Source organism: Euphorbia lathyris, chromosome 1 (assembly GCF_963576675.1).
Source record: "Euphorbia lathyris chromosome 1, ddEupLath1.1, whole genome shotgun sequence".
Classification (NCBI taxonomy): domain Eukaryota; kingdom Viridiplantae; phylum Streptophyta; class Magnoliopsida; order Malpighiales; family Euphorbiaceae; genus Euphorbia; species Euphorbia lathyris.
In genome coordinates this window covers 7523278-7667456 of record NC_088910.1, presented here as the reverse complement: position 1 = coordinate 7667456, position 144179 = coordinate 7523278, and the positions used below count along the sequence as shown (strand labels likewise).

The following is a 144179-nucleotide window of genomic DNA, read 5'->3' as shown; positions in this document are numbered from 1 at the left end:
TACTAAAAAATGACCTTTAACGACTTTAAAAAGAAAAATTCCAATAATTAAAGTTACTTAATACCAAATTATTTTCAAAATCATCATTGAAAAATTCAAAGACTTAATGATTTTGAAAAGTAAAAAATTTGGTTTCATAATAAATGTAGTATTAAAGAGGGTGAGCCTTGGCGCAATGGTAAAATGTTGTTGTCGTGTGACCGAAGGTCACGGGTTCGAGTCTTAGGAGCGGCATCTTGCCAAAAAATTGGCAAGGGAAGGCTTGCCCTCAGTACACCCTTGTGGTGGGACCCCTCCCCGGACCCTCGCTTAGCGGGGACGCGTAATGCACCGGGCTGCCTTTTTTTTGTAATAAATGTAGTATTAAACGACTTTAATTCTTAGAATTTTTCATTTTGAAGTAGTTAATGGTCAATTTTTATAGTGTCAAACTAAAGAGCTTCATTTTTAGCAAAATGAAAAAGCTCAGTCACCTTCTGGACAAAAAAAAAATTCCGATTCCTGTTTGACAATACGTAAAAGCACAATGATTTTTTTAATTTGCCCTTAAAATTATTTATTTATGTTGTTATTTTTTTTGTACAATTTTTTTTATATGCATATATAGTTTGCCCCCCCATTGTGTATAAATCTTGGATTCGTCCCTGCGTGCAATACATCTTCCACATTTAATTTATATTTTTGCAACTGAGTGATCAATTGATTACATTTTACGCAAGTCATGAAGCTAACTCAATATTTTATACAAGTTGAGAGAGTTATTCGGACACTTTGAAAGTTTAAGGGGCCAATCAAACTTTTTGGACAAGTCAAAAAAAAATCATATATTAAACCTAGTTCCTAAGTTAGTATGACTATTTTGAATTAAAAATTAATGAAATATATATAGTGATTCAAAATAATTTAGTATGTTCCTGAGTTTCCAACTCGCGTTTAAGAAATATCAGTCTCGAGTCTTTAATGTCTCGAACCGATCCCGAGCTTAAGCCTAGTTATGATCGAGCCAAACCCGAATAACTTGCGAGCTACCTTGGCTCATTAACACCTCTAATCAAGAATGCTATGAGAATTTTTTAATATATAGGGTTAATTAAAGATGTCATGTGGTTTCACGGATTGACAGATAGGTACTTGTAGTATTTTTTGTTACAAATGCCACCTTGTGGTTTGCAAAATTTTCATTTTTTTTGTTGACTTTGCCAAATTTATCGATAATGACCTCAAAATGAAAATTTTCAAGATAAACCCCTGTTTACGTTGCTTTCGTTTTTTTCTTTATTGAATAATTTTTTAATCAATGTATTAGTATCATAGGTTTGGTAGTTTCTCTTTTATTTGAATTTCATTTTTGCTATTTATTGTATTTCTTCCTATATGATAGTCGTGGTCTGTCTCGCTATACAAGTGGTTGTGGTTTGTGTTCCTATATGAGTGTTATCATGTTTTCTTTGATGGAACACAGAAGAGTTTTGTTTGCCATCACATAGATCTCGCCCATTGAAAAATCATGAAGTCATTTTTAGAAGAAAAAAAAGATTTTCACATCAATTCCAAGTGATGTTTGTTTCTCATTGTTGTGTCAATAAAAAGTTTCAAAGTAAAATCTACTAGTGCTCTATTATGATTTATGATATTGAATATGCAGATGAAAATTATACGTAGTTTTTAAATTAATTATGAAGATGTAGTATTTTTTATGAATAAAACAATTGTTTTTCTAAAAAAGAAAAGTTTAAAAAAAAAACAAAAAATAAGTACATAATTAATCAATTCATTTTTTTAATTAAGTCTTTAATATTTTAAATGAGTATATTAAGCCCTTGATTAATTATTTTTTAACACATTACACCCTTAATCTTTTAAATGGGTATATTAAGCCATTGATCAATTATAATTTTCACACATTAAGCCCATATTTTGACACGCTAGTTATGTAAATAATTCAACCTCCGTTTAACAATTGTAAAACTGTCAAGATATCACTACTCCTCTAAAGTAAAACATTAAGAAATTATCTGGTATGAAAATTTATATATAGTGAGATGCTAACAATTCTATTCGCAAGAAATGAATTTTGAATGACACGCATAACTGAATCGTCCAAAAGGAATTTAATATGTTAAAATAAATAAATGATCCAAGACTTAATATCTCCATTTAAAAGATTGGGGGATTCATGTGTTAAAAAAAATTGATCAACGATTTAATTTATCTATTTAAAAGATCAAAAGGCTTAATCAATAAAAATTAAATTGTGGTTGTAGGCAAAGTCGATTGGTCGTAGGCGTCGAGGAGGATCAGGCCCGATGTCAAGGAAGATTGGGGCAGTTCGTAGGCGAGTGGTGAATGGGACATATGAATATCCACTGGATGTAGACTTGAAGAAAGCATAAGAAACACTATAGGGGACAAGGTTACCTGGCGTTGGATTTCCACCAACCCTTGGCCAGTTGTTGGGACTAGTACATCCACCCTAGTCTTTTAAGGATTAGGAGAGTCGGGCATCTGACCTTTGGGAAGGGAGGCAGATGTCTTTGTAGGGTGGAACCCCTACGGACACTTTGGGCCCACGAGTTAGCCCATAGTACGGATCTTTTATGAAGTGAGGTTTAACCATAAGAATCCCCTCCAGGTTGGAATACGATCGAATTGATGGGATGCTTGATGTTCAAAGGGGATAAACCCTTTTAGTAGGAATTGACTAGCCGACACTCGGGGAAAAACTTGGCGCACACGGAGCTTTGACCTGGCTCCAACCAGGCCCATGACAAGTGCTATCAGATATTTAAATATACATTTTTTCTAATTTTAATTGACAAATTGATATTAATTTTTTTTTAAAAAGAAATTAAATATTATATATGCCCATGTTCAGAACTCAGAAAACATGTGGGGTTGTCTAAAATAATGATGGCTTTAATTATATAAATTAGAAAGTACAATTAAAAAAAAAACAATAGTCCATCAATAATCATATCTAATGATGGATCTAGAAATTTCATTTCCATTTCCTACAACTTTTTTCCTCATTATATCCATAATTGCTTCAAAAATATGGAAGAAAAAATCCCTCATTACTCCACCAGGACCTTGGAGATTACCTTTCGTCGGCAATATTCACCAATTAGCAACGGATCAGCCACATCGTCGCCTAACCGAATTAGCGAAAACTCATGGACCAATCATGCATATCCAGCTCGGCCAAGTTCCGACGGTCATAATTTCCTCGGCAGAGTTAGCCAAACAAGTCCTCAAAACTCAGGAACTGCATTTCCTCGAACGACCGTTTCTTCTTGCGGCGGATATCATGCTGTACAATCGTACCGACATCATTTTCGCCCCGTATGGAGATTATTGGCGACGAATGAAAAAAATTGCGATACTTGAGCTACTAAGTGCTAAGCGTGTGCGTTCGTTCAGATCCGTCAGGGAAGATCAGGTATCGAGTTTCGTCGGGAATCTTCGTTTGGAGGCTGAATCGGCGGTCAATCTTAGTAAAGAGTTATTGTCGCTGACGAATTCGATTATTGCGATAATTTCCGTCGGGAAGAAATTCAAGAAACAGGAGGAAATGATTAGTGTTATTACCGATGCGATTGTGGCCGCAGGAGGGTTTAGCGTCGCGGATGCTTTTCCGTCGTTGAATAGAGTGCTGCCTGTGATTACGGGAATGAGGTTTTCGCTTGGGAGAATTCATCGGCAGGCGGATGAGATTCTTGACGAGATTATAAATGAACATAAAGCGATCCGAGCAGCTGAAGTATCCGAGAAGGAATCTGATAATATACTTGATGTTCTTTTGGATATTCAGGAAAATGGAGATCTTGAGTTCTGTTTAACAATGGACAACATCAAAGCCATGATTCTGGTTAGTACTATTTTTTCTAATTTACAAAGTTCTAAATTGAGTAAATTTCAATTAACGTCTCAAAACAATCGTTGATGAACTCAAAATGGAAATGTTCAAGAATTGAAATTGTTTAGAACCACATTTACCATGAAACCGCATATTTTTATTTTCCAAAATCACCATTTCTGAAGCTTTCTATCGGTAAATATTCACATTTTCTCTTCTAACCAAACAATATCTAAATGATCTCAAAACAAAGTATTAAAGTATTAAAGTTGCTTAGAATATCATAAGTTCTTGGAGTTTTCTATTTTGAGATTATCAACAGTAATTTTGAAGCGTTAATTGAAGTTTAATGACTTTTACGTTACGTTTTAAAGTTTAGTTGGGATACTGTGAAAATGAGTAAAGTTCAATGGTCAGGGGTTGGAATTTACCCTTCAAAATTGATTCTTGTGATTAGGTACCAAAATAACCTTTAGGTGAATGGTACAATTTGGTTCGGTCCTAAAGAAACAATCAACGGTTCAATTCAATTCTGAATCTTTTTATTCAGCAAGAATCTCCAAGATCTATGTTTAGTTCCAACTTCCACACTTTACAGTTTGTCTATGAGTTTAAAGTTTCGGACTCAACGATACATTTATATATCTAATGTGTCAATTTTTGTTAATAAAGTTTCCATTACCCTATTGACAAAGATTGGAATTTAAATTCCAATGTTTTATATGTCGCGATTAAATTAACTCTTTCTAAAAATTCTAACACCATTTTAATACTTCGTCCCTTTATTCTTTTTAATCCGGTAGAGGTAAGGACATGGACGCGTTTGTAGTCGATCCCTAATAGCTTAAAAAAATATTCGTATTTGTTGTTTGCTGTTAGCTCTTTGACACGAAAGGTTAAAAAAAATTAAAACAATATAAGTTAAAATGATAATTACAAGAATTCCATTTGATCATAAATTAAATCCATAAGCCCAACTTGCTTTCTTAAAGTCCGGCCCACTATTCCCTTAAATTCAAATATCCAATTACCCATCAAACAAAGTTTGAGATCAATTACAAAAAAGTACATTGAAGTTAGTTTTATTTCAATAAAGTTATTAAACTTTGCTTTTTATTTCAATAAAGTCATTTTAACCAATTCGGATAATTGGATAGTAACTTAACAACCACGTTGGAAAGAATTCTGTAATATATATGACAGTCATGTGGCAACTACATATATGCACCATATGACAGCGAAAAAAATAATAAGAGATATAATTTTTACTATCACGTGACAGTTGAATTAAGTAAATAATAAATATGATTTTTTTTTTCCGTTTGACTGCTATATCTTATGTAAATTCAATAATTGGGAACATGAATGTCCTGTCATTATCCGGGTGATTATATATGTGTAGGATCAGAAGACTTTATATATGTGTAGGATCAGAAGACTTTATTGAAATAAAAATGAAAGTTCCATAACTTTATTGAAATAATATAAAGTTTGGTGACTTTTTAAAATTAATTCTAAACTTCAGTGACTATTAGAGAAATTAAACCCACAAAATTGTGGTTGGAAATAGTTTCAAATATACCATAAATATAGGAAAACAATTTAAGGATTGACAACAAATGTGTTAATATCACCTTGTTAGAGACTTCTAATTTTCTTAAATTATAATTTGGAATATTCTGTGTCCCGATTTGGTGGAATCGGGCAGCTTATAACGATTGGGCTAATTCACCACCGATTCCAACGATTCACATCTAGCTCGCTCAATAGATTCGGCTCGAAATAAAACTGAACCGAATCAAACCGTAACAATGGTTTGTGAAAGAAAGAAAAACTAGTCTATTGATTGATTCTTAAACTATTGTAGGAAATGTTTGGAGCAGCAAGTGATACGTCATCGGCAACAATTGAATGGGCAATGGCCGAAATGATGAAAAACCCTCATGTAATGCAAAAGGCACAAGAAGAAGTGAGACGAGTTTTCAATGAAAAAAGAGCAATTAATGAAGAAGATTTTCACGAACTTAAGTACATGAAAATGATAATCAAAGAAACATTAAGACTTCATCCTCCACTAGCATTAATTCCAAGAGAATGTAGAGAGAAATCTCGAGTAAACGGATATGATATATATCCGAAAACTCGAGTTCTCGTAAATGCATGGGCAATCGGAAGAGATTCGAAGTGTTGGGAAGATCCCGAGAAGTTTTATCCAGAGAGATTTATTGATAGTTGCATTGATTTTAAAGGGAATGATTTTGAATTTCTTCCGTTTGGTGCCGGAAAGAGAATATGTCCTGGAATTGCTATGGCAATGGCTAATGTTGAGCTTATAATTGCAAAAATGTTGTATTATTTTGATTGGAAATTGCCAGACGGAGGTACGTCGGAAAGTTTAGACATGTCAGAGTCTTTTGGGCTTGCTATTAAGAGAAAAAATGACCTTGTTTTGATTCCTATTCCATATGATCCGTCTTTTGCGTGTAAGCTTTAGACGAATTGATTTGACAGTTGTTCGACAGTCATGTAAGATTTTTCAAACAAGTTTGACTATAGACACGAGCAGGTTCTTACATTGTGGCATGTTGTTTATTATTATTGTAATAACATACTAAACATTTTAGTGAGTTTTTTGTGTGTGTGTGTGATTAACTTGTATTTTGAAGATTTAAATATTGATATTTTGTTAGGTTATTTGTAACTGTGTTAGTAATAGAATAAATATTTTAGACATAATTAATGTTCGAAAGGTCTAGTGTTACAGTTAAATAACGAGTCAAATAGTAGTAAATCATCATATTAAAAAAATCCTACCGGGTAGGGGCAAATTGACATTGTTTCCAAACATTAAGAGCAAAATTGTATCAATTCATACATGATGACTCAGGAATAAGCGGTAAATTTGGACATAACCCCTAGTTCCGCAATATAACCGTTGCCAACTTAAATATATTTACCACTGCTATTTTTGTACAATAGTCTTTATAGTAAATTGAACGGATAATGCCCATATGAAATGATGCAATTTTACTCTTAATTTATTGCCAAACAAAACTAATTTTACCTATACCTAACATAAAATTTGAATGGGCAATGTTTGGAGAATGCAAAGAGAAATCTCCAGTAAATATATACAATATATCCGAAAACTCGAGATCTCGTAATTGCATGGGCAATCAGAAGAGATTCGGAATGTTAGGAAGATCCTCACAAGTTTTTTCCAGAAAGATTTGTTGATAGTTGCATTAATTTTAAAGGGAATGGTTTTGAATTCCTTCTATTTGGTGCGGAAAAAAGAATATGTCGTGAAATAGCTATGGCAAGGGCTAATATAATTGCAAAAATATTGTATCTTTTGACTAGAAATTTCCTGCCGGAACTCCATCGGAAAGTTTAGACATATCTGAGTTTTGACTTGCTATTATGAGAAAAAATGACCTTGTTTTGACTCCCATTCTATATGATTCCATCATTTGCTGATAAACTTTTAACAAACTGATTTGACAGTTGTTTGACTATCAGGGCTGGCCCTGGGTCTAGGTCAGGAGTACGATGGCCTAGGGCACAAGGCCGTAGGGGGCCCAAATTTAATATTAGAAATATGTATATTTATAGTGTAAAAAACGATAAATTACATAAGTTAATGAGTATCTTAGTGGTGAAAGCGTATGAGTTTTGCAAAACATATTCATACAACTATTTTTATCATGTTGGGTCCCTTGAGAGCAAATTTTCATACAACTATTTTTACCATTAAGAGCAAATAATTTTTTCTCAAAAAAAACCGTTCATACAAATATTAAAAAAAAGTTAAGAACTTAAATTATGTCAAACTCAGGGCCGGCTTGCTTTTAAGGCAGCCAAGGCCATTGCCTAGGGCCCCAAAAAAAATGCGGCCTCATATATATATTTTTAGTCTAATAGGTTATAAATAGAATTTGGGAAAAATATATATATGAAATTAGTTTCCATTATGAAACTTAAATTTATAAAATATAGGTTACAAATATACAAAAAAAAAATGTATTTGATAAAAATATAAATAATAAAGTAGTGAAAGCATTAGGAATATTTTTGGATTGATTATTATTATTTTCTTTTTGTATATAGTTGATCAATAAATAGCCTCTCGGAAACTAAGATTTGAACAACATTCTTATTATTATTATAATAAAAAAATTGGATTTTTATTTGCTTCAGAAAAATTAAAATTCATAAATGATAATGATTTGAAGAAAAAATATCTTTGAACTAAGTGATTTATTAGAGGATATTGGACACTTTGATAATGATGGTTATGATTTATTTTCAAAGTTAAATGTATTGAAGGTAAAAATACTAAAAAAATAAACTTGTTTCCCAATTCATTTATTATTTATTGACTTTTGCTAACCATTCATGCAAAACAGTTGTAACTACCGAAAGAAGCTTTTTTCAAAATTAAAATTGATTAAGAATTATTTGCGTACTATTTCTTAAGAAAGATTAAATGGATTAATTTTATTATCTATTGAAAATGAAGCATTAAAGGACATTGAATATAAATTTTGTTTTTTTGTAAATAAAAGTTTAGTTAAGGGTAGGTCTACTCACTCTCAAGATCAAGGCAAACCACAGACCTCGATGAATATAAAAATTTAGTTAGTAATTTTACATCTCAAAATGCTAGAGCAATTTTTAGATAAATATTAAATTTTTAGTTTTACATGAATATATATTTTTTTCATCTTTTTTCAATTATAAGGTATTTATACGTCAAAAGAGAAAGGATATTGTATGTCTATAATTTTACTTATGTATAAAGGGCCTACATTTCATATCTCGCCTAGGGCCTCAAATAGTCCCGAGCCGGCCCTGGTCAAACTAATAATATTATGTCAAATTAATAAATTCATTACTTTACTATATTTTAAGGATCAAGGTTTATAAATTAAGAGTCTAGATATATTTACTAAGGTGGTTTTAAAGGATCCAAATAATTAATATTTTAAATTTAAAAGCGGTTTAATTGATTTTTTTTAATATAAATTAATGGTTAATTTAAGAATTAAACATATATTTGATCGATTGGTTAATTTTTTTGGATGGAAAATTAATCGATTTGTTAAATTTTTGTCACTTATGAAAATACTCTAATAGACAAATGTTATCAAATAATACCACATTAGCCAAATGACAAAATTTTGGATACCACATGAGCCAAATAGGGGTTTAATCCATAATTTAAAGAAATTGTGAAACATCTTTTTGATTTTGGATAAACAATTATATTTAGTGAACATAATAATACGTACCGTATAATTGTTGATGAAATACTTTTTTGTTTATAATGTATTGAAATTTATTTTAAATTTTTTTACATACTTTTTTTTTATTAAAATGGTATTTATTTATTATTCCGCTTAGGGCCCCTAAATTATCAGGACCGGCCCTGACTATCACGTCAGATCTTCCAAATAAGTTTACTGATAAGAGGAAGCAGTTTCGTGCATTTTGGCAGATTATTTATAATTATCGTAATAACATAATAAACATTTTAATTAGTTTTTTTTTTGTGTGATTAACTTGTACTTGGCAGCTTTAAATATTGACATTTTGGGAAGTTGTTTCTAACTGCATTAATAACAGAATAAATATTAATGATATAATTGATGTTAGAAATGTTAGTGTCACAAGCTAATTTGTTTCATTTTTGTTAGGTGAGGTAAAATTGGTTGAAAATGTTAGGGTTAAAATTGTTTTATTTCTTATATTAGGAATAAATTTATACTTTCCAGAAAACGATATAGACAAATTTAAACCATCAGTAGTGTTCAGATGGACTCTGATGACCAAATAAATTGTGATCATTCACCATTAGATCTAGGCTGATCAAAATCATGGGATGGAGATTCAAAACATCATAAAGCTTATATTTAATCAAGGGTTAAGGTGCAAAAATACCCCTAACATTTTGGGTCAGGAGCAATTTTATCCCTAACGTCTAAAATTGTGCAATTTTACCCCTAACTTTGGAAGCTAAGAGCAATTTTACCCCCCAAAGATAATAAATTGGGTCAATTTCAGACGCTATTATAAAATACAGATATTTTTGTTTGTTATTATGCACCAATTGTATAACAATTCATTTTACAAAAAAGGATTTCATGTTTTTTATAATTTAATAATAGAATTTGAGATTAATATTTATAAATTTGGTTAATTTTTTAATTTTTTTTTTGTCTAATTCGTACAAAAAAGCAGTATATTTTTTTATATTTTTTTTTCACATCTCAATGTATGTTTGTGATTTTTTACTGATAAAATGACACAGTATGAAGTGTAGATGATAAAATTCATAACCGAGAAGACAGTTTGACAAATTATTTCTCAAATTGACCCAATTTACTAACGTTAGGGGTAAAATTGCTCTTGACTTCCAACGTTAGGAGTAAAATTGAACCATTTTAGACGTTAGGGGTAAAATTGCTTCTGACCCAAAACGTTAGGGTATTTTTGCACCTTAACCCTTTAATCTAGATCTAACGGTGAATGACCACAATTCATTTAATAATCAGGATCCATATGAACACTATTTATGATATGGTTTTTTTTTGGAAACTTTGTTTTGATTGAAGGTTGTCCATACTGTTGACAACTTAAATATATTCGAATTCATTTCTGTCACATAGATCTTTTAAATAAGTGTAACAATAAATAGAAGTAGTTTTGTGTACTTTAACATGTTCTTTATAGCTGATTTGATAGCATAATAAATAGAAGAGTGACAGTTTTTTTTTTGTTTTCGTTTCCTCCATCTATGTAGGATTTTTTTATATTTTATACTTTTAAGCTTATAAGAATGGCTTGTCCCGTTTTTTTTACTTGGCCTAAATCTAATAAATTTAACAAAGTTCCACAGTTTATATTTATGAAATTTTAATTTTCTTTTACATTGAGTTTGCAGAAATTTTTTAAGGTACTTTTGGAGTAATACTTCTGACCAATGAATTTAGGACACATGTATATATATATTTTTTCTTTCCACCAATCATGATCATGTAGTAGTATTCAAAACGATTTTCATAGATAGGGAGTATTATTCTTGGAATACTGTAAAATTTCTCGAATTTGCGTGCTATTATTCTTGCTTTGGTAGAATGAAATTGAGTTATTACAATACTGAAACCCACTGAAGTTCATATAGACAAAATGACCACGAGTTTCAGGTCCTAGGCTTAGGTCCTATCTATGAAAAGAAGCCCATTACAGGATTGATATGTTAATTTTGATCTTGTTTGCATGTTCGAATGCAGGGGAGTAGGAGAAGGGTGTACAAAAAGTTCTCCCGCACAGGCCCCAAATTTAAGGGGCCCAATTTTTATTATTATAGAAATTTAAATAAATTATTGTTTTTTTTCTATGAAACGAAACGATTAAATAAATTATTGTTATTAATTATTATGTAAAAAATTAAGTGAATGTTAATTTATCAAGAAAATCAACGATCTAAGAATCTTAAGGGGCCCAATTTTTTTATTGTTATTATACAATATCTAATTTAATTATTTTATTATATTTATAATGCTAAAAATTAAGTTAAAGGTATTTTGGTGTTTCATTTTGTAGAAACATTATTATTATATAAAAGTATTAATTTTTTTAATGAATAGAGCCATTTTTTTTTCATTTAGCACAGAGCCCCAAAAATGTTTAAGACGGCCCTAGTCAAATGGCTTCTTACTACCTTTTGTTTAGTAAACTTACCATCGCCATCTCCTCCAATAAGGAGTAAATTGCGAAATTTCTCTCACGGATTAGGAGTAGTTTTATAAATAACATCTTTTGTATTCTAATTGCAATGAACTGATTTGATAGTTATTCGATTGTCACATCCGAATTTTCAAACAAGTTTGAGGATAAACGGAAATAGTTTCGTGGATTTTGGGAGGTTCTATATAACTGTTGTAATAACATAATAAGCATTTTAGATAGTTTTTATGACTAAATTATACCTGACAAATATAAATATTGATATTTTGATAGATTTTTTTGTAACTGAATAAATACTTTAGACATAATTGATATTCGAAATGTCTAATATGATAGTTACACAAATGAGATGTGCATTTTAGAGTTAAAACTGTACTGTTCTGTATGTGATGCGAGACTGAGCTAGCAGCGATTATGCGCTCGAGGCGATGACCACTGCTCCGGCCTCTACAACTAAGGGATAAGTGTACCCCGTCGTATCAAGTACTAAATCTGGTTAAGTCCAGGTATCGAATCCACGAAATTTATACATACAAGTATATATTAAACTACTCGGTTCTATATGTTATATAGGCGGTGAATACTTTAGATTTGAGTTGGTGACACAGGTGGCGGTAAGTTACAACATACGACAAATAATATTTCAGAATATATACGAGTAACAATTTACTCTTGCAAAGATGATTATCTATAAACCGAACAACTCTGTGAGGTTCTTAGATCGTAATTCCCTCCGCGTGGAACAAATCAAGCTCCGCGTGGATGGTGGCAAGCTCTGCGTGGATGTGGGAAAATAGACTTGTTTTCATCGTCTTTTGCATCTCGTGTGTGTTTCTCGAACCTGCAAAGCACAACTATAGAACCTGAGATTACTTGTGTCACACCCGACCCAAAACGGCATCGGGTATGAACGGAAAACAGGATAACGAACTTCTAGCACTCTAAACGACAAACTTATTTTTCTGATAGATAAAAATTTATTTGGACTACCTCAAGTTTTATTTAATTATTTGACTTGTACTTGATAGTTCTATCAAGCTTACATATCCCGAACGTCTTTCGATCAACTTGATTTATTTATTTACTTTATTTATAACAAAATGAGATTCAAAATAACTAAATTTAACTAAAAGTACATAATTTATTACTTCTCATTGATTTATTGAAATATGCATAAAACTAAATACTAAACATAATTATTTAACTCAAGAATAAACCGTAAATTATCCCAAAAGATAGGATAAAACGTCCCTATCAGTACGTTAGGCATAAATTTGCACTTTGAAAAAAAATGATAAAATAAAATTTGAACCTTATTCCTAGTTTCCACCGTAATAGAATTGTTCTCATTTTGTAAATTCATGTTTGATATACTTCATCCTGATTTATTCCAATTTGTTGTAAATATATAATTAATTTGTTTACTTACAGCTTTCCATTGTATTAGCATCCATATTAATTAAACAATCCTAGTATTATACAAGATAAACTAAGTATAAAAAATTTAAGATGTTTTAATATTAGATAAGTGAGTGTTCCGGACATATCTCTAAACTGACAGTAGTCGAACAATTTAAATCTAATATACCGAATTTTCCCGGTCTATTAAATTGGGTGAAGACTCAATATTGTTCAACTATATTCTTTTCCAAAATCACATTTAACCGCATCAAATCGAGTCCAACGGTTCGTGATAGAAACTTGCATTCCTTTCGATGAAGGGTAAGCTGGAGTGGTCTTGTATTGAGGTTCTAAAATAGTATCTTTCTTAGGATGGATGCCGATCCAGGGAGCATCATCATCAGGCTTTGTTGAATCTCTGGTTGAAGACGATAGACAAACTCCTTTCTTTGAAGGTTTTATAAAACTCTTGCTAGATATTTACAATAATTTCACAATTTTGTAATATCTTTTTGTCTTTAATATTGTACTTAATCTTTGGACAAATATTTATAAAAAAAATTTTGGTCCAATATCCGTTGTTGGACAATGTTATTAGAATCGAACCGGATATCACATCGAATTTATAATTAGATCATGAGTACTTGGTTCAACCAAATGATTCAGATAGGTCAAACCAAATGACGTAATAAATAAATAAATAAATAAATATATATATATATATATATATATAGGAGAGGGCTCTTATGAGAACCCTTTTTTAGGTGAGGACACTTCTTTATGATGAAAACACTCAAAACTACGTCGTTTTGAGTATGAAAATTATAAAAAAATGCTACTATATATAAATATAGGAGAGGGCTCTTGTGAGAACCCTTTTTTAGGTGAGGACACTTCTTTATGGTGAGAACACTCAAAACTACGTCGTTTTGAGTATGAAAATTATAAAAAAAGCTGCTACTGCTAGGGTCGAACATTGGACTCCTTATCTACACTTCACACTACTTACCACTAAGCCAATTATTTTTCTTATATATTATGTAGCGCGCTGCTTAATATACCACATCCCTTTTAGCTTCTATTGTTTAATATTTGATGCATGCACTTATCAATATCAATTAAATGTGTATAATAATGAATTATTAATAGAAAAAAATGTGTATAATAGTGAATTATTTTTGTTTTGAATCAATAATGAATTATTAATAGAAAAAAAATCCAAGAACATGCTCTAATTTCTTATTTATTTAATTCCTCTATATTTTTGTAATTTATGTTTTAAAATGTTAAGGATGATGTTCTAAATATTGTTACATATGATCTAAACTTTATAATTTGTGTTCTAAAAATTAAGTATAATGTTATAAAAAAAATAGTAAATATATGGACCATTTTTGCATTTGTTTTATAATATAATTTATAACTCATATTCTAAATAACATAACGTAACGTATGTTCTAAAGTTTATATTTTGTGTTCCAAAAATTAAGTATAATGTTTTAAAAAAAATCAGTAGATATCTGGATCGTTTTTTCATTTGTTCTATAATATAATTTATAACTCATATTCGAAAAAACATAACACATGTTCTAAAAAACATAACGTATGTTCTAAAAAATATGTCGTACGTTCTAAACTTCATAGTTCGTGTTTTAAAAGTTAAAATATGCGTTCTAACGTATGTTTTAAAAAATATATAGTTTGTGTTCAAAAAATTAAGTATAATGTTCTAAAAAAATCAGTAGATATCTGGATCGTTTTTTCATTTGTTCTATAATATAATTTATAACTCATGTTCGAAAAAATATAACACATGTTCTAAAAAACATAACGTATGTTCTAAAAAATATGTCGTACGTTCTAAACTTCATAGTTCGTGTTTTAAAAGTTAAAATATATGTTCTAACGTATGCTTTAAAAAATATATTTTCTTATATAACATAAATTACAAAAATATAAAGGAATTAAATAAATAAGAAATTATAGCATGTTTTTGGATTTTTTTCTATTAATAATTCATTATTATGCACATTTCTTTTTTTTCTATTAATAATTCATTATTATGCATATCTAATCGATATTAATAAATGTATGCGTCAAATATTAAACAATAGAAGCTACTAGCACAATGGTATATTAAGCAGCGCGCGTGATATAATGCACAAGAGAAGCAATTAACTCAGTGGTAAGTAGGGTGGAGTGTAGATAGAAGTGCTCATGTTCGAATCCCACTAGTGTATATATATATATATATTAAATAAATAAAAGTTAAAAACATAAATGATCTCAAGAAAACAGTAATTTTTTTTTTTGTAGAGTTCCAGATCAACCCCGGTTCAAGACGGGTTATTCAGACCGTTTGTTAAATAAAGACATAATATCCATTTGGTTCTCCAAACGAAAGCTTCAAAGTCAATTAGAACTTTAAACTATCAAAAACATCAACAAGGTCTATGTATTAAGCAAAATCATCAATTGGGTCATCATCCTAAGCAAAAATCATCAATTAAATCCTCATCGAAAATTATTTAGTTGAATAGTTTTAGACCCTTTTCTCCAAACTCATTTTAAACCAACTCAAAAATTATTACGGTCCATATCAAATAATCACAGTTTCTAATTTTAGAATAGAATACAAATTTAATTGATGATTTTTTTTAATTCGATCCAATTGATGATTTTAATAAATCCTAATTGTTTTAAAATAACAAATGTGTGTTTTTTTAGAAATATCCTTGTATTTTCATTAGATAAAAAAAAAGGGATTACAACAAGCAAAATATAAGAAATAAAAGTTCAAACAAGTAAAGGTTAAAGTCAATTAAAAGATTCACGAAGGGATGAAAACGACTACAAAGAGCAAACAAAACCATAAAAGGTATAAAAACCATCAAACAACAATGTAACATATACTTCTCGTAAATTCAAATATGTAGAAAAACATCTGCAATCCAAATTTCATCCTTTAGGTTATTTCGAAAATTTGGATCTGAGTCCTTTTTGTTGTTGCAACTACGCAAATTTATTGATCCACGAATAAGATAAACCATTTCCGCTCTTACTAAATCCGAAAAAAATATAAACAATAGAATAATAGAAAATAGATACAATGGCTGTCATGCCTCAAATAAACGAGGCAAGTGGAGAATACTAAAAAGAAAATAGTCAACACCTTTTTTTTGGACAAAAATGAGAGGCATCTCAAGAAGCAAGGGATAAAATAATCATATAGTACATTTTAAGTGAGTATTTGATCCATGTGAGATCTTATAAATAATTTTATTTTCTCCTTGAAGAGAGTTTCATAGAAATAAGATAATATATTTTAAACCACTATACTTAACTAATTATTTTGATTCTGCGGATAAGGTATAAAAATATCCTAACATTTATATTCAGGAGCTTACCCCTAACGTTTAAAATTGTATCATTTTACTCATAGCTTTGGCAACCAAAAGCAATTTTATTCCTAACGTTTGTCAAGTTCCGTCATTTTCAGATATTATTGTAAAACACAAATATTTTGTTCCTTATTCTGCACCAATTGCATATCAGTTCGTTTAAAAAAAAAGATTTCATATTTTCTATGGTTTAATAATAGAATTGGAGGTTAGTAATATTTATTAATTTGATGAAATATCTTGAATTTTTTTTGTCCAACTCGTAAAATAGACAGTATATTTTTTAATTTTTTATCACGTCTAATCATATGTTTATGATCTGTCACTAATGAGTGATAGAATGACTCATATGTGAAGTGTAGATGACAAGATTTAGGATCGAGAAGACAGTTTGATGAATTATTTTTAAAATTGACCCAATTTGTAATATTAGGAATAAAATTACACCATTTTAAATGTTGTGGGTAAAATTGTTCCTGCCTATAAAAGTTAGGGGTCTTTTTATACTTTATCCCTTGATTTTTATACAAAGTATTAAAAAAAAATTGGAATATTTCTCTGGATTTATGCATGTCATTTTTGCAAAAGGGAAACTTAGATCATATTTGATAAAATAAAAAAATTGAAAGTTAAATTTTAATTGTTAAATATTATAAATGATAAATAGTGTAACTATTAAAAAATTAATATAATTGTTTGAATAAAGGTAAAGGCTATGCTTAAATATTAAAAATAAATATTAAATTTAAAAGTTTTTTTTTGTAGGCAAAGAAAGAAAAGAAAAAACACAAAACCACAATACTAACCCGGGATTAGCCTGGGAAAGCTAATCCAACCCGATCCTCAAAAAGTAAGGATAAAAGGAAATCTGGAGGCGACGAGAAGGTAGTGACTCCCAACATCCTCACCTGCCCCTCGGCAGTAAGGCGGTCAGCAACCCTGTTCTGCTTCCTAAAGACACGCTCAAAGTTGATGGAATCAAAGGAAGAACATAACCTTTTGATTCCTCTTACTAAATTAAGGTTACTCAAACATAAGGTCTTCTTATCAGAGATAATCTTAACTGCTTCAAGGTTATCCGATTCCACCAGCAGTTTCTTCAAACCCAGATTTTTTACGAGCCTAAGCCCAGAGAAAATTCTCCAGAGCTCAGCAGAGAAGGGAGAACCCACTCTAAGGTTCTGAGCAAAGCCAGACACCCAAGCCCCTCTAGCGTCTCTCAAGACCCCACCATCCGCAATCCTACCATCCGAAAAACAGGAACCATCAGTATTTAACTTCACAGTTCCTTCCCGGGGTTTGCTCCAACCCAATAAGTGAACCGCCTTGCTCTGGCAAGTTTTCGGTAAACCCTCCTCTTTGAAGCTATTAACAATGGCATTGATTTTTTTTAGAGAAAAGAGCAAGTAAATTAGGAAAGATGACTGCCACTTCTCCAAAAATATCAGCGTTCCTCCACTGCCAAAGCTGGTGACAAACAACTGCAAATAGAATATCACCATTATCCAGTTCAGGCAGAAGCAAACCTTTAACACCATCTATAAACCAGTCCTGCCCTGGATAGTCAAAGAAATTAGTCAGCAAATGGCTCGAAATAATATCCTTCCACACTTTTTTGCTCTTCTCACAATCTCTAAGAGTATGGCAGGTTGTTTCAGCCTGAGCTTTGCATCTACTGCAGGTATCAGCCTCCACTAATTAGGGTACATCTTTTTTATTTAAGTAATTAAAAAATTACAATCCAGAAGTACATCAGAGAAGTTTGAATCTGGATCTTCAATATCATAGATCGTGATGGAACAATATCAAATAGTTGGCACAACAACGAGAAACACACTCCACCTAGAATCAATTTCATAATTTTTTTCTCAAGTAATGACCTCATGACCATTCAATAAGCAAGATATATGTGATGATAGACAAAACTCTTCTGTTTTCTCATATGATAACACTCATATAGGGGGACATACTACAACCACCCATATAAAGAGAAAGATAAAAAAAAACAAATAAAGAAGAAACTACCAAATCTACCATATAAATCAATAAAAAACTTTAGGGTAAATTTCAAATAAAACTCTCGTGGTTTTACTAATTTTCAGATAAATGACTGAGGTTTACTTTTTGTCAAAATGAGGATTGAGGTTTTCAACTTTAGCAAAATAAGAACTTTTTCGCTGATTTTCGAAAATCGAAAATGTAGTTTCATAGAAAGTATAACATTAAACAACTTTAATTCTTGAAAATTTTCATTTTCAGGTCGTTAAAGATGGTTTTAATAGCATTAATCCAAGTGCGAAACCTCAATCTTCGTTTTGACAAAAAGTAAACAACAATCCTTTGTTTGAAAATTAGTGAAACCACAAGAATTTTATTTAATAAAGCAAAACAAAGCAAAGAAAACCCTAAACCCTAGATGATGAAGAAGAGAGTTTTTTTTGCGGCTAAATTTAGGTCTTCTTTCTACCTCCTTAATGTATTATCAAATAAGTTAAACACACTTAATGAATTTTAAGTGCTAAAATATGTTATTGAACATAACCCAAAGGATATGGTCGAGCGGTAATGGCTCTTCCACCTTTAATCAAAAGTGAGGGTTTGAACATCACCTTGGGCATGGAGCAATCTTAAATTCTTGGTCTAATTGTCCCATCCATTTGAGGTGTTAGGTGTATTTTTGCACATTATCCCTAAAAATAAATAAATTTGTAACTGGCACAATCTTCTTGTAGAATCAAACTTTTTTTTTTAATTTTTTTTTTAAAAGATCCTTTATCAAATCAAATAGAGAATTTTAGTAAGGGCAAAATTGAGAAAATGAGTGCAATCGAGTAAAAACGACTTAAAATTCAAAAAAATTCCCACTCTCTTAAACGACATATAATTAACTTCTTCCTCTTCTCTTGTTCTCACACTCACTTTTTTCTTTTATTAATATATTACGGGTTTAACAGTTCTTGGGCTATGGATGTTCACCCCGCCCAAGTTCTGTCTCGTCCAGTGGCGGAACCAGAACCCAAACTAAGCCGGAGCTTAAATATTTAATATTAAATTTTTATAACGTTAAAAATATTATATTACGTAAAATTCAATAATTTTTAACACAATAATTTGGGGGGCTAATTTTAACCGTGCGGTTGACGGTAAATTTTCAAAATCCAACCCGTTAGGGCTGGGCAAAATTATTTTAGCCTCCAACGCGTTAAAACTGTAAAAATGTTATTATTTTTTAGAAACTAGCATTGAACTAATAGAAAATTAAACATGTTATATAATTATTGAAAAACAAAATTAAAATAAATAAAAACTTTAAAAAAAAAAGGATGGAGTGAGTTGAACATATGACCTCTCAAATAGAAGTAAATATCTTTAACCATCTCATCTACCTTTAAACATTATAATAATACGACATACAGTCACTATATTTCTCTCCAAAATATTATTAGACACCATTCCTAATTTTTTTTTTCTCATTCTCCAGCGGCCTGCCGGGGCTCGAGCCCACCCCAACCCTCTTGGTTCCGCCTCTGGTCTCGTCCCAATTTCTATATAAAAAAAAAAACAACATATAATTAAGAAGGGAGGAATTAACAATGTGGAAAATGTAAATCATACTTAAAGTGAACATAATATTTTATTATTAATTATAAATATTCTATGTATTTAATTAGTTTATCGTCAATTATAATCTATCATTTGTAACTGCTTGCATTTTAATAATGTTAAAACTAAAAAATAATATCGTGGATCCAAACTAGATATTAGTGAAATATTTTTTATAATAAGTTCGAACGTTACGCTATCAATACACAAATTAATTCTTTAATAATATTTTACAGTTTAACTAATAATTTAAAAAAATAAAATAAAATATTAGTATTCCATAATTAATTAGTTAAACATTTTTAGTAATTATTTATAAAAAATATTACTCCCTAAAAATTAAATCTTAAAATATATCCTAAAATTCTAAATTCTAAAACTATTAAAGTTGATTCGAATAGTCAAGTTTCAAGTTGCTTAATATAGAGATATGGAGTGCTATTTGTAAGATTAGGAGCAATAATTCTTTCTATTAATTGAGGAGGACAAATACACCTATATATATATATATAAAAGTAAACCAAAACCCTCTAGGTTACTGGTTCCTAAATCATTTAGGAATACAATTTCATGTACAAGTCATAGACACATAAGACTTATATATACTACATGGTATATACTTATCACACTCCTCAAGTCGTACAGAAATAGAATGAATGATAAGCTTGTCTCGTAAGAACTGAAAACGACCTCGTGCTGGTGGTTTGGTAAAAATGTTAACTGTTTGATCCCTTGTGCTAATATATCACACTACAAGTGCCTTGGCCCGCACCCGATTTCTGATGAAGTAAATATCAATCTAACGGTGTTTGCTGGAGTTGTAAAAAATGGGATTGTCAGTTAGATATACTGCACTAAGGTTGTCACACCAAAGGACTGATGACAATGGAAAACCCATTTATTTAATAAGCATTTGCAACTAGCTGAGTTCAGATGTTGCCACAACTATAAAGCGGTATTTCGCTTCAGTGGAAGATCGAGAAACAGATCATCTATACAAACACCCCCCGCCCCCCCCCAAATAACATCAGGGAAGACAATGTAATTGTAAAATCGAACCTTTGGTTAGGTACAAGCCGTGAGAAGTGGTCCCATTTATATCGAATGATACGATTTAACCGCACTCTAGTGAGTGTCTGAGCATGCATGAAATCACAGACGTTATTTATTGCAAACGTTGTATCAGAACGAATGAAGGTTAAGTACTGCACACTACCAAATATGCTTCGATAAAGAGGTGAGTACTGAAAAGGTTCCTACCAGCCAACTGTAGTTTCTCTGCAGGGTTTGTTGGAATCGAAACAGGTCGAGAGTCACTCATTTTTTTCCTTACCAATAATCGAAAGGAAGTATTCCGTTTGATGGAGAAATATACCATTTTTAGTGCAGTGGACTTCAATCCCTAGGAAATAATGAACCTTCTCGAGATTCCGAATAGAAAAATTGAACAAGTTGACGCATAAGTGAAGCCGAGTTGCTTGTGATTAAGAGATATCAACATAAATAAGACAATAAACTCGTACGCCCCTTCTGATATAGTAGTATAATGAACTGTCAGTTTTAAAACCTTGAAAACCGAATAATATCAGTTTGGAAGTCAACTTTTCATGCCACTTATAGGGTGATTATTTGAGACGATAGAGAGATTTGTGCAATTTACACATATGATTTTTCCGATTCGGATCAATTAATCCTGGGGGTTGTGCCATGTAAACATCTTTATGTAGATCCATGAAAAAAATGCATTTCAAACATCAAGTTGAAACATAAACGATCCCAAAGAAACTCCCAAAGACAATATTAGGCGAAGAGTTGTTGGTTTAACCACCAGGCAAAAGGTATCTGAAAAATCAATCATAGGAAGTTGATGGAACCTTTTAGCAACTAGTTGTGGTTTATACCGCTCAAGTTTCCCATCGTCTATGGTTTTAACTTTAAAAATCCATCGACAATCAATCAGATTAGAATTGGGTGGTAATGAGACAATAGTCCAGGTACCATTTGAGATCAAGGGATTATAGTCTTCTTCCATGGCCTTCCTTGATTCAAGGGATTTAGAGGCTTGAATATATGTCAGTAGCCTCGGTTCTATATAAGCACATCACATCCTGCCTTTCCATTTACTCTGCCTTTCACCTATTTAGCTCAATTTGATATCATGTGTTACATGAAATTAAAGGCTCAATCAAATTCAAACTTTATGTCTCTCCTTAAAGCTCTAAGCATTTCAGAAAACAGAATGCCAAAAGAAACAAGGTCTGGCCCTATCATTAAAAAGGAAGGTGAAAAGATTACTGGAGCCTCTATATAAAAGTAGAGCATAGTCTCTGACCATAGCCAAGAAATGATCACTAGAGTCACCACTTTCCACAATGCAGAATAGAGAGGGAAATTTGAGAGGTTCAACGAAATGTCTTTTGGAGTTGCTAGACTCATCTGATGGGATAGCTTAAAGAAGGATGGCCTTGATGAGGATGTTTGTGAACTTCTTGCTGGAGTAGGGTTGGAGAAGTTTTCTACGATCTCAAAGTATGTTTGGAAAGAGCTGACAAGAGAATTTGTAGTCGGCTTCACAACTAAGGCCAATATTGAGGACCTAGAAGATGACACACAATACACCTTCCATCTAATGGGAAGGAATGATGTCTTTAAATAGGTTCAACCTGTACCTCGGAGCCATTGAGGAAGGAGAGAAGACCAGTGAAGTGTACATTAATAGTCTCCAAAAGATCCCACCAGAATTCAAATGTCAAGAATTCTGGAAAGATCTTAGAAGACTTGATTCTTACAACCCTAGCGACTCCAAAGCATCTAATAGGAAGAATCATGCTCTCCAATAGATGCAGAAGTACCTAGCGGCATCCTTGTTCACCTGGAACAATTAGAGCAATGTTACCACGAATGGCCTGTTTGTCTTGTGGTGCATGCTAAACAAAAAGAGAGTGAGCATGGGGTACTTGTTGGGAAAATATCTTTCTGATGTTGGCAATACAACATGCAAGCACATCCATTTTGGGTCATTTATTACAAAGCTAGCCGATGGAACATGGATGTTCAACCCGACCAACTATACCCTTATATTCATGCATGATTACTAAGGGAACGGTCTTTCTCGGTGCATTTTCTAACTTTTTTTATCTAACTTGTGCATATATGTCGTATTCTGTAATGAACTTATTCCTTTTTTTGAAATACAAAGTAGACATCTAATGAACAACTTATTCTTATAAGAGCATAGTAATCAGTTCATATAGGTATATTCAAGTCACACCAAAAGATATCTAATCAGTTCATGTTAATTCGTTCATATTTATATTCAAGTCACACCAGAAGACATTTAATAAGTTCATGTTAATCCGTCCATATGTATATTCAAGTCAAACCAAAACATACAAGTAGCCTAAATTGATATAAAAGTTCATACCCAATATAACTCACATATATGTCAAGCAAACATATAAGTATACTTATTCAAATGAATGAAACAGATATGGCTACAACTTCACTTATGACCCTTTACTAGCTACATGCTCAATGAAAATCTAAAGTATAAGAGTATGGCTACAACTTCACTAATGACCCTTTAGTACATACTTCATACACATACTCAATGAACATCAACCAATTTGTAACATGAATTCAAGCATCTTCTTCCTTTACTACAATGCTTCATACATATTTATATTCATACACATACATCACAACCCCTTACTGCATGTTTTCTGGAATAAGATAACAATAAATCACATATACCCAATACCTATTTATTTGTTTAAAGCAAGTTCACAACCCTTTACTACATGCTTAGTCAGTTCATACCAATAGGGTGTATGAAGCAAGTTCAAAACCCCTGACTACATGTTTCATACAAATACTCAATGAATTTAAATGGCAAAATCAGTTCATACCCAATATAACTCAAATATATGACAAACAATAAACATACAAGCTTAGTCAATTCATACCAATTTATTTAGTTGCAGCATACTTTGTTCCTGTGAATGAAATAGATATGGCTACAACTTCACTCATGACCCTTTACATGTCGAAATCAGTTCATACCAATATAACTCACATATATGTCAAGCAAACCTACAAGCTTAGTCAGTTCATACCAATTTATTTAGTTGCAGCATATTTATTCAAGTGAATGAAACAAATATGGATACAACTTCACTTATGAGTTTTACATGGCGAAATCAGTTCATACCAATATAACTCACATATATGTCAAGCAAACATACAAGCTTAGTTAGTTCATACCACTTTATTTAGTTGCAGCATACTTATTCAAGTGAATGAAACAGATATGGCTACAACTTCACTCATGACCCTTTACATGGCGAAATCAGTTCATACCAATATAACTCACATATATGTCAAGAAAATATACAAGATTAGTCAGTTCATATACCAATATAACTCATACTACATGCTTCATACACATACTCAATGGCCATATAAAGTATAAGAGCATGTCCAATTAGTTTATACATATTCAACCATAAACAGAACATCAACCAAAAGAACATGAAGCAAGTTCACAACCCTTTACCACATGCTTCATACACATGCTCAATGAACACCTAAAGTATAAAAGCATGCCTATAACTTCACTGATCATTTACTACATGCTTCATTCACATACTCAGTAAGATGACATTCAATCACATATACTCAATAAGTTAAAGAAATTTTCCAATGTTATAAACATGAACACATTGGCCATCTCTTCAATTAATCTTCCCATGTACATAAGCATTCTTACTATCCTTGTAAATATTAATTTCAACTAAAAGGAGAATCAGATCAGTTCATAATCCCTAATTTTAATAATATTTGCAAACAAAAAAGCAAGATCTACCTATCTTAGCATCACCCACAATAGCATCACGAAGATAAAGACCCACCTGTAACATGAATTTAAATGGCGAAATCAGTGTACGTAAGATAAAGACCAATCCTTTTCATTAGTGAATCCCACAATGAATACAATGAAATCATTGTATCTAAGCAAGAGATCTAACATTTTCAATGGTAAGTCTGAAAATCAATAGATCCTTATTCCAGCAGCTGAAATCCACATCCGCAAGTAAATATGATGATTATTACAGGTTTGATGAGGAAAACATAGATTAAGGAACAATGAAACCCTAATACATCGAGGAACATAGTAAATATGGCTTACCATTTCCGTGTTTCGATCATAGAAACAGAGATTTGCATGTAGAAAGCTATCATGGAGATAGCCAAAGAGAGGGATGGGAGATGAATGTGAGAGCTGAAGGAGAAACCTAATTTACTCTCTAGGTTTTGGTTTATATATGAGCTGAAAATATTTGTCAATATGTTTGAGCGCCTTAAATTTGAGAAGCGTTTTGGTTGGCCACATAACTTAATTCATTTACCGTTTTTTTTTCAGACAACCATAACAGTCATATATAACAAGTGTAATCTGATGGTTAAGTAACATTTCAATTAAAAGCACGTTTTCTTTAGATGACATACGTGTGTCATCGTAAGGCCACATGTGCTTTGAGGTTCTTTTCACATAAGTATTCAGATGACATAATTTTAATATAGTGTCGTGAAAAACATTTAGACGACACAAAAACAAATGTCTGTCATATATCTTGTGTCATGTGAAAGGGAAAATTGCGTAATATACTTTCAACCGAGTTTTATATTAAAAACTAACTTTTTTTTTTATCATCAAGAGTTAATATGACAAAAGAAAAAATATTAAAGAATTAATGTATTGAAATGAAGAATCAGAACCACAATACATCCAGAACCTCCAGATGTAAGAGTATCTTGAAGAGGTTGTCAAGAAACTCGTTGTCTTATTCATCCAACTTTTTATCATTGTCTTTCAACTTTTAGTTAGAATATAACCACATTTTTTGTTGTGTTTTTCTTTTTTTTTTTATTAAATAAAGGCCTAATACACAAATAACCCCCTGAACTTGTCTAACTTGTCTAAATGTTACAACTGCCCCCTCTCTCGAACTTTCAATTGTAACAACTTACCCCTCAAACATACTCAATTGTAAAACATAACTCCTCAAACTTGTCCAATTGTAAAACATAACCCCAAATTGCTAACATGGACTGCAATTGAAGAAACACGTGAAATATAAAAGCTGCAACGCTCGTGGAGTGTGATAATCAGATCTTTAGCGTGATACAAATCCGGAGAAACGTTTTTACGGTTGCTTCAAGTACGGGTAAAAAAATTCTCAATTTGGGGTTATATTTTATAATTGGACAAGTTTAAGGGGTATGTTGTTATAATTAAAAGTTTGAGGGGGCAGTTGCAACATTTGAACAAGTTTGAGGAGTTATTTGTGTATTAGGCCATAAATAAATTGTTATTTTTTTTTAGAGAACCAAAGTTAATTTTTTAATTAGCTAACTAGATGACAAATTGAAATTAAATATTATATATGCCCATGTTCAAAACTCAGAAAACATGTGGGGTTGTCTAAAATAATCCTGGATTCTAATTATATAAATTGGAAAGCATAATTTAAGAAAAAATTATTTCATCAACTCAATCATCTAATCTAATGATGGATCTAGATAAGATTTCATTTTCATTTTTTGCAAGTTTTTTCCTCATTATTATCGTAATTGCATCAAAAATATGGAAGAAAAAATCCATCATCACTCCACCAGGACCTTGGAGATTACCTTTCGTCGGCAATATCCACCAATTAGTGACGGGTCAGCCACATCGTCGCCTAACAGAATTGGCCAAAACGTATGGACCAATTATGCATATCCAGCTCGGCCAAGTTCCGGCTGTGATAATTTCATCGGCAGAATTAGCGAAACAAGTTCTCAAAGATCAGGAAATGCATTTCCTCGAACGACCTTTACTTCTTGCGGCAGATATCATGTTGTACAATTGTAACGACCTGATTTTCGCCCCGTATGGAGATTATTGGCGACGAATGAAGAAAATTGCTGCAGTTGAGCTGCTAAGTGCTAAGCGTGTGCGTTCATTCCGATCTGTCAGGGAAGACCAGGTATCGGATTTCGTCGCAAAACTTCGTTCGGAGGACGAATCACCAGTCAACCTTAGTCGCGAGTTGTTGTCGCTGACGAATTCGATCATCGCTATAACTTCCGTCGGAAAGAAATTTAAGAAACAGGAAGAAATGATCAGTGTTATTACTGATGCTATTGTGGCTGCAGGAGGATTTAGCGTCGCTGATGCTTTTCCGTCGTTTAATAGAGTGCTTCCATTGATCACCGGAATGAGGGCTTCCCTCCGGAGAATTCATCGGCAGGCGGATGAGATTCTTGAAGAGATTATAAATGAACACAAAGCGATCCGAGCAGCTGAAGTGTCTAAGAAGGAAGCTGATAATATACTTGATGTTCTTTTGGATATTCAGGAAAATGGAGATCTTGAGTTCTGTTTAACAACAAACAACATCAAAGCCATGATTCTGGTTAGTACTATCTTTTCTAAATTTACAAATTGGAACTTTCAAAATTCAGTAAATCACCACTAAATTTCAAATTGAAATATAAAAGTCACTCAATTTTATACATTTTAAGCCATTAAATTTTAATTAACGCCTCAAAATAACCGTTGACGATATTAAAATGAAAATATTCAAGAATTAAAGTTGTTTAAAACCACATTTACCATGAATCACATTTATAATTATTCAAAATCACTATTTCTGAAGCTTTTTCCTTTTAAAAATTCATTTTCTCTCTCCTAACCAAACAACAAATAAATGACCTCAAAACGAAAATTTTGAAGTATTAAAGTTGCTGAGAATATTATCAATTTTTGGAATTTTCTATTTTGAGATCATCAACAGTCATTTTAAGGCGTTAATTGAAATTTAGTGGCCATAATATTAGAAAATATATAGTTGAGTGACTTTTTTTGTTACGTTCTGAAGTTTAATGTTCATACCGTGAAAATGAGTAAAGTTCAGTGAGAATGCATATAAATTACCAATTAAATATTTAATCTTGTGATAAGATACCAAAATAATATAAGAAAGAAAAACTAGTCTTTTAATTGTCTCTTACACTATTGTAGGAAATGTTTGCAGCAGCAAGTGATACATCATCGGCAACAATTGAATGGGCAATGGCAGAAATGATGAAAAACCCTCATGTAATGCAAAAAGCTCATGTAATGCAAAAAGCACAAGAAGAAGTGAGACGAGTTTTCAATGAAAAAAAAGCAATTAATGAAGAAGATCTTCATGAATTTAAGTACATGAAAATGATAATCAAAGAGACATTAAGACTTCATCCTCCACTAGCATTAATTCCAAGAGAATGCAGAGAGAAATCTCGAGTAAACGGATACAATGTATATCCAAAAACTCGAGTTCTCGTTTGAGTCTTCTGGGCTTGCTAGCAAGAGAAAATCTTATCTTGTTTTGATTCCGATTCCATATGATCCCATTCTTTGCTTGTAAACTTTGAACGAACTGATTTGATGGTTGTTTAACTATCACGTTGAATTTTTCAAACATGTTCGGTGATAAGTGGAAGCAGTTTCATGCACGTTGGCAGGTTGTTTATAATTATTGTAATAACATAATAAACATTTTAGCCAGTATTTCTTGATCAATGTGTACGTGACATATTAAATTATTAAATATTAACATTTTGATATGTTTTTTATATATAATTGTGTTAGTATTAGAATAAATATTATAGATATAATTGATGTTCAAAATGCCCAATTTGACAGTTAAATAATTAGGTAGTGGAATTCACAAGAACACGTTATGAATAGTGGATTTGTGCACAAATACCTATCGACAACACTTAAAATTCAAGAGAGCTTTGGAAAAATGGAATTTATTTATTGAATATCAAAAGTTAACTATTGCTGCTAAAATTGTTCCTTAAATAGAATAAGAAAAAATTTAGCGATTGACCATAAATGTGTCAATATCACCTTGTTAGAGACTTCTAATTTTCTTAATTACAATTTGGAATCTGTCGCACTAGTTATTATTGTTAGGTTTGATTCAAAGTTTAATAATTAGTTATTTTAGTTCAGTGGTTACGAAAAAATATTTAATATATTTTAATTAGTAGAGGTATTAAAATTAATATGTAATAATAAGTTAAGAGTTATTATTATTATTATTATTTTTTTTAGGAAAGTTACTAAAGTTAATAACTAATAAATAAGTTAGTGGAACTCTCCGCATGAGAGCTCTCTCTCCATCGTGAGAGTCTAGGGTTTTTTGACCCTTTTTCTTCTTTATTTCTGGTTAAAGCTCTAGATCGGCAGCGGCGGCGTGGTTGCGGACGGCAGAGACGGCGTGGTTGCGGACGGCAGAGGCGCTTCCTTGCTACTGGAATCGGACGACACAGATTTGCAGAACCGTTTCTCTGCTACCGGATGCGAACGGCACAACACTTTTCTGGGATAAATTGATTGCTCTTCTCGTTTTTTTCTGTTCTTGGAGCAAGAATCCGATCAAGGCGGCGTGGTTCGAAAGGCAGAATCGATCCCCTGCTATCGTTCGATCCTCTCGGCTTTCCTGTTCTTGTCGATGTTTCTCAATTTTAAAATTCAAAATCTGTTTGTGTTAATTGATTGGTGGATTTGATCTGTTATCAAAATCTTGCTTGTGCGTCTTGATTTTGTTTTGGCTCTGATTCAAGAGCTGTTTGTGTTAATGAACTGGTGGATTTGATTTGTTATCAAGATTTTGCTTGGCTCTTGATTTTGCTTTGTAGACTGAATTAATGGAATCACAGATGGAGAATCTTAACATAAATGGTGACGGTCTGGAATTTGACGGCCTGGTGGAAAATCAGGCTACCGCTAACACGGACCTTTGTCTAATTGGAACCCTAATCTCCGATAAAATGGTAAAAATACAGCATCTCTCAAGTATCATGGCGAGAATTTGGAGACCGGGGAGGAAGATGACTGTCACGGAACTGGAAGGTGGTTTGATCCTTTTCCGATTTTACCATGAATATGATCTTAAATGGGTAATTGATAACAACCCATGGACGTACGATAATTGTTTGCTTCCTGTGCAAATTATCAAGCCAGGACAAGATCCCTCACATGTACCCTTACATAAAGTTGAATTTTGGGTACAGATTTATAATCTTCCCGCGGTTTTTTTCTCTGAAAAGGTCGGTCAGGCCTTGGGTAACCATATTGGAATTTTTGTTGCCTACGATCAGAGGAACAAACGAACATTCGAAAGACCGTATATGAGAATTAGAGTATGTGTGGATATCCGGGAACCTTTGAAGGTTTCTTATAGAGTTAGGAAGAAAGGGGATGAATGGATTGAGTGTGGTTTTAAGTACGAAAAATTACCCAGTTTTTGCTTTATATGTGGTCTCATTGGACATATTGATAGACACTGTGAAATCTTCCTATCTGCAGAGGATCCTGAAAACCTGGTTCGTAAATGGGACTCATCTATAAGGGCACCTTTTAAGAAAGTTGTATCACTAGGAGGGGAACGTTGGTTGAAGGAAGTAGAACCTGATGAAATTGGAGGAAGGAAAGCGGCCTCCGAGATCTCTTACCAAGCTGCCAGTATCGAAAGGCCCAAAAAATCTACAATTCCTCGAAGGGAATCTGGGAAGTTCAAATAAACTCTTGGTTGATTCTAATGATACAATTATACCACCAACAGATAAAAGTATGGGCGGGGTTGAGATAATTGAAGAAAGGAAAAGGCGCAGAGGGAATAGTGATGAAGGTTCTACTGATAACCCCATTATCAATACTATGGAGATTGATGAGGATAGCTCCAAGTCTGGAGTAAATGAGACAGATAATAACAATGACAAGGATTCTATTACTACAGGTACCGATCCAAAAAATGGGAAACAGGCAGGCCTCAAGGAGAAGGTCTGCCTAGGGATATGAAGATTCTGAGCTGGAACTGCCGTGGACTAGGTAATGCCAGGGCAGTTCCCATTTTTTATGAACTTGTTAGAGTTCACAAGCCTGATATTGTCTTTCTCTTTGAAACTTTGGTTTTTAAGTCTCGCATTGATTTTCTTCAAAATAAAATAAAGTTTGATTCTTGCTATTCTGTAGACTGTGTTGGTCGGAGTGGAGGCATATGCATTTTTTGGAAGCACACTAATGATTGTTCTTTGCTTTCTTTTTCTCAAAATCATATTGATATGGAGATTGAAGATGATAAACATGGGAACTGGCGCTTGACTGGTTTTTATGGTGGTCCAGAACGGTCTAGACGAAAGGAATCGTGGCAAATTCTACGAAATTTAGCTTCACAGTCTACTCTTCCTTGGGCTATTATAGGGGATTTTAATGATTTGTTAACTCGTGAGGATAAAAAAGGAATTAATGACCATCCAGAATGGTGTTTTAAAGGGTTCCGTGACACCATGGATGATTGTGGTGTTGGAGTTTAGTGTCCTAAAGACAATTGTTTTAGGATATTAATATTAATGAATAAATTGTTTATTTGATCATTTGATTAATCAGATATATAGCATTAAAATGAAACTATATATAAAGGCAAGAATCTTTCATAAAGAAAGTAACCCTAAGTTTATTTAAGTAGTTATAAAGTGTTCATACAAGCATGAAGTAAGACTGTACTTTAGAATAGACCAATAGACTTAAAGTAAACCCAAGTCAAGTGATATGTTATAGGGGTTGGCATATTACTGTTGAGACTTGCATGTAACAGTGTTTTCTATCGAGACAGAAAGCTAATCTCACAAGCTTTAGATATTCGGATATCTAGACAGTTACATGGATCCGGTGAAGGAGTTCATTAGGATTGGGACCCGACTTGAGATAACAGAATGGATTGATTTATCTAAAGTGTCAAATGTTCATCTCATTGGTATTAGTAGGTATAACTAATCCTTAGACTCAAACATTCGTTAATTAGTGATTCTGGATTATGGAGTTTGATACTTTGATTCTGTGCGAGCACGATCCAATAGGTGAGAGCCTAGGGTGTGTGAGAGCAGGGTTGGGTATCACACAAAGTAATTGCAGAATAGTTAATGTCAGATTGAGCATTCGTCACTCCCGGTAAGTGGGAGATATATCCAAATGGCCGCTTATGGTGAATTGACTGAAATCCTTGCAAGGTGATATAGTTAAGAGTAGAAATGAACATTTCACTTAACTTATCTTTTCAGAGTGAATTCAACATGTACAAGTAAAACCGGACTCTTCGTTATATGTAACCTTGACACATTCCATGTTTATAAGGAATTGACCGACATGATATAGTTGATGAAGGATCGTATTATACTGTACCTAATACCGAAAGGTTAACGTCAGTTATCAACCCGACTTCTTAATTGCTCTGGGGGAATATCATAGGTTCTGCTAGTAACAGCTCGCGACGGTATTCCGTTATATATATGTTGGAATTAATCATGATGAATAATTTCAAAGGATATATACGGCTAGTGGCAATAAAGAACCTAATGGGTCGCATATGGGACTTGGAATCGGAGGACAAAAACGTAATTAGCGGGACACAGACACATGGGCCGAAATTTACATATTAGTTAGGGATATTAATTTAGTTTAATAATTATAATTAGATTATGATTATGAATTAAATTAAAGAATTATCTGATAATATTAATTGGATGTTTTATGCAATTAAAACTCTAATTAATTATCCCCAACATTAATTAATTATTAATTTGATTAATAATAATTATCTAAATATAATTAGTTATTGTTTAGATAATATTAAAGTGTTTATTTAATTATCTAATTAGGAATCCTATTCAGAATAAGATTCCAATTAATTAAATTCCTAACACAACTGGGATTAGGGTTTCAGAAGTCTATAAATAGACCCCTAGCCTCAGTATTTCGGCCAACATAAGAAAAGGAGGAGAAGGAATTGCTCCGTCGTCGTCTCGGCTAATTTACTTTATTTCTTACTCCCTCTTTGATCTCGTATCGATTTCTGTTAGAGGCAATCATTGCAATTACTATTTATTAAAGGTTGATTACTGATTAGTTTTGTTTTGTGTTGAATCAAATGTTCGTGGTTCACGAGTTGATAATAACAAGTTGTGGGCACTTTGTTTGCAACGGTAGATAGTTCTTCGATAAAGGTATTACTTTCTATTCTCTCTTTATATGAAATAACAATTAACAGATCTTGGAAAAAGGGAAATAGATAAAATAGATAAAATTTTATTATTCCGTTATGCATAGGCTTGTCTATTTTCCTTCATTGGTATCAGAGCCTATGTTAATCTGTTATTTCATATATGTAAATAAAAGGGTTATTCAATCAGATTGAATAGATTTATTGTTAGGGCAAATTAATTAATCGGTTAGTTCAATTAATCTAACGATAAATAAGTTTTGATTACTTGTTAATTAAAACTGATTATGCATAGTTCCTGATTATTTCGGTTGATAATCGTTTAAACAAAACCTAAAGGTTTTATAGTTAGATAATTAAAACGTTTTTTTTATTAAATCTAAAAGATAAAACTGTTTTAATATTCTGAAAATTGTTTAGAAACTGTTTTAGAACAATTATATATATATATATATATATATATATATATATATATATATATAATAATAATAAAAAAATATCAATAGCTATTCGGGGTCGCTGCCGCGAGGCGGCGACCTCGACCGCTATTGCAACTGGTTGCTGCCTTGCGGCAGCAACCAGTAGCGGCGGACGCTGCTGCTGCCCTATGGCAGCAGCTATACCATAGGGCTGGGCCGATTAAATCGGCCCAGCCCAATCGATGGTACCGTTTTTAAAAGGTGTTTTAAAAGACCGTTTTTAAATATATATATATATATATATATATATATATGTTTCAGAATATAATAATTTATTTTGATTATCAAAAGCAATTTATTTAAAAGTTTGTTTTACCTAAATATTTGATATAAGTAATTCAAAGCATTAAATGAATTATACGAATTAATTAGGATATGCATAATTAAAATTGGATGAAAATTAATTTAAGTTGTTAATTTGATTAACTCAAATATTACATAAATAGTTTATGTAATCAACCAATTCAATTTAGTTTAATTGAGTTTATGCATGTTTGGTGTTATAGACATATTAGACCCTCTATAATAGTTATTTAGTCTTTTGGTATTTAAATAGGACATGCGTGTCCTGCCTTCTCTTACTCTCTATTGTATTTCTCCTCTCATCCAAATCCCTTCAAGTAATTTGAAGTTTCTTAGAAATAGAATATTGTTGTAATTCAAGGCGCCAAGGAGAAGACGGAGGACCCAAAGAGAAATATGTAATAGTTAGTATTTCCCTAGGGTGACCCTTTATTCCGTTTCTGGCTCAACGGAATAAACTTAGAGATATGTCCATAATTGTCAATGTTGAATGTATGAATGTTTGATATGTGCTAAAGCAAATCAAGACTAGGTTAGATTATGAGACTTAAATAAAATCCCTCACTAATAAAAAGTTAAGTAAATAAGCAAGTTATTAAAATCGGTTGCCCCTCCCTAATATTATAATTCAACTGGCAGTACTGGGGGCCTTTGGGTTGTTGAGTAAACTCAAGCTCAGGGTCTTATGGTAACACCTGAATTATCGAAAAATTATTTTTCACGAATATGGGGTAATGCTTAAATTAGGATAGAATAATTGGATGAGTAAACTCATGTTGTTCTAACCTAATGGGCAATATGGTTGGGATTGATAGACGACACATATCAGTTACTAATGTGGTTAGTAACCCAACAACCTAGAAATCACATGTTTTGATGTGATTGATTACATGAATCTACCCAATGAATGAAACTAGCTTGTTGAGTAAACTCAAGGTGAAATTTCAGGAGTTAGGATTCTAGCTCACTAAAGGAATTGTGAATATCCTTCGAATTAATGTAGAGGGTTATTCATTTGGTAAAATAGTGGGAGCAATTTAAAAACATAAAAGTCCAGCGTATTTAAATTATAAGTGAATTAAACAAATGAATAACATCCGTCACTTTTCTCACTCTCAGGTTAATTTTATCAAATCGTACTCTAAAAACAATCATGTCGAAAACCGATCTAAGAAATATCCTTATCGATAACAAGTTGAATGGTTCAAACTTCGCCGACTGGTTTCGTAACCTCAAAATTGTTTTGAAGTTCGAAAAGATAGGGTATGTACTGGATACATCGATACCCGTTCTTCTGGCCGATGATGCACCCATTGAAGAGATTGATGCCTATCAGAAGCATAAATCCGATGATGAACACGCCGGGTGCATCATACTTGCATCGATGACACCAGATCTGCAAAGGCAACATGAGGAGATGGATGCCTATTCTATTCTCATGCACTTAAAGGAGTTGTTTGGAAAACAGACTCGGTGCGAACGTTTTGAGATATCAAAACTGTTGTTTCGCTGCAGGATGGAAGAGGGCACATCTGTTATGACACATTGTGTCAAGATGATTGGCTATATCACCAAACTTTCAAGTATTGGCTTTGCGATGGATCATGAACTAAGTGTAGACTTGCTTCTTCAATCCCTCCCGGATAGTTATTCACAGTTCACCATGAACTACCAAATGAATGACTTACATACCTCTCTTGAAGAGCTTGCCAATATGCTCAAGACTGTTGAGCCCAACCTGAAGAAAGATAAGGTGGTACCCGCTCTTGTGATTGAGGGATCAAAGAAGAGGAAAGGGAATTTTCCCAATCCTAAATATCCCAAGAAGAACAAGGGAGGCAAGTCAGCCCAGGCCAAAGGAAAGAAAGTCAAGAAGCCCAAAGGGGAATGCCACTTCTGTGGTAAAGATGGGCATTGGAGGAGAAATTGCAAGGAGTACCTAGCTTCTCTCAAGAAGAGAAAGGACGACGCTTCAACTTCTGGTATGTTCTATATTGAAATTAACTCAATTTTGCAGTCTGAATCTTGGGTATTAGATACCGGGTGTGGATCTAATATTTGTATGAATATGCAATAACTAAAGCAGACTAGGGAATTAAAGAAAGGAGACATAAACTTGCGAGTAGGAAATGGAGCAAGAGTTGTCTCTCTCGCAATTGGAGATTATGTTTTGAGTTTGCCCTCTGGGCTTGTAATAGAATTAAGGAACTATTTTTATGTTCCAGAGATGTCTCGTAACATTATTTCTATTAGCTGTCTAGTTGATGATGGCTTTCATGTTTCAATTAAGAACAATGGTTTTGAATTTTATAGAAATAATATTTTCTATTTTTCAGGAATATCATTAAATGGGATTTATATTTTGAATGATAAAGTTTCTGCTTTCACAATTGATACTAGAAGACTTAGATTAGGTAATTCAACTTACTTGTGGCATTGTCGTTTAGGCCATATAAACCAGAGACGCATGCTTAAGCTACATCAAGATGGGCTTATAGACTCAATTGATTGTGAATCAATGGGAACATGTGAGTCATGTTTAAAAGGAAAAATGACAAAGACACCCTTTAGCAATAAAGGTCAGCATGTATCAGACACTCTAGGATTAATACATTCAGATGTATGTGGTCCTATGTCAGTCCAACCAAGAGGAGGATTCAGATACTTCATTAGCTTCATAGATGATCATACCAGATATGGTTATATCTATTTGATGAAGCACAAGTAAGAAGCTTTTGAGAAATTCAAATGCTTTAAGAATGAAGTTGAGAATCAAACAGGAAAGACTATCAAGATACTTCGTTCTCATCGAGGTGGAGAATATCTTTCTGAAGAATTTATGAGTTATCTAAATGAATGTGGAATATGCTCATAATGGACACCTCCTTATACACCACAACATAATGGTGTATCAGAAAGGAGAAATCGCACCTTACTAGATATGGTACGATCCATGATGAGCACCACTTCTCTTCCAAAATCATTCTAGGGCTATGCCTTAGAAACTGCCCTATTTACCTTAAACCGAGTTCCAACCAAATCCGCTAGTTCCACACCATTCGAACTGTTCGTTGGTAGAAAACCCATCTTCTCTTTCATGAGAATATAGGGATGTTCACCATACGTCAAACGTATTGTGTCAGATAAATTAGATCCCAAATCTGACAAGTGTTTCTTCATTGGATACCCAAAGGAAACTATGGAATATTACTTTTATCATCAAGATGACCAAAAGGTAATAGTATCCAAACACACGGTGTTTCTAGAGAAAAAGTTTCTGGAAGAAACACAGAATGGAAGCGTGATTGAACTTAAGGAAGTTCAAGAGGAATCACATGTTGAAAACGCGGAAGAAGTTGAACCCGAACCCGTTTCACTAGATGAAACACAAGTGTCATATCCCACTCGTAGGTCTCAAAGAATTCGTGAGCTCCCAGTTAGATATGGTTTTCTAGTGGGAGATGACGAACTGGTTCCCATGTTAGACGATGAACCCGAAACCTACGAAGAAGCTCTTACTAGTCCAGAATCTAAAGCATGGCTTGAAGCCATGAATTCTGAAATGGACTCCATGTATACTAACCAAGTGTGGACTTTGGTTGATCCACCCGAAGGGATAAAACCCATTGGGTGCAGGTGGATCTTCAAAAAGAAGACAAACATGGATGGAAAGGTTAGTACCTACAAAGCTAGGTTAGTAGCGAAAGGATATCGTCAAAGGCAAGGTGTTGACTATGACGAGACTTTCTCTCCAGTAGCCATGTTCAAATCCATTAGAATATTGCTTGCAATTGCCGCTCATTTTGATTATAAGATTTGGCAAATGGATGTGAAAACAGCTTTCTTAAATGGAAACCTACTTGAGGATGTATACATGATGCAACCTGAAGGTTTCACATCGAAGAATGCAACCAAGGTTTGCAAACTTCAAAGGTCCATTTATGGACTCAAGCAAGCGTCTAGAAGCTGGGACAAACATTTTGATGAAACCATAAAACAATTTGGTTTCGAACAAAACACAGAAGAGGCTTGTGTTTACAAGTAGACGAGTGGGAGCTCAGTCGTTTTCTTAGTACTATATGTTGATGATATACTACTTATGGGCAACGATGTTGCAATGTTGCAAACAGTAAAAGTTTGGTTATCGAGTAATTTCTCCATGAAAGACTTCGGAGAAGCAGCCTACATCTTAGGGATTAAGATCTATCGGGATAGATCAAAGAGACTGCTCAGACTATCCCAGTCTACATATATTGACAAAGTCCTAAAGCGTTTTGACATGCATGAATCGAAAAGAGGTAACTTATCAATGGTCCATGGTGTCAAGTTATCAAATGGTCAATGTCCTAAAACGGACAGTGACAAGAATCGCATGGCTGTAATTCCTTACTCCAGTGCGGTTGGTTCGATCATGTATGCTATGCTTTACACTAGACCTGATGTGGCGTTCGCATTGAGTATGACGAGCCGATATTAAGGGAATCCGGGATTTGATCACTGGATTGCTGTCAAGAACATTCTTAAGTATCTTAGAAGAACTAAAGACATGTTCCTCGTATATGGACAAGGAGAATTGAAAAATTGAAGGATATTCAGATGCTAGTCATCTGACTGATGAAAATGATTATAGATCCCAATCAGGATACCAGTTTATCCTGAATGGAGGTTCAGTTAGTTGAAAGAGTTCCAAGCAAGGAAGTGTTGCTTTCTCGTCAACTGAATCAGAGTACATCACAGCTGCGGAAGCGGCAAAGGAGGCTATTTGGATTAGGAAGTTCATAACCGAACTAGGAGTTGTACCTGACATTGTGAATCCCATTACTCTGTACTATGATAACAATGGAGCCATTGCACAAGCAAAGGAACCACGGTCTCATAATGCATCCAAACATTATCTCAAGCGATATCATCTCATTAGGCAGATCATAGCCAGGGGAGATGTGAGAATAGAAAAGGTGCCCACTGAGGACAACGTTGCAGATCCGTTGACCAAGCCATTACCACAAAGAGCTCACGATAGACATCTTAGTTCTTCTGGTATTAGTTTCAGGAACAATTGTCTTTAGTCCAAGTGGGAGAATGTTGGAGTTTAGTGTCCTAAAGACAATTGTTTTAGGATATTAATATTAATGAATAAATTTTTTATTTGATCATTTGACTAAATCAGATATATAGCATTAAAATGAAACTATATATAAAGACAAGAATCTTTCATAAAGAAAGTAACACTAAGTTTATTTAAGTAGTTATAAAGTGTTCATAAAAGCATGAAGTGAGACTATACTTTATAATAGACCAATAGACTTAAAGTAAACCCAAGTCAAGTGATATGTTATAGGGGTTGGCATATTACTGTTGAGACTTGCATGTAACAGTGTTTTCTATCGAGACAGAAAGCTGATCTCACAAGCTTTAGATATTCGGATATCTAGACAGTTACATGGATCCGGTGAAGGAGTTCATTAGGATTGGAACCCGACTTGAGATAACAGAATGGATTGATTTATCTAAAGTGTCAACTGTTCATCTCATTGGTATTAGTAGGTATAACTAATCCTCAGACTCAAACATTCGTTAATTAGTGATTCTGGATTATGGAGTCTGATACTTTGATTCTGTGCGAATACGATCCAATAGGTGAGAGCCTAGGGTGTGTGAGAGCAGGGTTGGGTATCACACAAAGTAATTGCAGAATAGTTAATGTCAGATTGAGCATTCGTCACTCCCGGTAAGTGGGAGATATATCCAAATGGCCGCTTGTGGTGAATTGACTGAAATCCTTGCAAGGTGATAACATTTCACTTAACTTATCTTTTCAGAGTGAATTCAACCTGTACAAGTAAAACCGGACTCTTCGTTATATGTAACCTTGACACATTCCATGGTTATAAGGAATTGACCGACATGATATAGTTGATGAAGGATCGTATTATACTGTACCTAATACAGAAAGGTTAACGTCAGTTATCAACCTGACTTCTTAATTGCTTTGGGGGAATATCATAGGTTCTGCTAGTAACAGCTCGCGACGGTATTCCGTTATATATATATTGGAATTAATCGTGATGAATAATTTCAAAGGATATATACGGCTAGTGGCAATAAAGAACCTAATGGGTCGCATATGGGACTCGGAATTGGAGGACGAAAACGTAATTAGCGGGACACAGACACATGGGCCGAAATTTACATATTAGTTAGGGATATTAATTTAGTTTAATAATTATAATTAGATTATGATTATGAATTAAACTAAAGAATTATCTGATAATATTAATTGGATGTTTTATGCAATTAAAACTCTAATTAATTATCCCCAACATTAATTAATTATTAATTTGATTAATAATAATTATCTAAATATAATTAGTTATTGTTTAGATAATATTAAAGTGTTTATTTAATTATCTAATTAGGAATCCTATTCAGAATAAGATTCCAATTAATTAAATTCCTAACACAACTGGGATTAGGGTTTCGGAAGTCTATAAATAGACCCCTAGCCTCAGTATTTCGGCCAACATAAGAAAAGGAGGAGAAGGAATTGTTCCGTCTTCGTCTTGGCTAATTTACTTTATTTCTTACTCCCTCTTTGATCTCGTATCGATTTCTGTTAGAGGCAATCATTGCGATTACTATTTATTAAAGGTTGATTACTGATTAGTTTTGTTTTGTGTTGAATCAAACATTCGTGGTTCACGAGTTGATAATAACAAGTTGTGGGCACTTCGTTTGCAACGGTAGATAGTTCTTCGATAAAGGTATTACTTTCTATTCCCTCTTTATATGAAATAACAATTAACAGATCTTGGAAAAGGGAAATAGATAAAATAGATAAAATTTTATTATTCCGCTATGTCTAGGCTTGTCTATTTTCCTTCATGTGGTCTTTCTTCCCTTCCTCTGGAAGGCTATCCGTTCACTTGGATCCGTCATAGAGGTAAATGGAATGAGGTGCAGGAAAAATTAGATCGGGCATTCACGACTGATAATTGGCTTAATATCTTCCCTAATGGCTCGTCTCACAATACCATTGCACCAGTGTCTGATCACTCTCCTATCATTCTCCAAACGGAAGACTCTATTACTTCCCGTTCTAGTAAGCAGTTTTGGTTCGAGAATAAATGGATAAGGGAACCTGAGATGGCAAAGATTGTATTAAATGAATGGCTTAATAGTGGTGATAAGAGTTTTTCTGATAGACTGAAGGCAATTGCAGATAGTCTAGATAAATGGGGCCGTGGAATAAATGTGAATTTCAGGAGAGAAGTTAAATACCTTTCAAATCAGCTTGAGGTTCTGCGCAGCTCCAGCCACAGTCAGACGGCGTCTGAATACGAGAAGGTGCAGGCTGATCTTATTAAAATTCTAGTTTAAGAAGACGACCATTGGCGTCAGCGCTCCAGAATTCAATGGCTCCAAGAAGGGGATTCTAATTCTTGGGTTTTCCACTCATTTGCTAATGGAAGAAGGCGACGTAACTTCATTTCTAAACTTCAGCGTGACGATGGTAGCATTGCTACTGAAGCTGACGATCTTTGTAAGGTTGCGCAAGAGTATTTTGGTTCTCTTTGTTAGGGATTATAGCCAGTTAATCAACTGTAGCGCAGCGGAATTGCGGTTTAAAATTTATTTCTAATCCCTTTTAGTTTGATCTTTGTCCGTTAACCATTGATTGAATAAAACCTTTTGATCCGTTTAAGGATATAAACATACCCAGACTGTCTCTTCTAGAGACGGTTGAAGAATCCACAAGGTAGTAAGATCTCCGTAGTCAGGTGCACGAATAGCTATTGAGCTAGAACCGGTGCTAGCCGAAGAACGAAGAAGAACTGGAGAGATAAGGTAATTCGCCAAGAAAAATTCCACTATTCTCAATATAGTGGCTGCCGATTTAGTATTGCTTTTCAAAGCAAAATAGGTTGGCCGAATAAGTATATAGTTAATTAGGGTTTTAGAGTGTTTTAATTTATATATATATAGTGTATTTCTAAACCTAATTGGTTTAGGGTTAATTGGTTAATTATAAAACTAATCCAATCCTAATCTAATTACATAAATAAATACCAATAATATTTATTCTATGCAATTAGTTATGATTAGATTAAATTTAATTACCCCAATTAAATGAATAACCCTGATTAATAAATTGACGTATTAATCTAATTAATTATTCACTGAATGCGATTTCATTAATTTACAAATTAATTAATTACATTCCGCAAACTAATTAATCAATTAAATACCCAACACTTAAGACCATTAATCAATTACCTTGATACAAAGTATCAATTAATCAATTAATTAACCACCAATTAATTACCTTGACATTTTACTGTCAATCAATTAATTAATTTCATCTCTCCAATGTACCGTTCTATAAGTTCTAACTCAGATGTTTGATGTGCACGATCCTATGGGACTGTCCTTAGCTAGCAGTGGGCTCACGGCCCACAGACAGTAAGTGGGTTCTAGCAAACCATTACTGCCCCTAACCAAGACAAAGTTTCAGCAGTCTAAAGATGCAGGACCCTGTAGTTATCTCTTAACTTCTTTTACCATTTGATATCGATATTATAAACTAGAGGCATGGCGCCTGTCATCCTCTCTGATGTTTATGATATTTCTTGATCTTAAGTAGATTGATGAAACAGATAAGTAAACTACTTATCATGGTGTGGCCACACACTTATCAATCTCACTTATCAAGTGGCCTGTGATATCATCTCACTATTACATGAGTGGTAATTCCATCACTTCATTATCAATACCAACGTGTTCACCTGTTCACCCAATCATACCCGTATTTGGCATCCTGTTACAGACCTGTTAGGCGTATGTCAAAGTGAACCGGATCCCATATTGATATTATAATGAAATTTGGTCTGAAGATAGTTAGAGACCTACTTAAGAAAACTAATGACACAACCACCATGTAGTTTTCTCAGGCGGATCGATCCAGTCACATGTATACAACATGTACCCATATTCACAACTGACTTATCAAGTGCTATGGCGAGTATCAATTACTACCATACAGTCGTCGAATATACAAGTATGTGGTCCTAATCATTCCCATGATAGAATAGACTTGGGATATGGTTTTACGATTATCAATTAGTGGATTCTCTATTCATATTATAGCACAAGATATAAATGAACTAGATTAATGTCTTTATTAATGTAACACAAATAGTGTATCTATGCAAGAATAATCAAAAAGCATGATATAATATACATGAACCAATGCCTAAGAACTAGGGCACACCAACAGTCTCCCACTTGGACTAGTTCCAAGCAGGCATTGCCCTAATCCCTATAGATCTAGTATGACCATCATGTAGGCGCTGTGCAAGTGCCTTGGTAAATGGATCTGCGACATTGTTCTCGGTGTCAACTCTTTGTAATGTAATGTCACCTCTTGCCTGGATCTCCCGGATGAGGTGAAACTTTCTAAGTACATGTTTGGATCTCTTGTGTGATCGGGACTCCAGTGCTTGTGCTATGGCACCGTTGTTATCACAGAAAACATCAACTGCACCTAGGATAGTGGGAACTACACCTAAGTCAGTTATGAACTTCTTGATCCAAACTGCTTCCTTTGCAGCATCACATGCAGCTATGTACTCAGCTTCCGTTGTAGAATCGGCAATGGTAGGCTGCTTCGATGATCTCCAACTAATGGCACCACCATTCAGGAGAAAAACATAACCAGACTGTGATTGTTTCTGGTCCTCATCAGTCTTGAAACTCGCGTCAGTGTAACCTGATACTGCCAGCTCCTCTTGCCCACTAAAAACTAAAAAGAGATCCTTGGTACGTTTGAGGTACTTTAGGATAGCTTTAACTGCCTTCCAGTGCTCCTTGTCGGGATCTGACTGGTACTGGCTAGTCATGCTAAGTGCAAATGCAACATCTGGCCTTGTACATAATATAGAGTACATGATAGATCCTATAGCTGACGCATATGGGACCTTTTCCATGTTCTCTCTGTCCTGCTTTGTCCGAGGACAATCTTTCTTACCAAGTTTCAACCCATGGCGCATAGGCATGAATCCTTTCTTAGCCTGGTCCATGCTGAATCTTCTAAGAACTTTGTCTATGTACGTTGCCTGACTCAAGCCTAGAAGTCTGTTGGATCTATCTCTGTAGATCTTGATCCCTAAGATCGTTTCGACTTCTCCTAAGTCTTTCATTGTGAAGCATTTACTCAACCAATGCTTCACGCCTTGCAGTGTTGGTATATCGCCTCCAATGAGCAATATGTCATCGACATACAATATCAGGAAAGTGGATATGCTCCCACTGAATTTTATATACACACAGGGTTCATCAAGATTCTGCACGAAACCATATTCAGTTATGGCTTCATTGAATCTCTGATTCCAAGACCTAGATGCTTGCTTCAATCCATAAATGGATCTTTGAAGCATACATACTCGGTTATGATACTTCGGATCGATAAAACCCTCTGGTTGTGTCATGTAGACATCTTCGAGTAACTTCCCATTCAGGAAAGCGGTTTTAACATCCATCTGCCATATCTCATAGTTATACCATGCAGCTATGGCTAGTACTATCCTAATGGATTTGAACATAGCAACTGGTGAAAAGGTTTCATCATAGTCAATTCCTTGGATTTGTCTATAACCTTTTGCCACCAGTCGCCCCTTGAAGGTGTTATCGGCTTTTAATTTGAAACACCACCTGCAGCCAATCGTTTTAACACCCAGAGGTGGATCCACCAAGTTCCACACTTGGTTATCACGCATAGACTGCATTTCAGCCTCCATAGCTTTACGCCATTGATCTGATTGTGGGCTTTCAATAGCCTCTTGATAAGTCTTGGGCTCATCCTGGTCATCGACCATTATGTCCCCATCATCAGTCACGACAAAGCCGTACCTCTCGGGCTGATGACGCGTCCTATCTGACCTTCTAGGTTCCTGTGTAACTGGTTCAACCTCCTCAATTTATTGAGGACCTAAATCGGTTACCTGAGCATCCTCAGCATCTGCTGTAGGAGTTGGTGAGTCTTGAATCTCAGCAAGATCAATATTGCTCCCACTATCTACTTTGGAAAGAAATTCCTTTTCCAAAAGACTGCAAACCTAGCCAGGAATGTTTTATTCTCGGCTGGGTTGTATAGTAATAACCCTTAGTTTCCTTAGGGTAACCCACGAACTGGCATTTAACAGATCTGGACTCTAGTTTGCCACTTATCAATTTCTTGACATGTGCATCACAGCCCCAAATCTTCATGAAGAAAACGTTGGGCTTTCGGCTTGTCCATAATTCATATGGTGTTCCTTCAACTGCCTTGCTCGGTGTATTGTTAATTATATGAGCAGTAGTTTCCAAAGCAAATCCCCAAAAGGAGATAGGGAGAGAAGCTTGACTCATCATTGAGCGGACCATGTCGAGCAGGGTCCTATTCCTCCTTTCTGACACTCCATTCCATTAGGGTGTACCAGGAGGAGTGAGTTGGGATACAATCCCACACTCTCTCGGCTCAAGTATTCGCACCCTCTATCAGACCGGAGCGCTTTTACTTTCTTTCCAAGTTGATTTTCTACTTCATTTTTAAAATCTTTGAATCTCAGAAGAGTTTCGGATTTATGTTTCATCAGATACACATACCCATACCGGCTATAGTCATCTGTGAAGGTAACAAAGTACAGAAAACCAGATCTAGCACTTGTGCTCATTGGACCGCATACATCTGAGTGTATCAGCTCCAACAGCTCCGTGGCCCTTACACCAGTTTTGGTGAAAGGCGCCTTTGTCATCTTCCCTCTTAAACAAGATTCACACGTGTCATAAGACTGCATGTCGAATGACCCTAGCGCTCCACTAGAGTAAAGCCTAGTTATGCGTTTCTCATTTATATGGCCAAGACGACATTGCCAGATATATGTAGGATTTAGTTCATTAGTCTTAATCCTTTTAGCGTTTATGTTATAGATGTTGGGGTTTAGTGTCCTATAGACAATTGTTCTAGGATACGAACTTAATGTAAATGAAGTGTTCTTTATATCGTTTGTTTTAATAAGATATGGTTTCATAACTATATAAAGGCAATCCCTTTTTAAGAACTAAATAAAGTCTAATAAAAGGAAATCCATAAGTTTGTTTAAAGTGATTATAAAGTGTTCATACAAGCATGAAGTGAGACGAAACTTTATAATAAACTAATAAACTTAAAACCACCCCAAGTCAAGTAATATGTTTAGGATTGACATATCACTGCTGAGACTTGCATGTAACAATGTCTTCTGTCGAGACAGAAAGCTGATCTCACAAGCTTCATATATACAGATATCTGGACAGTTACGTGGATCCAATGAAAAGGAGTTCATTAGGATTGGGGACCCGACTTGAGATAACAGGATGGGTAGATTCATCCTTGTCACCTGTTCATCTCATTGGTATTAATAAGTATAAGTAATCCTCAGACTCAAAGGAATGTTAATTAGTAATTCTGGATTACGGAATGTGACGCTTTGATCCTGTTGTAACACGATCCATAACAGAGATGACTCTGGGGTGTGAACGGCAAACGTTGGGTATCACAGGAAGTAATTACAGGATAGTTATACATTGGATTAAGCATTTATCACTCCCGATAAATGGGAGATACGTCCATGGATCGCTTGTGGAAGACTTGACTCTAAATCCTTGCAAGGTGATAGCTTAAGACTTGAAATACAGATTTCACTTAACCTATCTAATTGGAGTTGACTCGGCCTGTACAAGTAAAATGAACGTCTCGCTATGTGTGACTTGACATTATCCATAGTCATAAGATTCAGTTCAAAGATGTAGTTGATAAAGGATCGAATTATACTGTAACTAATACGGAAAGGTCAACGACAGAATCAACCTGTCTTCTTATAGCTCTGGGGGAATGTTTCGGATTTGCTAATCACATTTTGCGTACTCATTCCATTATGCAAAGATTAAATATAATTCTGCGAAAATTAATTTAATAGTTGCGTACGGCTAGAAGCAATAATAACCTAATGGGTCACACATAAGACTTGGAACCCAAAAGAGAAACGGATGTTAATTAATTGATGGAAGCCCAACTGAGTCCGCTGAGGCCCAGTACATGGGGTGGGGCGATTTTCATGTATGAAAATACATGAATAATTTAATTTGATTTTAACAATCCTAATTAGATTATGATTGTGAATTAAATTAATTAAAGGATAAATAAGTTAGGAGTTTTAATTAGATTAAATTGCTCCTATTATTATCCTATAAGGTTGCTATTATTATCTTTATATTTAAGATATAATTATAGATAATAAATAAGAATTATATTCCGAATTAAATTCTTATTCAGTAACCTAATTCTATCTAACTAGGTTTTAGATACAAGAGAATATAAATACCCCCATGTGTAATTTTCGAAATACACATACAAAATCGGGAGAGAGAATTTTCGACCCACACCATAAGGACGAGATTATCCACCGTTTCCTTCCTAAGAGTTGTGGGCACTTCGTTTGCAACGGTAGATAGAACTTCTAAAAGGTATTTCCTTCTATCCCTCTTTATATGAAATAACGATTAACGGATCTTGGGTTAATGGAACTAGTTTTATATTTCCGCTGCCAAACGTTAGCCTATTTTCCTTCAATAGATTGATTCACTACGTTTTAGATCAAGGATATACAAACCATTTTCTAGAAATGCGGTTCCATAAACAATATTGCCACGATGTATAGAAATCCTACCACGTCCAATATTAAAATTAAAACCGGAAATATCCAACATAGAAACTGAGATAATATTCATGTGCATTGCAGGTACAACACACCAATCTCTAAGTTCTAAAACTAAACAAGTAGGCATCTCTAAAGTGTAATCTCCGATCTCCAAGGCCTCTACACGAGCACCATTTCCGACTCGAAGATCCACTTCACCAGATCCTAACAACCTCATATTTCTCAGTCCCTGCACATTTGAACAAATGTGAGTACCACATCCAGTGTCTAAAACCCAAGATGTAGAAATAGCTAGATTTATCTCAACAATATAAATGCCAGAACCAGAAGCTTTAGCCTTCTGTTTCTCCCTTAGCTTTGGACACACGTTCTTCCAGTGTCCCTTCTCATTACACTCATGATAGATATCATTTGTCGAGGCCAACCTACCCTTAGGAGTTGCCGCCTTCCTTATCTTTGACTTGGCCTTTTGGGCGTTCGCCTTGGACTTGAACTTGGCCTTTCCCTTAGGCATGTTCCCTTTGTTGGCTGGTAAGGTAGTAGTCAGTACAGATTCCTTCCACTTGTGTCTACAAACCTTTTGCAAGTCCATAGAACAGTCAAGGAAATCAGTCCCTGAAGATTTTTCCTTTTCCAGGAGTGGTCTGAGTGAGTTGTTGCTTATTGCAGTCATTATTTCCTTTTTTTATGTAACTTGGTGATTTTTATCTACGTGGAAAAATTACATTAGAGTTAGAATAAAAGGCTTAAGCCAAAGATCAAATTAATAATCCATTTTAATTTGTTATTGGTGATATTTATTTGGCTCTTGACCAAGATCCACAATCCATCAATAATAGACCGAGCTAGGGCTCCGCCGTCGACCATTGACGATTTGGTAGGATAAACTATCCAATCCTCCACAAGGACTCTTGGTTTGATGGGCTTTGTGACACTTAGCCCATCCGTGCTTAGGGCCCGCTCTGAGCTAATGCTACCCACGTTGAGTCCAACCACCATACACGTGTTAGCCATACCGAAGTATCCTAACCCTCGACGGCCCACTAATTACTATAGCATACCTGCTAGGGCACGTCATACACTGTAGCACTACCTGGGAGGAAGATGTGTGAATCTGGAAAGCACTTTTAAGCGACTCAATATTTTATTATCCGGATTAATTAAGTGATACGACTTTAACATATAATTATCGCGGGTGATGATCTGGTGATCGTTGCTACTTATATTTCATGTTATACTAAGCAATTGTATAATCAAAATAAACATAGAGACTCTATGGGCCTTATAATACATCCTAGTGAAACTAGATATACTATCTAATCTTCACGGGCTTGCTTCAAGTCTCCTTGGGCTCCCACCATGGGCTTGGACCATCTGGGCTTCTTCAAGACCAATTACAATTTTATGAATAGAACCTATTCTAAAATTACATTAATGAAAGAATGGCATGCAGGCCATATTTTCCAAAATAAATTAAATTACAAACCGACTTTAATTTAGGGCCCATAGAACTCTATAACACATTGCTGCACGGTAAGACATATAAATATAATGCATGATCATGGCATTCCAAAATCATCTAATAAAGTTAAGCCGAGTTACTTAGGGTGAAATCGCCAATTTTACCATATGTGACTAAGGCCCATAAAGGCCCAAACGGTTAACATCCATTTGTATGCAAAATTATAATTTCGCTCCCACTGAATTTTAGGATCGTCACATATCTAAAATTTAGCCCTCCCAATGTAAACCGGTGTCACGGTCTATTGGGCCAATTTCGCAGATTAACCATATTCAATTTTACACAAATTATCAATTCGATTAAAATTAAATATGCATGCCAATAAAAAACGTTTTAATACCAATTAATTTTCATTCAAAACACGTTTAATAAATTAAACGGTATTAGGGCCCTGATTTTATTAAAATTACGTGTGAAAAATTTTAAAGATTAAAATCAGTCCCGTTAAATCCCAAAATTAGACTAATTCTGAATTTTGACGGACCCGGGACAGCGACGGGGCTGCTGTCCGCGGACAGCAGCCCCGTGGCTACTGTCTGCCAGACAACAGTAGTGCTGCTGTCCGCCCAACAGCAGCCGCGGGGCTACTGTTCGCGGACAGCAGTCCCGCGACTGCTATTCCGTGTCTGGAACTATTTTTTTTCTTTTTTTTAACAAAAACGCTGCTGTATTTTTTTATTTTAAATTATTAAAATAATTTCAGAACTAAACACACCAAAAATACAAACAAAAATAAAATTGAAAACTTCCTAGAACAATTTCTACACGAGGAATTAATAGGAAATTTCAAAAACTTGATTTGAAAAAATAATAAAACCAAATCATATTAATTTTTCAATCAATCAAAACGGACTAAACCATGGCTCTGATACCACTGTTAGTGATTATAGCCAGTTAATCAACTGTAGCGCAGCGGAATTGAGGTTTAAAATTTATTTCTAATCCTTTTTAGTTTGATCTTTGTCCGTTAACCATTGATTGAATAAAACCTTTTGATCCGTTTAAGGATATAAACATACGCGGACTGTCTCTTCTAGAGACGGTTGAAGAATCCACAAGGTAGTAAGATCTCTGTAGTCAGGTGCACGAATAGCTATTGAGCTAGAACCGGTGCTAGCCGAAGAACGAAGAAGAACTGGAGAGATAAGGTAATTCGCCAAGAAAAATTCCACTATTCTCAATATAGTGGCTGCCGATTTAGTATTGCTTTTCAAAGCAAAATAGGTTGGCCGAATAAGTATATAGTTAATTAGGGTTTTAGAGTGTTTTAATTTATATATATAGTGTATTCCTAAACCTAATTGGTTTAGGGTTAATTGGTTAATTATAAAACTAATCCAATCCTAATCTAATTACATAAATAAATACCAATAATATTTATTCTATACAATTAGTTATGATTAGATTAAATTAATTACCCCAATTAAATGAATAACACTAATTAATAAATTGACGTATTAATCTAATTAATTATTCACTGAATGCGATTTCATTAATTTACAAATTAATTAATTACATTCCGCAAACTAATTAATCAATTAAATACCCAACACTTAAGACCATTAATCAATTACCTTGATACAAAGTATCAATTAATCAATTAATTAACCACCAATTAATTACCTTGACATTTTACTGTCAATCAATTAATTAATTTCATCTCTCCAATGTACCGTTCTATAAGTTCTAACTCAGATGTTTGATGTGCACGATCCTATGGGACTATCCTTAGCTAGCAGTGGGCTCACGGCCCACAAACAGTAAGTGGGTTCTAGCAAACCATTACTGCCCCTAACCAAGACAGAGTTTCAGCAGTCTAAAGATGCAGGACCCTGTAGTTATCTCTTAACTTACTTTACCATTTGATATCGATATTATAAACTAGAGGCATGGCGGCTGTCATCCTCTCTGATGTTTATGATATTTCTTGATCTTAAGTAGATTGATGAAACAGATAAGTAAACTACTTATCAGGGTGTGGCCACACACTTATCAATCTCACTTATCAACTGGCCTGTGATATCATCTCACTATTACATGAGTGGTAATTCCACCACTTCATTATCAATATCAACATGTTCACCTGTTCACCCAATCATACCCGTATTTGGCATCCTGTTACAGACCTGTTAGGCGTATGTCAAAGTGAACCGGATCCCATATTGATATTATAATGAAATTTGGTCTGAAGATAGTTAGAGACCTACTTAAGAAAACTAATGACACAACCACCATGTAGTTTTCTCAGGCGGATCGATCCAGTCACATGTATACAACATGTACTCATATTCACAACTGACTTATCAAGTGCTATGGCTAGTGTTAGGCATGAAATTGACTAAGTTTAACAAATAATTTATAAGGGAATTCGGGTATTTTTATATCATTTTGTAAGGAAAAAGAGCTAATTAATGTCCTTGTGCAGATAAGCAAAGAAAAATACTAAACTCGCTGGAAACAGCTTGTTTCGCTAATGCCAATGAGGAGTGGAGCCTTACTTGTATCCATCGGTCAAACGCCGGATTATCCAATGACGGACAGCGACAGATCGTTGGTGGCAGTGGCAGGAAAGTGGCAGAGCGGCAGGTGAAAGTGTGTGGCGATGGGATAGCCTAAAGAAGCAAGATGATTTGAAGTCTCACCCCCTTGAGTGTTCAAGGGTTAATCTAAAGTTAATCATTTTAGTTTATTTTAATTGTAGTAGGTAGTTGACTCAGTTTGTAGAAAAGGGTACGAAAGTTGTACCGATATTGTGTGGTCTCTGTCTTTTCCCTTTAAATAGGAAAAGCAGAGAAAGATTAGGGATCAGATATTTTCTTAGTTTTGTTTTTAGACAAGTAGAATAGAAGGAAGTAGAGAGCTCCAATGGAGTCTCAAGCTGTATCAGGAATCCTCTTCTGCTCACTGCTCGATATGAGTGAGTAGACATTTTGAATGGGCACGGCCTGGCCGGCCTGGTGATGTAAGCTTTACAACGTTTTTTATGAATATTTAGTGTTTTGCCAATGTCGTGGTCAATGAGGATTTAACTTTCTTGCTTAAGCATATATGTATGTGTTAGATGAATGATAGGACACTGCTTTCATCTTCACCGATATCTCTATTGATCTCTCAACTTCGAAGCTGACAAGTTAGAAGGTTGTGTCAAGGGTTTTCTCATCTAGAAATGTAGTTTTGCTCTTAATGCTAGAAAGAACGCATCTTTAGGACGCTAAATATGTTAGTAAATCTTAGGAGTTTGAGAACACACGACAGTTGACTCATACTCACTTCAAAACTGATACTTTGGCTTCATTTGCATTGTCTTTTATTCATGGAATGTTGTAAGACGTAGCACACCGTGTTCGGTTATGTCAAGCCTGTTCTATTCCCTAAAATCTTTGCAAAGTAACCTCATTTCCTTGTTTTATCATTCTGTCTGAGTTATTAAACAACCAATATTAAACAATCAACCATAAAGGAAGACACTGTTGTAACACACACTGTTTAGCAACGATTTCCGAAATAGATTTGAATCACAATCCCTGTGGAGACGATACTCCCTTATCACTTTATTACTTGTATCTAGTGCACTTGCTAGAGTCTCATCTGAGGACAACAAGTTTTTGGCGCCGTTGCCGGGGATTGAGAGCAACAAATTTATAGCTGAAATTTCTGTAAAACAAGGTGTTTTTAATCTGTGTGTTAAGGCGTGCAGGAACAAAGAAGTCATTTTCTGTTTATGCGTAGAGCTGCACCTCCTGTTTTTCCTATCGATCTCGAATTAGAGAGAACGTGTAGACGAAACAGAGCGGGAGCTCGACGTGCTAGACAGAGAGAAAGGCAAAGAGAGAGAAGAATGGCTGGAAGGGAAGGACCAGAACAACAAGTTCCACCAAACCAAGAAGAGGAAGGAGAAAATAATAACCCTCCTGTTATGAGAATCAGAGACTACTCTAGGCCAACTACCGAGGGACACTCATCATGTATCGTATTGCCCAACGAGGGAAACAACATGTTCGAAGTAAAAGGGTCCATGATACAAATGATCCAAGCCTTGGTGCAATTTAATGGGTTTCAATATGAAGATCCTAATGGGCATCTTCAAGAATTCATCACCTTGTGCAACACATTCAGGTCGAACAGAGGTGTCTCTGATGACGTGATCAGATTGAAGCTGTTTCCTTTTTCACTAAGGGATAAAGCAAAAACATGGCTGCGAAATTTACAGCCTGGAACGATCACGAGTTGGGAAGAGATGGCACGAGCTTTTCTGATGAAGTATTTTCCGCCTCAACAAGCCATCAAGCTACGAAATGAAGTGTCACGCTTCATACAGGACGAAGATGAGTCGCTGGCGGAAGCATGGGAAAGATACAAGGAGCTGCTCAGAAGGGTGCCAAATCATGGTATCCCTATGTGGATGCAAATGCAAAATTTTTACAATGGCGCGACCAACGTTTACAAAATCCAGATCGAATCTATCGCGAATGGTAACCCAGAAGATCTAGAGCCACAAGCTTTATATGATCTAATAGAGAAAGTGGTCAGCACGAGTTACAACTGGCATTCGTCAAGAAGTGAAGGAACAAGGATATGAAACGAGGATGTCGTGTCAAAACTAACAAGCCAAGTAGAACAGCTTACTCGGCAGCTGGGAAAGATAAATGTTTCATCCATTCACAATGAACTGCCATTTAGTGAACCACCATTCAATGACAGTTGTGGTTTTTGCGGAGGAGCTCATTTCAATATCAACTGTCCTGGAGTTAAGCAAGGAAAAGTCATACGGGCCGAATGCGACTACACAGGGTACAATCAGAGGAATCAGCACAACCGTTATTCTAACACCTACAACTCTGAAACCAGGAACCATCCAAATTTTGGATGGACAGGTCAACCAGACCAGCAGGGACCACCACAGTATCAAGATCAGCCGAGGTATCAACAACAGCAAGGAGGACATTACCAAAGACAACCTCAGCAGCATTATAAGCAACCTGTGCCACAAAAGGAAGAAGTCGAACCAGATATGAAAATAATGATGATGCAGTTCATGAAACAGACGCAGGCATCGATCAAGAATCTGGAAACACAAGTCCACCAGAGCACCGCATCCACATCAAAAGGAAAGGGGATAATGCCGAGCAATACTGAGCCAAATCCTAAAGGCGACGTCATGGCAATCACCTTAAGGTCTGGTAAGGAAACTCAACCAGTAGTTTTATCTAACAAGGATGCTGAGCGTGCAGGAACATCCAAAGAAGCTGAAGGGGAACCGGAACAAGCTGTTCCTGGTGATGAAGAAATGAGGAAGGCTAACCAAGCAAGTAAGCCAGACCAAGATGAGGAAAGAGCATGTAAACCACCACAGCCGTATGTCCCACCGGTGCCATATCCGACGTGGCTAATCAACAAGAAGTTGGAGGAGCAGAATTCTAAAGTGTTGGACACTTTGAGGAAACTGCATATCAACATACCTTTTATGGAAGCACTGGCGCAAATGCCAACATATGCAAAGTTCCTCAAAGATATCCTATCGAACAAGAAGAAACTGGAGAACATTTCCATGATACAACTCAACAGAGACTGTTCGTCCATATTCCAAAACAAGCAGCAGCTTCCAAAGAAGCTAAAAGATCCAGGGAGTTTTTCGATTCCTTGTTCAATTGGAAAGCTGACTATTGAAAATGCACTTTGCGACCTAGGAGCTAGCATAAACCTAATGTCGTATTCTGTATATGCACAACTCGGGTTAGGAGAACCACAACCCACTCGTATGTCAATTCAATTAGCTGATCGTTCTGTATGCTATCCTAGGGGAGTAGTGGAAGACGTGTTAGTCCAAGTAGGAAAATTCATTTTTCCCGTTGATTTCATTATAATGGACATTGATGAAGATTTGCATGTCCCTATTATCCTAGGTAGACCATTTTTAGCGACAGGAAAAGCATTGATAGAATTAGGAGAGGGAAAGTTATTCTTAAGGATAAATGGTGAGGAAGTCATATTTAAAATGAATAAAGCAATGAGGCGTGCGAATAATAATGATGACACATGCTGTTTCTTAGATGATTTTCAGAGTCTTACTACTTTGCAGGAACAGGACACATTAGAAACTTTATTGGGGAGAGAGGTGAACATATGCGATGGAACAGGCTGTTCCATTGAAAGCAACTTTCCGACACCTCCGTCAGACCCTGCTGTTCCAACTCATCAAGAACCACCAGAGGTACCAACTATGCCTGTGTCTAAGCCAGAATTGAAGCCGTTTCCTGAACATCTCGAGTACGCTTTCCTTGAACCACCCAGCGGAAGTCCTGTCATCATATCATCAAAATTAACTCCTAACCAAAAGGCGCAACTAATGGCTGTCTTGCGAAGAAACAAGAGTGCAATAGCATGGAAAATAGATGACATCAAAGGAATTAGCCCTGCAGTCTGTGTTAATAGAATCTTGATGGAAAAGGACCACAGACCAACTGTTCAGCCGCAATGAAGGCTAAATCCCCACATGAAGGAGGTTGTGAGAAAGGAGGTGATCAAGCTTCTCGATGTTGGCATTATCTACCCAATATCTGATAGTGTGTGGACAAGCCCTGTTCACGTTGTGCCAAAGAAAGGAGGAACAACCGTAGTCCTAAATGAGAAGGACGAGCTAGTACCCACAAGAACAATAACAGGGTGGAGAGTTTGTGTCGACTACAGAAAGCTTAATAAAGCCAAAAGGAAGGACCATTTCCCCTTACCCTTCATTGACCAGATGTTAGAAAGACTAGCGGGCTACGCATTCTATTGTTTTCTTGATGGGTATTCAGGATATAACCAAATCGCAATTCATTGCGAGGATTAGGAGAAAACCACGTTCACATGTCCGTATGGGACTTATGCTTACAGAAGGATGCCTTTCGGACTGTGCAACGCTCCTGCCACTTTTCAGAGATGTATGATGTCTATTTTTCATGACATGGTGGAGCAGACTGTGGAAATATTTATGGATGACTTCTCGCTCTATGGAAGCTCATTTGATAGCTGTCTGAACAACCTTGAAGCGGTGCTCGCGCGATGCAAGGAGACTAACTTAGTCTTAAACTGGGAAAAGTGCCATTTCATGGTCACTGGGGGAATTGTCCTAGGGCATAAAATTTCTGAGAAAGGAATGGAAGTGGATAAGGCAAAAGTGAAAGTAATCGAGAAGCTGGCTGTGCCTACAAACGTTAAAGATGTGAGAAGTTTTTTGGGGCACGCAGGGTTTTATCGCCGGTTTATAAAAGATTTTTCAAAGATTGCACTCCCATTGTCAGCCCTACTCCATAAGGAAGCCGAGTTCTCTTTCAATGCAGACTGTTTGAAGGCCTTTGAGCTCTTGAAGACTAAGATGATCAACTCACCTATACTGGCAGGACCAGATTGGGAGCAACCTTTTGAAATGATGTGCGACGCAAGCGACACTTGTGTGGGAGCTGTTCTTGGACAGAGGATTGAGAAGAAGTTTCGACCTATCTACTATGCCAGCAAGACATTGAACGAGGCCCAGCAAAACTATACAACTACCGAGAAGGAACTTCTGGCGGTTGTGTATGCTTTCGACAAATTCAGGCCCTACTTGGTCTTATCCAGGGTAATTGTTCACACAGATCACGCAGCGTTGTGATACTTGTTCACGAAAAAGGATGCTAAGCCAAGGTTGATCCGATGGTTGCTATTACTTCAGGAGTTCGATTTGGAAATTAAGGATAAAAAGGGAACGGAGAATGTTGCAGCAGATCATTTGTCAAGGATAGATCACAAAGGCAGGTTTGAACAAGCAGAAATCGTTGAAAGGTTTCCTAACGAGCATCTATATGCGGCATAGTCTGCGCCATGGTTCGCCGATATAGCTAATTACCTTGCAACTTCGCTCAAACCACACAACCTATCCACGAATCAAAAAAGGAAGTTTTTCTCCGAAATCAAATATTACTTTTGGGATGACCCTTACCTTTTCAGGTTGTGCGCGGACCAAATCATTCGAAGATCCATATCGCAAGAAGAAGGACAGGATGTTCTAAGCCACTGTCATAACCGTGAAGCCGGAGGACACCATAGTGCAAGCCGTACCGCGGCAAAGGTTCTCCAATCAGGTTTCCTCTGGCCCACTCTTTTTAAGGGTGCTAATGCATTCGTTGGAACTTGCAATGAGTACCAACGAACTGGAAACATTTTGGCTCGAAATGCTATGCCCCTAAACAACATAGTTGTGTGCGAAATTTTTGACATCTGGGGCATAGATTTTATGGGACCATTCCCAACTTCCCAAGGGAATAAATACATCTTAGTGGCTGTGGATTATATGAGCAAGTGGGTCGAAGCAATAGCTAGTCCCACCAATGACGCCCGTGTGGTAGTCAAATTTCTGAAAAGACTGTTTGCCAGATTCGGGGTCCCGCGAGTGATCATCAGTGATCAAGGGACCCACTTCTGTAATGCGAAATTTGAAAAATTAATGGGGAAACTTGGAGTCTCACACATGGTTGCCACACCATACCATCCACAAACCAGTGGACAGGTGGAGATCTCCAATAGAGAAATAAAAAGAATCTTAGAGAAAACTGTTGGCAACTCTCGGAAGGATTGGGCAAACAAGCTCGATGATTCTCTATGGGCATATCGTACCGCTTATAAAACACCGATTGGAATGTCTCCGTTTCGGTTGTTATACGGGAAATCTTGTCATTTGTCGGTGGAAATGGAACACCGCGCATTTTGGGCGTTAACATTTTTAAATTTTGAGACGTAGGCTGTTGGTGAACAGAGAAGTTTACAACTGAGCGAAATGGAGGAATTCAGACTGTTCTCATATGAAAATGCGGTGAATTACAAAGCCAGGACCAAGCAGTGGCACTAAAAAAAGCTCATGAACAAGGTGTTTCATGAGGGGCAAAACGTCCTTCTGTACAATTCACGATTGAGGCTATTTCCAGGAAAGCTCAAGTCAAGATGGTCCGGACCATTCATTGTAAGCCGTGTATTTGCACATGGAGCTGTTGAAATTTTCAAATACGGGGGTGATCCTTTTAAGGTGAACGGGCAAAGATTAAAACCATATTTAGAGAATGATCACACAAGGATCCCCCAAGTCAGTAAAAGTACATAAACATGGTGTTCGCTACAAACACCAATTGTAGCACAAGTAACTTTGCATGTGATTGATTTTTTTACTTTTACTTTTATTTATTTTAATTTTGTGTCAAAGTTGTTGAATTTTTGTTAATTATCTTCTGGTCAGGCACAATTGTAAAACCCAATAGCCATTTAAAGGGGTGTGGTAGTACAATTGTACCTAGTTAGTGGGGAAAGATTTTATCAAGGAAAGTAGGTCGGTAGGTGGAAACGTCCACTCCTATGCACATAGGCACTCTTACCGCCTATTTTCTCCTCGATAAGATTGAATGGTTGGGGGGCAATAAATTCTCAATTCAAATCGGGACCGTTCATTGCCCCTCATTCTAATTCGAAAATACGCGCCTTTCCGCCAATCTGTCCAGGTGGCATGATCAGATTCGACCTCTTAATGACGGATTGGCGAAGAGACGTCTCTTCTCCCCTACTTAAAGAAGGTTTATCTCATATCAGTTCGTCATTCACCATATTTCTTTTCTTTTCTTTAAGATTTCTTTTCGCACGGCCAGTTCATGATCTGTGCCCTATACCACTGGAAAACCCTACTTAAACTGGAAAGCAAAATGAGAACCCGAGGCTCGGGCAAAAACGTGAAAATAGAGGGATCTTCCAAGAAAGAAAAAGCAAAGGCAAAAATGACGGAACCCAGCACTATGGCTTTTGTCCCTGATGAGAAGCTGGTCAAGAAGATCTCCCAGTTCAAAGACGCAACTGTACAAGCGTACTACGATGAGTTAACAAAGCTTCAGTTCGGACCCATCCGAACAGTTTGCTGGGAAACCCTAAAGCGGGTAAGGCTCGAAGATCGGGTTCACACTCTCATGAAGGCAGGACACTTTGAATGTTTCTTTGAGATGACGGAACCTGCCTATCGGGAACTAACCCTTGAGTTCTTGGCCACTTTTAAGCACAATGTGGAGATAACCGATCTTGATGAAGAGGGAAAGTTTAGCTTCAGACTCATGGGTCACTCCTAGAGGCCTTCACTTAACCTGTTTAACCAGATGTTAGGTGCTGCCGATGATGACGACCTAGAATCCGAGAGCTATAAAGAGGCATTCACCACAACGCCTGATGTTTTTGACCCTGTGTCTTTCTGGGAATCACTTTCCGGACAGAAATATTACAACGGTAGTTCGTCCAAGGCGTCCAATATCGATGATTATGCTGTTCGGTATTTGCACAAATTGATCTCCGGAACAATCTTCGCCCGGGCAAACCAAGCCACCATGCCACATGCAGATCTCACCGCATTGTGGAGTATGGCAGTTGGTCCAAGAATGAATTTGGGATTCTGGTTTGGAGAGTACATCAGCGCTTTTTGCAGGAAAAACTCGTCGATCATCTGTTGTGGGAGCATAGTCACCAGGATTGCGGCGTCGATCGGGGTCTTTAAACCAGAAGACCGATCTCGTCTCACGATTGTGAATCACCCAGACCCAATTGATCTCAAGAGCCTCCAAAAGATGTTATTCGGAAAAATTGTGAACGGGAAGTGGGTCTGGATGTCTGACTTTGTTACGCTTCGGCAGACAGAGAGCCGAAAAAGGAAAAGCGAGCCTAATGTATCAGTATCGTCAGATTCTGAGCAAGTCGAGAAGCCGAAGGACTTGGAATTTTACAAGAAATGTGCAAAGCTGGCCTGACAAGATGTAATGGATCGATTCAACGCCCTGTTTGCCCAGAATATTGCAAACCGCGAAATGATATTCGCCATGGAGCAAAAGTATGCGTCGCAACAAGGCGAGATCGATTTGCTCAAGAGCCTTTGCATTGAGGAATATGCCAAGGAAAGTCCCTCTGGTTTCTCTGTGAAAAGTCCGGTAAAACAAGTGCCCGAAACACCTGCCAGTGCTAATGTTAAGGCTAATGATGCTGCCTCCTCGAAAGAGGAGGGTATTCCTGCCCCTGTGGATAGAGAGGTTAACTCCTCTCTTTCCCAGCACGCCTGATCTGTCCCAATACTCGCTGTCGTAGCATCTGGTAACCTCTAACACCCTTACTCTATCATGTTTTGGTCCGCCTATTTTGTTGTCACCTTATCTACAATCTGCTGCCGTGATTAATAACATTGAGGACAATGTTTTGTTTTCTTTTAGGGGTGGGGATTGTGTGCATCACAATTTATGAGGAAATAACATGATAACTGCTGTTAATCGGTTTGTTTAAATTAGTGATTTGATGTAGAACAAATACCCCTTGAGAATTGTTGTGCATATCCTTGGTAATTATTGTTTGTTTCCATTGTTTTCTCTCCGCTTGTGTATGTTCCATCTAGGGAATTGTTTGGTGTTATGTAGGAATCAAAGAGCAGACTGTGCATGCTTTGGTGTTATGTTGTGTTACTTGCTTGTTTGCATTTTGTGTTCCTTAATTCAGGAAGTTCCAAAAATTTTTTAATTTTTAATTCCTCTGTCAAAATTAGTAATCATGGCCTTACTGCATTTTCCCCAAAAATAGTGAGAACTTGAGCCTTATAATGCATCTATAGTATGCATTGAATTTTTATGAGTGGGCCAGCACTCACTATCTCTAGGGAGAATTTGCCTTGGTGCCCTGTTGAAACGGTGATTGGTTCTGACTTTCATAGGAGGAAAAAGGCATTTAGTTATTCCCTCCGCTACACAAAAGGCACCTGTGCTATGCACCCCAATTATTAGGATAACCAAGTCGAGCCATGACCTGCTCTTTCTGAAAGACCACAAATGATAGCCCTCTCCCTTCACTTATAACTCTAAAATACCCTGAGTTTTGTCTTATGCTTCGAATAGCCAATTGTTTAAAATAAAAATCATGTGCTTAAGTTATGCGAATATAAGAAATTGAGCAAACATTGCTTAAGGAAAAGATTGAAAGAACTGGGGAATGTAATGTGGGGAGGAAGGAACCTTTATTAATATTCAAAAGAGTACTGGGTTATGAGTGAACAGGTTGTGTAGATAAAGTGTGCGTAAATAGCAATCATTATAGGCTGCGTATGTTAAATAAATTGCAAAAGACAGAATTCATACACTGAAATAGCTTTTCACTATCAAACCAGAGCCTAAGCCTAACATTACAACCTTTATAAAGTCCTTTGGACTATGTCTGGAGGAACTTTAACCCATAGATTCGGGACCAATAGGCAAACTCGCACCCTAAGGGTGTGGTGTCTGAGCTGAGGAGTGAAATCGCATTTGTTTTCCTATGGCAAGAAGATGCCATGCGAGAGTGAGTGAAATATTCCATTCCTTAGTGAGGCATGTCTGGCAGTTGGTAACTCTTTGTGAAAGAGGAAGTCTAAATTTTAAGATTTGAGGAATTTCTTGAGCATAAAGGACCCAATTTTTAAAACAAGCTTTTACTTTTCGATGAAACCTTAGCATGCATCTGTTCGTTTCCTAATTGTGCCAAGCATTCTGTGTTTCTGTACTCATCGTTCTCATTCATTAAACTAATTTCATTCCTAACTCTTTTTCTGATTCCTTCTGACAATTTGTTGCTTGAGGACAAGCAAATGTTCGATTTGGGGGTATTTGTTAGGCATGAAATTGACTAAGTTTAACAAATAATTTATAAGGGAATTCGGGTATTTTTATATCATTTTGTAAGGAAAAAGAGCTAATTAATGTCCTTGTGCAGATAAGCAAAGAAAAATGCTAAACTCGCTGGAAACAGCTTGTTTCGCTAATGCCAATAAGGAGTGGAGCCTTACTTGTATCCAGCGGTCAAACGCCGGATTATCCAATGACGGACAGTGACAGATCGTTGGTGGCAGTGGCAGGAAAGTGGCAGAGCGGCAGGTGAAAGTGTGTGGCGATGGGATAGCCTAAAGAAGCAAGATGATTTGAAGTCTCACCCCCTTGAGTGTTCAAGGGTTAATCTAAAGTTAATCATTTTAGTTTATTTTAATTGTAGTAGGTAGTTGACTTAGTTTGTAGAAAAGGGTACGAAAGTTGTACCGATTTTGTGTGGTCTCTGTCTTTTCCCTTTAAATAGGCAAAGCAGATAAAGATTAGGGATCAGATATTTTATTAGTATTGTTTTTAGACAAGTAGAATAGAAGGAAGTAGAGAGCTCCCATGGAGTCTCAAGCTGTATCAGGAATCCTCTTCTGCTCACTGCTCGATATGAGTGAGTAGACATTTTGAACGGGCACGGCCTGGCCGGCCCGGTGATGTAAGCTTTACAACGTTTTTTATGAATATTTAGTGTTTTGCCAATGTCGTGGTCAATGAGGATTTAATTTTCTTGCTTAAGCATGTATGTACGTGTTAGATGAATGATAGGACACTGCTTTCATCTTCACCGATATCTCTATTGATCTCTCAACTTCGAAGCTGACAAGTTAGAAGGTTGTGTCAAGGGTTTTCTCATCTAGAAATGTAGTTTTGCTCTTAATGCTAGAAAGAACACATCTTTAGGACGCTAAATATGTTAGTAAATCTTAGGAGTTTGAGAACACACGACAGTTGACTCATACTCACTTCAAAACTGATACTTTGGCTTCATTGGCATTGTCTTTTATTCATGGAATGTTGTAAGACGTAGCACACCGTGTTCGGTTATGTCAAGCCTGTTCTATTCCCTAAAATCTTTGCAAAGTAACCTCATTTCCTTGTTTTATCATTCTGTCTGAGTTACTAAACAACCAATATTAAACAATCAACCATAAAGGAAGACACTGTTGTAACACACACTGTTTAGCAACGATTTCCGAAATAGATTTGAATTACAATCCCTGTGGAGACGATACTCACTTATCACTTTATTACTTGTATCTAGTGCACTTGCTAGAGTCTCATCTGAGGACAACAGCTAGTATCAATTACTACCATACAGTCATCGAATATACAAGTCTGTGGTCCTAATCATTCCCATGATAGAATAGACTTGGGATATGGTTTTACGATTATCAATCAGTGGATTCTCTATTCATATTATAGCACAAGATATAAATGAACTAGATTAATGCCTTTATTAATGTAACACAAATAGTGTATCTATGCAAGAATAATAAAAAAAGGATGATATAATATACATGAACCAATGCCTAAGAACTAGGGCACACCAACACTCTTTTCTCTCAAAGCAATATTGATTTTCAGGAGGTGGAAAAGGCGGTATCTCGAAAAGTCACTGATAAACAGAATATGGCTCTGTCAGCTCCTTTCTCCTTGGAGGAATTTAAAATCGCGTTATTTGGAATGCATCCCGACAAAGCTCCGGGCCCGAATGGATTCAACCCTCGTTTTTATCAGAAATTCTGGGGTATCCTTGGTCCTGAAATTTTTAAAGCCGGATGCCATTGGCTTGAGTTAGGTACTTTCCTGCCCAATCTTAATGATTCAATTATTGCTCTTATTCCTAAATGCGACTCTCCATCTACTATGCGAGACCTACGCCCTATCGCTCTGTGTAATGTGATTTATAAAATCGTTTCAAAGGTGTTGGCTAATAGATTGAATGGAGTATTATCTGACATTATTTCTAAAAACCAGTCGGCTTTTCTCAAAGGCCGTTCAATTCTTGACAATGTCATGATTTCCTTTGAAACTATTCACAGTATGAGATGTAATGTGGCTAAAAAACAGGGTGATGTGGCTCTTAAAATTGACATGAGCAAAGCCTATGACAGGGTGGATTGGAATTTCTTAAAGGCAATTATGTCGAAACTGGGGTTTAATGAAGCGTGGGTGCACTTAATTATGCTCTGTGTTACTTCTGTTCGGTATTCAGTAAAAGTTAATGACAAAGTGATTGGACCCTTTGTCCCAGAACGGGGAATAAGACAAGGCGACCCATTATCTCCTTACCTTTTCCTTATCTGTGGTGAAGGCTTGTCTGCTTTATTAAATCGTGCTGAATCAGAAGGTAGATTACATGGTAATCGAGTTGTTAAAGGAGCTCATTCGGTGTCTCACTTGTTATTTGCTGACGATGCCTTCTTGTTCTTTAGGGCGTCGATTGAGGAAGCCAAAGAAATAAAGAATATTCTATCCATATATGAAAAGGCTTCGGGTCAAGCAGTTAACTTCTCGAAATCCGGAATTAAGTGTAGCAATAATGTGAACCCTCTTCTAGCTTATGCTATGTCACAAATAATTGGGGTTGATAATTCACTAGATTCGGGCAAATACCTCGGGCTCCCTTCCCTTGTGGGTAGGAAAAAATCCGCTATTTTTGCTCACTTCAGAGATAGGCTTTGGAATAAACTTCAAAATTGGAGGGGTCGTAATTTGTCCAAAGCTGGCAGGGCAACTCTCATTCGGGCTGCTGGACAAGCCATTCCTATCTACTTCATTAGTGTAATTCTATTGCCGGTCTCCACCGCTACTGAACTTCAGAGAATGCTTAACTCCTTCTAGTGGGGTAATAAGCAAGATGGGTCTCGAGGTCTTAATTGGATGTCTTGGGAGCGGCTCTGTATCCCCAAGTGTCAAGGAGGGTTGAGTTTCCGTGACTTCACTGCCTTCAATATGGTGATGTTGGGTAAGCAAGGGTGGTCTATGCTATCCTCTCCAGATTCTTTAACCAGTCGTATCTTCAAAGCTAAATATTACCGTCAAGCGGATTTCTTGAGAGCAAGACTTGGTCACTCTCCTAGTTTTATATGGAAAAGTATCTGGGGATCTCAAATTATCATTCGTGAAGGTATAAGGTGGAAAATTGGAGACGGTAATTCTGTTAATGTTTGGTCGGATCCTTGGCTGAGAAAAGTTGATGGAAAAATGATTGAAACCCCGATGATTGCAGGATTGGAGAATTTAAAGGCCTGTGATCTTTTTATCCCGGGAACTCGCAAATGGGTGATGGGTGTCCGGTGGAGCTCTTAAACGACGAAGTGTATGTTATGATAAGTGTGTTACGACTATGGATGTGATCTTCCTAAATGCTCTATCTCTACTAGACGCCACTACTTAGGGGCAAATGTACCCCGTCGTATCAAGTAATAATCCGGTTAAGACCGGGTATCGAATCCACGGGATTTATAACTACAAGTATTAGACGACTCGGTTTTATATGTTATCTAAGTGGTGAATACTTTGAGTTGATTCGGGGAATAACTACAAACTACTCCTAACTACGGGTGAGACAAATTTATATAACAAAACTCTACGAAATGATATGGAAGGCGATAAGTTATAAATATGACAAACAATGACTCTCAATATATAAACGGTTAATGATGTACTCTTGCAATGACGACTACGTGTAGTGTGACCGACCCGTAAAGTACTTAGACTACGTGGTTCCTAGTCAAAACGTGTCTAATGCTTGGGACCAAAAATTAGGGCCCGTAAGTTCTGTGGTTTGTCAATTCCTACGGTTTCCAGAGCGTCACTTCCGGTAAGACAACACCTATATGAATCCCTAAAGATAGCCTGAATGGCGTCGGAAATCGCGTTCTCCTACACAATAATCAATTACGAGTATCAAAATAAGTAGCAAACATCAACACATATATAGAAAAAGAGATTATGAATCATAAATTATAAATATGGAGAATGTAAATATGAAATACAACCAAGCCTAGTACATAGGAAGAGTACAAGCTAATTAGCAAGTGAAAAGGGAAGAATCCACCCTCGGAACTAGCTAACCTGACTCAAGGCCGTCTCTTAGGACTTGGAGGTGGAGCTTTCGAGCTTGGTGAACGGAGATGGAATGGAACTTTAACGGGATGCCGGAATCAACGAACAAGCTCTCAAGGTGATAGAGTTTTAGCTATATAAAGCCTCAAAACAAAATCTAAAACTATGAAACAAGAATTTAATCTAAAGCAAGAATTCTATATCAAAAAGGTGTTTCCAAGGGTGTTTAAATGAGTGCTAGTCACTCCTATTTATACACATCCAGCTAGGGGGTAGAGTTGTAATTTCACAAAATACAAGCATGGAGGAACATGATTTTCTGCAGATTTCCCATGATACGCCTCACGTATGGTGGAGTACGGCCCGCGTATTTGCCCATTCCGTCAGAAATCTCCTGCATGTGGACCAAATCCAGATCTTGTTGTCTCAACCACGCCTCGTGTAGACTGGGGTGCGCCTCGCGTGGTTGAGTTTCTGAGATTTTATTGCTTGAATTGGGTCTTTTACGCACCGCGTAGCTGAAGCACGTCTCGCGTAAATAAGTCTCTGAGTCTTTTAGGTCGAAGAACTTCCTTACATGCCCCGCGTGTAAGGTGGGACGCCCCGCGTAGGAGCAGTTGACTTTGGGAGACCATGCAATCTGACTTTCAGGATTAGGCTTATCATTTCTAACATATGTCGCACGTCTCGCGTGGTGGTTGATACGCCCCGCGTATCGGTGGCTAGATCCCACATGGTGCCTGTGGATTGAACAATTATTTCTGACCAAGTGTTCCACGCCCCGCGTGAAGGGTGATACGCCCCGCGTATGTCGGTGGATTTTCGCTCCTTGCTCGTACCTGAAATACAATTCTCGAGAGCCGAGTTAGCTTGACGTTTTATTTTCTAAATTAATAAAAAATAAGGAAAATTAACCGAAAGTATGGGATTTATTTTTATTTCATTATTTTATTAAAACACTCTATTTTTGCAATTAAGCTTATTCATTTCATCTAAAACTAAACCGTAAATCACGCTAAAAGATAGGGACGAAACGCCCCTATCAAACCTCCTCGGACTTTAAAGTTTTACTTGTCCTCAAGTAAAAGAAATCGAAAGACAAGGGATTGAGATTATTAAGAAACAAACCGTCGGTTGGTTTTGCCAAGTGCGTGATTCCGAAGCTAAAGTTTTATACAAAGTTTTCGGCAAGTACCTACGCAAACAAATGAGTGACCAAAACTTGTTTGAAACCTCCATGATGAAATTTAATAGGCAATATTAACGGGGGTCGATTATCTTTTTTAAGAACCCGAAAGTACCTCACCAAGGGATTTCACTCTTACGCTCAATTTTTGGTGGGTCGGTGTTTTTGCACTCTCCTTTGCACTTACTCGAAGTCACTTTGAGTTTGCATTTTCATCCGGGTTTTTCCTCCTATGTTATGGTCTAGGCAATATTAAAAATGAACAGGGAGGGGGGTTGTAATGTGGGTGGCTTTTTAGTGGTTAATTTTTAAGAACTCGAGTTTAAACACCATTTTGATGATCGCACCGTGTTTTTATTTTGGCCCTAGCAAGTTTGTAAAATATAACTCGAAATTGCTCGGGTGGAGCTTGAGAATGCCTTTTGCTTTTTATTGTGTTTTTCTTTTTCTTTTTGTTTTGGGAGCGGCACAAAAACGATTTTGAAAGCTTATGGTACTTACTCATCAAGGCCTTGGCTTATTTCGGGTGCGATTTGATTTTGTTGGTATTTAAACAAGAGGAAAAAGGGTTAAATGTTAAAAGGGTACTAGCAACAAAAAGTCGGTTAATAGGCTCGAGGGGGTTTCCTAGAGGTTAATGAAAACGAGAAAAATACATTAAGAAAAGAATTAGACTAAGTGGGTTCGTTTTATCATCTATTGCCATTTTAACCAAAATAAGTGTACTTAACCCGGTATTAGGTGCAAACTCTATGAGTCGAGTGAAGTCAAAGCTCTCGAAAAATTTGTGAAAGAAATAGAGTTCTCGTACGAACTCTTTTAAGCTCAAAAATATCTCACAAAATTTTAGGTTAAATTGTGTATGTTCAAGTTCTCGTCAAATTTTCAACTTATCTCGTTTTTATTGCCTTTTAAATTTCATTAAGGAGATGACGTGTGGGTTAGGACTCAATGCTTTTGTTTAGTACGAATCTAGGCTTTGCATAAATTCTATAACTTCAGAATTAAGACTAAAATTTCTTACTAAAACCGATCCTTTGTGTCAACGTCTTGTCATCTAAGAACAAATAACAGAACTTTTAATTTATTTTCGAGGGGGGGTAGTGTGTCGGAAAAATTTTAAGAATCAATAAATTAGTTTAATTATTTTGTTGTTTATTTGATTTTTATTTTTGTTTTTGTTAGTGCAAAACAAACGGTGAGTGCGGGGTTGCACGGCCCTCCGCGTTATTAAAATGACGTCTATTCCAAGGACGTTGTAAGAGAAAAGAAAAACAAAAACAAAAATAAAGATGGAATAAAAAAGGGACCCTTGAAGGTCAGGTCCTACGCGAGGCGTGCCCAGGGGGGCGCCCCGCGTAGGAGATGCGTTTTTAGCCAATTCTGGCCAGAGACTCAGATACGCGGGACGAACTAAGAGGGGCGCCCCGCGTGTTTGAGTTTCTGGGCTAGTTATACAAGAAACATGGCGAGCACGCGGGGCGTAAAATGGAGTACGCCCTGCGTGAAGGTTATTAATGGTGCATAAACAGAGAAAAATGAACACGAAAAGAGAAAATAAATAAAACGAAACATAAAGGGAAATCATAAATATATTAAAAGAAAAAAGAAAGTACAATAAAAACACAAAAAGAGAAGAAAAACAACAAAAGAAAGACGAACTAAAATAAACACAAAACAAAGGAAAACATAAAACAAAGAAATGGAAACTAAGGTTGAGGCGGAGGAGGATTGCCGTGGATGTTGAAATGTGTGAAGAAGGTGTTGGCGAATGCGTCGAAGCTGGCCCTATCCGCTTGCCTTTGAGCCTCGGCGGCGTCGAAGCGAGCATCAAGGGCGTCGAAGCGCGAGTCGAAGTGGACCCGATCACGTCATTGGTTGTCCTCCAAAATGTCCAACCGGGCGTAGATGTCGTTGAAGTCGTGCTTGGGGGGTGGACTAAAGTTGAGGCCCATGTCCGAGTCCTCATCCTCGTCCTTGTCGTCTTGGGGTTGGGCTGCCCCCGAACTCTCACCCGGGCCGGAAGTAGGGCGCTTGAGTGATTTGAAGGCATTTTTCTCCAAAGGCCGCGGCTCCAAGCTGGGGAGGCAATCAAGAGCAGCTTCGCCAAGAGCGGAGGTGGCGAAGATGGTGATGAGATGGCCCAACCCGATTTTGCCACGTTTTCGGGTGGGCATGTGGTGGAGTTGGACGGCCACGAGGTAGGAAAGGTCGTAGGTGAGGCCGTTTGCACAATAATAAAGGGCCAAAAGCTCATGCTTATTGACCTTAGTGGACTCGGACTTCCCCGAGAAGTAGAAGGAGATGAAGCGGTGGAGAAGTTGAAGGATTGGATCGCGGATGCAGGCCGGGCGGAGGTTGGAGATATCGTAATCGTCGGACCCGGTGATGGAGGTCCAAAAATTACGAGGGGAAACACCCTCGGGCCAATGTGCTATGCCCGCCTCCGCTTGACGGGTGAAATGGTTGCAGAGCCATTATGTGTCAATGGAGAAAGTGTGGTTGTGAAGGCGGAAGTTGAAAAGGGCGGCTCTGGGAACATTATTGGATTCTAGGGTGGTGTAGAACTCCATGACCAATGAAGAATAAACGTGGTGGCGTGCCCGATAGTGATCGAGCCAATTTAGAGCATGGAGGCGGTCCTCGAAAGCACCTCCAACATTATAGCGATCAAGAACGATACGTTCAATATACGGGAGTTCCATTACGTGGGCAACGGAGAGTGTTTGGTAGGATTAGGCTTCTTCTTCGGTGAGAAGATGGAAAGTAGCCCGGTATTGGCGGGTTAGTGGTGGTGTTTCTTCTCGTTCGGGGGGTGGTGGTGATTGGCGTGGTTGGGAATGAGAAGTACGGGCCCGAGTGGACCGCGGGGGGCGCATGTCGGCAATGTGTTTTCATCTTGCCATGGTGTTAGTGAGGGATTGAGAGGGAGTGTAGGAAGAGTGTGGGAAGTTAGAGTGAGTTGTGAGGAAGAAGAAGGGAAAAAGGGGGAGTATTTATAGGGGAGAAGTGGGGAATCCAAGTAAAACTCGGATTCCCAGAGGGGTACACGAGGCGTGAAGGGCCACGCCACGCGTATCCCACCTCCTGCTCATTATTTGACGCAAAAACGGCATGGTACGCGGGGCGTGCGGGGGAGCACGCCTCGCGTATCGCACCTCCTGGTCTTAACTTAGTGGGAGAAAGGCGAGGACGCGGGGTGTACAGGGGGGTACTCCCCGCGTGGAAAAAGGATAATTTTCGATTTTAAGGAGTTTTTTGAATTTTTATGGGTTTTAATTGCTTATTTAATGCTTTTATTATTTTAATGAACAATTAAAAGGGTGGTTAAGACAAAATTTATGATGGAGGGCGGTTGTAGAAATTTGAATTTGAAACGGTGGGAAGAAGAGGTGGAGTGGAGAAGTGGGAAAGATTTTTGGGGAAGAGGAGAGAGTGGTGGAAGAGGAAAAGGTTGCCATGGGGAGTTGTAATTCGCAACTCCCCTAGGATACGCGGGGCGTGCCCTATGGGGCACCCCGCGTGTCCAATACGTGGCATTTATTTGAGAGGGGGCTAATTGCCGAAGGTTACGCGGGGCGTGGTAGGAGGGGCGCCCCGCGTAACATGTCTTTTATTGCGAAAAATGGGGTCAGACACGTAGATGCGCGGGGCGTACTGGGTTGTACGCTCCGCGCGGTTTAATTTTTTTGGATTAAAAATGGGATTTGTTTTTCTTCTGATTTATGAGAAATAAAAATAAAAATAAAAATGAAAATAACTAAAAGGAGAAAACTAAAAATAACATAAAAGAGAGAAACGTAAAAATAAATAAAAATGAAAATAAATAAAAATAAGTTGAAAAACGGTTATGATATATATAAACAAGTGGTTTGAGAAATTCAAACCGATGCTACGTTTAGAGTCGAAGTAGCTCGACTTTCTCATGCGGCGGCTTACTGCAGGTTGTCCGAGTTGGAACTCGACGGGTCCGAACTTCTACTGTTTAGGAGCGTTATTGCCTTTCCGGACTCTCTATTTTTGCCCCGCGGGTTCTGCTCGGTGTTTGCCGGGAGGGTTCCTAATGGCCTCTCCTGTTGCTGACGATTCAAGTGGGCTACTTGGCTGTTAATCGGTTTGTTTAAATTAGTGATTTAATGTAGAACAAATACCCCTTGAGAATTGTTGTGCATATCCTTGGTAATTATTGTTTGTTTCCATTGTTTTCTCTCCGCTTGTGTATGTTCCATCTAGGGAATTGTTTGGTGTTATGTAGGAATCGAAGAGCAGACTGTGCATGCTATTTGGTGTTATGTTGTGTTACTTGCTTGTTTGCACTTCGTGTCCTTAATTCAGGAAGTTCCAAAAATTTTTAAATTTTTAATTCCTCTGTCAAAATTAGTAATCATGGCCTTACTGCATTTTCCCCAAAAATAGTGAGAACTTGAGCCTTATAATGCATCTCTAGTATGCATTGAATTTTTATGAGTGGGCCAGCACTCACTATCTTTAGGGAGAATTTGCCTTGGTTCCCTGTTGAAACGGTGATTGGTTCTGACTTTCATAGGAGGAAAAAGGCATTTAGTTATTCCCTCCGCTACACAAAAGGCACCTGTGCTATGCACCCCAATTATTAGGATAACCAAGTCGAGCCATGACCTGCTCTTTCTGGAAAAAAAACCACGAATGATAGCCCTCTCCCTTCACTTATAACTCTAAAATACCCTGAGTTCTGTCTTATGCTTCGAATAGCCAATTGTTTAAAATGAAAATCATGTGCTTAAGTTATGCGAATATAAGCAATTGAACAAACATTGCTTAAGGAAAAGATTGAAAGAACTGGGGAATATAATGTGGGGAGGAATGAACCTTTATTAATATTCAAAAGAGTACGGGGTTATAAGTGAACAGGTTGTGTAGATAAAGTGTGTGTAAACATCAATCATTGTAGGCTGCGTATGTTAAAAAAAAGTGCAAAAAGACAGAATTCATACACTGAAATAGCTTTTCACTGTCAAACCAGAGCCTAAGCCTAACATTACAACCTTTATAAAGTCCTTTGGACTATGTTTGGAGGAACTTTGACCCATAGATTCGGGACCAATAGGCAAACTCGCACCCTAAGGGTGTGGTGTCTGAGCTGAGGAGTGAAATGGCATTTGTTTTCCTATGGAAAGTAGATGCCATGCGAGAGTGAGTGAATTATTCCATTCCTTAGTGAGGCATGTCTGGCAGTTGGTAACTCTTTGTGAAAGAGGAAGTCTAAATTTTAAGATTTGAGGAATTTCTTGAGCATAAAGGACACAATTTTTAAAACAAGCTTTTACTCTTCGATGAAACCTTAGCATGCATCTGTTCATTTCCTAATTGTGCCAAGCGTTCTGTGTTTCTGGACTCCTCGTTCTCATTCATTAAACTAATTTCATTCCTAACTCTTTTTCTGATTCCTTCTGACAATTTGTTGCTTGAGGACAAGCAAAGGTTCGATTTGGGGGTATTTGTTAGGCATGAAATTGACTAAGTTTAACAAATAATTTATAAGGGAATTCGGGTATTTTTATATCATTTTGTAAGCCAGAATTGAAGCCGTTGCCTGAACATCTCGAGTACGCTTTCCTTGAACCACCCAGCGGAACTCCTGTCATCATATCATCAAAATTAACTCCTGACCAAAAGGCGTAACTAATGGCGGTCTTGCGAAGAAACAAGAGTGCAATAGCATGGAAAATAGATGACATCAAAGGAATTAGCCATGCGGTCTGTGTTCATAGAATCTTGATGGAAAAGGACCACAGGCCAACTGTTCAGCCGCAACGAAGGCTCAATCCCCACATGAAGGAGGTTGTGAGAAAGGAGGTGATCAAGCTTCTCGATGCTGGCATTATCTACCCAATATCTGATAGTGTGTGGACAAGCCCTGTTCACGTTGTGCCAAAGAAAGGAGGAACAACCGTAGTCCTAAATGAGAAGGACGAGCTAGTACCCACAAGAACAATAACAGGGTGGAGAGTTTGTGTCGACTACAGAAAGCTTAATAAAGCCAAAAGGAAGGACCATTTCCCCTTACCCTTCATTGACCAGATGTTAGAAAGACTAGCGGGCTACGCATTCTATTGTTTTCTTGATGGGTATTCAGGATATAACCAAATCGCAATTCATTGCGAGGACCAGGAGAAAACCACGTTCACATATCCGTATGGGACTTATGCTTACAGAAGGATGCCTTTCGGACTGTGCAATGCTCCTGCCACTTTTCAGAGATGTATGATGTCTATTTTTCATGACATGGTGGAGCGGACTGTGGAAATATTTATGGATGACTTCTCGGTATATGGAAGCTCATTTGATAGCTGTCTGAACAACCTTGAAGCAGTGCTCACGCGATGCAAGGAGACTAACTTAGTATTGAACTGGGAAAAGTGCCATTTCATGGTCACTGGAGGAATTGTCCTAGGGCATAAAATTTCTGAGAAAGGAATGGAAGTGGACAAGGCAAAAGTAGAAGTAATCGAGAAGCTGGCTGTGCCTACAAACGTCAAGGATGTGAGAAGTTTTTTGGGGCACGTAGGGTTTTATCGCCGGTTTATAAAAGATTTTTCAAAGATTGCACTCCCATTGTCAGCCCTACTCCATAAGGACGCCGAGTTCTCTTTCAATGAAGACTGTTTGAAGGCCTTCGAGCTCTTGAAAACTAAGCTGATCAACTCACTTATACTGGCAGGACCAGATTGGGAGCAACCTTTTGAAATGATGTGCGACGCAAGCGACACTTGTGTGGGAGCTGTTCTTGGATAGAGGATTGAGAAGAAGTTTCGACCTATCTACTATGCCAGCAAGACATTGAACGAGGCCCAGCAAAACTATACAGCTACCGAGAAGGAACTTTTGGCGGTTGTGTATGCTTTCGACAAATTCAGGCCCTACTTGGTCTTATCCAGGGTGATTGTTCACACAGATCACGCAGCGTTGCGATACTTGTTCACGAAAAAGGATGCTAAGCCAAGGTTGATCCGATGGTTGCTATTACTTCAGGAGTTCGATTTGGAAATTAAGGATAAAAAGGGAACGGAGAATGTTGCAGCAGATCATTTGTCAAGGATAGATCACAAAGGCAGGTTTGAACAAGCAGAAATCGTTGAAAGGTTTCCTGACGAGCATCTATATGCGGCACAGTCTGCGCCATGGTTCGCCGATATAGCTAATTACCTTGCAACTTCGCTCAAACCACACAACCTATCCATGAATCAAAAAAGGAAGTTTTTCTCCGAAATCAAATATTACTTTTGGGATGACCCTTACCTTTTCAGGTTGTGCGCGGACCAAATCATTCGAAGATGCATATCGCAAGAAGAAGGACAGGATGTTCTAAGCCACTATCATAACCGTGAAGCCGGAGGACACGTAGTGCAAGCCGTACCGCGGCAAAGGTTCTCCAATCAGGTTTCTTCTGGCCCACTCTTTTTAAGGATGCTAATGCATTCGTTGGAACATGCAATGAGTGCCAACGAACTGGAAACATTTCGGCTCGAAATGCTATGCCCCTAAACAACATAGTTGTGTGCGAAATTTTTGACATCTGGGGCATAGATTTTATGGGACCATTCCCAACTTCCCAAGGGAATAAATACATCTTAGTGGCTTTGGATTATGTGAGCAAGTGGGTCGAAGCAATAGCTAGTCCCACCAATGACGCCCGTTTGGTAGTCAAATTTCTGAAAAGACTGTTTGCCAGATTCGGGGTCCCGCGAGCGATCATCAGTGATCAAGGGACCCACTTTTGTAATGCGAAATTTGAAAAATTAATGGAAAAACTTGGAGTCTCACACAGGGTTGCCACACCATACCATCCACAAACCAGTGGATATCTCCAATAGAGAAATAAAAAGAATCTTAGAGAAAACTGTTGGCAACTCTCGGAAGGATTGGGCAAACAAGCTCGATGATGCTCTATGGGCATATCGTACCGCTTATAAAACACCGATTGGAATGTCTCCATTTCGGTTGTTATACGGGAAATCTTGTCACTTGCCGGTGGAAATGGAACACCGCGCATTTTGGGCGTTAACATTTTTAAATTTTGAGACGCAGGCTGTTGGTGAACAGAGAAGTTTACAACTGAGCGAAATTGAGGAATTCAGACTATTCTCATACGAAAATGCGATGAATTACAAAGCTATGACCAAGCAGTGGCACGACAAAAAGCTCATGAACAAGGTGTTTCATGAGGGACAAAACGTCCTTCTGTACAATTCACGGTTGAGGCTATTTCCAGTAAAGCTCAAGTCAAGATGGCAGGACCATTCATTGTAAACCGTGTATTTGCACATGGAGCTGTTGAAATTTTCAAATACGGGGGTGATCCTTTTAAGGTGAACGGGCAAAGATTAAAACCATATTTAGAGAATGATCACACAAGGAAGATCGATACTGTTCACTTCCAGGATCCCCTAAGTCAGTAAAAGTACATTAACAAGGTGTTCGCTACAAACACCAATTGTAGCACAAGTAACTTTGCATGTGATTGATTTTTTTTTTACTTTTACTGTTATTTACTTTAATTTTGTATCAAATTTGTTGAATTGTGTTTCTTGTTGATTATCTTCTGGTCAGGCACAATTGTAAAACCCAATACCCATTTAAATGGGTGTGGTAGTACAATTGTACTTGGTTAGTGGGGAAAGATTTTAGCAAGGAAAGTAGGTCGGTAGGTGGAAACGTCCACTCCTATACACATAGGCACTCTTACCGCCTATTTTCTCCTCGATAAGATTGAACGGTTAGGGGGCAATAAATTCTCAATTCAAATCGGGACCGTTCATTGCCCCTCGTTCTGATTCGAAAATACGCGCCTTTCCGCCAATCTATCCAGGTGGCATGATCAGATTCGACCTCTTAATGACGGATTGGCGAAAAGACGTCTCTTCTCCCCTACTTAAAGAAGGTTTATCTCATATCAGTTCGTCATTCACCATATTTTTTTTCTTTTATTTGAGATTTCTTTCCGCATGGCCAGTTCATGATCTGTGTCCTATACCACTGGAAAACCCTACTTAAACTGGACAGCGAAATGAGAACCCGAGGCTTGGGCAAAAACGTGAAAATAGAGGGATCTTCCAAAAAAGAAAAAGCAAAGGCAAAAATGGCGGACCCAAGCACTGTGGCTTTTGTCCCTGATGAGAAGTTGGTCAAGAAGATCTCCCAGTTCAAAGACGCAATTGTACAAGCCTACTACGATGAGTTAACAAAACTTCAGTTCGGACCCATCCGAACAGTTTGTTGGGAAACCCTAAAGCGGGTAAGGCTCGAAGATCGGGTTCGCACTCTCATGAAGGCAGGACACTTTGAATGCTTCTTTGAGATGACGGAACCTGCCTATTGGGAACTAACCCTCGAGTTCTTGGCCACTTTTAAGCACAATGTGGAGATAACCGATCCTGATGAAGAGGGAAAGTTTAGCTTCAGACTCATGGGTCACTCCCAGAGGCCTTAGCTTAACCTGTTTAACCAGATGTTAGGTGTTGCCGATGATGACGACCTAGAATCTGAGAGCTATAAAGAGGCATTCACCACAACGCCTGATGTTTTCGACCCTGTGTCTTTTTGGGAATCACTTTCCGGACAGAAAAATTACGATGGTAGTTCGTCCAAGGCGTCCAATATCGATGATTATGCTATTCGGTATTTGCACAAATTGATCTCCGGTATAATCTTCGCCCGGGAAAACCACGCCACCATGCCACATGCAGATCTCACCGCGTTGTGGAGTATGGCAGTTGGTCCAAGAATGAATTTGGGATTCTGGTTCGAAGAGTACATCAGCGCTTTTTGCAAGAAAAACTCATCGATCATCTGTTGTGGGAGCATAGTCACCAGGATTGCGGAGTCGATCGGGGTCTTTAAACCAGAAGACCGATCTCGTCTCACGATTGTGAATCACCCAGACCCAATTGATCTCAAGAGCCTCCAAAAGATGTTATTCGGAAAAATTGTGAACGGGAAGTGGGTCTGGATGTCTGACTTTGTTACGTCTCGGCAGACAGAGAGCCGAAAAAGGAAAAGCGAGCCTACTGTATCAGTATCGTCAGATTCCGAGCAAGTCGAGAAGCCGAAGGACTTGGAATTTTACAAGAAATGTGCAAAGCTGGCCTGCGAAGATGTAATGGATCGATTCAACGCCCTTTTTGCCCAGAATATGGCAAACCGCGAAATGATATTCGCCATGGAGCAAAAGTATGCGTCGCAACAAGGCGAGATCGATATGCTCAAGAGCCTTTGCATTGAGGAACATGCCAAGGAAAGTCGCTCTGGTTTCTCTGTGAAAAGTCCGGTAAGACAAGTGCCCGAAACACCTGCCAGTGCTAATGTTAAAGCTAATGCTGCTGCCTCCTCGAAAGAGGAGGGTATTCCTGCCCCTGTGGATAGAGAGGTTAACTCCTCTCTCTCCCATCACGCCTGATCTGTCCCAATATTCGCTGTCCTAGCATCTGGTAACCTCTAACACCATTACTCTATCATGTTTTGGTCCGCCTATTTTGTTGTCACCTTATCTACAATCTGCTGCCGTGATTAATAACATTGAGGACAATGTTTTGTTTTCTTTTGGGGGTGGGGATTGTGTGCATCACAATTTATGCGGAAATAACATGATAAATGCTGTTAATCGGTTTGTTTAAATTAGTGATTTGATGTAGAACAAATACCCCTTGAGAATTGTTGTGCATATCCTTGGTAATTATTGTTTGTTTCCATTGTTTTCTCTCCGCTTGTGTATGTTCCATCTAGGGAATTGTTTGGTGTTATGTAGGAATCGAAGAGCAGACTGTGCATGCTATTTGGTGTTATGTTGTGTTACTTGCTTGTTTGCACTTCGTGTCCTTAATTCAGGAAGTTCCACAAATTTTTAAATTTTTAATTCCTCTGTCAAAATTAGTAATCATGGCCTTACTGCATTTTCCCCAAAAATAGTGAGAACTTGAGCCTTATAATGCATCTATAGTATGCATTGAATTTTTATGAGTGGGCCAGCACTCACTATCTTTAGGGAGAATTTGCCTTGGTGCCCTGTTGAAACGGTGATTGGTTCTGACTTTCATAGGAGGAAAAAGGCATTTAGTTATTCCCTCCGCTACACAAAAGGCACCTGTGCTATGCACCCCAATTATTAGGATAACCAAGTTGAGCCATGACCTGCTCTTTCTGAAGAAAAAAAACCACGAATGATAGCCCTCTCCCTTCACTTATAACTCTAAAATACCCTGAGTTCTGTCTTATGCTTCGAATAGCCAATTGTTTAAAATGAAAATCATGTGCTTAAGTTATGCGAATATAAGCAATTGAACAAACATTGCTTAAGGAAAAGATTGAAAGAACTGGGGAATATAATGTGGGGAGGAAGGAACCTTTATTAATATTCAAAAGAGTACGGGGTTATGAGTGAACAGGTTGTGTAGATAAAGTGTGTGTAAACATCAATCATTGTAGGCTGCGTATGTTAAAAAAAAGTGCAAAAAGACAGAATTCATACACTGAAATAGCTTTTCACTGTCAAACCAGAGCCTAAGCCTAACATTACAACCTTTATAAAGTCCTTTGGACTATGTTTGGAGGAACTTTGACCCATAGATTCGGGACCAATAGGCAAACTCGCACCCTAAGGGTGTGGTGTCTGAGCTGAGGAGTGAAATGGCATTTGTTTTCCTATGGAAAGTAGATGCCATGCGAGAGTGAGTGAATTATTCCATTCCTTAGTGAGGCATGTCTGGCAGTTGGTAACTCTTTGTGAAAGAGGAAGTCTAAATTTTAAGATTTGAGGAATTTCTTGAGCATAAAGGACACAATTTTTAAAACAAGCTTTTACTCTTCGATGAAACCTTAGCATGCATCTGTTCATTTCCTAATTTTGCCAAGCGTTCTGTGTTTCTGTACTCCTCGTTCTCATTCATTAAACTAATTTCATTCCTAACTCTTTTTCTGATTCCTTCTCACAATTTGTTGCTTGAGGACAAGCAAAGGTTTGATTTGGGGGTATTTGTTAGGCATGAAATTGACTAAGTTTAACAAATAATTTATAAGGGAATTCGGGTATTTTTATATCATTTTGTAAGGAATAAGAGCTAATTAATGTCCTTGTGTAGATAAGCAAAGAAAAATGCTAAACTCGCTGGAAACAGCTTGTTTCGCTAATGCCAATGAGGAGTGGAGCCTTACTTGTATCCAGCGGTCAAACGCCAGATTATCCAATGACGGACAGCGACAAATCGTTGGTGGTAGTGGCAGGAAAGTGGCAGAGCGGCAGGTGAAAGTGTGTGGCGATGGGATTGCCTAAAGAAGCAAGATGATTTGAAGTCTCACCCCCTTGAGTGTTCAAGGGTTAATCTAAAGTTAATCATTTTAGTTTATTTTAATTGTAGTAGGTAGTTGACTTAGTTTGTAGAAAAGGGTACGAAAGTTGTACCGATTTTGGGGTCTCTGTCTTTTCCCTTTAAATATGAAAAGCAGAGAAGGATTAGAAATCGGATTTTTTCTTAGTTTTGTTTTTAGACAAGTAGAATAGAAGGAAGAAGAGAGCTCCCATAGAGTCTCAAGCTGTATCAGGAATCCTCTTATGCTCACTGCTCGATATGAGTGAGTAGACATTTTGAACGGGCACGGCCTGACCGGCCCGGTGATGTAAGCTTTACAACGTTTTTATGAATATTTAGTGTTTTGCCAATGTCGTGGTCAATGAGGATTTAACTTTCTTGCTCAAGCATGTATGTATGTGTTAGATGAATGATAGGACACTGCTTTCATCTTCACCGATATCTCTATTGATCTCTCAACTTCGAAGCTGACAAGTTAGAAGGTTGTGTCAAGGGTTTTCTCATCTAGAAATGCAGTTTTGCTCTTAATGCTAGAAAGAACGTATCTTTAGGACGCTAAAGATGTTAGTAAATCTTAGGAATTTGAGAACACACGACAGTTGACTCAAACTCACTTCAAAACTGATACTTTTGCTTCATTGGCATTGTCTTTTATTCATGGAATGTTGTGAGACGTAGCACACCGTGTTCAGTTATGTCGAGCCTATTCTATTTCCTAAAATCGTTGCAAAGTAACCTCATTTCCTTGTTTTATCATTCTGCCTGAGTCATTAAACAACCAATATTAAACAATCAACCATAAAGAAAGACACTGTTGTAACACACACTGTTTAGCAATGATTTCCGATATTGATTTGAATCACAATCCCTGTGGAGACGATACTCACTTATCACTTTATTACTTGTATCTAGTGCACTTGCTAGAGTCTCATCTTATGACAACAGTGATCAAAGTCGGATGGGGGCCTCAATACATTATTATTATTTTCATACGACAAGTTAGGGTGTTGGTACCGAGGCCTCCATCCGCTGTTATTATTATTGTGGTGGTGTGAGTAGGAGTTCGGGTTAGGATTGTACCTTTGATTGCCTCCTATGTAACTTACATTTTCGGTGTCGCCGGCGAAAGGGCTACCGGCTTGGCAATTAAGTCCGTCATGGTCTCCACCACAATGATTGCACATCAGGACCTGTGCAACTTTGTTAAGGCTCAACTGGGCTATCAAAGTGTCAAGTTTTTTATTCATTTCCGCCATGGAACTTTTCGGAGCCTCTTTCTCCACGGCGAACGTTTGATGTCGTGAAGGTCCGGTAAGCCGATCTTCTTGCCACTGTACGCTTTTCCTTGCGAGCTCGTGAATAAGCTCATATGCTTCACTGGCCGACTTCCTAAACAGGTCCCCACCTCCTGCGGAATCCACGGTGGCACGATTAGTAGGTGTTAATCCGTGATAAAAAGTGCTTACCAAATCGTGTTTGGGGATATCGTGGTGCGGGCAGCTTCGTAGCAACTTTCGGAATCTTGCCCAAGCCGCATGAAGGGCTTCGTGTTCGAGCTGCCAAAAGGTAGTGATGTCGTTCCTCAACTTAACCGTTTTGGAAGGCGGGAAGTAGTAAGAAAGGAACTCCTTCTCAAGTTCCACCCATGATGTAATCGAACCCGCCTGCAACGAGTGCAACCACTCCAACGCTTGTCTTGTCAAAGAGAAAGGAAACAACTTTAGTCGGACGGCCTCAACCGGTACACCGTTTTGCCGAGAAGTTTCGGCACACATATGAAATTTATCTAAATGTTCATTAGGGTTTTCATGAGGTTCTCCTCTGAACTGGCCAAGTTGTTGGATGAGTTGGATCATGCTAGTCTTGATTTCATATGTGTTGGCCGGGATGGTGGGGGCAACGATTCCGTTGCGGTTTTGAGGACGATGCGGAGCAAGAATCTCCATCATCGAGCGCATGTCATTGCCTCCACCATGGCGGTTGTTATTCACGGGATGCACCGGCGGCCTTTGGTTGACCTCGGGTTGGTTAGCTTCATTGTTGAGGTTTGCCATTTTCTCTCTCCGAATCCTACAAAGAGTACGTTCAATTTCAAGATCAATAGGAACGAGAGTATCACTCCGCGATCGGGTGTGCATAAAATAAATAAATGAAATAAATTATAAACAAGAAAGAATGTTGTTAGTGGAAAAGTATATATAAACAATTTATACAAAAATAATGCTTAGACTAACAATAAAACGTTTTTGTCTAATATTGCAAGAAATTATAAATCCCCGGCAACGGCGCCAAAAACTTGATGGGTGTCCGGTAGAGCGACGAAGTGTATGTTATGATAAGTGCGTTACGACTATGGATGTGATCTTCCTAAATGCTTTATCTCTACTAGACGCCACTACTTAGGGGCAAGTGTACCCCGTCGTATCAAGTAATAATCCGATTAAGACCGGGTATCGAATCCACGGGATTTATAACTACAAGTATTAGACGACTCGGTTTTATATGTTATCTAAGCGGTGAATACTTTGAGTTGATTCGGGGAACAACTACAAACTACTCCTAACTACGGGTGAGACAAATTTATATAACAAAACTCTACGAAATGATATGGAAGGCGATAAGTTATAAATATGACAAACAATGACTCTCAATATATAAACGGTTAATGATGTACTTGATGCGAGTTTCGTCTAGTGGTGTAAATATGAAATGTATATTATGATAAGTGCTTTGACTATAGATGTGGTCTTTCTAAATGCTCTATCTTTACTAGACGTCACTACTTAGGGGCAAGTGTACCCCGTCGTATCAAGTAATAATCCGGTTAAGACCGGGTATCGAATCCGCGGGATTTATAACTGCAAGTATTAAACGACTCGGTTTTATACGTTATTTAAGCGGTGAATACTTTGAGGTTGATGGGGGAACCAACTACAAACTACTCCTAACTACGGGTGAGGCAAATTTATATAACCAAACTCTAAGAAATGATATGGATGGCGATAAGTTATAACTGTGACAAATAACGACTCCTAATGCATATACGGTTGATATTTTGCTCTTGCAAAGACGACTACATGTAGTGTAACCAACCCGTGAGGTACTTAGACTACGTGGTTCCTAGTCAAGGCGTGTCTAATGCTTGGGACCAGAAATTAGGGCCCGTAAGTTCCATGGCTTGTCAATTCCTACGGTTTCCGGAGCGTCACTTCCGCTAAGGCAACACCTATATGAATCCCTAAAGATAGCCCGAATGGCGTCGGAAATCGCGTTCTCCTACACAATAATCAATTATGAATATCAAAACAAGTAACAAACATCAACACATATATATAGAAAAGAAGATTATGAATCATAAATTATAAATATGGAGAGTGTAAATATGAATTACAACCAAGCCTAGTACATAGGATGAGATCAAGCTAATTAGCAAGTGTAAAGGGAAGAATCCACCCTCGGAACTAGCTAACCGGACTCAAAAGCCGTCTTTTAGGACTTGGATGGTGGAGCTCTCGAGCTTGGTGTGCGGAGATGGAGCGGAACTACGATGGAATGCAGGCATCAACGAACAAGCTCTCAAGATGGAAGAGTTTAGTTACACAAAGCCTAAAAACAAATCTAAAACTACAAGAGTTTAAGCAAAAGATGTATACCAGGTCTAGAGATCTCTAAATGAGTGCTAGTCACTCTTATTTATAGATCAAGCTAGGGGCAAGATTGTAATTCCACAAGGTGCAAGCATGGAGGAACATAATTTTGTGCAGAAATCCCATAATACGCTCCACGTATGGTGGTGTACGCCCTGCGTGTATGCCCATTCCGTCAGAAATCTCCTGCATGTGGACCATTTCCAGATCTTGTTGTCTCAAACATGCCCCGCGTAGAATGGCATGCGCCTTGCGTGTTTGAGACTCTGACTCTTTATTGCTTGATTTGGCCTTTTACGCCTTGCGTAGCTTGCGGCACGCCCTGCGTAAATGAGTCTCTGAACTTTTATGTTGAAGAATTCCCTTACACGCCCCGCGTGTAATGTAGTACGCCCTGCGTAGAGATGGTTGACTCAGGGAGACCATGTAGTCTGACTTTCAGGATTAGGCTAATCATTTCTGACATGTGTCATACGCCTCGCGTAGGTTGGCATACGCCTCGCGTATGCTGACTAGATTCCGCGTGGTGCCTGTGGACAGGGCAATTATTTCTGACACCATGTTTCACGCTCCGCGTAAGGGATGAGGCGCCTCGCGTATTTGAGTGGATTTTCACTCCTTGCTCGTACCTGAAATACAAATCTCGGGGTCGAGTTAGCTTGACGTTTTTATTTCCTAAATTACTCAAAAACAAGGGAAATTAACTGAAAGCACGGAATTTATTTTTATTCCGTTATTTTATTAAAACACTCTATTTTTGTAATTAAACTTATTTATTTCTTCTAAAATTGTCCCGTAAATCACGCCAAAAGATAGGGGCAAAATACCCCTATCAAACCTCCTCGGACTTTAAAGTTTTACTTGTCCTCAAGTAAAAGAAATCGAAAGACAAGGGATTGAGATTATTAAGAAACAAACCGTCGGTAGGTTTTACCAAGTGCGTGATTTCAAAGTTAAAGTTTTATGCAAAGTTTTTGGTAAGTACCTACGCAAACAAACGAGTGACCAAAAATTGTTTGAAACCTCCATGATCAAAGTTAATAGGTAATATTAACGGGGGTTGATTATCTTTTGAGAACCCGATAGTACCTCACCAAGGGATTTCACTCTTACGCTCAAACTTTGGTGGGTCGGTGTTTTATCACTCTTCTTTGCACTTACCCGAGATCACTTTGAGTTTGCATTTTCATCCGGGTTTTTCCTCCTATGTTATGGTTTTAGACAATATTAAAAATGAACCCGGAGGGGGGTTGTAATGTGGGTGGCTTTTTAGTGGTTAATTTTTGGAAACTCGAGTTTAAATACCATTTTGGTGATCGCACCGTATTTTTATTTTGGCCTTAGCGAGTTCATAAGATATACTCGAAATTGCTCGGGTGGAGCTTGAGAATGCCTTTTGCTCTTTATTATATTTTTCTTTTCTTTTTGTTTTGAGAGCGGCACAAAAACGATTTCGAGGGTTTAAGGTGTTTACTTATCAAGGCTTTGACTTGATTTTGTTGGTATTTAATCTAGAGGAAAAAGGGTTAAATGTCAAATAGGGTGTTAACAACAAAAAGTTGGTTAATAGGCTCGAGGGGGTTTCCTAGAGGTTAATGAAAACGAGAAAAATGATTTAAGAAAAGGATTAGACTAAGTGGATTCATTTTATCATCTATTGCCATTTTAACCAAAATAGGTGTACTTAACCCGGTATTAGGTGCAAACTCTGTGAGTCGAGTGAGGTCAAAGCTCTCGAAAAATTATGAAAGAAATAGAGTTCTCGTACGAACTCCTTTAGGCTCAAAATTACCTCACAAAATTTCGGGTTTAAATTGTGTACTATCGAGTTTTCGCTAAACTTTCAAACATCCCGTTTTTATTGCCTTTTTAAATTTCATTATGGAGATGACATGCGGGTTAGGACTCGATGCTTTTGTTTAGTATAAACCTAGACTTTGCATAAATTCCCTAACTTCAAAACCAAGACTAAAATTTCTTAACTAAACCGATCCTTTATGTTCCGACGTCTTTACTTTTAAGAACAAATAACGGAACTTTAATTAATTTCCGAGGGAGGTAGTGTGTCGGAAAAATTTAAAGAATCAATAAATTAGTTTAATTATTTTGTTGTTTATTTGATTTTTATTTATTTTTGTTTTTGTTAGTGCAAAACAAACTGAAAGTGCGGGGTTGCACGACCCTCCGCGTTATTAAAATGACGTCTATTCCAAGGACGTCACAAAAGAAGAGAAAAACAAAAACTAAAATAAATATGAAATGAAAAATTAGGCCTTTTAAAGTTTGGTCCTACGCGAGGCGTGCCCAAGGGGCGCCCCGCGTAGGCTTTGCGTTTTGAGCTCTTTTCTGGGCAGAGACTCAAATACGCGGGGCGCAGGAAGAGGGGCGCCCCGCGTGTTTGAGTTTCTGAGTATTTGATACATGAAAACGGTGATCACGCGGGGCGTAAAAGGTAGTACGCCCTGCGTGAATGTTATTTAAGGCATAGAAACTATGAAAAATAAATACGAAACATAAACGAAAACCACAAATATATTAAATAAACAAGGAGAGTACATTAAAAACATAAAAAGCTAACGAAAACAATAACAGAAATACTGAAAACGAAACAAATACGAAAGAAAAAGAAAATACAAAACATAACAAAACAGATGAAAACTATGGTTGAGGGGGAGGAGGGTTTCCGTGGATGTTGAAGTGGGTGTAGAAGGCGTTGGTGAAGGCGTCGAAGCTAGCCCTATCCGCTTGCCGTTGAGCCTCGGAGGCATCAAGGCGAGCATCTAGGGAATCGAAGCGGGAGTCGAAGTGGGCCCGATCACGACGTTGGTTATCCTCCAAAATATCCAACCGGGCATAGAGAGCGTTGAAGTCGTGGAGGGGTGGAGGACTGAAATTGAGGCCCATATCCGAATCCGAACCCTCCTCCTCGTGTGAGTGGGCCGCCCCCGAGGTTTCACCCGGGCCCGAGGTGGAGCGCTTAAGAGATTTGAAAGCATTTTTCTCATAGGGCCGAGGTTCAAGACTTGGGAGGCGATCAAGGGCAGCCTCGCCAAGAGCGGAGGTGGCGAAGAGAGTGACGAGATGTCCCAACCCGATCTTGCCACGTTTCCGGGTGGAAATGTGGTGGAGTTGGACTGCCATAAGATAGGAAAGGTCGTAGGCGCGGTTGTTGGCACAACAATATTAATGCGAAAATGGCATGGTACGCAGGGCGTGAAGGCACTCACGCCTCGCGTATCATGCCTCGTGCCCCTTTTCGATGGAAAAAAAGGCGAGGACGCGGGGCGTATATGGGGTTACGCCCCGCGTAGAAGACAGAAGATGAAGAATTTTTTCGGTTTTAGCAGCTTTTGATTTTTAATTTTGTGATTTATGAATTTTTTAATGAGTTTTTAAATTAATTTTTTTTTTATATTTTTATGTTTTTTTTTTATTTGTAATTAAGGGGGTATTTAATACAAAATTTATTATGGAGGGAGGTTGAAGATTTGAATTTGAAAGGGGGTGATTTGATTGGAGATAGGAAGAGGTGGAGTGGAGAAGTGGGAAAGTTTTATGGGAAAGTGGGAAGATGGGAAGTTAATGGAGAAAAAGATGCCATGGGGAGTTGTAATTCACAACTCCCCGAGGATACGCGAGGCATGCCCTAGGGCACGTCCCACGTGGCGTTATTTAAAAGCGTTAAATGTTAAAGGGTACGCGGCGCGTGATAGGAGGGACGCCCCGCGTATCGTGTCTTTTTATTGCGAATTGGGATCAGACACGTAGATACGCAGCACGTATAGGTGTGTACGCCCCGCGTTGTCATAAAAATTTTTGGATTTAACATGGGATTTGTTTTTCTTTTGATTTTATAAAAATAATAGAAAGTACGATAAAAATAAAATAAAATAAAAATGAAGAGCAAAAAGATGAGAATTAAAGCAAAAATAGAGATGAAAATAAAATTTAAAATAACAACAATTCAAAAGGGGAAAAATAAATAAAAGAGAAAAGAAATAAAAATAAGTTTATAATACATATAAACAAAGGGTTTGAGAAATCCAAACCGATGCTACGTTTAGAGTCGAAGTAGCTCGACTTTCTCGTGCGGCGGCTCAATGTAAGTTGCCCGAGTTGGAACTTGACGGGTCCGAACCTCCATTATTCATGAGCGTTATCGCCTGTCCGGATTCCCGATTTTTACCCCGCGGATTTTGTTCGGTGTTTGCCGGTAGGGTTCCTAGTGGCCTTTCTTGTTGCTGACGGTTCAGATGGGCTACTTGGCGGCTAAGATCCCTGCAAAACACCTCGCTATCGGAAAGATGGGTTAATATATCCTTCAACAAAGACGTGACCGATTGGCCATGTACATTGTCGGGAGGTGGAGCGTTCCGATTACCGGGCATGGCTTGTGATTGCCCGAGCCCGTTTTCTCGATATTCTTGCTCAAAGCCGGATGGGGGCCTCAACACGTTATTATTATTGCCATATGACAAGTTCGGGTGTTGGTATCGAGGCCGCCAACCGCTGTTATCATTATTGTGGTGGTGATAGGAGTTCGGATTAGGATTATACCTTGGATTTCCTCCTACGTAACTTACACTCTCGATGTCGCCGGCGAAAGGGCTACCGGCTTGGCAATTGAGTCCGTCATGGTCTCCACCACAGTGATTGCACATCAGGACCTGTGCACTTTTGTTGAGGCTTAGCTGGGCAATTAACGAGTCAAGTTTCTTATGCATCTCTGCTATGGAGCTTTTCGGAGCCTCTTTCTCCACAGCGAACATTTGGTGTCGCGACGGGCCGGCAAGCCGATCCTTTTGCCATTGCACGCTTTTCCTCACGAGCTCATGAATGAGCTCGTAGGCCTCACTAGCTGACTTCCGAATTAGATCCCCACCTGCAACGGAATCAACAGTCGCACGGTTAGTGGGGGTTAACCCGTGGTAAAAAGTGCTTACCAAGTCGTGCTTCGGGATGTCATAGTGGGGGCAGTTTCGGAGCAACTTCCGGAACCTAGCCCAAGCTGCATGAAGGGCCTCACATTCCAACTACCTAAAGGACGTGATATCGGTCCGTAACTTGACTGTTTTGGATGGTGGAAAATAGTAGGAAAGGAACTCCTTCTCGAGCTCCTCCCATGACGTGATGGATCCCGCCTCCAAAGAGTGTAGCCACTCTAACACTTGCCCTGTCAAAGAAAAAGGAAACAGCTTTAGTCTAACAGCCTCAACGGGAACACCATTTTGCCGAGAGGTGTCGGCACACATAAGGAATTTATCGAGATGTTCGTTAGGGTTCTCGTGGAGTTCCCCTCCGAATTGACCGCATTGTTGTATCAGCTGGATCATGCCGGTCTTTATCTCGTACGTGTTGGCCGGTATCGTGGGGGCGACAATTCCGTTATGGTTTTGGGGACGGTGCAGAGCCAGGATCTCCATCATCGAAAGTGTGTCGTTGCCCCCGCGAATGTTGTTCACATGTGGCCTTTGGTTTCCTTCGGGTTGGTTGACCTCAGCGTTGGGGTTTGCCATTTTCTCTTTTCGAATCCTACAAAGAGTACGTTCAATTTCAAGATCAATAGGAATAAGAGAATCACTCTGAGATCGGGTGTGCATGAAAAGAACTAAATAATGAAATTATAAACAAGAAAAAATGATGTTAGTAAAAGTATATATAAACAATTTATACAAAAAGAATGCTTAAACTAACAATAAAACGTTTTTGTCTAATATTGCAAGAAATTATAAATCCCCGGCAACGGCGCCAAAAACTTGATGCGAGTTTCGTCTAGTGGTGTAAATATGAAATGTATATTATGATAAGTGCTTTGACTATGGATGTGGTCTTTCTAAATTCTCTATCTTTACTAGACGTCACTACTTAGGGGCAAGTGTACCCCGTCGTATCAAGTAATAATCCGGTTAAGACCGGGTATCGAATCCGCGGGATTTATAACTGCAAGTATTAAACGACTCGGTTTTATACGTTATTTAAGCGGTGAATACTTTGAGGTTGATGGGGGAACCAACTACAAACTACTCCTAACTACGGGTGAGGCAAATTTATATAACCAAACTCTAAGAAATGATATGGATGGCGATAAGTTATAACTATGACAAATAACGACTCCTAATGCATATACGGTTGATATTTTGCTCTTGCAAAGACGACTACGTGTAGTGTAACCGACCCGTGAGGTACTTAGACTACGTGGTTCCTAGTCAAGGCGTGTCTAATGCTTGGGACCAAAAATTAGGGCCCGTAAGTTCCGTGGCTTGTCAATTCCTACGGTTTCCGGAGCGTCACTTCCGGTAAGGCAACACCTATATGAATCCCTAAAGATAGCCCGAATGTCGTCGGAAATCGCGTTCTCCTACACAATAATCAATTATGAATATCAAAACAAGTAACAAACATCAACACATATATATAGAAAAGAAGATTATGAATTATAAATTATAAATATGGAGAGTGTAAATATGAATTACATCCAAGCCTAGTACATAGGATGAGATCAAGCTAATTAGCAAGTGTAAAGGGAAGAATCCACCATCGGAACTAGCTAACCGGACTCAAAAGCCGTCTGTTAGGACTTGGATGGTGGAGTTCTCGAGCTTGGTGTGCGGAGATGGAGCGGAACTACGATGGAATGCCAGGATCAACGAACAAGCTCTCAAGATGGAAGAGTTTAGTTACACAAAGCCTAAAAACAAATCTAAAACTACAAGCGTTTAAGCAAAAGATGTATACCAGGTCTAGAGATCTCTAAATGAGTGCTAGTCACTCTTATTTATAGATCAAGCTAGGGGCAAGATTGTAATTCCACAAGGTGCAAGCATGGAGGAACATAATTTTGTGCAGAAATCCCATAATACGCCCCGCGTATGGTGGTGTACGCCCTGCGTGTATGCCCATTCCGTCAGAAATCTCCTGCATGTGGACCAATTCCAGATCTTGTTGTCTCAAACACGCCCCGCGTAGAATGGCATGTGCCTTGCGTGTTTGAGACTCTGACTCTTTATTGCTTGATTTGGCCTTTTACGCCGTGCGTAGCTTGCGGCACGCCCTACGTAAATGAGTCTCTGAACTTTTATGTTGAAGAATTCCCTTACACGCCCCGCGTGTAAGGTAGTACGCCCTGAGTAGAGATGGTTGACTCAGGGAGACCATGCAGTCTGACTTTCAGGATTAGGCTAATCATTTCTGACATGTGTCATACGCCTCGCGTATGCTGACTAGATTCCGCGTGGTGCCTGTGGATAGGGCAATTATTTCTGACACCATATTTCACGCCCCGCGTAAGGGATGAGGCGCCTCTCGTATTTGAGTGGATTTTCACTCCTTGCTCGTACCTGAAATACAAATCTCGGGGTCGAGTTAGCTTGACGTTTTTATTTCCTAAATTACTCAAAAACAAGGGAAATTAACTGAAAGCACGGAATTTATTTTTATTCCGTTATTTTATTAAAACACTCTATTTTTGTAATTAAACTTATTTATTTCTTCTAAAATTGTCCCGTAAAACACGCCAAAAGATAGGGGCAAAATACCCCTATCAGTACTCTTGCAATGACGACTACGTGTAGTGTGACCGACCCGTGAAGTACTTAGACTACGTGGTTCCTAGTCAAGGCGTGTCTAATGCTTGGGACCAGAAATAGGGCCCGTAAGTTCTGTGGTTTGTCAATTCTTACAGTTTCTGGAGCGTCACTTCCGGTAAGGCAACACCTATATGAATCCCTAAAGATAGCCCGAATGGTGTCTGAAATCGCGTTCTCCTACACAATAATCAATTACGAGTATCAAAACAAGTAGCAAACATCAACATATATATAGAAAAAGAGATTATGAATCATAAATTATAAATATGGAGAATGTAAATATGAAATACAACCAAGCCTAGTACATAGGAAGAGTACAAGCTAATTAGCAAGTGAAAAGGGAAGAATCCACCCTCGGAACTAGCTAACCAGACTCAAGGCCGTCTCTTAGGACTTGGAGGTGGATCTTTCGAGCTTGGTGAACGGAGATGGAACGAAACTTTAACGGGATGCCGGAATCAACGAACAAGCTCTCAAGGTGATAGAGTTTTAGCTATATAAAGCCTCAAAACAAAATCTAAAACTATGAAACAAGAATTTATTTATTCTAAAGCAAGAATTGTATATCAAAAAGGTGTTTCCAAGGGTGTTTAAATGAGTGCTAGTCACTCCTATTTATACACATCAAGCTAGGGGTAGAGTTGTAATTTCACAAAATACAAGCATGGAGGAACATGATTTTCTGCAGATTTCCCATGATACGCCTCACGTATGGTGGAGTACGCCCCGCGTATTTGCCCATTCCGTCAGAAATCTCCTACATGTGGACCAAATCCAGATCTTGTTGTCTCAACCACGCCTCGCGTAGACTGGGGTGCGCCTCACGTGGTTGAGTTTCTGAGATTTTATTGCTTGAATTGGGTCTTTTACGCACCGCGTAGCTGAAGCATGCCTCACGTAAATAAGTCTCTGAGTCTTTTAGGTCGAAGAACTTCCTTACACGCCCCGCATAGGAGCAGTTGACTTTGGGAGACCATGCAGTCTGACTTTTAGGATTAGGCTTATCATTTCTGACATATGTCGCACGCCTCGCGTGGTGGTTGATACGCCCCGCGTATCGGTGACTAGATCCCACGTGGTGCCTGTGGATTGAACAATTATTTCTGACCAAGTGTTCCACGCCCCGCGTGAAGGGTGAGACGCCCCGCGTATGTCGGTGGATTTTCGCTCCTTGCTCGTACCTGAAATACCATTCTCGAGAGCCGAGTTAGCTTGACGTTGTATTTTCTAAATTAATCAAAAATAAGGAAAATTAATCGAAAGTACGGGATTTATTTTTATTTCATTATTTTATTAAAACACTCTATTTTTGCAATTAAGCTTATTCATTTCATCTAAAACTAAACCGTAAATCACGCTAAAAGATAGGGACGAAACGCCCCTATCAATGGGATGTGGAAATGTTGAACGAAATATTTATCCCTAGGGATGTGCAAGCAATCCAGAACATTCCTATGAACAGACCTGGTACTGTCGACAAAATTATATGGAATGAAACGCGAAATTGTCTCTACTCGGTAAAGAGTGCTTATCGACTGGGAATGGAAGTAGTGGCTCAAAATGACCAGTGGAGGGTAGCGGGTAATTGGAGGAAAATGTGGAGTATGGAGATTCCAACAAAAGTTCGCTACTTCTGTTGGAGAATTGCCCGAAACTATTTATCGGTACGGGCTAATCTATTGTCACGAGGTTTGTCAATTCCCTCTACTTGTGTGCACTGTAATACTGGATATGAGGACCTTTGGCATCTATTTGTTGCATGTCCATATATAAGGGAAATATGGGCTGACAGTAATCTACTTAATCTAATTGATTCTTTGTCTTTGGATGCTGATGCTGACAGTAATCTACTTAATCTAATTGATTCTTTGTCTTTGGATGCTGATGGTTTTAACTCTTTATTCTTCGAAATCATCAATACTCAATCTAAAGATATATGCTGCAAATTCTTAATGATTTTGTGGAGTTGGTGGAAAGCTCGTAATGATAAGCTATGGAAATGCAAAATAACTAGGAGTCGTCAGGTTATTATAAGGGGTTTGGACTGCCAGTCCAATTGGGTGGCTGCCCGTAATCTTAGGAATATTGCTATTCTGCAGGATCGGCCTGTGGTCTGCTCGAAGTGGCATCGCCCTCCTCAGGGTCTGGTTTGCTGTAGCATTGATGCTGCATTTTTTGCTGCAGCAGGAAAAATTGGTTCTGCTGCTGTTCTTCGATCAGATGAGGGGCGCTTTTTGTCTGCTCGGGTTAATTCTGTAGATGGTCTTCAGCTGGTGCACGAAGGGGAAGCTACAGCTCTGTTGAATGCACTTAATTGGATTAAAATCGGCTGGTTTTGAGCATGTGCTTCTCGAGTCAGATTCGTTAACTGTTGTTCAAGCAGTTAATTCGTCTTTTCCCGACGAAAGCGAGTTTGGTGATATCATTGCTCAGTGCAAATCTTTACTTAGTCTCAACAACGGTTTTTCGGTCCGCTTTGTCAAACGTTTAGCTAACGGTTTAGCTGATGCTTTTGCTCGGCTTTCCTGTTTTCATGCTATTCCTTTTATTTATGATGTTATTCCGGATGTAATCTCTTCTAGTTTGTTGAACTTTTGCCCAATTGTGGCTCATTAATCTATTCCGTTTTAAAAAAAAAAACAAAGTTAGTGGAACTTTATCTTACCAAAAAAAATAAATAAGTTAGTGGCTACTAAATATTATGTTTCATTAGCCTATATATAGGCTTGTTGTTTATGGTTTAAATTACAACCAATACTAAAAATATAATTAAAGTGAATATGTAGCTCATTTGATTTTATTGTTCACACTATTTATTTTTATTTCTTTAGTTCTATCCTAAAAAATCCCAACAATTGGTATCAGAGCACTAATGATCTTATGAGCATGTGAGTTTTGAGAGAAAACACAACCATGGCTTCCAATCACACATCAACTCTCTCTCCTCTAATTTTTAATGGTGAAAATTACAAGTTTGGGCTGTCAAAATGAAAGATCATCTGAGAGCCTTTGGTTTGTTGGCAATGGGATGAATCTGAGAGGGAGATACCACATTTGGGAAACAATCCAAACATTAAATCAAAACAGGGCTTATGAGGATGAAAAAGAGAAGAATGATGAAAAAGTTCCCAACAATTTATTTTTATTTCTTGCCTAAAAAATCCCAACAATTACCACGATTTTTTTAGCTCATTTCTTGATTCGGTGGAATTGGCTAACTCGGCCGATTGGGCTAACTCGAAGTAGAACTGAACCGAATCGAATCGTGAATCATAAGATTATGATAACAATGGTTTGTGAAAGAAAGAAAGACTAGTCTTTTAATTGTTTCTTGAACTATTGTAGGAAATGTTTGCAACACCAAGTGATACATCATCAACAATAATTGAATGGACAATGGTAGAAATGATGAAACCCCTTATGTAGTGCAAAAAGCACAAGAAGAAGAAGAAGTAAGACAAGTTTTCAATGAAAAAACATAAATTAAAGAAAGAAGATTTTCATGAAGTCAAGTACATGAAAATGATAATCAAAGAAACACTAAGACTTCATCCTCCATTAGCATTAATTCCTAGAGAATGCAGAGAGAAATCTCGAGTAAACGGATACGATGTATATCCGAAAACTCAAGTTCTTGTAAACGTATGGGCAATCAGGAGAGATTCAAAATGTTGGGAAGATGCCAAAAAGTTTTATCCATAGAGATTTATTGATAGTTGCGTTTATTTTAAAGGGAATGATTTTGAATTCCTTCCATTTGGTGCTGGAAAAGAGTATGTCCTAGACTTGTTATGTCAATGGCTAATATTGAGCTTATAATTGTAATAATGTTGTATTATTTTGACTAGAAATTGCCTGAAGGAGATACGTCGGAAAGTTTAGACATGTCTGAGTCTTTTGGGCTTGCTATTAAGAGAAAAAAATGAGATTGTTTTGATTCCTATTCCATATCATGATCCCATCATTTGCTTGTGAACTTTTAGTGAACTCGTTTAATAGTTGTTCAACTGTCATATTGAATTTTTTAAATAAATTTAAAAATAAACAAAAGCATTTTCATACATTTGGGCAGGCGGCGGACGAGGAGCAATCTGAAGCCGCTCAATGATTCTAAGGTCATGCCGGGTTGAGCAAAACCCCCATTTAATTCCATTTGATTTACGAGTAAGGAGTCGTAAAGTAGATATAGAGTTTTGGATTGAGGGGAGCTCAGAGTCGAACAAGGCACCATTCCATATCCGCCAGATAAGCCAGACACAGATAACAATCGTCGAGCTCCAAAGATCAGCGGCATGGACGCCGTAGCAGTAAGCATGCAGTCTGTCAAAAAATGAACAAAAGTCAGCAGTAAAATTCATAACCCTATCAAAAATCAGTCCAATCTCCCACCACATTGATCTTGCAAAAGAGCAGTGCAAGAATAGGTGATCAATATTTTCCCCTGCAATTTTGCATAGCACACATCGTGAGGCTAATTGCACCCCTCTTCGCTGAAGTAAGTCATGAGTAGAAATTCTATAATGCACCACCCGCCAACAAATTTCCAATCGAGACGGAGGTATATGTCGACCCTAGACAAATCGGTGTCAGTTCACTGTTACCGACCCTAAAATCAAAGATGAGTAGAATAATTTTACCGTGAAAATACCCTTAGGAGCCGCTCCCAAATACAGAAATATGCATCGTCTAAACCCATTGAGACGACCGTTACAGTGTCTCGAACCTTCATGGGGAATTGGTCCAGATTTTACCACGAGTTCCCATCTATGAATCCCTTGACGCTACTGAATAATCGATGTTGAGCTGCGACTGGTAAACCCATCTGCTCTTCCACCGCTGGTCTGATCCAGTAGTCCGCCCAAAAATTTAACCGAGATGAACGGCCAATTCACCAATGTGTTTGTTCTCGGAGCAAGCTGTAAGAAGGCCTGCAAGAAGTCTATACTGTAGAAGGGGTAATACACAGTTTTGGCATCCTAGATACAGATAAAAATCGAGATCGTAACAAACTGATGGCAAAACTATCCCCTTGAATCAGTTCCCAGCAAGCCTTTCCCAGCCGGGCCTGGTTGAAATGCCAAAAATCCTTGATACCGAGACCTCCCGATTCTAGACTTTTACAGCAAATATTCCAAGGAACCGTGATCAGGTTTCGTCTATCAACACTACCCGTCCAGAGGAAATTCCATGTGCACCGATTTAGTTCAACATGCCATTTGTAAATTAGGAATGAATGAGCCAGAGATCCAGTGATGGCAGATTTGATAAGCGTTAGTCGACCCGCGAAAGATAAAGCAGTACCTTTCTATTGACTAAATTGTGATAGAAACTTGTCAGCCATAATGCTTAAGAACCGAGTACAGGGAGCTCCTTTAAATAGCGGGACACCCAGATAATTGAACGGTAAATTATCCAAATGGATCCCCAAATAGCTAGCTAGGCGATATGTCCTGAATCTAGTAGCATGCTGACCAAAATACATAGATGATTTACCCCAGCTAACCCGCTGACCCGAAACGTTGCCATAAAACTAAAAAAGCTCTTTAAGGGCACACATATTACACATGTTTTGCTAGCCACCTAGAAAAGAAGTATTCTGCAATTCCAAATAGAATCGGTGAGAGCGAGTTCCCCTGTCTGACACCACGAGAACAACCAAAATACCACTTTGCGGCTCTGATGCGAGCCAAACTAGTAGCGAATATGCGCTCGAGGTGATCCCCACTACAACGGCTCTATAATTAAGGGATAAGTGTACCATGTCGTTATCAAGTAATAAATCTGGTTAAGTCTAGGTATCGAATCCACGTGATTTATACCCACAAGTATTAAACTATTCGGTTTTATACGTTATCTAAACGGTGAATAATTTAGATTGGTTTAGTAACAATTATGACTACTCCTAAACTATGGGTGAGACAGTTTTTATGTATTTCAAACCCTTATGGAATGATACGAGTGGCGATAAGTCACAACATATTAAGAGCAATATTTCAGAATATATACGAGTAACAATTTACTCTTGTCAAGACGATTATTTATAAATCGAACAACTCCGTAAAGTTCTGAGGTCGTGGTTCCTTTTGTAAGGTGACTCTAATTCTTAAGTTCAGAAATAGGGCTCGTAAGTTCCGTGGCTTGTCAATTTCTACTGTTTCTGGGTTATCAATTATGGTAAGGAAACACCTATGTGAATCCTAATGTATTTCGGAGTTCGTAAGCGACCTACACAATAATCAATTATGAGAATCAAAGCAAGGAATAAATATCAACAAGTATAGTGAAACTGAAAACAGTAATCATATATTATTACTGTGGAAAGCATAAATGCAGAATACAACCGAATCTAGCAGATAGGAAGAGTACAAACTAGTTAACAAGGTAAAAAGAGAAGAAGAATCAACCTTTAGAACTAGGTAACCGGACTCAAAGCCGTCACTTTGGATTCGGAGGTGGAACACTCGAGCTTGGTGAACGAGGGTGGAACGTGACTTCATCAGGGGAATGGAAGAATTACAACAAGCTCTTAAAGTGTAAGGATATTATTACACAAAAACTGAATGCCTACTTGACTGCCAAGCACTCCTATTTATATACAAATCAAGCTTGGGGTATAATTATAATTATATTTTTGTTCGGTCGTTCACACACTAAAATACTAAATTTTGGGCCCACCCGGCGAGTGGGATAGTCACTCGGTGAGTGGGCTTGCTTCTGGTCCAATTCGGGCAAATTTTGGTGGAATTTGAGCTGCTCCAGGCTGCCCACTCGCCGATTGGATGGTCCACTCTCTGAGTGGGCCATCCCACACGCCGAGTGGGACAATCATTGGGCATGTGGGTTGCCTATTGACTAGGAAATTGCCAAAAAATTCCCGTTTTGACTGCCATTTTTGTCCGTTTCACACCCACTCGTCAAGTTGACTTCCCACACGCCGAGCGAGGCTCTACAAGGGTATTTTCTTGTTCATATGGCATGTGATGCGTCACTTCTATGCTTTTTATCCGTCTCTTGCATCTTGCATGTGTTTCTTAAGCCTGTAAAATAAAATCATTGAACTCGAGATTAAAAAACTTTAGATACGGGGTCTGTGTTTTGTATTGTTTGTACTCGAAAGCTCCTTCTTCCTTAATAATAGCAAAAGAAAAAATTTCGAAGTTTCTGAAGTTCTGAAAAAAAATCCTCTATAATTCTTCAATACATCTATACTTCATCATAATCTTTTATCTGAGGCTTTAATATATCTATGCTGGAATATTATACTATGAGGGGTCTGTACGGAACCATACCCGCGATCTAGACTAGACTTAAGAATTCCCATGAAAGCTCAAAATCAAGATTTTCCTCTTTTATCTTACTTACTTAATATAAGTATTTTTCAAACTTTTAGACTTTGGGAATGGTCCCGTATGGACCCCTCCTTATAGTATAATCCAACATAGACATATTAAAGACTCAGATCAATGATTATGATGAAGTATAGATGTATTGATGAATTACAGAGGACTCAAATGAATCATTGTATTTGTAAAAAAGATTTTTTCTGAATTTCAAAAACTTCGAATTTTTTTCTTTTGCTATTATTAAGAAAGAATGAGCTTTCGAGTGCAGCGTGAAAAGTTCTTCGATCGAAGTCCGTTATAAATTATTGTCGTGACTATTTACCTAAAAAATGAGCAATTCGGAATAATTAAAAAAATAACAATTACCACATATAAAAGATCTAGCTTTGCAAATTAACTAAACCACAATTATTGTTTCACCGAAAAAATTAGCTTGTGGATCTTTTAACTGCAAACTTCACAAACCATAGACACATGTTTATAAGTTTTTAAATCACGGGACTTCTTTTTACAAATCGGACAACCCACACTTTTTTTTAATTCAATTGTTCCTTGATATGGGTCATGTTTGGTAAACAAAGATTTGGTGTAAAATTAGAGGTTTAAACCACTTTTAAAGATTTGAGTAGTCAAAACTTCGAATAGTTGTGTTTAGTGAAAAAACAGTTTAAGAAAATAGGTTGGACTCAAACCGTTAACTTATAAAAGAAACTTGTTTTAAGAGCTTTTCAATTAAGGGCACTAGGTGCAGTAGGCATTAGCGGTATATTTCGCACTTCCCATAGATTTTCACGTGGTTGTTTTGCTTTTCCTGTTACATCTACACTAGTCGAAAACCCGTGCGATGCACGGGTATGAAACTTTTATATAATTTAGATAAATAAAAAAATTGACATATTTACTTTTAAATAATTTTATATCATGCTATGAAAAAAAATTTATTATGTATATTTGAGATTAATATATATTTTTTTAATGATAATTTAAATTAAATTAATTTTAAAAATAATTGATTACTTCTTTTATAGAATTTTAACTAAAGATGAATGATTTATTTATTTTTATAAAATTCAATGATTTGTATTTTTTAAGAATTTTAATATATTTTTATATTCTAAATATTCTGTGAAATAATAATAATAAAATAACAGATTAAATAAAAAATATATTAGAATATAATAAGAAACTAAAAAATCAATTAAAGTATAATTAAAATTAAATATTATATTTACGATACAAAAGAATTACAATATAGGTTAAATAAAAATTGAATTAAATTATAATTAAAATTAAGTATTATATCTACGATACAAAAGAATTACAATCTATGTTAAAATGGAAGCAACATCAATATATTATTCTATAAATTATTACAATCAATACTTTTCTAATGTTGTATATGGAGAAATTTTATAAATTCAATATGTTACATATACAAAAAAAATAAAATTCGTAAGAATTAGTCACAAATTCATTTTGATGATAATTATTTTGGTTGATGGAATTTCATGATCACCAAGTATTCGAATTCAATTATTCATTCTGCTACAATAATCCAATATATCTAATTGAATCAGTTTAAGATGATGATTTCTCCTATTTTCATTTCGTAATATCTCATCAAGACATTCGATCAATTTGTTTTTCATTCTTTCACTATATAGAATATCAGCCATACTTGCACAAATCACTTATTTGACTTCATTAATATTTTCTAATAATTATATATTCTTGAATTTTGTAAGTAAGAAAAACAAATAAAAGAATTGAAAAAAAAATAAAGGGGAGAAAAAGATAATTAGGAGAGAACCATCTTCCTTTCGGGGTTTTTTTTTTTGAAAGTAAGAGAGAATGTCAAGACATAAGCGTATAAAGAGGAGAGTGAGAATATTTTTTGCCCATTAATTAAAAATTTTATTTTTTCTTAATGAATTATTAAGTCCATAAATTAGTTTTCATGTTCGAGTTTCGCTATTGCTGAGGATTATATGAGTCGTTATTTAAATCGGTTGGTTGAAACGGGCAAATTAAAGCCTGCGGAATACATCTCTGGTGTCTTCTTTCCTACTCATTTTCTATATGCTGATGACACTTTGTTATTTTGTAAAGCTACGGTTCAAAACATGAAAACTCTCAGGGATTTTTTCACACTCTATGGGAAAATCTCTAGGCAAATCATCAGATGGGATAAATCTGAAGCCTACTTTAGTCCTTCGATTAATACTGCTAGACTTGCGACTCTTTCTGATATTGTTCATATCCGACCTGGAAATCTCACGTTTATGTACTTGGGTGTTCCTCTTTTCTTTGGCGCTCCGCGTAAACAAATGCTTCAACCAATTGTTGATAAAATTCTGGCTACCTTTTCGAAATGGAAGGGTCGTAGTCTCTCTATGGCAGCTCGAGTGACTCTGGTTAATTCGGTGATCAATAGTTCCTTCATTCACTCCTTTATTGTTTATAAGTGGCCATCAAGTCTTCTTAAATTCATGACAAGAGCCATTCGTAATTTCATTTGGACCGGTTGTATCTCTGAGAGAAAATTAATTACTTCTCCATGGGATCTTTGTTGTCGTCCTTTAAAATATGGGGGGCTTGGTATACGTGATCTCCATGTTATGAATATGGTGATGTTAGGAAAATTGGCTTGGGATTTTGTTTCCTCCAATGATTTTTTAATTGCTCTTCTTAAAAAACGTTTTTTGAATGCTTTAGGTTCCGTGAGAAGCTATCCTATTTTCTCCTCTATTTGGAGTTCGATTAAAGAGGTTTATATGACCCTCTTGAATGACAGCTTTTGGAGCATTGGTGATGGGGAGATATTGACTTTTTGGACTGGTAGCTGGTTGGTACCGACGGTGGCTGCTCAGCTGAATCTCTCTTCTAGTTTGGTTCGTTCGCTCACTGATAGGGTTGCAGATTTTCTGCACGAAGACCGTTGGCATGAGCTTCCACCTCTTCCTTCAGTTGTTCGAAATAATATCCTTGCTGTTCGTCCTTGTAGCGGCTCGGTTGATTCTTGCATTTGGACGGTTGCGGTTGATGGGGAATTTTCGGTCAAGAAATATGTTAAATCTCTTGCCTCGTACCAGCCAATTCGCTGGTGCATCTTTATTTGGCAGTCTTTTATTCCTCTTTCGCATTCTATGCTTTTTTGGCGTGCCTATAGGGGGTATGTTCCAACTCATGAAATTTTAAGGCGTAAAGGGTTGAATATTATTTATCGTTGCTCATTGTGTTTATTAGCCTACGAGGATTTGGATCACCTGCTTGTTCATTGCCGTTTTTCTAAAGCGTTGTGGACCTCGATTGCCTCCATTTTTCAGACTCAGATAAAATTGGATGGCACTCTCAAAGAGTTAATTATGGATGCTATTGAGGCTAAGTTCAGTATGCAGATTCAAGCTTTATGGAATTCAGCAATTGTAAACAATGTTTGGCTAATCTGGCGCACGAGAAATTTGTCTTTTTTTGAAGGCGAGACTGCTAGCATTTTTTTCTGTCTTCACCGACTTTGGGCTCTCATTCGGGAAGCAAATGTCTTTTCCCGCGGAACAGTTTCTAATTGTTTAAAGGACTATGCGGTTCTGAAGCATCTCTCCCTTGACGCTAGACGTCCGGGCATTCCTAAGATCATTTCCGTCATTTGGCGAGCTCCTCCCCCTTGTTGGATTAAGGTTAATTCGGATGGATCTGTTTTTGGCAATCCAGTGATTGTTGGGGCTGGTGGTGTTTTTCGTACTACTCGTGGTTTCCCGCGAGGTTCGTTTGCGTTTCCTGGTCAGACTTCGCTCGCTTATATTGCCGAGCTTCGGGCTGCCATTTTTGCAATCAAAATTGCTTGGGATAAAGGTTGGCACTCACTGTGGATTGAATGTGATTCGAGCTTTGTGGTTCATATTTTAAAATCTAAATCTCACAAGGTGCCTTGGGAAGTGCATGCTGCGTGGTTTGATTGCTTGTTCCATCTTCAACATATGTGTGTGGTCATCTCTCACATTTATCGGGAAGGGAATCGAGTTGCCGATGCCTTAGTGAAGCACGGAGCGACTATTCCTAATTTGGTTTGGTGGAATACTTCTCCATCGTTTTGTAATTCTTTCATTTATGAGGATTATAGTTCGGTTGAGCAGTTTAGAATTTAGTTTTGCTATGTTCTCCTCTTTCTGTTTCTTTATTCCTTTGTATACTCTTCGTTTGCTTTTTAATAATATTCGGGTCCGGGTTTGGGTTGTTTGGCTGGGGATGCCGACCTAGTCGGGATGTCCGGCCTTTCCCTAAACCATCACCCTATCTTTACTTAAAAAAAATTAATTTTAGTTAAATAGAATTAAATCGCAATTGTAACCACTCAGTAGAAAAAAAAACGTTTTATAATTAATATGTGAAATTAATTATATTAATTAGAATCATTATGCTCAACATTTGAGAATTTGAAGAGATTCAAATAATAATATTTTCTTAATTAATATTTTTTAATAATTTGTCCTATGATCATATTTCATTTTCATCTGTTAAAAACTCTTGAAATACTAACAATTTTGTACGAACCATAATATAATAGTTAAAAATTATATAAGCCAATGTTACAAAAGCAATTATCTCAATATCCATAATTAATGTACATTTTTAGGATTATGAGCATCAAAATTTATTTTTATTTACCTTGATTTTGAATTCGTATCTAGCATAATCCACATTCTTCAAGAATAAACATCTTATCAAGCGTATTAGACGCTTACAATCTCCTTGTCTAGAAAATTGGGAGAAAATAACTTCTTGATAATAATAAAAATAATAATAATATAACATAATTTATATTAAAATAAACTTTATTGTAAGTATAATATTCCAATATCTATTTAATATTTTATTTAATATGTCTCAAACTTCAATGAACAACTATCGTGTGAAACTTTATATCTATTTGTACCAAAATGCATAAAAATAAAAAATACAATCCATATCAATTAGCTAAACTCAAACTAAAAAAATGAGTGGATTTCAACATGTTCCGAATTAGAAAAATTAATCTAACTTCAATTAAAACTAAAAATTGAGTTCATAAAAAGCCGAAAATCTAAATTTTAGTTAGAGTTAACAATCAAAACGATAACACCTAGGAATATATACTAAAAAAGAATGCAAATATACAAAATCTTTATTTTAGTCATTTTGAAAAATAAATAAATAAAAAAGAAAACATGGATAAGGTAGTATGTGATAACTTGCTGGATCCGCTTTGATATTCTTTGCCGGAGTTACCTGCAAAACAAAACCGGAGACAGGATCTCCGGGAAAACTCTCCGACGATCAAGTCAGTTTTTGTAAAAATGAGTCTATAATTTAGCAATAGCTTTGTGGGAAAAAATGTGAACGTACCTCCCCCTTATTCTTAAGGCCTTTTATAGGTGTTTTTTGGGTAACCGCCGAGGGCGGTTACTCCTTAGTGAGCCACGTTCTGAGGGCGGTTACCCCTTTTTAGGCCATGTCCCTTTCGTGGCTTTCATGGCAACGAACGTGGTTCTGAGTGGGAGTCTTGACGCTCCGTTTAGGAATTCGGGGCGGTTTACTCGCTGCGCCCGCTTCCTTCATTCGGGTCCCGTCCAATCTTAGCCCATGGGGCTTTAATATGGGCTGGGCTTGCGAAATGAATATAACCCATTTTGGGCTTCGCGGGTTATCACATGCCTCCCCCTTGGTCTAGCAAGAGCCCTTTTAGGGTCTTTTTATAGGGGACGCTTCGTCTTTGTCCGATTATTTCAAAGTTTTGAATTTGTGCATTTCCCCTCTTTCGTTTTCTCCGGCGTCGACCTTTTAATTCCGTTACTTCTTTTCCGGCGTTGACCTCTTAATCCCGTCACTTCACTGTGTTGTCTTTTTCATGTAAGTTTTTCTTTTCACATTTGTTCCTTGTTCGGCTTTTTGCTTCTGTTTTCCTTTTATCGATCATGTCAGACCTCGACTTCGCGCCGTTTGACGACGATTATGTCCGCGAGGTCTCTAACGAGGTCGAAGAGATGGTTGAGGAAGCTTCAACCAGCTCTCCTGGGTGTAATTCTCATCCCGCCGACTTCCTTCATCTGGTGAATACAACCGACGAGGGTTTAGGTTTTGACCCCAAAAAGTTGATTCCGCCACCTGTCCCAACCCCTCGTTTGTTACCAAAGAAGGACAGGTCGGGAAGTCTGGTTTGTCAAGAGACAATCGATGATTTGCGGGAGCATTATCCCTGGCTCCGAGGTCTCGAGACTATCATTCCTGGGGAGGATAGGGGACCGGGCGATTTCCCAAAGGGGTACTTCACTATTTTCGTGGCCCAGATTATCTGCGGCTTCACTTATCCGCTGGCGGATGAGATTGCTTCCGTCCTAGGCGGTTACGGAATCGCGCCCGGGCAATTGCATCCTAACGGCTGGGCCGATTTGACTCTGGACAAATTCTTGGCGGATTGTTTGGAGGTTCCCTTTTCGCCCAAAATCTTCTCCAAGCTCCACCATTTCAAAAGCTCGGCGGGGTATTTCACTTTCATCCGCCAGAGCGGATACTATGGTTTTGACGAGAAGCTGAACAAGATCCGCGAGTGGGATCGATCTTACTTTTTTATCAAGTTTAATGAGGAAAACCTGAACTTCCTTCGTTGCTGGAGCCGACCCAACGTAAAGAGTTTGAACTTCGGGTATCCCAGCAAGGAAGAATCCGCCGTTATCAAGTTCCTGAAGAGCACTCCTCCTTTTGTATGGACATACGATCAGGCCTTTCATATGCTAAGGAGCCGAGTAGCGATTGCGTACCGCGAGGGGGATCGCATTGTCTATATTCCTTATCGCGTTTTTGTGCAAGGTACTTTTTATTTCCAAGTTGATGGTTTCTTTTAACCCTTTGCAGGGGTGATCCTTTATCTCAAATCGCTGCAGATCGGGAGGCTAAAGCCCTGGCGAGAAGAAAGAAGCGGATGACGGAAACCGCTTCCGTTGTAGGGGCGGATCCTTCTGGAGGGACGATTCCTTCTATTGGGGCGGCTTCCCCGGTTAGGGCTTCCGCTTCACAAGGTCCCGCTTCTGCCTCCGAGGATCTTCCTTTAACCAGGAAGCGAAAGATAAGTGCGGATACAGAGTCTTCTCGTTCTAAAAAGAAGAACACTTCTGTGTCCCTTACTGTTGGCGGCGCACCTGTATCCAACTCGTCTAAAGGAAAGAGCAGTACCCCCATTCACGAGGTATCTTGATCTACTCCCTCTCGTATTGCTACTTTTTCCTCATGAGCTGTCTGCCGTTCTCTTGATATTTTTCTTTATGCTTTTGCAGCCAATCCCCGATATTAGCGGATGGTGGACTAGGCCTTTCGGCCTGGCCGTGAACTTCTCTTGCAAGGATATTGTATCTTCCATATGCAATGTCCTCGGGCGACTTCCCTCTGCCTCCCGTGTGCGCGAGCAAGTACCGCTCCCTACTGCTGTGGAAGGGATCGAGAAGCGTTCTGTAGAGGTATATTATTGCTTTGTCCTTCGCTTTCAAATATCTTGTGTTCATTGTAACCGCATATTTCTATTCGCCCATTTTTATTTGTGAGACGTGTTATATGCAGATTATCAATTTCGCTGAGGGCATTCTCCGAAGGGATGCAGAGCGAGCCAAGGAGTTGGAAAGTCTTGGTACGGAATTGGCGACTCAGAAGTCGCTTTATGATGATGTCCAAGGGAAGGTGAAGGTCCTAGAGGGCACCTGTCAAAAGGCCGTGGGCGAGAAGGAGGAGGCCCTTAAATCCCTTTAGGCCAAGTCCGATGAACTGCAAAAAGCCCTCGACGACCTAGCTGCTTTCAAGGAGGCCCAAAAGAAGAGGGTTGAGGAGATTTTGGCTGAAGATGGCGCCCGCATCTACTGGTATGGGGAGCGGATTCATGCCGCTTATGAGCACGGGCATCAGGGTCTAGTACTTAACCGCCCCAAAGTTCCCATCCCTGAAAAGGATTTAACTGGGGAGTGGGATAAGCTGGAAGCCGAGGATGCTGATATGGATGAGGTACTCTTCTTAGATTGGAAGAGTCTTCAGGATCCTACGATTAGCTGCGAGATCCCTATTCAGCCCGCGGAAGGAGAGGCACCCCAAGCCGTTTCTCAACCTGTGCAAGAGGTACCTCTCGCCGAAGAGGTTACTGAAGCGGTTACCGATTCAAGGGTTGAGGATTCGCTTGAAGTAGATCCTCCTACCGGAGGAGATGAGGGAGTCGCCGCAGTCCAGGAGGGCATTAGGGGCGAAGGAGAGGAAGCTGTAGCATAGCTTAACTTATATTTGGACTTTTGTATGTAAAAACCATGTAACAAACCGCTCTGATATATATATTTTCTTTCGGTTGTTGCTTTTCATATGTGTGTGATTGTCACTTTTTTGCCCTTTATATGTGCCCTTTGTCCTTTTGCCGACTCCATATTTGTGTTTCTTCATAGCTAGGGTGGCCAGACCCTTTTTGCAATTTTGAGTACTCGTTTATTCGCTTAATTTTATGCCTTAACTTATAATTCTTCTTTCGAAAATAATCATAAGTTTTGATCATAAGGTTTTGCGAGTGATGCGTAATCATGCATCCGCCTTTCTTTAACAGGCAACACATTTATGTGTTTTTGATTTTAACCCTAAGGTTTTTTGCGAGTGATGCGTAATCAAGCATCCGCCTTTCTTTAACAGGCAACACATTTATGTGTTTTTGATTTTAACCCTAAGGTTTTTTGCGAGTGATGCGTAATCATGCATCCGCCTTTCTTTAAGAGGCAACACATTTATGTGTTTTTGTAAAGAATCCGCATTTTGTTGTAACATACTGAGTGAATGTAATAACTTTTATTGATGACGAGAAAAAGTTTATTACATATGTACACCAATTGTGCGGGATCGAAGCCTCATTAAAACCTTTTATCAGAAAACCCAGTGGGAAAAACTCATAAAAGGAAAAAGAGTACTCGTCATTTCCTCGAACTACTCGGCTTTTCTATATAGGCGTAGATTCTCTAGATTCCAGGTGCGCGGGAGCTTCTTTCCACTCATTTCTTCTATTTCGAAAGTGGCCAGTCCCATCTTCTTGGATACTTTGTATGGCCCGATCCAGTTGACGCCTAGCTTGCCTTTGCCATCTCTAGACTGTATTTTATCTGCTTTTTTCAAGACCAAGTCGTTTTCGTTGATCATTACTTTTCGCACTCTTCTGTCATGGTATTTCTTGATTCTATTGCGGTACATTGCCATTCGCATGTAAGATTTTTCTCTTCGTTCCTCCACAGAATCCAAAGCATCTCTGATGTTGATAGGATTTTGTGTGTCGCAATAATAAATTGTCCGATCTGTGGGCGACTTGATTTCAACAGGTAGGACTGCTTCGGCTCCATAAACTAGCGAGAAAGGTGTTTCACCTGTTGCTGCCTTTACAGAGGTTCTGTATGCCCACAACATATAGGGTATCTCATCCGCCCAACCTGTTTTTTTGTCACCTAGCCGCTTCTTGATGCCTTGAACCATGGCCCTGTTGGTAACCTCCGTCATACCATTTGATTGGGGATGGTTTACAGAAGAAAAATGATTCTTGATTCCCATGCTTTCACAGTATGTTTTGAACTTGGCACAGTTGAACTGGGTGCCATTGTCGGTTATAAGCTTCTGCGGGATCCCAAATCGCATGATAATGTTCTCTCGTAAGAACTCGATCATTCGCTCAGGTGTTTGTGCGGTTACTGCCTCCGCTTCTACCCATTTGCTGAAGTGGTCCACTGCGACTATCAAATACTTCCTTTTCTTTGTTGTTTCTGGGAATGGACCCACTATATCAATTCCCCATGTTGTGAATGGCCACGCCGTCATTATAGTGATTTGTTCAGCTCCGGGAATATGCTTTTCATTTGCATGGATTTGACAGTTGTGACATTCCGCAACCATCTTCTGGGAATCTTCCACCACCTTGGGCCAGTAGTATCCCATCAGTTTGACCTTTCTTGCCAATGCCGCCGAAGCTTCGTGCGCGCCACAAATTCCTTCGTGTAGTTCTCACAGCACATAGTCTCCTTCATTGCGACTAACGCATTTCAACCATGGACATGTGTACGATTTCCGATACAAAGTTCCATCCCGCATTGAGTATCGTGCCGACTGCCCAATTATTTTTCTGGCTAAGCTCTTATCAACTGGCAAATCTCCCTGCTCCAGATATTGACGGATTGGCATCCGCCAATCTTCATCGTCTTCCAGTTCCTCGATGATCATAATCTGATCAACCTCGAATGCTGGTGCCGATTTTATTTCCAAGCTGCATGCTTTTTGACTCCATGGTTCTCTACTTGCCGCTGCTTTTGCCAATTCGTCATCTTTTGCATTTTGGCCTCGTGGAACATGCACCATCTCCCAAACGACTCCCTTGTGCGTTAACTCTTGTGTCAATCGGCTGACCACCTGATGGAATTTTACTAGCTCCTCCTGTTTCACCAGATAATTTTTTGTGATCTGGTTTATCATGAGTTTGGAATCGCTGTAGATTACCACTCTTTCTGGGGTGAGTTCATTGAGCAACCTCAATCCACATATCATAGCCTCGTATTCTGCGGCATTATTGGTAGTTTTGAAAGTTAATTTTGCTGCATAGTACATGCGGATAACCTCCGGACCTTTGATGACGATTCCTAGCCCAGCTCCGTCTGCAGATAAGGCCCCATCTGTGTACATGCTCCACTCTTCTTTTTGTGCCTTTGGACATTCATCATCATCCCAGGTGAATTCGTTCACGAAGTCGGTGAGCACTTGGCTCTTTAGCGCTGGTCTTCCTTCATAGCGGATATCGAATTCGCCCAGGCGAATTGACCATTCCATCAACCGGCCGGATGCGTCAGGTTTCTGCAGTACCTTTCGCATTGGGATGCCAGTTCTCACAATGACAGTATGCGCCTGAAAATATGGTTTCAATCTAGTCGCCGTGGTTATCACCGCGAGGGCCATTTTGTCCAACTTCGAATACCGGAGTTCTGCGTCCTTCAAGACTTTGCTCACGTAGTATACTGGATATTGTTGCCCTTCTTCTTCTCGCACCATCACAGTGCATATCGCCATGCTGGTGACGAATACATAAAGAAACAGATCTTCTCCATCTTCCGGCCTGCTCATTAAGGGCGGATAACATAGTAATCGCTTTATCCCCTCAAATGCTTCTTGACAATCTGGCGTCCATTCAAAGGACTTGGATTTTTTGATGGCATTGTAGAAAGGTAGACATCGCCTAGCTGAGCATGATATGAATCGCCCTAATGCCACCAACCGCCCGTTCAGTCTCTGTACTTCCCTTATGTTCCTTGGCGTCTTCATCTCCATTACTACTTTAACCTTCTCAGGATTCGCCTCCACCCCTTTGCCGCTAACAATGAAACCCAGGAACTTTCCCGCTTTTGCTCCGAATGTGCATTTCTCTGGGTTCAATTTGAGGCCATATTTGATCAACACTTCTAGGATTTCTTTGATATCCCGCGGGTGGTCTTGCATTTTCTTGCTTTTGATGATCATGTCATCAACATAGATCGAGAAGTTCTCACCGGATTTGTCTGAAAATATCTTGTTCATCATCCTCTAGTATGTTGCTCCCGCGTTTTTCAATCCAAAGGGCATCACCTTGAAGCAATAAGTCGCCTGGTGAGTTATGAATGATGTTTTGATTTCATCCGCCTTCTCCATGGGTATCTGATGGTAACTGGATTTCACGTCGGTGAATGATAAAGCTTCATATCCTGCAGTTCCATCTACCAATATATCAATGTTAGGAAGTGGATACATATCTTTCGGACATGCCTTGTTCAAGTCGTTGAAGTCGACGCACATTCTGTACGTTCCATTCGGCTTTTTGACTAGCACCACATTGGCTAGCCATTCCGGATAGGTGACTTCTCGAATCGCATCCGACCTTAGCAAGTCCGCCACTGCTTTTTCAATCGCCTTTTGCCGCTCAGGAGCATGTCCCCTCTTCTTTTGCCGCACTGGGGTTGCCCCTTTGTCTACATTCAATCGATGGGTTGCTACGTCTGGGATTATTCCTTTTAACACTTCATTTGGGGCGGCAAATGCCGACTCACATTGGATCAATACCTCGGTAATGGCCTTCTTTGTTTCTTCTGAGAGTCCAGCCGCTATTCGCACGTTCTTGTCATTCGAGATGGCGAATAGTTCCGTTTCTCCCAATGCTTCTGCCGGCAGCTTCTCTTCGACTTTATCCTCCTCTTCCGGTTTTGGTTCAAGTGATAATGTATAGGCCTGTTGAGATACAAGTTGATCACCTTCAACTATGACTCGCCCTTGGTGTATTGGCAAATGTAACGTTAAATGCTTCATTAAGATGAGCGACTCCGTCTCCGACAGGAATGGCCGTCCCAGAATTATGTTGTAGGCCAGTGGGAGATCAACAATTGCGAATTCTAAATCACCTCGCCATTTTAGATTCTTATCGCCCATTTCTGCCTCCAACACCACCTGCCCACTTGTGTGGGAGGATTGACCCCCAAAACCAGTTACATCCATGAAGGTGTGTTCCACCCGCTCGTCGTTGATTCCCAACTTGTTGAATGCTGTCCGGGTAATGACGTTGCAAGAACTGCCTGTGTCGATAAGGACCCGCTTGACGTCCCATCCTTCAATGGCCATCGTGATCACCAGGGCATCCGCATGTGGCTCCGTGATTCTCGCAAATGAGTAATTGAGGGCATCCCCCCTATGTGTGTTGCTCTTTCGCCGTTCACGGCGAGCTCTTTTTGTTGGAGGCTCGTAGATTCCGCCTGCTATCACGTTTATCACCCCTTTCTTCTGCTTCTTTTCTGGCCGTGTTTCTCCATCATGCGGGAGCGTTGTTTTCTCATCAGCTGTTTCTTTTCTTACAAATTGACTCAGCTTGCCTCTTTCGATCAGTTTTTCTATTTCCTTCTTCAGTTCGTAGCAATCATCTGTGTCATAGCCATTCAACCTGTGGAACCTGCAATACTTACTGGGATAGCGCCCCAAACTGGTTCGGCCTTTCACCTCGGGGAACCGCACATCCTTCTTCAAGGGGCTCCTTTCGATCCAAAGTAACACCTCTTGGCGAGTCGTGTTTAGTGGTGTGTGATATCCTCCACCTTGAAAGGGACGATCGCCTCTTCGAACAAAATTACTTTTGGACTGGGTCTGACGCCGACTGTCCGAAGTGGTTCTAGCGGCATCTCTTTCTCGCCGAGTTTGGGCCCTATGTTCCCTGTTGACATCATCCACTTCCATGAATTCCTTTGCTATCTTCATGAGCTCGGCTACAGTGCGTGGTTTGTTACAGATGATTTCTTCCCGCATGCTCCAATCTGTGGTTCCATCCGCCATGATGTTGCGAATACTCACGATATCTGGGTTCTGCAATCGCACCAGGATATCGTTAAAGGCGACAACAAATTCCCTTAGGGAATTATAGTTTCTCTGTTTGATCTCCTTCAGCTGCCTATCTGTCACATCTGCCGCTTTACAGCCCACGAACTTCGCACAGAAATCCCGACTATATTGTTGCCAATTGTGAATAGATTCTGCCGGTAAAGATCGAAACCAATCAGATGCCGCACCGCCCAAAGTTGTCGAGAATAACCTGCAAATTATGCTTTCGCTTGCCCCTGCAACATCCAGTAACTCTCTGTAGTTCCTGACATGAGCCTCAGGGTCAGAATTTGGATCCCCATAGTATTTTGGTATGGCAGGTGCTTTGATTCTGTGATCTGGAATGAATTCCCGCAACGAAGGGGCAAAAGGTGAATCGCTCTGGACCTCTGCTCTCGGCCGAGGTGAGTACCCCATTCGCTCCATCATGCTCCGTAATTGATCTTCTAAGTCAATATCGGGTACTCGCCGAACCTCTTCCATCCGCTGCTGGTGAATTCTGGATGGCATCCACTCGCCCATCGGTGTTGAGACGGGTGCCTGTTGGTGGACCAATCGCCGTCCCGTTATAGGATCAAAGTTCCATGTGTGCTCACGCCTAGACATAGTTGTGTTAGGCGTCATCAATTCCGAACGTCTGTGAGGAAAAGGGTCCAGTTGTTGTAGCGGAAGAGTGCCTTGCATTCCTGGCAACGGTTGGGATGGCTGCCAGGTTGGAGGTGTCGTCGTAATGAGATCTGGGTGCGAGTAGTTGCTCGGGTGACTGTGTGGATTCGTGCGACTATTCTGGCCCACTTGATTTGGCACTTGAGATGGCTGCGGAAGGACAGGTATGACAGGAATAGTCGGTGATTCTATTGAGATAACCACAGGTTCCTGAGAGGCAGGCGCCATGGCGGTATCGCGTTCGGCGAGGGCGGTTAATAAATTAATCATTCGATCGCCAGCCGCCTGGCTCATATTCGAAGCCAAGACCTGTCCTGCCATCTGCACGAAATCGCTATTGGACATCTCCATTTCATTTTGCACCTGCACTTCCAATAAGGGACCCAATTGTCCCGAGGGGCTTGACGAGGTAGGCACCACAGGCTGAGTACCTACAGGCTGCGAATTTACAATCCGTGAACCTCGTGAGTTCATGCTAGTGGATCTGGTCGTAACACCGGTCGTTCGTGATGGTTCTGACATGTTCTTCGTGTACCTTTAACCAAGTGTTGGTAAAAAAAGGTCCACGTTCACTGCACCAATGATAACTTGCTGGATCCGCTTTGATATTCTTTGCCGGAGTTACCTGCAAAACAAAACCGGAGACAGGATCTCCGGGAAAACTCTCCGACGATCAAGTCAGTTTTTGTAAAAATGAGTCTATAATTTAGCAATAGCTTTGTGGGAAAAAATGTGAACGTACCTCCCCCCTTATTCTTAAGGCCTTTTATAGGTGTTTTTTGGGTAACCGCCGAGGGCGGTTACTCCTTAGTGGGCCACGTTCTGAGGGCGGTTACCCCTTTTTAGGCCATGTCCCTTTCATGGCTTTCATGGCAACGAACGTGGTTCTGAGTGGGAGTCTTGACGCTCCGTTTAGGAATTCGGGGCGGTTTACTCGCTGCGCCCGCTTCCTTCATTCGGGTCCCGTCCAATCTTAGCCCATGGGGCTTTAATATGGGCTGGGCTTGCGAAATGAATATAACCCGTTTTGGGCTTCGCGGGTTATCACAACAATGGAATCTGGATAACGACAGAAATGGAATTTCATCTCTGAAAGATGAAACTATAACAACAATTGTTTAATAAAAATAAAACAACAGCACAATTGAGAAAGCCAAAAATTGAGTTCATATAAAGCCGAAAATCTAAATTTTAGTTAAGAGTTACCAATCGAAACGATAACACCTAGTAACATATACTAAAAAGGAATTCAAATTTACAAAATCTTTGTTTTACTCATTTTGAAAAAAAAGACAAATAAAAAAGAAAACATGGATAAGGTAGCAAGAGGTATGGAACTTGGGTAACGACAGAAATGGAATTTCATCTCTGAAATATGAAAATATAAGAACTATAGTTTAATAAAAAGAAAACAACAACACAATTGTGAACAAAATAACTACAACATATGAAAAAAATCGAATAATTACCTTGAGAAACATAAGAATTTCTTGTAATTTTGACACTTTTGTGTTTTCCGGTTTTAGTTGTTCATGCATCTTCTATTTCTGTCGGATTTCTTCAATTGAAGCTATCAGTTTGGAAAAAAAAAAGACAAATAAAAAATAAAACATGGATAAGATAGCGAGAGGTATAAAACCTGGGTAACAACAGAAATGAATCTGAAAGATGAAACTATAACAACTATTGTTTAATAAAAATAAAACAACAACATAATTGAGAACAAAATAACTACAACATATGAAAAAAATCGAATATTTACCTTCAGAAATATAATACTATCTAACGTGACCAATGAATATAATGGTGGAATTAGGGGTGAGCATATCGGTTAACCGAACCGAAATTTGCTCCATTTTTATAACCGAACCAAACCGAATAAGTTTGGTAACCGAATTTGATTTAACCGAAAATTTTCGGTTCGGTTCGGTTACTGACCGAATAACCGAAAACTCGAAATATTTAAATTTTTGTACATTTTTATTTAATTAGTTTTCTTGTACAAAAGTTACAATTGAATAAATTAAAGGCTATCAAACCCAAATATATATATACAAAGATAAAAGTGTATTTTTTAGGGTTGAACTTTTTATTTATATATATATAAAGATAAAATTATATTTTTATATTTATATATTAAGTTCGGTCGGTTATCGGTTACACCGATATATTTTTTTCAATAACCGAACCGATAACCGATTACCAAATTAAGTTAAAATTAAAACCGAACCGAACCAGAATATTAAAATAACCGAACCAAACTAAGATTTCGGTTCGGTAATCGGTTACCGGTTTTTTTGCTCGCCCCTAGGTGGAATACTATGTATCATGCTTTATATAGAAGTTTATTTGTGACTTTTAGATTTCCTTTGCTTTGTGTTTTTTCATCTTCCCGTAACTCTTGCTTTCTTTTATTATTTTAATTAATAGGCTAGTAATTATTTAATATATTATAGATATTTGTCATTTTTAATTAATTAAATATTTATTTTTAATTAATTAAATATTAAATGGAATTTCATCTCTGAAAAATGAAACTATAACAACTATTGTTTAATAAAAAGAAAACAACAACACAATTGAGAACAAAAATAACTACAAGATATGAAAAAAAAATCGAATAATTACCTTGAGAAACATAAGAATTTCTTGTAATTTTTGATACTTTTGTGTTTTCCGGTTTTAGTTGTTCATGCATCTTCTATTTCTGTCGGATTTCTTCAATTGAAGCTATCAGTTTGGAAAAAAAAGACAAATAAAAAAGAAAACATGGATAAGATAGCGAGATGTATAGAACCTGGGTAACAACATAAATGAATCTGAAAGATGAAACTATAACAACTATTGTTTAATAAAAATAAAACAACAACATAATTGAGAACAAAATAACTTCAACATATGAAAAAAAATCGAATATTTACCATCAGAAATATAATACTATCTATCGTGACCAATGAATATAATGGTGGAATACTATCTATCATGTTTTATATAGAAGTTTATTTGTGACTTTTGGATTTCCTTTGCTTTGTGTTTTTTCATCTTCCCGTAACTCTTGCTTTCTTTTATTATTTTAATTAATAGGCTAGTAATTATTTAATATATTATAAATATAAATTTGTTATTTTTAATTAATTAAATATTTATTTTTAATTAATTAAATATTTTTAATCTGATTTTTTACTACGTTGACAACTCATCAAAAAGACCTCTAAAACACTTCTTCTCATTTCTCTCTGCTTCCGTAATTATATATAGTATAGATTTGCATATATTGCTAAGCTAAAGGTGGTCATGTTTGCACTAGCTTGGAAAAAGAACTGGCATAAACTATGGATAGAATCAAATTCGGCTTATGTGGTTAATTTGCTTAAGCATCGATTTGTGGCGATTCCTTGGTGGTTATGTCAAGACTGATGAATTTTTTTGAATAAAATTATATATTAAATTAAATACCAACAAACGCATCCTTTCATGAACAGTCGTGTCCAGCGTGAATAGCCGTGTTCGTACGTGAACAGTCGTGCCTATCCGTGTACAGTCATTTTCGTTCGTGAAATGACATATTCTTTCGATTTCTATTTATATAGAATGGATTATCAAATTCATAAGCGGTTGAAAAAAGTGGTTAGAAAAAACATTCTTTGGTATTTTTCCTACTCTTTATCTGTTCACAGTGTTTTTGTTTTCTTGTTCCGGTGATAACGAGTCTATACACGATTTGAGTTCGCTTGCATAATTTGTTATATCTTGAAAAACGATTGTCAATAGCGACGATATCTATCTTAAAGAAACTGCTAATACATACCTTATATTTGTCTCAAGTTTTATTATCTATATGTCTACGGTTTTTGATCAATCACTTCTAACAAAGACTAGCTGCGGTTTTTTGCTCAATGCTCGGCTATAGAAATATTCGCGGAAATGAGTTTGTAATGACATCAGGATTAGTTTGAAATGAGTTTCTTTATTATTTAATACAGAGATAACCGTTTTTCTTTTATTTATTTAAAAAAAAGAGTCAACTTTTTCTTTCATAAGAATTGTAAGGGAATGATGGTCAAATACTTATTTTTAATACAAATTTATTAGTTTATTTTAATAGAAGTATCTCTTTCTAGAGGCCTCTATGTATGTAAATATATAAAATAAAATTCTAAAAGTATATAAATATATATATGGTGTGTTTTTATCATTGGATGATGGAGTATAAAATTAATCCAATGGTGAAAACACACAAAGTAAGACTTACTTTGTCAAAAACAAAATAACCATAGCCTTTACCTATATATATATATATATATATATATATATATATATATATATATATATATATTTATTGGGTTAGGCTATACTTTATTTTGTTTTTACCACCATTGGATTAACTTACTTTGTTAAAGTCCACTATCATCTAATGGTAAAAAAAAAACAAAGTAAACTTTACTTTGTCAAAAACAAAGTAACCATACAAGGCACCATATTTATTTATTTATTTATTTAGAGCATCTCCAAGAGACTCTTAGTAAACTCTCTAAAAATAATATAAATAATTAACTCTTAGTGATTTAAGAGTGGCTAAGATATATCATCTCTAATAATGCTCTTTATATTCACTCCTTATCATTAAAATTATTATTTGTTATTATATTTACCAATAGTGTCAGGAGGGAGGCTCATCAATAATAAATTATTAATAAAAAATGAATTAAGAGGCACTAAGGCCCTGTTCTTTATCACTTAATTTTAGTAACAATCAGTTCAGTTCAGTTCAGTTCAGTTCAGTTCAGTTCAGCATTCAGTTTCAGCATCCAGTTTCAGTATTCAGTTTCAGTATTCAGTAATTTATCCTTATTTATTATATTATAATTATTTATATATAATTTATTATAATAATTATTATTATTTATTATTATTTTTATTTATAGTTTATCATTATCTATGAATTAGATAAAAGTTAAGAAATGATAGTCAAGAAATGATAGTTTATTAAAGTATATATCGTTTCATAAAAAAATTAAAACTAAAGTATGCTTCCATATTTAAAAATTAGGAATTGCACTCAAATTTATCGAATTTATCAATGTTAGGGATAAAATTGCACAATTTTAGATGTTAGGGGTAAAATTACCCATGACCCAAAACGTTAGGGATATTTTTACACTTTAACCCTTAATTAGAATAAAAAGTTAAGAGTTTGTATTCATATAAAAATTTTTATTTGATTTCATAGGCTTTAAATTATATGTAAATTTGTGTTTGTATGTAATTTGTATTTTTAATTTAAATTAGACTCATTTTTATTTAATTTTATAGGCTTTTATCGAGCCAAAATTTTATCAAGCCGAGCTTTTATTTGATATTCAATTTAGTTTTATCTTTAATAATATATTTATTTATTTATTATTGATATTATTAAATTTATTAGAACCATCATTATTATTATTATAAGTTTATTAATGTCCAATATTATCAATTAAATTATTTTAAAGTCTAATATCATCATTATTGTTTAGTTCGGTTCAGTTCGGTAGTATTCAGTTAAGTTCAGTAGTATTCAGTTAAATTCAGTTCAGTTCAGTTCAGTATTCAGCAGTATTCAGTTCAGTTCAGTTCAGTTTTTTTCAGGAATAAAGAACAGAGCCTAAGAGGTGAAGAGATGCTCTCTATTAATAGAGATGATGGAGGAGCTCTTAGTGATTTGAAGAGCCACTAAGAAGCTGTTGGAGCTGATTTATCATTCTCCCTCCTCAAATTTTAACTTAAGAGCCAACTTAAGAGGCTGTTGGAGATGCTCTTAACATATATTGTGTTTAACATATTTGATTTTTCTTATTGATAATATATACTGGATATAATTAAAACATTAATAAGTTTTTAAATTTAAATTGTATAAAAAAATTGAAAATTATGATGAAAATTATGAAGAGAAATAAATGTTTGAAGGTATTACACTTATTTAGGTCTCCAAACTAAAGCTTCAAAGTCATTTAGGATTTTAAACTATCAAAATCATCAATCAGATCCATAAATTAAGTAAAAACATCAATTGAGTTATTATTCTATCTTAAAATCAGAAACTGTGACTATTTTATATAGACTGTAATAATCTATACGTTAGTTTAAAATGAGTTTGGAAAAGAGGGTATGAAACTGTTCAACCGAATGATTTTCGATGAGGCTTCAATTGATGGTTTTTGTTTAGAATGAGGACTGAATTAATAATTTTGGGTTAATTTAGAGATCTAATTGATGATTTTGATAGTTTAAGGTTCTAATTAACTTTGAAGCACATCCAAATACATATTATGTCATGTTTGAATAAGTAGAAGAAGAAAAAAAGGAAAAGAAAAAGAAACCAATAGGATAAAAAATTGTAGAGAAAGAAGAAAAACAAAACGATCATTGAGAAATTTCAAAAACAAAAAAAACGAGTGAGTTGAATATATATATATATATATATATATATAAAATTCTAAAGTATATATATATATATATATTAATGAATTCTTTATATACATATGTTTATTTAACACATATTGTGTTTATCATATTTGGTTTTTGTTATTGATAATAGACATAATACTCATTTGGCTTTCTAAACTAAGGTTTAGAAATCAATTAGAACCTTAAACTATCAAAATCATCAATTAGGTTTCTGAATTAATAAAAAAATCATCAATTGAGTCATCGTTCTAAACAAAAATCATCAATTGAAGTCTCATCGATGTTTCAAAAAAAAAAAAAAAATCTCATCGAAAATCATTCGGTTGAACAGTTTCAGACCCTATTCTCCAAACACATGTTGAACCAACACAGAGATTATTACATTCTATATCAAATCGTCACAATTTCTGATTTTAGGATATAATGGGTACTCAATTACTGGTTTTTGCTTAGTTTAGGGACCCGATTGATGATTTTGATAGTTTAGGGTTCAAATTGACTTTGAAGCTTTAGTTTGAGGACTCAAAGGAGTATAATGCCTTGTTGAAGGCATTACACTCGTTTAAGTCCCCAAACTAAAACTTAAAAGACAATTAGAACCCTAAACTATCAAAATCATCAATCAGGTCTCTAAACTAAGCAAAATCATCAATTGAGTCATTATTTTATCCTAAAATCAGAAACTGCGACTATTTTATATAGACTCTAATAATTTATATGTTAGTTTAAAATGAGTCTGGGGAAGAGGGTCTGAAACCATTCAACCGAATGATTTTCGATGAGACTTTAATTGATGATTTTTATTTAGAATGGGGACTCAATTGATGATTTTGGATTAGTTTAGGGATCTGATTGATAATTTTTATAGTTTAATGTTCTAATTAACTTTGAAACCTTAAGTTAGGAATCCAAACGGGTATTACGCCATGTTTGAATAAGAAGAAGAAAAAAAAAGAAAACAACAGGAGAAAAAATTGTGGAAACAGAAGAAAAACAAAACTATACTAGTTTTTGGTCCGTGCGATGCACGGATTCATCTTAATATATAAATATTAATAAAAAATATAATCTAATAATTATTTTATTTTCACATTTACTTTAAATAATCTTCTTATAGATAAATATAATAATAATAATAATAAAATTAAAATTAATATATTATATATTATATTATATTTTTTTATCAGTAAAAATGAGAAGTTCCATCGTTACTGTTTTATATTATATATAGATAGATATATAGAGAACTGTAGAGATTTTAGGGATTAATTTAAACTCTGTAGAACTTTTAGATATAGTACGGATAAAATAATCATTTTATAGATAAATATAATAATACAATTAAAACTAATATATTAAATTTTTTATCACTAAAAAAGGAGGAAGTGACACCTCAGTTCCATCGTTACTGTTTTATATTATATATATAGAGAGAGAATTAGAAAATTAGAAAGATTTTAGGGATTAATTTAAATTCTGTAGAACTCTTAGATATAGTACGGATAAAATATCTTTTTATAGATAAATATAATAATAGAATTAAAATTAATATATTATATATTATATTATATTTTTTATCAGTAAAAAATGAGGAAGTGACACATCAGTTCCATCGTTACTGTTTTATATATGTAGAGAATTGTAGAGATTTTAGGGATTAATTTAAACTCTGTAGAACTTTTAGATATAATACGGATAAAATAATCATTTTATAGATAAATATAATAATACAATTAAAATAAATATATTAAATTTTTTATCACTAAAAAAAAGGAGGAAGTGACATCTCAGTTCCGTCGTTACTGTTTTATATTATATATCGATTTGAGAAATTTAAAAAAAAAAACACCACTGAGTTGAAAATGGTGTAGTCTTGTACGGCGGTTCAAATTTGGATGCGTTTATGTGGTGTATATAATAGGGTAAATTACATCCATGACCACTGAAATTTATCTATTTTAATATTGTGGCAACCGAATGTCAATTCTTAACGGTATGACCATTGAACTTTACAATTTTTAATATTGTTATCCACTCAACTTTAACTAACTCCTCAAAATGATCCTTAATGACCTCAAAATGCAAATATTCAACAACTAAAGTTGTTCAGAACGACTTTTACCATGAAACAACATTTTTTATTTTCCAAAATCACATTTTTTTTGGAGCTTTCTCTCTCTAGAAATGTACTTTCTCTCTCCTAATCAAACAATACCTAAATGACCTCAAAAACGAAAATTTTCAAGAATTAAAGTTCCTTAGAATATCATTACCCCTTTAAATTTTTTTATTTTGAGGCCGTCAACGGTCGTTTTGAGACGTTAAGTGGTCACTAATATTCAAACTGTTAGGTTCAGTAGTCATACTGTTAATAATTGAAGTTCAGTGGCTATAATGTAAAATGGATAAAGTTCAGTAGCCATGGTTTAAAGAAAAAAGGGTTAAGGTGCAAAAATACCCCTAACGTTTTGGGTCAGGAGCAATTTTACTCCTAACGTCTAAAATTGTGCAATTTTACCCCTAATGTTTCTAGCCAAGGGCAATTTTACCCCTAACGTTGATAAATTGGATCAATTTCAGACACTATTATAAAATACAGTCATTTTTTTCTTTATTTTGCACAAGTTGCATATCAATTTGTTCTAAAAAAAAGGATATAATGTTTTTTGTAATTTAATAATAAAATTGGAGATTAATATTTATAAATTCGGTGAATTTTTTGGATTTTTTTGTCTAATTCGTACAAAAGATAATATATTTTCAATATTTTTTTCTTATTTTTTTCACATCCCAACATATGTTTGTGATTTGTTATTGCAAAATAACGCATGTGTGAAGTGTAGATGACAAGATTTATGACCGAGAAGACAGTTTGATGAATTATTTTTCAAATTGACCCAATTTATCAACGTTAGGGGTAAAATTGCTCTTGGCTTACAACATTAGGGATAAAATTGCACCATTTTAGACATTAGGGATAAAATTGCTTCTGACCTGATCCAAAACGTTAGGGGTATTTTTACACCTTAACTCAAGAAAAAAAAAACACGAGTGAGTTGAAAATGTAGTTGAAAAAATTGTAGAGAAAAAAGAAAAACAAAACCATGTATTGATCTTGGCATATTGCGCTGGGACCGGTGTTTGATCACGGTTGCAAAAAATAAAATAAATACTTACTTTTTTACAACTGAGTGATCAATTGATTAAATTTTACGCAAGTTCAAGGGACTAACTGAATATTTTATGTAAGTTCAGGAGGCTATGGAGATACTTTACAAGTTTAGAGGACAAATCAATATTTTTTGGACAAATTCAAATTTTTATATATAATAAAAACTTAAAATTATTTTTCATTATTTTAAATATATTTTTATATATTAATAAAAATTTAAGCTATTAACATGTTTATATATTATTTGATTGATTGTTCCAATCCACAATTAATTTAAGGGGAAAGTAAAAAGATAAACGTTCTGGTTTGAGCCATTTTCAAACATAGATTATGTAGTTTAAAAGTTGACAAACAGGTACCTTGAGATTGATTCTGTTAAAGGACAAATCAATTTTTTTGGACAAATTCAAATTTTTATATATAATAAAAACTTAAAATTATTTTTCATTATTTTAAATATATTTTTATATATTAATAAAAATTTAAGCTATTAACATGTTTATATAATATTTGATTGATTGGTTCCAATCCACAATTAATTTAAGGGGAAAGTAAAAAGATAAACGTTGTGGTTTGAGCCATTTTCAAACATAGATTATGTAGTTTAAAAGTTGGCAAACAGGTACCTTGAGATTGATTCTGTTAACAGACACAGTTTAAATATTAACGATGTTAAAAAAAGGTCAAAACTCAAAAGGAAAATAGTTAATTTTGTCCTTATATTTATTTATTTAATAAAATTAACTCTCTTATTGTCTAATTATCACAAACAAACATCCAAATAAAAAATAAAAATCAAATGCACCATCTTCACCATCTCTGTTTAATTTCTTATTTTTCTTATTCTTTCTCTCTCTTCTCATTGTTAATTTCTCTCTAAAATCAATTGAATTAAAAATTAGATATTAAATGAACCCAATATTCAAAATGTGTTAAGACTACTTCCCAATTTCGATCCCTTAGAACACAACACCAGTTAATCAACCACGCAAAAGGACGGGAGACGAAGGAATCCCATTGCATGAACTCAATAACATTGAGGTAGTCGAGTTCAAAGACGACTGTCGTTGAAAGTAATCAATGGTTAGAATCATGACAATCTCTTTTTTTGATGAGATAATGTATGAAAATACACATGTCGTTACGCCCTAACATTGGCACTCAATAACGAGATTGGGTCAATTTGAGACATAATTAATCAAACCATCTTTTCAATCATGATTAATATCATCTCAACTATGAGTTGAAAAAAAAAATTAAAAACCCAAATACTTCATTAAATTTAAAAATGTATTAATCTTTAATTATGTTATGAAATTATAAAAAATATAATCTTTCTTTCTACAACCAACCGATATGTAACTCATGCAGATTATATGAAAACAATATTTGCGTATTTTTAATAATATCTAAAATTATCCCAAGTTGTCAATATTACTAGTAAAATTGCTCTTAGCTATCATCATTAGAGGTAAAATTACACTATTTTACACATTATAAGAAAAAGGTAAATAATTTATTAGTCCCACATTTTTACCTAACACACTGTTTAGTCCGCTTATTTTGAAAAACACATTACAAGGTTCCCATCTTTTGTCAATATTAACCCTTTGGTCCTTCTGTCTACTTTTTTAAGATTTTTAATAGTTATATTTGGTATAAACAGACAGACAGAAAATAATAGAGTAACATGTTCATTTTGTATGGTACTATGGTTGTCCTGAAAGCTATATATTCGATTAAAAATCTAAAAGTAGATAAAAGGGCCAAATAGTTAATATTGACAAAAGATAGAGACCTTATAATGTGTTTTTCAAAATAAAGAACTAAACTGTGTGATACGTAAAAAGGATGAGACTAATAAATTATTTATCCTAAGAAAAATTATTCATAACTGTTAATATTATGAGTATTTTTACACTTGATCCTTTATTGATAGATTTTCAACATATAATAAGACGAGCGTGTATTAATTTTCTTCGCGTTTGACTTGTCCGAATCTGAAAATTATGGTTATAAATACAAGGATGCATTAAAGTGTATCAAACTCAAAAACTAGAAAATGGATATCACTTCATTTTCTCTTCTTGCAAGTTTTCTCCTCTTTGTTTCTGTACTTTTTAACATATGGAAGAAGAAGAAACTCATCGGAAAACCCTCCGAAACTCTTCCACCGGGGCCGTGGAGATTACCTCTCATCGGAAACATTCACCAATTAGCGACGAATCATCCACACCGTCGCCTAACCGAATTATCCAAAACTTACGGACCAATTATGCACATACAAATTGGCCAAGTTCCTGCTCTCATAATATCTTCATCAGAATCAGCCAAACAAGTCCTCAAAACTCAAGAATCAGACTTCCTCGAACGACCCAATTTCTTCGCGGCGGATATCATGCTCTACAATCGTAGCGGCGTTACATTCGCCGCATACGGGGACTATTGGCGACAAATGAAAAAAATTGTCATCCAAGAAGTGTTATCGGCTAAGCGAGTGAAGTCATTCAGATCAATCAGGGAGAAAGAGGTGAGGAATTTCGTCGAATACCTTACCTCGAAACGCGAATCTCCGGTGAATCTTACGAGCAAGTTGATGTCGTTGACGAATTCGATCATTGCATTGACGATATCGGGGAATAAGTGCAAGAAACAGGAGGAAATTATAGGTGTGGTTGGGAAGGCAATTGAAGCTGCGGGAGGTTTTGGCGTGGCGGATGCATTTCCGTCGTGGAAATTTCTTCCGGTGATTACGGGGATGAGTTCTTTGCTGAGGAGAATCCATGGACAAGCTGATGAGATTCTTGAAGATATTATAAAGGAACATAAAGAGAATAGAGAAGGTGTTAAATTGAAGGAGGAATCTGATAATATTGTGGATGTTCTTTTGGATATTCAGGAAAATGGAGAGCTTGACTTTCCTTTAACAACAGATCATATCAAAGCTATGATTATGGTAAGTACAATGATTGCTGTGATTACTCATATTATTATTTTGGCATTACACTCATTTCCCCCTCTAAACTAAAGCTTTAAAGTCAATTATAACCCTTAACTATCGAAATCGTCAATCAAGTCCCTGAATGATATAAAAATCATCAATTGAGACCTCATTTTATCTTAAAATTGGAAACGGTGACTATTTGATATAGACTGTAATAATCTATATGTTGGTTTAAAATGTGTTTGGGGAAGAAGGTCTGAAACCGTTCAACCGAATGATTTTCTATGAGACCTCAATTGGAATTTTTTGTTTAAAATGTGGACTAAATTGATGATTTTAGCTAGTTCAGGGACCTAATTGATAGTTCAGGGTCCTAATTGACTTTGAAATCTTAGTTTAGGGAGCCAAATGGATGTTATGCCTATTATTTTTAGGCTAAACCCATAATTAAACCCCTAAACTTTCATACTTTGAGCATCTGATTTTTTACTTTTCCAGATTAAGCCCTTAAATTTTAGTTTTCACACACATTGATCGCTTCACTAATGGTATCGTTAGGTAAAGCGTTAGAGAAATGACTGAATACGTGTGAAGATTAAAGATTGAGGGCTTAATCGATAAAACTTATAAAGATCGAAGTTTAATCAATAAAAGTCATAAATTTTAGGGGGCTTAATATGATTTTATCTATAATAATAATAAAAAAAACGAACATGAATTGAATATACTCAATATTTTATAGCGTGCAGTCAAAAAAAAATCATGTGCTTATCAAACAAATACTTCTGAAATCTTTTTAAAAAAAATTCTAAATTCAATTATTAATTCAAACAAAATAAAAGTCATTTTCATGGATTTTTTGTTTTCCATTTCAATTTTTTTACAAAAAATCATGACCTTTCCAATAGGTATAAGACCTGTCCATGGGTCGGGTTGGGCCGGGTTCAGGCCGGGCCTGACGGGCTTTTGTGTAGAAGTGCGCATCCCAAGCCCAACCCAGCCCAGTATTAATTTAGACGGGCTCGAGCTGGGCTGGGCTGGGCTGGGCTCGGGCTTAAAAATCAAATCCCAAGCCCAATCCATATAAGCCCACCTAAAAAAATATTATTAATTTTTAATTATAAAAAATTAAATTTATACTTAAAATAAATATTTAATTATAAATATATAATATTTTTAATTAATATTAATAAGGCGGGCCGGGCTGGACCGGCTCGTGATATTTTCATACGGCCCAAGCCCTCCCAAAAAATAGACGGGCTTTAACGGGCCTGGGCCGGGCTGGGCCTAAGAGTAAATTTCATTGTCCAAGCCCGGCCCAAAAGACACGGGCCTGGACGGACCGGACGGGTACCCGGGCCCGTGGACAGGTCTAGGTATAAGGAATTATGCTGTCAACTCTAGATATATATATTCAAAATTTTAGAAAAAAAAAACTAAAAATTGATTTATTTATTATTTTAAAAGTAATAATAAGTTAATTAAGTAAATAAATATCAAAATATATAATTAAATGTTGAAATTTTAAGATTTTAAGAATTAAGCATATGATCTTTAACTTTTACACAAGTCGAGTTATTATTACTAGGGAAAATTACACAGAAATTCATCTTTTAAAAATTATTGACAACTATGTCAAGTTATAATTGTGGATTATTTCAAACTAGTAAAATCAGTACTTTTAATATATTATAAGGATTAGAATTTATAAATTCAAAGTCTAAATATATTTTCTAGGGTTTATGATTTATGAATTGGAGTCTAGATTTCTTAAATTATAGTGTAAAATCATAATATATAGATAATAATGACATATTAACAATTAAGTTTGGTGATATGACTAAGTTGTAATTTTATACTTAATTATGATATTCATGTATTTGACCGTTATTACTAACAGTTTAATTAACAGAACCGTTAGTGAGAGGCTCTATATGTGTTAGTATTAAAGTTCAGGGGTTTAACCTCCATCTCAACATAAAATTTAGAAAATTGAATAAAGAGTCAAAAATATTTTTTATATTAATTTTTTGGCTTAATTAAACTTGTAACTTTTTTTCATCTGACCCCCTCAACTTAGGGGACAACCTCTCAACCCCCTCAATTCTCCAAAAACATCACATACAGCCCCTTACACCCCTATGTTCGGTCAAAATATTGACCCGTGTAGAAAACGCGCTTGACTGTTGACCACACCAATGTCACGTGTCATTTTTTATTAAATTTTTCCATTGAGACCTCTGATCGGCGAGCAAGCCCATTTGTGCTCAGCGAGCAACTAACAGAGATGGATTTCGATCAGAATTCTTATGCCAGAATGGAAAATTTTAATAAGAAAAGTGACACGGGACATTGGTGTGGTCAACAGTCAAGCACGTTTTCTACACGGGTCAATATTTTGACCGAACATAGGGGTGTAAGGGGCTGTATGTGATGTTTTTGGGGAGTTGAGGGGGTTGAGAGGTTGTCCCATAAGTTGAGGGGGCCAGGTGAAAAAAAAGTTACAAGTTTAGAGGGCTGGGTGCCTATTAAGCCTAATTTTTTTTTATAGAAGTTGGAACGATACAGTAGCAATGATCCTGGAATTCCAATTAGATTATATGAGTAACTAATGGTTTATTAAGCTATTGAATGTGTTTTTAATTTCAATAATTAATGAGGTTGTGAAAACTCAAACATAGAATCAAAATATGATATTCCAAAATAAATTTTAATTTTGAATCTTTTACTTCTAAGGTCATTAGATATTGTTTAGGTAAGAGGAGATATTCCAAAAGAAACTTTAATTTTGAATCTTTTACTTCTAAGGTTATTAGATATTGTTTAGGTAAGAGGAAAAAAAAAAAAAGAGAGAAAAAGTTATGAAAATAATAATTTAAAATTTTGAAAACATTGGTTTTATGGAAAATATGGATTTTACCAGTTTTAACTTTCATTTTGATATCTTCAAATGTCCTCTTGAGGTGATTAACTTTCACAAAAGATTTTTTATGTTAATAAAAAAAAGGTAAAATTCAAGAATTTTTATCTCAAGTTTTTTTTTTTTTTTTTGGTGAAGATCCATTGCCCTGAATTTGTTGAAAAGCTTGATTTGCTCTCAAAACTTATATGGTGTCTTATTAGCTCTATAAACTTGCTTAAAATGTCATTATTAAGTCTCCAAATCTATAAAAACGTCATAAAGATGAATAAAACAGAAAGTTAATTTATTTTAAAGACTTGGAATCACGAATTAGGCCTTTATATTTTTTAATTTTGAATTTTTTTGACGTATTTAGAAAAATTGAAATATATATCACTTTAAAATAGTTTAAGAGGCAAATAGATCACTGTAATCAAGTTTAGGAGTCGGTCACTTTAAACAAATCTAGATGACTAGTAGATTACTTTAAACAAGTTAAGAGGCTAATGAGACACCATTTAAGTTTAGAGGGTCAATCAAGCTTGTTGGACAAATTTATGGGCTCTTGATGTATTAAGCCTAAAAACAATAGGGTAAATTACACACATAGCCACTGAAATTTATCTATTTTAACATTTTAGCCACTGAACTTCAATTCTTAATGGTATACGACACATGTGGCCACTCAATGCCTCAAAATAACCGTTGACGGCCTCAAAATAAAAAATTCGAAGAGTTAATGAAATTCTAAGAAACTTTAATTCTTGAAATTTTTTGTTTTGAGGTCCGTTTAGGTTTGGTTAAGAGAGTGAGAGTGGATTTGTATATAAAGAGCTCTAAAAAACGTGGTATCATGGTAAATTTTGTTCAGAACAATTCTGATTCTTGAATATTTTCATTTTGAGGTTGCTAATGGTTGTTTTGAGGAGTTAGTTAAAGTTGGGTAGACACGGATGTTAAAAAGTGTAAAATTCAGTAACTATAAGTTTAAGAATTGAAGTTCAATGGCCATGGGTGTAATTTACCGAAAAAATAAGTGCAAAGTTTAACTAATGAATATATAGTTTACCAATTAAAATATTAGCATTGTAACTAATTTAAATATCTTAGTTGATTATTTAGATAATTAAATACAAACTTCAAATTATAAATCTAAAATCCTAATAAAACATGAAATTATTTTTTTATTTTTATTTGGCTAAATAATTTATTAGTCCCCTAGTTTTTGCCTAACACACTGTTTAGTCCTATTTTTAAAAACATATTATGAGATCCTTATCTTTTGTCAACATTAACCATGTGGTGCTTCCGTCTATTTTCCTTTAGATTGTTAACCGTTGTATTTGGTATAAACAGACAGGGGCGAATCCAGGATTTCTCCCTCATGGGGGCAAACAATAAAATTAAAATATTTTTTATCCAAAAAATAATAATTATAGAAAACCAGAGGTCAAAGCTTAAGTTCAAGTAAAATAGTAGCAGAAATATAAAGTCAAAATTCAAGCAGGAGCAAAAAATTACCGAAGCAGAGGAAAAGATCGGAGATGGAGTGTCGGACCAACGATCAACGATCCGACTACGGAGCTGCCGATTTTGATTTAATCTTAGTTAGGATTAAGGATTTCAATTTAGGCTTAAGAAGAAAGAGGAATTGATGAAGAAGAACTAAAGAGATTAAAGAGAGTAAGAGAGACCGATGATTTGTTTTAGGACCTATTTAGTTTTACATTTAAATATATTTTTATTTTTTTTATTTTTGTTGTAAACAAAACGACGTAGTTCTAATTAAATAAAACAACATTGTTTTGCTTTAAAACATCATTAAAAAAAATAAAAAGAAAATATTAAATTTAAAACCATTCTTTATCCTCAATTATATAACCAGTAAACCATAAAGCTCCATTGATGAAGGGGGGCAAAACTCTAAAACTTTAAAATTAATACCTGAGTTTTTTAAAAAAATACAAATGTCAGTGGAGGCAACTGCCCCAGTGCCCCCATACTGGATTCCCCTTGTAAACAGACAGACATAAAATAACAGACAGACATAAAATAACATGGTCATTTTGTATTGTAATATGGTCATCTTGAAAGCTAAGACATGTTCGGTTAAAAATCTAAAAAAAAAAAGAAAATTAGACCAAATGGTTAATATTTACAAAAGAAAGAGACCTTATAATGTGTTTTTCAAAATAGAGGACTAAACAGTGTGTTACGTAAAAAGGTGGGGACTAATAAATAATTTACCCTTTTTATTTTTATTTATCTTTTTGATAAAAATGTCATATTTCATTTCATTAAATTAAAAGGTAGAAATGCAGCACGAAAATAAAGAGGAATAAAACCTCCCACCCACACAGGCAACAACCAGTTCGAGATCCATAAAGGGAAGAAAAATAGACTATAAAAGCAATAAAAAGACTACAAAGAGCAATAAAAACCATATAAGCTACAAATACAACAAACATAGAAATCATATTTTTCTCGTAAGTCAAATCCCGTTGAAAAACCGCTGCAATCCATGCTTCATCATTTAGACTAAAAAAGAATAAAAGAAAAAAATATAGCAAGCAGCTATAGATCTGACATGAAATTATTTATCTCATCATATTAATAAATCTATTTCAGGATTTGCTTGGAGCTGCAACTGATACCTCAGCGGTAACAATAGAATGGGCAATATCAGAATTAATCAACAACCCTTCTATAATGATCAAAGCACAAGAAGAAGTAAGAACAATCTGCAGAGGAAGCAAAACAATTAACGAAGAACATCTTCGTGAACTCAAATATTTGAAATCAATCATAAAAGAAACCCTAAGACTTCATACTCCAACACCGTTAATTCCGAGAGAATGTATGCGTAAATGTCGGTTAAATGGATATGTTATTCACCCTAAAACTAGGGTTCTTATAAATGAATATGCAATTGGAAAAGATCCTAAGATTTGGGAGGATCCTGAAAGCTTTATTCCAGAGAGGTTTGATGGAGTTTCAATTGATTTCAAGGGAAATGACTTTGAATTGATTCCGTTTGGTGCTGGGAAAAGAATATGTCCGGGGATTGCTATGGTTGTGGCTAATGTTGAGCTTATAATTGCGGAAATGTTATATCATTTTGATTGGAAACTTCCTGACGGAGCACAGTCCGGGAGTTTGGACATGTCGGAGTCTTTTGGGCTCGTTGTTAAACGAAAAGCTGAACTTATTCTCGTTCCTATTCCATGTCGTATTTGAATGTATTTGAATATGTGGTCGGTGTGTTTTTCAAAATCAACTACTCATGGTCTAGAATTTGTTAGTCTGAAGTTAAAATTTATATAAAATAACAAGTTTATCCACGATGTAAACATTAAATTTCTGTTGTAATAAATGAGTAAGTTTATGATTTTGTATTTTTAACTTTTGATTAGTAGAATTCCGAGATATGTTATACTTATTGTATAAAAATTGTGCAAATTTAATCCTAACGTTTTCAAATAAGAACAATTTTAGCCTTGCGCTATGGAATTTTGAAAACAATAGGTTTACTGTTATTTAATTATGACATCCCTTCCAAACAATTTTGTCGAGAAATTAAGCAGTTTCGTACATTTTCTATTGGTTTTTTTTGTAACTATATTAAATAATTTATACAATTTGACAGAAAAAATTGTAATTAGTTTCTAGGATGTTTTGTAATTTTATATTAATACGCTAAATATCTTTAAAATAATTGATATTTGGAAGGTCTGAAGTGACACTTAAATACTAATCAAACCGTTTTTTTAAATTTTTGATAATGTACCGTTAAAATTGATCTAGCTTGGAAACTTAGGTTTAAAATTGCAACATTTCATACATTAGGCTAAATCTGCGCTTGAAACCTTACCGTTAAAATTGATCTAGCTTGGAAACTTAGGTTTGAAATTGCAACATTTCATACATTAGGGCTAAATCTGCACTTGAAACGTTAGGGTTAAATTTGAATTTTATCCCATAGAATTCTAGATGAAATCGTTTATAAAAGAAACATTGAGACTTCATCCTCCAACACCATTAATTCCAAGAGAATGTATCCACAAATGTCAGTTAAATGGATATGTTATTCACCCTAAAACTAGGGTTCTTATAAATGAATATGCAATTGGAAAAGATCCTGAGATTTGGGAGGATCCTGAAAGCTTTATTCCAGAGAGGTTTGATGGAGTTTCAATTGATTTCAAGGGGAATGACTTTGAATTGATTCCGTTTGGTGCTGGGAAAAGAATATGTCCAGGGATTGCTATGGTTGTGGCTAATGTTGAGCTTATAATTGCGGAAATGTTGTATCATTTTGACTGGAAACTTCCTGATGGACAGTCCGGGAGTTTGGACATGTTGGAGTCTTTTGGGTTCGTTGTTAAACGAAAAGCTGAACTTATTCTCGTTCTGATTCCATATCGTATTTGAATGTATTTGAATATGTAGTCGATTTTTTCAAAATCAACTACTTATGGTCTAGAATTTGTTAGTCTGAAGTTAAATTTTATATAAAATAACAAGTTTATCGACGATGTAAACATTAAATATCAGTTGTAATAAATGAGTAAGTTTATGATTTTGTATTTTTAACTTTTGATTAGTTGAATTCCGGGATATGTTATGCCTAATGTATAAAAATTGTGCAAATTTAACCATAACGTTTCCAAGTAAGAACAATTTTAACCTTGTGCTATCGAATTTTGAAAACACTAGATTAACTGTTATTTAATTATTACATCGGACCTTCCAAATAATTTTGTCGATTAATTAAGCAGTTTTGAACATTTTCTGTTGTTGTTTTTTTTTTTGTAACTATATTAAATAATTTATATAGTTTGACAGAAAAAATTATAATTAGCTGTTAGGATGTTTTGTAATTTTGTTATTAATACGCTAAATATCTTAAACATAATTGATATTTGGAAGGTCTTACTAGTCAAACCGGTTTTTTCTAATTTTTGATAATGTAAGGTTAAAATTGATCTAGCTTGAAAAATTAGGTTTAAAATTGCAACATTTTATAAATTAGGGCTAAATCTGCACTTGAAACGTTAGGGTTAAATTTGAATCTTATCCCATAGAAAATGGATATGTTATTCACCCTAAAACTAGGGTTCTTATAAATGGATATGCAATTAGAAAAGATCCTAATATTTGGCAGGATCCTGAAAGCTTTATTCCAGAGAGATTTCATGGAGTTTCAATTGATTTCAAGGGGAATGATTTTGAATTGATTCCGTTTGGTGCTGGGAAAAGAATATGTCCGGGGATTGCTATGGTTGTGGCTAATATTGAGCTTATAATTGCGGAAATGTTGTATCATTTTGACTGGAAACTGCCTACTGGAGATCCGTCGGGGAGTTTGGACATGTCGGAGTCATTTGGGCTCGTTGTTAAAAGAAAGATGGAGCTTATTCTGGTTCCGATTCCATATCATATTTGAATATGGAGTCGATGTGTTTTATATAAAATGACAAGTTTATCGAACATGTAAACATTAAATATAAGTTGTAATAAATGAGCAAGTTTATCATTTTGTATAAAATTTAACTTTTGATTAGTTGAATTCTGGGATAAGGGTGAAATTTAACTCAAACATTTGAAGTGAAGTGCGGATTTAGTTTTAAGGTATGAAATGGTGCAAATTTAACTCTAACGTTTCCAAGCAAGATCAATTTTAGCTCTGTGCTATCGAAAATTTGATTGTTATTTAACTATCACATCGGACCTTTCAAACAAGTTTATCGATAAATTGAAGCATTTTCATTTATTTTTATGGTTTTTTTTTGTAATTAATAACACAGTAAATAATTTAGACAATTTTGGTAATAAAATTTATGATTAACTTATATGTTTTAGTATTTTAACAAAATTTTTGTAATTTTGTCAGTAGTACACTAAATATCTTAAACATAACTGATATTTCGAAGGTCCGAAGTGACAGTTAAATAACAGTCAAACCAGGGGCGGAGTTTCAATTGATTTCAAGGGAAATGATTTTGAACTGATTCTATTTGGTGCTGCGAAACAGGGGCGGAGCCAGCCCAGTGCCCGCGGGTGCCAAGTCCCCCCGGCCATCGGCTCCACCATTGAGTATCCGTAGTTTCGTCTATCATAGCCTCCCTAATATTAGTCTATATATGAAGTAATATTTCTTTGTTTAAAGGTAGATTAGATAAAGATATTTGCTTTTTTTTTTATTAGATCACAGGTTCAATTCCCCATAACCTCGATTTATTTTAGAAAGTGTTTATTTATTTGAATTTTATCTTCCAATAATTATAAAACTATGTTACCATTATTAATTAATTTATTTATTTTCATAACACTTTTGAACTCATTTTTATTATGTTTTTTCTATTAAAAAAATTAATTTCTTATTTTTGATGCTCAAACAACTTAACTTCTAAATTAAATTTTAAAATTTTAAAATGAAAAATAAAAAAAATGTAAAAATGTTATAATTTTTTAGAAACTATAGCATTGAACTAATAAAAAAATTAGATATGTTTAATCTTTTTACGTTGAACACTTTTAATATTTTAGCGAAAACACAAAAATGATCATGTATTAGCGCGCTAGAGGCTAAAAGAATTTTGCCCAGCCCTCACGGGCTGGATTTTGAAAAATTACCACTAACCGCACGCCTAAAATTAGCTCCCCCAACTCTAATTTCCTGGCTACGCCACTGCTGGGAAAAGAATATGTCCGGGGATAGCTATGGTTGTGGCTAATGTTGAGCTTATAATTGCGGAAAATGTTGTATTATTTTGACTGGAAACTTCCTGACAGAGCACAGCCGGAGAGTTTGGACATGTCAGAGTTTTTTGGGCTCGTTGTTAAACGAAAAAATGAACTTATTCTCGTTCGTCGTTCCTTGCTGGAGGTATTGCGACAATTTAGTGGAATCAATCAATTAAGAGCGCAACATAAATAATATTTTGCAAAGACTAAGGTCATCTCCAACCCATTACGCTATCTCTATCTCCACTTTCTATTTTCTATACATCAAATCTTATTTTTTCTCCAACCCACTATACTATTGATTACATCAAAAAGAATATTCTCCACTCTATTCCATTCTATATAACACTTTTATTAATATTTTATTGTTTTTTACATATATTATTATTATTATTTGAGGACTAATGGTACCAATTAGGCCTCGATAACGGAACGAGACACGTCATTGCTATTACTCCATTACGTTCTCTCAATTGTACGTGGAGTGAGAAATCGGAACTTAACGAACTAATAGGAATAATGTGTCCTATCCGTTTTGGTGGAACAACCAACTTCAACCAAAAATGGTTGAAGTTGGCACTCCACACCTTATTGGCGTGGAGATTTGGCAGTAGTTGGAGTGTCAACCACCGCCAGTTTAGTAATTCCAACTCTCATTTGGTGAGGGTTGAAGTTGCCCTAATAAAAATTTGGAAAAAGAAAATATATTTGCATAATCTAATTTTTATTGAAAATTGATGAGATATTGATACAATTTTCATAGATTACAAAATGAAACTACTGATATAAATTCTAAAACTAAAGTGTGAATAATGTGAATGAACATACAAATAACCACACTATTTCAATTTTGGCCAACTAATGTTTAGACTTCAATTTTGAACATATACATGCATTACTTTTATTTTTTTCAACAAATCACAAGAACTTGCATACATATATACAGTAAAACCTCTATATAGGAATACGTTTGGGACCGGACAATTTGTATAACAATTGGGAGGTTATTCTTATATAGAGTTTGGTACCCAAAAAAAAAATCAACACTTAAAGTTTATGAAATGGGGTCGCTTGAAATTGGTTTATATACACAATGTACAATAGAATAGATTAATATAACAAATTAATGTTTAGCATATCAAGTCTACGAGTTTTATTTCCAATACCTAAAGAATTGGAAGAGTTTTGAGTTTAGTTTCCAATACATAAAGAAAAGAGTTTTATGGGAAAATGGTAAGAATTTATAGTTAAAGTTGGAATTTGTGTGCCAACTCATATTTAATCTCAATAATTTTTAAATTTTTTAATAAATTTTGTTTAAATCCTTAATACATATATACATTATTTACATAATTATTCCTATATAGAGGTATAGTTTCTAAAGGTGGGACTTGGATTATGTATAACAATTAACATTTGGGAGGTTATTCTTATTTATAACCGGCCCAAGTTGGGATCGAAATTTTTTATAACAAATTGGAGGTTATTCTTATATAGAGTATTCCTATATAGAGGTTTTACTGTAGATACATTACCAATATTTATTTGTTGAATTTTGTCAAAGTAGATGCATCACAATAGTTAATGTCATAACTTATTTTATTTTTATTTTTTTTTATGTTTTGATTTATCACTATTTTTTGTTTTTATTATTATTTTTTTAATTTTATGGACAATAATAATTTAATTTTGAACATTTCCGTTCCATATCATATTTGAATGTCTCTGTGTTTTTCAAAATCAACTACTTAGCATCTAGAATTTGTTATATAAAATGACAAGTTTATTGAACATGTAAATATTAAATATCAGTTGTAATAAATAAGTAAAATTTATCATTTTGTATAAAATTTAATTTGATTAGTAGAATTTTGGGATAAGGTCAAATTTAACGTTAATGTTTCAAGTGAAGTGCAGATTTAATTATAATATATGAAATATTGCAAATTTAGCCTTAACGTTTCCAAGCAAGATCAATTTTAGTCTGACGCTATCAAAAATTTGAAAACATTAGTTTGACTGTTATTTAACCATCATATCGGACCTTTCAAACATGTTTCTTGATGAAATGAAGATGTTTCATACATTTTTTGTAACTATATTAATAACACAATAAATAATTTCGAAACTTTGACAATAAAATTTGTAATTAACTTGCCAGTATCAGATAGTCCGACGCTATCAAAAATTTGAAAACATTGGTTTGACTGTTATTTAACTATCACATCGGACCTTTTAAACACGTTTCTCAATGAAATGAAGATGTTTTGTACATTTTTTGTTGGTTTTGTGTAACTATATTAATAACACAGTAAATAATTTGGACAGTTTGACAATAAAATTTGTGATTAACTTACTTATATTAGATTTAGATTTTAGCATTTTAAAGGAATTTTTGTAATTTTTTTAGTAATGCACATTAAATATCTTAAACATAATTGATATTTGGAACGTGTGAAGTGATAGTTAAATACCAGTCAAACCAGTTTTTTTTTTAATTTTTTTATAACTTATTGCTGCAATTGATATTATTTGCATCATTTCTTATGTTAGAGCTAAATCTGCACTTAACTGATGGCTATGCATAGAGAAATGTCAATTAAATAGGGGTGTGCATCGGTACCGAACCGAACCGAAAAAACCGAATACCGAAATGATCAAAATAATTCAAACCGACACCAAACCGAATAATAGGTAAAACCGAATTAAAACCGAACCGAAATATACGGTTCGATTCGGTTTAAACCGAACAAACCGAATTAATTTAAAAATAACAAATAACAAAATAAAATCACTATATTTTCTCATTAAATTTACCTCAACAACAACAAAAATTGAAATATTTCCAAAATATATCTATATTGAGTTATTATCTCAACAATAATAATAATAAAAAAAAAAGTAAACTTGTATAATCAAATATATGTGTGTGTATATATATATAAATATAAAATATGTGTAATTCGGTGCGGTTCGGTTTTTTTACATTGTCAAACCAAACCAAACCGAACCGAATACCGAAATACACTTAAAATTAAAACCGATGCCGAACCGAATTGTTAAAGAAACCGAACAAAAAAACCGAATTCACTCGGTTCGGTTCGGTTCGGTATGCGGTTTAAACCGAACCGATGCACACCCCTGAAATAGATATGTTATATACCCTAAAACTAGAGTCCTTGGAAAAGATCCTAAGATTTGGGATGATCCTGAATGTTTTATTCTAGTGAGATTTCATGGAGTTTCAATTGATTTCAAGGGAACTGACTTTGAATTGATTCCGTTTGGTGCTGGGAAAAGAATATGTCCGGGGATTGCTATGGTTGTGGCTAATGTGAGCTTATAATTGCTGAAATTTTGTATCATTTTGATTGGAAATTTCCTGCTGGAGCTCTGTCTGGGAGTTTAGACATGTCGGAGTCGTTTGGGCTCGTTGTTAAACGAAAAAAGGAGCTTATTCTGGTTCTGATTCCATATCATATTTGAAGGTGGAGTCGATGTGTTTTATATAAAATGACAAGTTTATCGAACATGTAAACATTAAATATCACGTGTAATAAATGAGTAAATTTATCATTTTATATAAAATTTAACTTTTGATTAGTAGAATTCTGAGATACAAGTCAAATTTAACCATATAGTTTCAAGCGAAGGGTATATTCACCTCTAAGATATAAAATGGTGCAAATTTAACCCTAACATTTCTAAACAAGATCAATTTTAGGCTTGCGCTATTGAAAATTTGAAAACACTGGTTTCATTATTATTTAACTATCATATCGGTCTTCAAACATGTTTCTCTATACAATGAAGCAGTTTCGTACATTTTTTGCAACTATATTACACAATAAATAATTTACACAGTTTGACATAAAAACTTGTGATTAACTTATACATAACAGATTTAGTTTTTAGGATTTTAACAGGAGTTTTGTAATTTTGTTATTAATACACTGAATATCTAAGACATAATTGGTATTTGGAAGGTTTGAAGTGACAGTTCTAATTTTTTATAACGTATGGTTAAAATTGATATTGCTTGGAAACGTTAGATTTAAAATTGCATCATTTCATACATTATGGCTAAATCTGCGCTTGAGACAGTAGGGTTAAATTTGACTCTTATACCTGGAGTTTAGATTCCAATTGATAACAACCACTATAAAGTATGAAGGACCAAAACTAGAATATTCCCTGAAAGGGGGACCAAAGGAGATATTCACCAAAACGACAGCGTACCACGATCAATGGAGAAGCAATGGCGTATCGAGCAAGACATTCACGTGGCGAATCCCGTAGATTCCGCCATACGCTACCCATAGTCAAACCTATGGAGACCTGCTATCACATCTCGATCCGCCCTCCAAACGGCAGGGTTAACTCCTAATAAATCTCATTAAAAGCTCATTAATGAGATACTTCAATGAGATTCGTAACCACCATTAATGGACATTAATGGAGGCTTTCCAGTAACCAAGGAGTTACAACTCTACGACTATAAATAGCTTGCATCACAAGCTATTGAGGTACACACACAATATTCTAACCCTACTTTGTCATTACAGTTTATTCTCTTAAGAAGTTTACTGACTTTGGCATCGGAGCTTCCCCCCGTCGAACCCAACGACACCCCCCACAGGGAAGGAATCCGATCAAGGATTTTTCCACAAGTTATCAATTGGTGCGGTGAAGGTGGATCTCTAACAAACAGAAGATCACAAAATCTTGATTGTATAGAGTTTCACAAAGAACAAAATAATGGAGTCAACGGAACAAAAATCTCAATCTCAAACCTTGGCTCTATACGTCCAAACAAATCTATCCAAAGATAGAGTTCTGTACAGATTGGTGGGAAAGAGTTTTCTACATTAGATCTGGAATTTTATGATGAATCAGAAAAGTTTCTTCCCCTTTCTTATTCCATTTTTAATTAAAGAAAATTGAGATCCATCGCCCTTATAAAGTACTATGAATATCATTACATGTTATTATGATAAATCTAATAAATTGTGAAAGATAAAGTCATAGACACAAATCTTTCATTAAACCTTGCATGCTTGCTATGCCCTCATATTTTTAAGCATGACAAGTGTAATATGCCATTATCATTGAATTAGTACAAGATGCATGTATAAAATCCGTAATCTTGGAATTTTATAGAAAAAAATCCATCCATTCAAGGTGATTTTCAGTCTTTTGGATGAACATGCATATAACTATTAGAAGAAATTACAAAAAAAAATCATATTTGGTTTTCCTTATACAATTCAACATCTATGTATGGCTTTTCTCATATATAGTACTTTTAATATCAGAAATTCATATTTTTGAATATTGTTTCGACAAACAGTTATTTCATTCCCTTTTTTATAAGGATGTGTTTATTCATAATAAAAACTGTTTATCTGACATTGTTAGAATTTCTTTTACCAACGTAAGAGAGTTGAACATATTGAATCTATTTCTGATTATCATGTAATTGTCCCTAACTATTAAGGCCATTCTGGGATGATGAATTACCAAATTGGGTAAACAAAACTTTCATGTCCTTAGGATATTGAATTTTGGGTAATTTCCCTTACACCCCGAATTGGAGAAGAATCATGGTACATGTATTTTTCTTCCAAAACTACCATTCGTCTTTTATTTTATTTATACAAATGAAAGGATATAAGCGTAATTTTATATATAACTATATTATTAAATTATCGCTTCCCTTACTTTAATTACATCACATCCAAACTATGCTTTAATGATATCTGAATGCCATTAATGCATGGATGCAAAAAATTGATTGCAAGTAAATAGCAACTATGTAAGATATCTTACCCAATATTAAATGTCATAACTTTTATGATGTCCGAAATAAATATGCTATCTTGGATATTAATGTGCACTGAAATACAAAAAGGCATTGTTTTTAACCATTGTCATTATGGTATGCATTATCAAAAAATTCATTGCGATATTTATGTGCAGTAGTAATCTTTATGGTTATAACCGTTATATGTGATATTATTAATTATTAATGCAATCACAATTAAAATTCCATCATGAATGTGTTTGACATATAATATTTACTCGGTTTTATCCTTTGACTAAGTTCATTCTAGAGTCAGGAACCAACGTAAAGGAATTACTAAATTGATTCCAAGATGAACTAAGAATTCCATAAAGAGACATTGCATTGTACATGATATTTGCCAACAAAGTCAATGCAAATAGTCTTTCATTATGAAGCCAGTTCCATGGATCAAGCCATTGATCCCCAAGGTAAGTGAATATAGCTTTTATGCCTTACCACAGTCTTTTAATAATGGACAGGATATGCCCCACTTCTGGAGTTCTTTATGTACTAACCCACAAGTACAAGGGAATCACTAATACTGCAACCAGCGCCTAACACTGGCATGAAAAGTAAAGCTCAACCCAGAGAGGTGTACATTCAAAGTCACTTTAGAAAAACTCATTGACTACATCATTAGCCAAAGAGGAGTTAGAGAAAATCCAGATAAAGTAAAAGCCCTACGAGGAGAAAGGTGAAAAGAACGCCTAAATGAAAGCCCCACAATGGGTGAGAAAAGATCCAGAGGTTGAACGGGCGGATCACCATACTAGAAAGATTGTCAACAAGCATATCAAGGCATAAAACAATTTCTAGCAGAACCACCCTTGATGAGCAGACCAATCTGAACGGGAGACCTGCATTTGTATCAATCTGTCATGGATAAAGCTATGTGCACCGTGATTATTCCAGAAGAAGAAGGTCAACAGTTCTCCATCTATTATGTTAGCAAAATGTTGAAGGATGCAGAGATAAGATATTCGAAGTTAGATAAAATGGCTCCAATGGTTGTGACAACATCCATCCGCGTTGAACCGTAGTTCCAAGCATAACCTTAACATGATCAAGATCAAAATTAAGAGCTGACTTCGCCACCACTGAACACATGGATGATGAGATTGAAAAGCGAGTGCATACCGCTCTAGATAGATGAGAGAACGATGCAAAAAGATACGCCCATCCAGTTAACATGAATTCACCGTTCACAACACGGACCTTGAAGTATGAGGCGGACAGAATGTTTAAAGCTTCCAACTTGCCACAATATAAAGGAGAAGAGTACAATATAAATGGGACATTAAATATCCCGAACTCAAAGGAGGGGAGCATGTAACCGTTGAAAGGAACGCCAAGACGTATTACAAGTTCCATAGAAGAAATGGCCACCACATTTTGAAGCTTGCTGGGAGCTAGCAAACTAGATAGATTTGTCCAGAATAACAAATAACAAGACGACAAGCAGAAGACAGATCCCAGAAAGAAAAATATCCGCTCTGGATAAAACGTCCCTCAATTTCCCCTTTTGCAGAAACAGGTCCAGTAATCTCTCCACATACAGATGCATTGGTAGTAACAATGACGATTGAAGGATGGGAGATGAAATGAAGTGAGTAATGGTAGACACGGACAGTTCTTGCAATATCATCACCAGAGGTCACACTATCCAGATCAAGGGCCAGGTAACTTTGGAATGCAAGCTAGCGGATGATGATCAAGCGTGGATTGGTGATCTGGAGTTCTCTACTAGACCTGTTCATGGGTTGGGCCGGACTGGGCTCGGACCGGGCCTAACCGGGTTTGACATGTAATTAGTTTGTCCAAGCCCAGCCCAACCCATATTAAATTTGCATCGGGCTCGGGCCAGGCTGGGCCAGATTAAGGGAACTGATTCCCAAGCCCAGCCCAGCCCGCCCAGCTAATTTATTTTACATTTAAAAAAATAAAAAATTAAAAAATTAAATTATAATTAGTATAAAATAACAATCAGCAATTTAATTAAATATAGATTTTTTTATATATTTCTTATAATGTTTCATGAAATATTAATAGTATGCACTATTCTATTTTGTATTTCAAAAGAAAATGTATGTATTGTGCATGGTGTGTATCATATACATTATATTTTATTGGGTTATACTCTCTAACAAATTTTAATATATCAAATATTAATTACTTTTTCAACAAAATAATGATAAAAACATAGTATATAATATAAGGGCGGGCCGGGCCGGGTTGGGCTTGGGAATTTTAGGCAAATCCCAAGCCCAACCCATTATATGTGCGGGCTTGAACGGGCCTGGGCCGGGCCGGGCTAAACATAAAATATACATGTCCAAGCCCAATCCATAAAAGGCGGGCTTGGGCGGGCTGGGCGGGCCAGCGGGTTCTTGAACAGGTCTATTCTCTACTATGGATGGATAGTGGATTGGTGATCTGGAGTTCTCTACTATGGATGGACAATTAGCTTATAAACATCATTCTTGGGCGACCATTCATCTCAGAGGTTGCAGCCCTAATTTCCATCCGTCGTCTGGCAATGTACATTCCCCCCAACAAAGGAAGAGTAATGATTAGCGGGAACCAAAAGGTGGCTCAAGAGACCTACTCGGCGTCACTATCGATTCGCCCATAATCCAAAAATGACGAAGGTGAGGAAGATGAACTTGTCACTACAGCTTTGGGCGACACAAAAATGTTCCTTATTGCTGATGGAAAACGGGTGCGGATCGCCAAAGGATTAAAACCTGAGATCAAGGATGGTGTTACGAAGGTTCTCCTCGAGTCAAAGGACGTATTCGCATGGAAGGTTGAGATCCTCACAGGGGTCAATCCAGATGTGATCACTCATAAACTCCATATCGTTGAAGATGTGATTCTAGTTGTTCAGAAAAGACGGAACCATGGGCCTACAAATCAGTATTTTTACGTATTCTCATATGTGCATTAAACTGTTATAATATCCTATATTTTATAATTTGTTCTTTCTTGCCATGCTTCTTATATATTCATTTGCCTAGTTTTGTTCTATATCTTTCCAAATTCTATAGAAAAAGAAATAGCAAAGCTGAACAGGCGGATGTAATCAAAGAGGGGATATACGCCCAATGACTGGCGAATGAAAAGTTCCACAAGCGGATCAATTACCTCAAAGATAGGACAATTGATCCCCATCACGGGCGGATGCCCTTTCCACAAAGATAAGAAACACAAACCCTCTAGAGCTTTCAAATGAGCTCAACTCTCTCCTCAAAGACAGGAAAAATATTGGTCACCATCAAAAGTAGGGTTAAGATTATCTCAAACATGAGATAATTACACCCTAAACTTTCTCCTATCTAACATAGGAGACCCAACGGCGGATCAAGCCCTGATCACCGCCAGGATTAAAACATTTCTCAAACGTGAGATCTTTACATCCTTCAAAGTATAATTACTTTCTCCTATCTAACATAGGAGACCCAACGGCGGATCAAGCCCTGATCACGGCCAGGATTAGAACATTTCTCAGACGTGAGATCTTTACATCCTTCAAAAAACTTGTCTCAAGAGAGAAGTTTTTTATACCTAATGGCAAACTGATCCACCTCAAAGATAGGAAGCAGATCAGGCGCTTCAGGTAGCTTAACTTCCTCTAAAGGAATAAAAGCTTCAAACCTTCACAAAGGTTCATATCCCTTTCCAAAGAAGGGTTCTAAGACCTAAGGGCGGATCGGTTTACCTCAAAGATAGGAAACAATCGATCACCTGGGGCAGCTTAACTTCCTCACCAGGAATAAAAGCTTTAAACCTTCAAAAAAGGTTCACACATTGGGGTACGGCTGGCCACTTGCCCTAAACAATCAGGAGAAGTCCTAAGTAAACCAGGTTCTAAAAAGTAACTTGCTAAAAGATATAATGCATTAGTAAAAATAGTTCTGGAAAGAAAAGGGTTCATCCAAATAATGAAGCCTCGTCTTCATCTCCAATTAATGAAGCCTCGTCTTCATCTCCAATTAATGAAGCCTCGTCTTCATCTCCAATTAATGAAGCCTCGTCTTCATCTCCAATTAATGAAGCCACGTCTTCATCTCCAAATAATGAAGCCTTG

The 144179-nt window shown here is 36.5% G+C and overlaps 2 protein-coding genes and 1 pseudogene across 2 annotated transcripts; all 3 read left to right on the top strand.

Moving 5' to 3' along the window:
• The first annotated feature begins 2920 nt into the window (after positions 1-2920).
• On the top strand, positions 2921-6497 carry LOC136211566 (cytochrome P450 726A27-like). The gene is made up of 2 exons (XM_066002727.1): positions 2921-3868; positions 5724-6497. The coding sequence occupies exons 1-2, from the start codon at positions 2981-2983 to the stop codon at positions 6348-6350; spliced, it is 1515 nt and encodes a 504-aa protein (XP_065858799.1). The 5' UTR covers positions 2921-2980; the 3' UTR covers positions 6351-6497.
• A 20088-nt stretch (positions 6498-26585) lies between these two features.
• Positions 26586-95467, top strand: LOC136216763 (cytochrome P450 726A27-like; annotated as a pseudogene).
• A 28249-nt stretch (positions 95468-123716) lies between these two features.
• On the top strand, positions 123717-130737 carry LOC136216752 (cytochrome P450 726A27-like). Its single transcript, XM_066003321.1, has 2 exons — positions 123717-124610; positions 130129-130737. The coding sequence occupies exons 1-2, from the start codon at positions 123717-123719 to the stop codon at positions 130735-130737; spliced, it is 1503 nt and encodes a 500-aa protein (XP_065859393.1).
• Positions 130738-144179: the final 13442 nt, after the last annotated feature.

Coding starts and splice junctions, on each gene's coding strand:
- LOC136211566 (XM_066002727.1), top strand. CDS start 2,981: ATGATGGATCTAGAAATTTCATTTCCATTTCCTACAACTTTTTTCCTC. Junction 3,869..5,723: donor ACATCAAAGCCATGATTCTG/GTTAGTACTATT, acceptor AAACTATTGTAG/GAAATGTTTGGAGCAGCAAG.
- LOC136216752 (XM_066003321.1), top strand. CDS start 123,717: ATGGATATCACTTCATTTTCTCTTCTTGCAAGTTTTCTCCTCTTTGTT. Junction 124,611..130,128: donor ATATCAAAGCTATGATTATG/GTAAGTACAATG, acceptor AATCTATTTCAG/GATTTGCTTGGAGCTGCAAC.